The sequence below is a fragment of the Dysidea avara genome, chromosome 2 (assembly GCF_963678975.1).
Source record: "Dysidea avara chromosome 2, odDysAvar1.4, whole genome shotgun sequence".
Taxonomy (NCBI): domain Eukaryota; kingdom Metazoa; phylum Porifera; class Demospongiae; order Dictyoceratida; family Dysideidae; genus Dysidea; species Dysidea avara.
This window is the reverse complement of record NC_089273.1, coordinates 32,082,598-32,226,776: the sequence shown is the minus strand read 5'-3', so window position 1 is coordinate 32,226,776 and position 144,179 is coordinate 32,082,598. Positions and strand designations below refer to the sequence as shown.

Sequence of the window (144,179 nt, the reverse complement as noted above, 5' to 3'; positions counted from 1 at the left end):
TACTGACACAAATGTACAAAGACTAATTAATACTTAACTATGTAAATAGCTTATACAAAAGGTGTTTATAATACAAAAATAAATGATTTAATAGGTCTGTAACACTTCAAAAACAGGTTTTGATTGTGGGTTTTGGTTTTGTATTATTAGCAGTGTTTTCCACTATTTAATTTAATTTAATTTAATAATTGCTTTACAGAATTGGAATTACATACAGTAGAGGCTATAGTGATTACAGAGACATACAATTCTGAAGGACTACCAGTGTCCTGCACTGGTAGCCTAGAGCACTAACTACTTAACTACAAAAACTATACATGCATACATTTATATAATAGTTACAAATAATTATAATTGGTTGGTACAGGAGTCTTGGAGCAGCGGGTACAAGGACACAGGTAATGAAAAGTACAGGGGGTATTATCAAAGTTAGCTAAAAAATGATTCCATAAAAATGCTTTCAACTTTGGTTTGATTACATCTAGTGATTGAGATAGGTCAATTATTGGTAAAGAGTTCCATAATCTTGGTAAACGATAAAAATATGAGTTCATGATAGGGTTGATATGGGCTGTCTTGGGGTATAACTTTGTGCCACTATGCTAGGGTCCTGTCAACGCACCAATGGTCCAGGCAAATAAGGTCCGGGCGGACCATTTATGCTGTCATATAAGGTCCGGGCGGACCATTTATGCTGTCATATAAGGTCCGGGCGGACCATTTATGCTGTCATAAAAGGTCCGGCCAGACCACTTGTGCCTACATACTTGGTCCCCCGGACCACCCATGCCAGTGCATAAATGGTCCGGGCTGAACATAAACGGTCCGCTTCCAGTTTGTCATGCATGCATCCGATAATTATGCTGGCGTGAATTTTGCAGCTAAGTTAACATAATTATCTGAAGCAATATGGTTGATGCTACAACGTAAATATTAAACCCTTGCTCACGACGTAGTTCCTGAAAATGCATGCCGGTGTCACAGTGATATGTGTTTCCCCGCGTTTTGTGTTTCCCGCACACATATCACTAGGGATCCGTGTTTCCCCGCACACATATCACTAACTGGCTATCAATCTACAAGTCACAGTGATATGTGTTTCCCCGGGTATTATGTTCCCCAGATAAAAGCGTTACTAGCATACATATCCCTAGGGTAGGGTCCGCAACGTGAAATCTCAACCTCCGAGAATCAACTACCAAACCACCCACAAGTGCTAGGCTTGGTACCACTTAGAAAATGCCAGATTGGCGTTATTTTTCATTAACGTCTTGTCGTGCAAATCGGCGAATATGCTTACAAATTACGAGATTTTTTGCTATATTTTTAAGGAAATCTATTTTCAAGCTACAATACGCACTCTCAACCTTTCTTATTAACTGCACTCTAAACTAAAACCATCAGTGGCTGCATTGTCTTGAGCAATTTCCAGCCGCAGCATCGCGAAAATCAAATTTCGGACTCGAAAAAAGTTTCGATGCCACTGGAGCACACAGTAGCAATGCCAAAGTAACCCTCCCAGGTCAAACTGGTCTGGCATGGGTCCAACTACTACCACACGAAATATCATCGAATTCCAAAATTGTTTGCCATCTGGCTGAGCTCGACGGCTGTCAAAAATTCGTCAAAAATGCCGATTTTATTCACTGACGGGAATCTTTACTAGCCAGATGTACTAGTTTACTTCTAAAAAGCTTGCTAGACCCATAGCCAGTAGCTTTCATTCATAGGATTGGTATGGCAGTTCTTCTATAGCGACCTCAAAATTCGCCAAATGCCGATATCCACGAATTTTGCGGATATTGACCAATTTACAACCTTTTAAAGAAATCTTGCACAGGAAACCTGATGTTTTGCCTCTCTAAAGTCATGCTGCATCCTTGTTTAGTTATATTCATCCATAGAATGGCAATGGCGGCTCTCTTATCGAGGCTAAAATCCATCGAAATGCCCATCTCACCATTTGTCATCAGTTTTAGGAAGTTTTACAAGTCAAACATGCTGGTTTGCCTCTCTACATCTTTACTGGACGTTTCAATCACCTTCGTCTGTGTAGGCACCTTTCTTCAGTCTCTTGAAAATGTCAGAGCATGCCAATTGGGCGCAACCATCCGCACCACTTACTGCTTATTTTGTTTCATTGATTCCACGAAAATCCAGCAGAAATATTACATAACCCAACTGGAGTTAGTCTAGTTCTAAATATCCACCTTCGGAACTCTACATGAATGGAAATTTCGATCGTGGTTTTTGATAATCGGCATTTGCAATTCGGTAATCATTTGTATAAACATGTAGAGTACAATATTTAGAGCTAGACTAACTCCATTTGCGCTCTATTACATTTCTGCTAGTTTTCCTGTCATTCTTGCGTGGAACCAATGAAACAAAATAAGCGTTAACTGGTATTGATGGTTGCGCCCAGTTGGCGTGCTCTGACGTTTTCAAGAGACTGAATAAAGCTGCCTACACAAACGAAGGTGATTGAATGGTCCAGCAAGGATGTAGAGAGGTAAACCAGCACGTTTGACATGTAAAACTTCCGAAAACTGATGACAAATGGTGAGATGGGCATTTCGATGGATTTTGGCCTCGATAAGAGAGCCGCCAGTGCCACCCTATGGACGAATATAACTAAACAAGGATGTAGCATGACTTTAGAGAGGCAAAGCATCACGTTTGCTGTGCAAGATTTCTTTAAAGGGTTGTAAATTGGTCGATATCGACAAAATTCGTTGATATCGGCATTTGGCGGAATTTGAGGTTGCTAGAAGAGCTGCCAGACTAACCCTATGAATGAAAGCTACTGGCTATGGGTCTAGCAAGCTTTGGAGAAGTAAACTAGCACATCTGGCTAGTAAAGGTTCACGTCAGTGAATAAAATAGGCATTTTTGACGAATTTTTGACAGCTGTCGAGCTCAGCCAGATGGCAAACAATTTTGGAATTCGATGATATTTCGTGTGGTAGTAGTTGGACCCATGCCAGGCCAGTTTGACCTGAGAGGGTTACTTTGGCAGCGCTACTGTGTGCTCCAATGGCATCGAAACTTTTTTCGAGTCCGAAATTTCATTTTCGCGATGCTGCGGCTGGAAATTACTCCAGACGATGCAGGTACTGATGGTTTTAGTTTAGAGTACAGTTAATAAGAAAGGTTGAGAGTGCGTATTGTAGCTTTAAAAGACATTTCCTTGAAGATATAACAAAAAATCTCGTAATTTGTAAGCATATTCGCCGATTAGCACGACAAGACGTTAATGAAAAATAACGCCAATCTGGCATTTTCTAAGTGGTACCTAGCCTAGCATTTGTGGGTGGTTTGGTAGTTGATTTTCGGAGATCGAAATTTCACGTTGCGGACCCTACCTAGGGATGCGTGTTTCCCTGACGTTCAGTTTCGAAGTGCATGTACGTAGCTATACTGTTTTTGCTTTGCTGCTTCTACTACTGCTACTAGCCACTGCTGCCCCATTTCCTGCTGCTATACTACTTGTCTACTAGCTGCGCCAGCTACTATATGCAGGATCTGAACTCCTTTTGCTGCTATACTTAGACTACTGCTTGCATGTTGCTGCTACTGCTATAGCTACTGCTTATACTGCTCCAATACTTGCTGCTACCACTATAGCTATACTATATACTTGCCACTATACTACCAGCTGCTATTCTATGCTTGGTGCTACTATAGCTAACACTTGCTAGTACAACTATACTATACTTGCTACTACTTGTTGCTATAGTACTGAAGTGAAGACAAATATATATGAGAATGGATTGGAAGTGGAGAACTAACACACATTCAATAATAAAAATTAAATTAGCTACTATACTGTCTTATATAATGTTTTCTGCAAATAGTTTGATGGAATTCTATATAAACAGTATATAGAATTTGGCTTCAGCCATTTCCAAATAGCATGTGAGTCCATTTGTCACATTTCACCTATGAAGAGAAAACAAGAACAACTTAGCTAAATCCAACACTCACATTATGCTGGCATACCCAATCATAATAGTATGGATGGCTTATAAACGTTCATCTCCTGCATGCTCTGCACATAACATTTTCTTGTCCATGCAGATATCTTGCAATGGATTCATACCTGTACAGTAAAGTGACTTTGAAAGTACATAACTGACTGGAAAATCTGTAAAACAAAAATCTGAGATCTCTCAGATATAAAATCTCTTAAGTATAGTCTAAAGCTCCCAGGTGAAAGTCTCTCGGGTAGTCACATAGCTTTTAAGTAAAAATTCTCAAGTATTGAAATATCTCTATAAAGTAGAATTTCTCAAGTAGTCAAAAGCCTCTCAAGTGAAAAGCTCTCAAGCATAGTCTAAAATTTCTCATCAAATACCTAAATTAATCAAGTCACTCAAGTAAAATCTCTTAAGCAGAGTCTCTTAAGTAGTCAAAAATCTCTAAGCTGCTCTCAAGCAGTTTGAGTAACTAAAGTCTCTTAAGAACTTGAAAGTCTCACTATCAGTTGAAAGTAAAATATCTCGAGTTGTCCAAAACCTCTCAAGGAAACTCAATTTAAGCTAGTATAGTGTAAACCTTGCATGTCCAGTGAAAATCTTTCAAGTATATAGCTATAGCTAAAAACTACTTGAATATAAACTTAGCATGCATGCATGCACACAAGTATATTAGCTCAATGTACACAGCTAATGCATACAAGATATACAATGTGCAGTGCAGCTCTTAGAATTGCACTGAATTAAGACCAACTGCTTGTCTATTGGTAGCACATTCTATTGTAGCTTATAGATTCACAGACAGCACATAACATGTAGCAGGGTTACCCGGTAGATGAATCGTATTTTGTGTGCCAAGAAACAGAGAATTAACCAAATATGGAGGAGACTGAGTGTGGTGCTTGACTAGACATTACATTGGTAGCCTGCAGTTTGAATCCTGGGGTAGGAGAGATTTTCCTTTCTTTGGCCCATTTTCTGTTCATCTTATTGGCTGTGTTATAAGTATGTCAAAGTCTACATGTTTTAGCTCAAAGGTTGCAGCTACACTAGTTGCTATCAGATCTTCATGCTGGACACTGTAAAGTAAAAGTAAAAAGTTAAATTGCTTCATCAAGAATGTAAAATGTACAATTTAAATTCGGTTTCAGCTATACACAAAACACCAGTAGTAGCAAGCAGTATAGCAAGTTAGCAACAGTAGCAACTGCAGTAACAGCAAGCATGTATAGCTAGTGTAATAGTAGCAATACTAGCATCTAGCAGTATAAGCAGTAGCTATGTAGCAGTAAAAATAGCATGAGTATAGACCTATATATAATAGATCTATAGCTACAGCTAGTAGCAGTAGAGGTAGTAAGCAGTGACTGCAGTGTAGTAACAGTAGACTATAGTAGCATGCAGCTATATATAGTTTAGTACTAGCAGCAGTAGTTAGTACTGTGACGCGTGCTATACATATTATAGAGCAGCAGTAGCTAGCTAGTCGACTCGTAGTATAGCTATCAGCAGCACAATTTAAACGCGGGTGTTAGGCGTGGTAGCTATAAAAACTGAGAAACTGGAAGGGAAACATATATCACTAGCACCTTTGCCAGGGAAACACGCATCCCTAGTGATATGTGTGCGGGGAAACACGGATCTCTAGTGATATATGTGCGGGGAAACACGAAACTCGGGGAAACACATATCACTGTGACACCGGCTCTTGACCGCCTCCAAATTTTTTAGTGTACTAAGATCGAGATACTCTAATAGAGCAATCACTCTAATAAAGCAGTCACAGTATTAGAGTAGTGTGTAGTGAGCTATGTAAGGATTTTTATGTACTTCATCAGCGATAAATGCGTGGGGATTTGTCAAATCCCACACCCTAGGTGGGGATTTGACATTGCTTCTTCTCCCCATCACTGGGGCAATTAACAGTTGTCCAATTCACTGACCGATTTTCAGTAGTTGCATTTCTAAACAATAAAATCGCACTTGCTATAACTTTACTAGCTACAGGGCAAGTTTATTACTGGTCGCATGCATGAAATATGCGCTTAGTCATCCTTGAGGTGTTGTTAAATCCCCTACTATGGGGGTGGGGACATAGTGGAGATTTGACAGCCAATTTTGCCCCAGTAGTGGGAAGTTTGACACCACGATTTGTCAAATCCCCTGTCATGAAATTGACAAGTGCATTACGAGACTGCTGTAAGGTGACTGTTCTATTAGGGTATCTCGATCTTGATTTATTATAGTCTACAATAATTGATTCCGCCTGGCCTGGGACCCAAGTGGACCGTGTTCTGGCTAGTTACGCTTCTGTTAAAGAGACGCGAATGAAACCGTGTACAGTAATAGCTAGCTATAGGTTAGCAATATTAGTTTGCTAGGCGCCAACTTCTCCAATCTGTCTGTAACTTTGTGGAAGTAGCTACAGTGCGAAGATGGTACTTCGCCAGTATTCACTAACTCAGTGCTGAGGACGAACTGTCTCCAGACTTTGACTTTGGTTAAGTTGGTAGTAGCCTCGGTTAGGTAATTATTTTGTCACTTAGTATAGCTAATCACAACAGGTAGTGTAGGGTGGCTTAGCTTTAATAGCATTGACATTTATAACCTGGACCAGTTTTGCTCGGGTAGGACCATTGTTGCTGTCATAGATGGTCCGACCGGACCATTTATGTCAAACATATGCGGTCAGGCTGGACCGTTTATGCACCCGGACAAAATATTTTGTTACAGGACAAACTGTCTCCAGACTTTGACTTTGGTTAAGTTGGTAGTATATATCTAACTCAAACCAGCCAAGCTGTAAAAAAAGTGTGCGGCCCTCAAAAAGGCTATGGTGAAAAAAGATGTGAAATCCAAGATGGCGGCCAAGAAATGGCTGTGATGGTAGGTTAATGGTAAAAATTTTAATAAGTTGAATTTTTGTGCCACTTGTATGGTCTTGGCAAAAAATTTACCTAAATTGCCGTTATTAAAATTTTTACCATTAACCTACTATCACAGCCATTTCTTGGCCGCCACCTTGGATTTCACATCTTTTTTCACCATAGCCCTTTTGAAGGCTGCACACTTTTTTTACAGGTTGGCTGTTTTGGGTTAGATTTCACTTCTTTTTGTATTTGTATACCCCACAGCCAGCCATAGGCCGGCTTTGGGACTTCTTAAACCTGTCTTTTTTTCTTTACCACAGGAAGAAGAAAAGATGAAGCAGATGTACTTTAAATATTTCTGATTTTATCAGTAAATGTACAAATTATATATCTAATGCATATATTTATTACAGAACTCTCCATGGTGGTTTCTTTGTAACAGAACACTCTACAAAGTGACTTCTTCTTGCTGCTCTCTCTACAAGGTGAATTGTTCGTAGCTGAACAATCTACAAGGTAACTTCTTATAGCTGATCTCTCTACAGGGTGAATTGTTTGTAGCTGAATTCTGTGCAGGTGATTTGTTTGCAGCTGAGCTCTTTACAGAATGGTTTCTTTGTAGCTGAACTCTCTACAAGGTAACTTCTTCTAACTGATCTTACTACAGGGCTATTTGTTTGCGGCTGAATTTTCTACAGGGTGATTTCTTTGCAGCTGAACTCTCTACATGGTGGTTTCTTTGTAACTGAACTATCTACAAGGTAATTTCTTCTAGCTGATCTCTCTACAGGAAGATTTGTTTGTAGCTAAACTCTCTACAGCTGATTTGTTTGCAGCTGAACTCTATACATGATGGTTTCTTTGTAGCTGAACTCTCCACAAGGTAACTTCTTCTAGCTGATCTTTCTACAGGGTGATTTGTTTGTAGCTGAACTCTCTACAAGGAAACTTCTACTAGCTGATCTCTCTACAGGGAGATTTGTTGTAGCTGAACTCTATACAGGTGATTTGTTTGCAGCTGAGCTCTCTACATGATGGTTCTTTGTAGCTGAACTCTCTACAAGGTGACTTCTTCTAGCTGACCTTTCTACAGGGAGATTTGTTTGTAGCTGAACTCTCTACAGGTGATCTGTTTGCAGCTGAACTCTCTACATGATGGTTTCTTTGTAGCTGAACTCTCTACAAGGTAATTTCTTCTAGCTGATCTCTCTACAGAGAGATTTGTTTGTAGCTGAGCTCTCTACAGGTGATTTGTTTGCAGCTGCATGAACTCTCTACATGATGGTCCTTTGTAGCTGAACTCTCTACAAGGTGACTTATTCTAGCTGATCTCTCTACAGAGAGATTTGTTGTAGCTGAACTCTATACAGGTGATTTGTTTGCAGCTGAACTCTCTACATGATGGTTTCTTTGTAGCTGAACTCTCCACAAGGTAACTTCTTCTAGCTGATCTCTCTACAGGGAGATTTGTTTGTAGCTGAACTCTCTACAGGTGATTTGTTTGCAGCTGAACTCTCTACATGATGGTTCTTTGTAGCTGAACTCTCTACAAGGTGACTTCTTCTAGCTGACCTTTCTTCAGGGAGATTTGTTTGTAGCTGAACTCTCTACAGGTGATCTGTTTGCAGCTGAACTCTCTACATGATGGTTTCTTTGTAGCTGAACTCTCTACAAGGTAATTTCTTCTAGCTGATCTCTCTACAGAGAGATTTGTTTGTAGCTGAACTCTCTACAGGTGATTTGTTTGCAGCTGAACTCTCTACATGTAGGGCTGGGCGGTATTGAAATTTTACTATCACGATATATCATGGGAACAATATCACGATATTACTAATTATCACGATATTTTTTGTATGTTTTGACAGGTGCTCTACTATCAAACTGATACCTGCCTACACCAGTGGCATAAACTGTACCAGCATGAATGGGCAATTATATCATCGTACTATGAGATACAGACATCAGAGATAGACTTCAATTTGTGTAAACACCATAATTGTTAAAATACCATACACTAAATGAACATTGTGTTTTTGATAAAAACGCTTAGAAAATCCCTTGAAAAGGTACTTAAAAAAAGTTATAAGGACATGGAGATACAAGCATGAACTGTGCAGATAAACAAAATTAGTCCAAGTTTCTTGACAAAAAAGTGAGCTGATTTATCTTTTCAGGCTTTAAACAACTTCTTAAAGTGGAATTAATGTATCCAGCAACACTGAAAACTCGTTCCGATGCTACACTTGTAGCACAAATGCACAAATAGTTTCTGGCTAACTTGCTTAATAAAGGAAACTGCAACTCTTCCTTCTTCCACCAATCCAGTGGAGACTGATTAGTGTTAGCCACTGGCATCTGCATGTAAATATCAAATTCATTGTTAACCTTTTCAGCTATAGTAGTTTGGACTGACACTGCATGTTCTGGTTCATCATCTAAAATTTTGCTGAGGGCTGATTGCTTTCGAGGAGGTTCCATTGAAGTTATTGTCACTTCCTTACTAGTTTCTCCTTCGTAAAGTTCCATGAGCTCTTTCTTCAATGCAGCAATTGTAACTTGCCTAACATCTTCAGACAATCTCTTCTTGAAACGTGGATCAACCAAGCAACATCTAGATAACAGCTTATCTATTTCTGGCTCACTGTATCTCTGAAGTAAGTCAGACTTGATCCTGGACTTCATTTCTTTAGCCAGGACTGTATCCTCATCACTGAGTGCTAATCAAGACTCACGGTAGTGAGTCGCGCGGCCAGTAAAGCAGAAACGCGCGCCGCAGACAATAAATGACGCGACCACTACGTGAGGATTTTACAAGAACGAACGTTGTCAAATTCGGCCTTCCTGTAATCCACCCGTCACTTACGCTATCCCTCTGAAACTCTGGAGTTGAACTCATCATGTCACTAGTAACTACCACACAAGCAGTGAAGCAAATCCATGCCGATTGTTTCGTGATCGAGGTTGCCGACATCAAAGGGGAAGTTTAATTTATTTTTTTTTTATCGCATGCGGTTAGACGCAACCGCAGGCGTGTGCCTTGCGTTCCTTTGTGCATTCCGAACATTGATCGCCCTGTTATCGCTTTAGTATTCACTCAATCACCTCAAGATTCGCATCATCGATTTCACCATACATGATTACCCTACAGTCGTGATTTCAGCACCAAACGAAGTTTCAGTCGTCCTCAGTCGACCTAGAGGCCAAATACAAATCCCAGATTGTTGTTTTCCGCAATACTCGCTTGGCATGTAGGGCAATGTGTCTTTAAACTGTTCTGAAAGTTTCGTTATTATTATTATTATTGTTACTGAGCAGACAGCACAGCTGATATGCTCAGGAAAAAAAAAAGCAATCATAAAATGAATTCAGCTATGTAGTTACAAAGATTACAGTTATTGGGTTCCATACAATGTTTGCAGTTCCGCTGAAAAAGAGTCAATATTGTTGCTCTCAATGATGGAAGATGGTAAGTTGTTCCAATCCTTAATTGATCTGGAGAAAAAGCTCTGTTGGTATGAATAGGTAGATGAATTTGGTAGAATAAAACGATGTGGGTGATATAGTCTGGTGGATCTTGTCATTGAAATAAAATGAGGAGGAATTGACAGTGAATAATCTTGATGTATAATTTTAAAAAGTGCTTGTAATCTGGATATTTTACATCTCAGCTGAAGGCTTGGCCAAGAAAGATGCTGTAACATAGCTGTGACTGAACTGAATCGATTGAAATCATTTAGGACCCATCTAGCTGCCCTACGCTGTACTTTCTCTAGCTGTTGAATATTGTTATGGTGGTATGGGTCCCAGATGACTGCAGCGTATTCCATTGACGGTCGTACTATCGTAAGGTAGGCTGTTGTTTTGATGTTAGACGAGCAGCAACTCAGATTGCGTTTCAAGAAGTTTAATATTCTATTGGCCTTAGCAGCTATATTACTAATATGTGGAGACCATGATAGTTTGTTATCCAATATAACACCAAGGTAGGAGTGTTGGTTTGATGTACCCAAGTTGTGATTGTTTAGCTTGTAGTTGAAAATGATTGGTGATAATGATCTGGTAAACCGCATAATAGTACATTTGGTTACATTGAATCTTAATTGCCACTTAGTTGCCCATTCGTGTAGTTGATCAAGATCATGCTGAAGTTGAATGGCATCCTCCTTGGTGGTGATAATTCTGTAAAGTAAACAGTCATCAGCAAATAACCGTAGTGGCGAATTTACATGTTCTGTTATATCATTAATGTATAGAAGAAACATCAAAGGGCCGAGAACCGTCCCTTGAGGGACTCCTGAGTGAACAGCTATCGAGTCAGAAAAAGTACCGTCCAAAGCTACTTGCTGTGACCTTCTGGTCAGCCAAGTATTGACCCACTGACAGATGTGATCGTTGATACCATAGTGTCTTAATTTAACTAATAGTCTTTGATGTGGGACACTATCAAACGCTTTAGCAAAGTCAAGGAGAATGACATCGGTTTGTTTCTGTTGGTCTAGAGCATGTGACAAGTCTTCTATCAGTGAAATAAGTTGGGTAACACAAGAGTGCTGGGATCTGAAGCCGTGCTGGGTATCAATGAGAATGCTATTTGAGTTTAAATGATTCATTATGGAATGATATATAATATGTTCCATAGTTTTGGAGCATACAGAAGTCAATGATATTGGTCGGTAGTTTGCGGTACTAGTACGGTTTCCTTTCTTGAAAACTGGACATACATTGGCCATGAGCCAATCGGAAGGTTGTATACCTGTGTCTAGTGATTGAGTGAATATAACTTGCAGTATAGGAGATATTTCGTTTGCACAATTCTTCAAGATATATGGATGAATGTTGTCTGGCCCACTGGCTTTGTTGGTATCTAATAGGGATAATTGATGTTGGATACCAGCCACTGAAAATGTAATACTTGGCATAGTAGGCAGAGCATTCACAGGGTTGTTGCAACCATTCATGGAAGGGATATTAGATAAGTTTTCTTTAGTGAAGACTGACTCAAAATAGTTGTTTAATGCATTGGCTTTACTCTTTGTATCTGAGATAGATTCACCATCTACAATTAGGGTGGAGATATTATGGTAGTCCTTACGTTTTGCTCTAATATACTTCCAAAATTGTCTACGATTTCCATTAAATGAGTTGTCAAACATTCTATTAAAATAATTAGTGTGTGGTACTTTAATCTTGCTATTTATAGAGTTTTTAATCTTGTGATAGGCATTCCAGTCATTACTAGATTTGGTTCTTTTAGCTATGTTGTATAATTGTTTACGTCTCTTCATATCCCTCTTTATTTCTCTGTTTATCCATGGTAATTTGGAGTTGGAACGTATAGTTTTGTATGGCACGTGCTTTGCAACACTGTCATTGATTACACCTTTTAGATCAGTCCAGTTTTGTTCGACGGTTTTACAGTAAGGATCATTCCCAAGAAAATGAGTTTGAAATTCAAGTAGGTCTCTTTTAATATTCTCAAGATTAGCTCGGTGGTATAAAGCAACTTTGTGTTCAGATTTAGTATTAATATTTGTGTTATCTATATTATGATGGAAGACAACGGCCTCATGATCCGACATTCCTGGTGCAGTAGTTAAGTCCAAAATGGTAGATGAGGTAGAAAGTACAAGATCAAGTATGTTGTTGTTTCTAGTCGGAGTATTGACAAATTGATTAAGGCCAATATCATTAATTTGATCAAGAAATACATAATTTAGTTCTACTCCATAGCTAGGATTAGAGGTAACCTGACCACTTCCATCTAACCAATTAATACCTGGAAGGTTGAAATCACCCATTACTATTACATTAGGTAGTTCAGTAAACCTACGTGTAAGAGTGTTCAAAGATAATCCCAATTGCAGTATGGGGTCAATGGACAGGTCTGGTGGACGATAAAATGAGCAAACATAAATGGGGGCCCTTTTAGAAGGAGTCACTTTTGCCCAAATGATTTCAGCATTTACATCCAATTCAGGTTCTTCAGATACATCTAGGCCTTCCTTAACGCATAAGAATACACCTCCAGCACCCTCTACTCGATCCTTTCTTAATACAGTATATGTAGGAGGAAAAATTTCAGCATTGTAATAAGAACTATCAAGATGTGATTCACAGCCACAAATAATATGAGGGTTGTGTTCTTCAATTAAGGCTTGGAAATGAGCTCTTTTTCCGGAACTGCGTAAACTACAACAATTTAGACTCAAGATTTTTAGTTTAGTATGATTGGGATTTTGGAAATTTGAAGCATTGTAACTACTTGTAGCTGAGCAGTCATCAGGAAGACTGCTCCTGTGAGCGCGGTTGTTTCGTGTGTGTTATGTCCATTGGTTGAGCTGACGAATTCGAAGCTGTAGATGAAGAGTATTTAAAAACTGCATTAATAACTTCTCCATGAAGTTGGTTGTTGACAAAAATACGATTGTTGCTAAGTTTGATTTGTTTACGGTTATGACCAGCCTTGATTAGGGACCATCTTTCCTTTAGTAAAACTGACTCTATTGCTCTTTCTTGTGGTGACATATCAGGTTTGATAATCAATGGGGAAGGTAAGGAACTTTTGTTCGCTAAAATTGTATTTACGTCCATGGTACGTTGGAGTTTAATTAAGATGGGCCGTGGCCTAGATTGATTCTGTTTGAATTTCCCAAGACGAAAACAGTCGATTACGTGATCAGGGTTTATCTGAACCTTTATACTACTAAGGGTTTCTAAAACGGCTTTAACATCATTCTGTTGTCTTTCGTGTCTAGATGTTCTTGAAGAGCATTCATCGATACCATACAAAACAACATTGGATTTGCGATCAGGCACTTGTTGAGTAGGATTGGCTGTATGTCTATCAAGGGCATTTGACGTTGTTTGGATTTGGTCAACCAGCTTTGTCTCCTGCAACTGCAAGGTTTCTATTTTATTAGACAAATCGGACACAGCCTTTTCGATTTTGCAGTGTGCTGAAGCCAGTTGCTCAAGATCTGCTGATAAGGTTGAGACAGTTAGATCTGGTTGGGGTAGCCCAGCCTGGTGGATCATCCAATCATTAATGATACTTTTGAGACGAGTTAGACAATCATTAATATTGCAGTAGTACACACAGTTGTTGATTTCAGATAGAGTGTTAATTGCTTTGTACTGTTCTTGAGAAACATTATCACAATTAGTATGTACCCACATACGACATAAATCACATTGTATGGCATCGTCATCTTCCTCACATTTCTTGTTACATTTCCCACATACATCTAATTGCTTATTTAACACATAGTGGCACTTATCTGGTGAATCATCAAGTCCAGCTTTTCTCTTCTTGCTTCCAGCATTATCAGCCATTTCAGTGTATTAGGACTAGAAAACTCTAATTAAAGCCCACCTGCCAATGAAAAAGAAAAATGCGTCAAAGTTGACTGCAATTAAATGGATAAAACCGACTGGCCTGTTAAGTGTACCGTTAAGGAAGAAGCACAGCCACGGTACCACAACTGGGTCGCTTCAGGGGTTGCTTCAGGATACTCCACTTCAGGAAATGCGTACTCACTACGCGGGAGATCTTGTTAATATCCAGTGGGAGCAATAGCAGACACTTGAAGTCTAAAAACAAGCCCCAAATGAAGAGGACGTACGGAGCGAAAAGGAATCATCCACACGCGAACCGCAAAAATTTTTTTTTTTTTTTTTTTTCGTTCAGATTGAAACATTTGTTTTCGAGAATGGCTAGTTTGAAATTTGAATTTAGTCGCCCCCACGTCATTTGCTCTCTAAGAATTTTACTCGGAATTTAAAGAATGACGCAGAGCACAACTGCGGTCACTGGGTATTGATGAACTGGCGCTCTATGTAGTTAATCAGTACATATAGCCACCAAGAAGTGTGCTGCCATAGATTATAGTCCATAGATATAATCGATGGTGCTGCATACCATCCTTCGTTTTGAAATTAGTCACCCCCACATAATTTGTCCTCTAAGGGTGCGGCTTAAAGAATGACACAAGAGTACAACTGCGGTTACCAGTTGTTGACACAAGCTGTGAGTAATTAGCACATGTAGCTAGCTTAAAAGGAAGTGTGCAAAATCGCCTAATACAATTGTCACCATGCATTATTGCGTTTTATAGCACCCCCACACAAAATTACACATGTAATTACAACATACAGAGGAGACACATGAATACCAAACACTTTTCACAACAATAATGTAAGAATTGTACAATAATGACTGTAATATAACTGCTATGCAAATGTTTTCCAGTGGCCCACCATGGTAGCAAGTCTCACATGACGGCATGTACATTCATCCAAACACAATGGGAGTAACGAGTTGGTATGATGACAAGTTGGTATGACTCCATTTGTAGAATCCAGATGAGTGGGTGTGGCTCCAGTATGTCTAAACAGTTAACAAACATTCCTGTTATAAATACGTGCTAGAGTTGCAATATAATAGTATAGTATTTAAATGCAATAATACATAGTCTCCATTGCATCATTATCAAACGACACTAAGTGGAGGATATTGTTGCATCTCTAGTATGTACACTCTATCAGTACAACCTATCTTAATGGCCACTAGTATAGAAAGACAACCACTCTTGAAAAGCCAATTCTAATTGAGAATTTATACACTGTTACCTGCTGAATGAGTGAAGGTGGCAATAAACAAGTTCCACCGTAATTTATACACGTGATCTGATCCTGTGTATTCTGTCAGTGGATGAGATCCACTTGGCCAGGACAAAATGTGACTCAAGTGCCCTGGATGATCCATACTCAACCAACTTATGACCCAGTGGCACAATGGAACTGACTATTTATAGAGAATACAATTATATTTATTTCTAAGATGTGTGGATGTGTGGACACATTACAACACATTACATGTACATACAAGACATGCTACGTACTGTTTTAGCATTTCAAGTCACCACATTGTACACGGACCAGTCAACAATGCTTCATAGTGCCCATCAGTAAACCTGAAGAAAAGTTACGAAAAATAAAAATTCACATAAGTACAATGAAACCTCATTAATATGGCAGGCTGTGGGACCAAAAAATTTGGCCTGAATAACAAGGTGGCCTTATTAATGAGGTCATAAGTAATGCTTAGCTATATTTGGGACCTACTAGAGGTGGCCAATATAATGAGGGGGTCTTATTAAAGAGGTGACCACTAAGTGAGGTTTCACTGTACATATAGTTCACAATATTGTGAACAATATTAATGGTTAACAATATACACTGAAACCTGCAGGTCACTTCTTGTGGAAGATTGCTCTCTATACAAAATGACACATTCAGAGATTGTATTTAGATGGATGATACAGTAACGCATTGTGACTTCAATACTCGTGATGTGTCACTGCTAGGCAGCAACCATATACACGGCACTGCCACATCACACTTGCTCGCACACACAATTTTGCTAAAGATTTTACAAATTGATAGGTGTGGCAACTAGCTGGTCCGCTCGCAAGACTGTGTGGCAGCTGTTTCCCTTCTGTACAAGTGGCCACCAAGACAGGTCCACTGTGGATGAAAGCCAGGCATTAGATATTTGGTATTTCATGTGTTGAAGACATTCCAGGGCTTCTGGTAGTCTCAAATCTCACCACAGTTTAACTCAGGCAGTGTTGTGGTCACCACTAAACTACTGGAATGCTGTGTTATGTTCATCTTATGCTTGGCTACTATATTGTAGAACTGAAATGGATACTCTGAAAAATATATCCTATGGATAATGACTTCATCACTTTCTTCATCAGGAGCTTATAAGGACCAATAGTGAAACTTTTTACACTTGGGGCTGACAGTCAACTGCCTATGTCTGAAGCAGTGCTTTTGGTGCTCTAACAGATTGGCTGCCCCCTTGCTGCCAGCACTCACTGTCTCATACGCTGTCATACACTAAATCCATCTCTATAGCCAGTTAGAACAGCATGCTTCTTACCTTTTTTTAAGGCCGCATAATGCAGCCACCTCTTTAAAAGGCAAGGTTAGAAAATTTTGTCCCTACGGCCTGAATAATGACCAGTTTTCATTGTACTATTAGTGATTAGTGATCATGGGGGATTATTTATTAAGATACTAAGATATACAAACGCTACAACCTCTAAATATAACAGTAAATTTTTTACCCTGGTCCAATGTCTCGTAATAATCGTGACTTCGTGAGAGACTCTACCAGTGTGACAAATACATGTTTATCATGATATGTGCTAATCGCCTTTTTACAATTAAGTTTTACAACACAAATACATGTATAGTTAAACTCACCAATTGCGACTAAATCCCTTCAACACGAAAAGACAAGTAATGAAACAACCTTGGAGACAACAGCCACACAAGCCTATTCTGGTGCGTTTATTTAGTAGTAATATAAATTTTAAAGGCGTTTATTTACAACAGGACATAATTACGCGCCCCTCTATTGTCTCTGTACATACTTGCCTTTTCTTTACTATTCTCATTTCATTTCACAAGATCTCTTGGCAGGGGCGTAGCTTCTTCACTTGAATTAGTCAATACTTGAAGTAGATCGAGATACTCTAATAGAACAGTCACATTTCTACAAGTGCCATATTTTTATATTGTAAAGTCTGTAAGTAGCTAGTAATTTAAACTATACAATCTGATGCTAAGCAGAAGTTGTAACTATGCTAAATATTGATTGCTGTGTTACAGCTGTTTTGTGACTGCTCTAATAGAGTATCTTGATCGTTTCAATGCAGTACAAGATGAAAGGCAAAGTGTTGTTAAGGGTTTACTAGTTAAAATGGGTGTTAGTTGACTGCAGTTGCATGCCACTAACAGGGCCGTCCAGAGAAATTAGAGGGCCCAGCGAAAAGAGTTAAAGAGGGGCCCAGGGAAAAGAGTTAAAGAGGGGCCCAGGGGCAAGGAAGGGTCTAGATCCTGACTGCTCTATTAGAGTATATCGATCTTTCTTTAAACAGGTATTCAAGTGGCCCCTTTCGGGCTGTGGCAGGGGCAAATACCCCAGTTACCCCCAATGTGGGCGGCCCTGGCCACTAAAATTACAGTTATATTTTAATATTCTGCCACTGTAATCTGGGGTTTCTGTCAAAACCATGGAAACTCACCTACTGTTATCAACAGTGCATTGCTTATTCTAACAAAAAGTATTGAAATCCCATCCAAAAACAGCTTATAGCTGTAAAAAAAGTGCGCGTCCAAGTAAAGCAGAGTTAACTGCGACAAAAAGTTATGATATCATAATGTGGCCATGTGCGAGGTGTGCAAGTTGTAAAATTAATATTAGCTAATCAGATAATACAATGTTATTGTTAAAGTGTTAATGAGAACTATGTGATGCTGCTAGTTTTTAAGTGTGTGAGCATCTTCATAAATGCCACATAAATTTAATTCTCAATAAAGCAATGTGTATAGATTCTCTGATAGTAATAAATAGTTTGAGTTTGGCCACCTTTCCTTTGTTCGTAGCATTGCTGTATACAGGAAAGGTGGCCAAACTCAAACTATTTATTACTATCAGAGAATCTATACACATTGCTTTATTGAGAATTAAATTTATGTGGCATTTATGAAGATGCTCACACACTTAAAAACTAGCAGCATCACATAGTTCTCATTAACACTTTAACAATAACATTGTATTATCTGATTAGCTAATATTAATTTTACAACTTGCACACCTCGCACATGGCCGCATTATGATATCATAACTTTTTGTCGCAGTTAACTCTGCTTTACTTGGACGCGCACTTTTTTTACAGCTATAAGCTGTTTTTGGATGGGATACTTTATTACAAATGCTCTGCACTAATGGCTTCACTGCTGAAACACTCACCCTCTTCTCTGCAGCAAGTGCATCTGTTAGTTTTCGCAATGGTTTCAGCACAGAAATCATTGAATCAATGACGTCAAAGTCTAGAGATGATAGTAAATTGACAGATTTTCAATCAGTTGCTAACACAACACAAATGGATCTCTGTTGCTCAGAAATCCGAGCAATCATGTCATAAGTTGAGCCCCATCTTGTTGTACAATCTGTCTTCAATTTATGAGCTGGTAGGTCATTTTCTGCTTGAGATTTTGCTAGATCACGAGTTTTTTTCCAACTTTGTGAAAACTTTGCAATAACTTGACGACACACTTGTAGAACTTCTTCAATGGAGTAGTCTCGGAGGCCTTTAGATATGGCTAAGTCTAAATTGTGGCCAAAGCAGCTTAGCCTTGTCCACCTCAACAGCCTACATGCTAACTTGATATTCGAGCCACTGTCAGTTGTTATGGCAACTTGTTTCTCTGCATCAAGACCCCATTCATCAAGAATCTCCAGCAATGATTCTTTTAAATTCTCTCCCGTGTGATCCTCTACTATATAATGAGTACACAAACAAGCACTTCGTAATTGCCACTCAGGTGTTATGTAGTGGACTGTGTAGCTTAGAAATGGATCCTTAGCACATGATGTCCAGAGATCAGTAGTTGCTGAGAAGAAGCTGACTTCAGTACTAGAAAATGTACGCTTAAGTTTATCATAAGTTTCACTAAATAATGTAGGTATAGCAGTGCGACTGAAGTAGTTACGACCAGGCAGCTCATACCTAGGAGCAAAAGCTTTCAGCATACGTTTAAATCCGGGCTTTTCAATAGCATATTCAGGTTGAGAATCTTTTGCAAGCCAATAGGTCACACTTTTAGTCAACCTTGCATGTTCCCTAGAATTGGTTGCTAGTTTCTGTCCCCTCAACAAAGCTTCTTTGATTAATGTTTGATTTGAGTTTTGTTGGATGCTACTCTGTTTTTTCGATTGTGATGATTTCTGAAGGTCAGCATACAAATCAGGGTGTTTGGTTTTAAGATGAGAATATAAATTGCTAGTGTTACCTAGCTTCGCACGTACCTCCGCAAAACACTCTCTGCAAACAGGCTTGTCCACTTCCACAATCCTCCCGTCTATTTGTCTTAACCCAAAATGGCGCCAAACATCTGACTTTGTTCTTTTTCGCAACTAAACTGCACGCATTGCTAGTATTACTCACAGACGTTATAGAGTTGATGACAGCTCCACTTGATACGTGGTCGATAGAGGTACTACTATTACCAGGGTCATCTAAGTATTCTTCTTCAGCTTCATTTTCTTCTTCAAACTCATTATCCGCATCAGAAAAATGACGACGATAACCACTCATCCGAGTCGCTGCCTCCATTATCTACTGCTGACAAATAACTCGCTACAATGGCAGCGGTGTGACGCTGTCCCGCCATGTTTTAGTATTGTTTTGCGGTGGTATACGGACGGTAATTGTGATAGCGCGATAATATCGTTACCAATTATTTTTCGCAATACTGGTATCGTGTCAATGTAATATCGCGGTTTTGCGATATAACCGAGATACCGCCCACCCCTATCTACATGATGGTTTCCTTGTAGCTGAACTCTCCACAAGGTAACTTCTTCTAGCTGATCTCTCTACAGGGAGATTTGTTTGTAGCTGACCTTTCTACAGGGTGATTTTTTTTGTAGCTGAACTTTCTACATACAAAGTGATTTGTTCTAGCTGGTCTCTCTACAGGATGACTTGTTTCTAGCTGATCTCTCTGCAGGGTGACTTGTTTCTAGCTGAACTCTACCGGGTGATCTGTTCATAGCTGAACTCTCTACAGGATGATTTGTTTACAGCTGAACTATCTACATGGTGGTTCCTTTGCAGCTGAATTCTCTACAAGGTGACTTCTTCTAGCTGAACTCTCTATAGGGAGATCTTCTCGTAGCTGAACTCTCTGTAGGGTGATTCATTTGCAGCTGAACTTTCCACATGATGGTTTGTTCATAGCTGAACACTCTACAAGGTAACCTCTTCTAGCTGATCTCTTTACAGGATAACTTGTTTCTAGCTGAACTCTCTACAGGGTGATTTCTTGGTAGCTAAACTCTCTACAATTCAATTTGTTTGCAGCTGAACTCTCTACATGGTGCTTTCTTTGTAGCTGAACTCTCTACAAGGTAGCTTCTTCTAGCTGATCTCTCTACAGGATGACTTGTTTCTAGCTGAACTCTCTACAGGGTGATCCTTTCATAGCTGAACTCACTACAGGGTAATTTGTTTGCAGCTGAACTCTCTACATGATGGTTTGTTTGTAGCTGAACTCTCTACAAGGTAGCTTCTTCTAGTTGATTTCTCTACATGGTGACTTGTTTCTAGCTGATCTTTCTGCAGGGTGATTTGTCTGTAGCTGAACTCTGTACAGTTTGATTTGTTTCCTTTTAGTTGATCTCTCTACAGGATGACTTGTTTCTAGCTGAACTCTCGACAGGATGATCTGTTCATAGCTGAATTCTCTACATGGTAGTTTCTTTGTAGCTAAACTCTTTACAAGGTGACTTCTTCTAGCTGATTTCTCTATAGGGTGATTTGTTTGTAGCTGAACTATCTGCAGGGTGATTTGAACTCTCTACAAGGTGATGTTTTCTAGTTGATCTCTCTACTCAGTCTGGATGACTTGTTTCTAGCTGAACTCTCTACAGTGTGATCTGTTAAGTTTCTACCTGATCTCTCTATAGAGTTATATCTTGTTTGTATAGCTGAACTCTTTTACATGATGGTTTTTTGATTAGTTGCTGAACTCTCTCTCCATGGTGACTTGTTTGTAGCTGAACTCTCTACAGAGTGACTTACTTGTAGCTGAACATTGCATAAAGTAACTTGTTTGTAGCTGATCTAGATGAACTCTCTACTAGGTAGCTTTTTTGTAGCTGAACCCTTTATGCAGTGACTTGTTTGTGGCTGAATTCTCTACAGAGTTACTTGTTGTAGCTGAACTCTCTACAAGGTGATTTGTTTATAGTTGAATTCTCTTCAGTGTGACTTATAATGTTCTGAATCTCTACAGCAACATATTTGTAGCTGAACTCTCTACAGGATGACTTGCTTGTAGCTGAATTGTCTATAAGATTAACTGTTTGTAGCTGAACTCCCTACAGAATAACTTGCAATGCCATATAATTCTATAATGGAGTAAGTTATAAACGTAGCTGAATGCTTTATTAGGGTGACTGTTCTATTAGAGTATCTCGATCTCGCATATGCTACACGTTGTTGGCTTTGGAATCATAACTCAGTGGTTTGTAATCCGATTCTTCTGTACTACTGCAAGGACTTTCTATGATAATTATTCCAGCTACACACCTATTTTCAGCTCACTGTTCTAAGCGGTTTGCCTGGTAGGCGTGAAAACTAATAGTTTTTTTATTCATAAAAGTTGATCGCGTAATTGTGACATAGGTTGGGTTTTGTGTCATATCTCGATAGCCTTTAACTGAAATCCCTTCAAACCACAAAAAGGCACTCCTACGATAGTTACTCCATCTACATAGCAATTTTCAGCTCATTCCTTCAAGCGGTTTACCCTGTGGGCGTGACAGACCTTCGACCTTATTTTACGCAAATAATTGGTCATAACTCCGTGAATGTTCATCGGATTCCTACCAAACTTGGTACTGAGATTCGCCTTAATGAGCCCTTTAAGTGTGCCAAATTTCATCCCGATCCAAGCACACATTCGTGTTTTATTGCGGATTTTGCAAAGTGTGCGAAAAGAAGAAGTAGAAGAAAAAAACGAAGAAAAAAAACCCAAACTTTGGCCGCTCGTATCTCGGAAATGGCTGGAGCGACTTTCTTCAAATTTCGTATGTGGACTCCCATACCTAGCCGGCATATCTGTAGTAACTTTGGTTTCAATAGGATTAGGAATCACGGAGCTACAAAGGTGTGAAAAGCGCGTTTACTTTCTTCCTGTAAATATACTCACGGTGTGGCGCGCCGGCTTCTTGGGCCGCACGACACACGATACACTGTTTAGAATAAGGAGTAACTGTTCTCTCGTAGCAGAGTTCCCAGTGTAGGGAGGATTAACACCCCTATATTTTTGAGGAGAGTGACTAACACCCTGCAAAGGAGTAACAGGAACCTTTTGAAAAATCTATTGTAGGGAGTTTTAGTTACTCTAGGAGAGTTCACATAAGCATGCAAGGCGTTCTTTACTCCATGAAATTCTGCAAATAACTCCGTATAAAATCTCAAATGATGTTAAAGACATACAGCAAAACTGTAACAAAACGTTTACAATATCCAGCTTTATAATATTGGAAAGTCACTGAAAAAAGAGATCAGTAGCAAGGCTTCATCATCAGCAAACGACACTTCACTGCCACTTCACTGGAGTTACTGCCTGCCACATGACATGTTATCAGCTGTAGTAAATAGTAGTATACTAAAGAAATATTCAACAATCACATACTTGTTACTTGTATGGCTGAAGGTACGTCACACGCAATTGCCAACAAAGTTGTAAAAACAATTCTGCCAGACCAGCAGCATTGGTAGTGTAAACTAAATAAGCACAGTTGCTATCATACAAAACAGCACTTTTTTGCTACCTGGAGTTCATCATTTTGTTTGTCTATTTGTTCATTGATTTCTTGTGGTACCTGTAATATATGTTTACAAATTGACGCACAGTCACTGTATGTTAACACACTTACTAGATGTTGCTTAATTTCTATGTTCTCAATGAAATTGAGACATCCGTGCTAAAAAAAGTAAACATGTGCTTACATAACTATAAATATTATCTCCTTACAGGTCAAGAATAACTTGGAAAGTTGATGAAGTCAAAGACACACAATGTACATTAAGATTCTTGTTAACTGCAGACGATACATCTTATTAGAGTCAACTATCAATTAATGGGCACTATGGTTTTCGAACAGCTGCCACTCACTTCATAGAAATCCAACAGCTTAGGTTATTATACCACAAAGTAGCCTACACTGAGCAGCAATTATCCTCCAATAATCAGGTATGTAAGATTAATAGTGTGAGAGCTGCAACTAATAGTATGCAAGGTCCGATAAATTCCAGGTTCGAACAAAACCATCCATAATAATGTGACTGGGCCTGCGAAAACAGGGCATGTGGGCACAAACTATATACCCCATCACTCTACAGGTCATATCTCAGTACTGGAAAAGTATATTTCCATTTTGTAACTTGCATCATGATGCCATGTAGAGAGTTCAGCTGCAAACCAATCTCCCTGTAGAGAGATCAGCTTGAAGAAATCACCTTGTAGAGAGTTCAGCTACAAAGAAATCACCCTGTAGAAAATTCAGCCACAAACAAATTGCCCTGTAGAAAGATCAGTTAGAATAAGTTATCGTGCAGAGAGTTCAGCTACAAAGAAACCATTCTGTAAAGAGCTCAGCTGCAAACAAATCACCTATACAGAATTCAGCTACAAAGAAATCACCTTCAGCTGGAAGAAGTCACCTTGTAGAGAGTTCATTTACAAAGAAACCATAATGTAAAGAGTTCAGCTGCAAACAAATCACTCTGTAGAGAGTTCAGCTAGAAAAAGTCACCTCGTAAAGAGTTCAGCTACAAAGAAACCGCCATGTAGAGAGTTCAGCCTTAAACAAATCACCGTGTAGAGAATTCAACTACAAACAAATCGCCCTGTAGAGGGATCAGCTAGAAGAAATTACCTTGTAGAGAGTTCAGCTACAAAGAAACCATCATGTAGAGAGTTCAGCTACAAAGAAACCATCATTTAGAGAGTTTAGCTGCAATCAAATCACCTGTAAATAGTTCAGCTAGAAACAAATCACCCTGTAGAGAGATCAGCTAAATGAGGTCACCTTGTAGAGAGTTCAGCTACAAAGAAACCACCACATAAAGAGTTCAACTGCAAACAAATCACCCTGTAGAGGGATCAGCTAGAAGAAGTCACCTTGTAGAGAGTTCAGGTACAAAGAAACTATCATGTAGACTCTGAGAGTTCAGCTAGAAACAAATCACCCTGTAGAGAGATCAGCTAAAAGAGGTCACCTTGTAGAGAGTTCAGCTACAAAGAAACCACCACATAAAGAGTTCAACTGCAAACAAATCATCCTGTAGAGGGATCAGCTAGAAGAAGTCACCTTGTAGAGAGTTCAGGTACAAAGAAACTATCATGTAGACTCTGAGAGTTCAGCTAGAAACAAATCACCCTGGAGAGATCAGCTAAAAGAGGTCACCTTGTAGAGAGTTCAGCTACAAAGAAACCATCCTGTAGATAGTTCAGCTACATTTCAAGTCACCCAGTAGAGATATCAACTGCAAAAAACATCCTATGGGGAATAATTGGCATGTAATAAATATATGTATATAATTTGTATAATTACTAATAAAATCAAAAATAATTGAAGTATTAAAGATCTTCTTTAAGTTCTTTTCTTCTTGCTGTGGTAAAGAAAAAAACACATGGGTTTAAAAAGCTCCAAAGCCAGCCATAGGCCAGCTTTGCAGTATACAAATACAAAAAGAAGTGATATCTAATCAAAAACAGCCAAGCTGTAAAAAAGGTGCAGCACCCAAAAAGGCCATGGTGAAAAACGATGTGAAATCCAAGGTGGCGGCCAAGAAATGGCTGTGATGGTAGGTTAATGGTAAAAATTTTAATAACGACAATTCAGGTGAATTTTGTGCCAAGACCACCAAATTCACCTGAATTGTCGTTATTATAAAATTTTTACCATTAACCTACCATCACAGCCATTTCTTGGCCGCCACCTTGGATTTCGCATCTTTTTCACCATGGCCTTTTTGGGGGCCGCACCTTTTTTTACAGCTTGGCTGTTTTTGATTAGATTTATTTACCTATATTGTACAACTTCAGAAATGAAGAAAAATGTACAGATGAATCACAAAAAAATTTGTCAACCTGCTTTCGTACTGTCTGTTTCCTTCACTATGTCTTGGTTAGTCTACAAAATAAAACATGAGTAAATGGCTACCATTGAAAAGGAAGCCTAAATAATTATTTTCCTTTTTACATTGAGTGGCTAGAATTGAACTGGCTAGTTAATGGAGAAAATATTATGAGACAGCTATAACCTGCATGTGGCTCATTCAGCTATATGTGGCCAGCTCAGTAGGTATACTGGCTCACTGAGTTCACCTTAGCTGGTAATGGGAACTCTTCAGTTTGGTGCCTTCTCTCACTTGGAGTTCTCTTTACCCTTAGTGGGTTACTGTTACTCTCCAAGTAATCCGAACTCCCCTTTCAGAGTAAAATATTTTACTCCCCATAGTTACTGTTACTCCCCTATTTTAACAGTTTAGTTAGGTATAATAGGTATTATTTTTGTCACTCAGTATAGTTAGTCACAGCAAGTAGTGACGAGTGGCTAAATTAACTTTAGCACTGAAATTTATAACCCGGACCAGTTTTGCTCGGGTAGGACCATTTTTGTTGTCATAGTTGGTCCGGCCGGACTGTTTATGTCGAACATATGCGGTCCGGCCAGACCATTTATGCACCCGGACCAAAGATTTTGTTACAGACCTTATTTTACGCAAATAATCGGCCATAACTCCGTAAATATTCATCGGATTCCTACTAAAGTTGGTACTGAGATCCGCCTTAATGAGTCCTTTACGTGTGCCAAATTACAGCCAAATCCGAGTATGCATGCGTGTTTTATGGTGGATTTTGCGAAGTGTGCAAAATGAAGATGAAGAAGGAAAAAAAACCAAGAAATTAAAACGAAATTTTGTTCGCTCGTATCTCGGAAATGGCTGGAGCGATTTTCTTCAAATCTGATATGTAGACTCCCCTAACTGGCCAGCACTTTTCTAGCAAATTTGTTTCCAATCTGATATATGTGACTGGATTTGCAAAAAGGTAACCTTTTCATACACAAAATTTAACCCATTTTATAACTTTGAAGCTTCATAACTTTTTGATCATGGCATATAATTGCCTGAAAATGTTCACAAGTGTAGCTATAGTATCTGGCTGCACTTTGATGATAATAGCAATGTAAGGAGTCAACTGTTACATCCTTTTGTTTGCTGGTATGTAAAATGTGTGGAAAGAACATTTTCGCAAATCCAGTCACATATTGTGACCGGGTCTACAAAATGTGAGGCAACCAGGACATGGATTTGATACATAAAACAATGCAATCTGTACCATAAAATCTACGTTTAGCAAATCAAGTTACAGTGTTTAATGCCCGCATTAATTGGACACCTACGTAGGAAAATAGACAATGAACAATTTGTTAATGAGCATAGGAATAATAAGAATTTGCAGCAAAACAAAAACAAGCTTAATTCATAGTGGTTAATTTATACACGTACAGCTGCTACACATCTTATTAGTATCTTAAAAAAATTGTTAATTTAAAATGAAGTAGGGATCTATGCAATAAAAGTAGTGAAACAAGAGACCAATGGTAGTATTGCAGCACAGCTTGGTGGGAAGTCCCTACTTTGGCATTGAACAAAATAATTGTTATAGCTAATGTGCCAAAGTAAGCACTTTCCCACCAAGCTATGCTGTAATACCATCATTCATCTCTTGTTTCACTACTTTTATTGCAGCATAAATCCCTACTTCATTTTAAAATTAACAATTTTTAAAAATACTAGTTTGTTTAGTTTTTTTGGAGCACAGCTAGCTAGCCACAGTGTAACTTGTGACTGTTCAACTAGAATATCATATACATGACTGTTGTATTAGAGTATCACCAGTCAGCCAAGGGGTGTCCAGCTAGCTAGACCAATAAGGGGTGAGGTTAACTTATTCACTGTTAAGTAATTATAATATAGCTAGACTATTAAGAGGTGTACATGCATGGTCTTCATACTCTAGTTATCGCTATTAGTCCACCTAGATCTTTATTTGATGGGTGTGGTTGCGAACCTATCGTGAACAGGATTCCAATCACGAAGTTGCAAGTATCTGCTGTTATTGTTGAGCCAGGATTGAAGCACTTCTGAAATCCAGCTCTGAAATAATTCTGTGACATCTAAATATGCAGCTGAAGGAAAGTGTTGATAGGGAAAATTAACATCTCGATATGATACAGGGTTTTGCGGAGTTCTTGTACTGTACTTGGAAAATTTTAGCGCATGCGTATATTCATCACAATAGTTATGTTAAATTGTCTGAAAGCACCCTTATTTTGTATAATTCAATGTCCTGGATAGCCACCATTATTCAAAATGGTTGTGTAATTACTGAAGTGTTAGAAAAGTAAGCAACATTTGAACAGTAGATTGTTTCCTCGATTGAAGTGTGCATGCACTTAAAATTTAAAGTTGCAAGAACTTCACAAAACCTGACAAGCAGCTTGATTGAAGATAAAAGAAAAGACAAGGCGCAGAGGGCCTGCACTCATCAGAACCCCAAAAGGCACATCCCAGTGGTGAGTTTGTTTTTATTGCATAAAATGGTGGCCGTGTGCTACTTTGTTTGGTCTCTCTGACTTTGCAACTATGGTCAGGCCCTATAGTCCAGTTTAAAATTTGAGTTTGGTAATTATTTATAGTTCTATATCCAGTCACCTGTAAGTGATTAATACTGTGTTATAATTGTTAGGGATTTCCAACTAAATTAAAATATTTACATTCTTTAAATTCTTTGATGTGGCAAATATTGTACCATCTTTTAGAATCATTTTACTGCAACCCCACCTCAATTGATGGTTCCTATTAAGAGATATTAGCAAAAGTTGATAGATCGGTTATATTTGAATACGGCACTTTCAGGGATTTCCTGTACATTATATTGCACCAAGCACAATATTACAAGTGTCATACAGTTGATTATGAAACTCCTAATGACATGAAATTTTCACCACAGAACCACTTAGTATAGTAAAATTCATGAGCTAGGTAAAACCTCTCTGACTACTCCTCTGTAGAATGACCAAACGTAATATGTTTGATTTTTCTAAGAATACTGTACATTCTGTGCAGAATTAATAATACACACATATACCACATGTATTCAGACATAATTAACAAGTGATATTGCATAAAAGAGTGAACTTTTGCATCACAGATTACAGCTAACAACTACTTCATAATACATGACGATCATATTGCAACATATACAATCAGTAACGTTCAATGTTATTGTAAGGTCGCATTTTTGGACACCACTTTCCTTTATTTGCCACATAAAAGTATGGAGGATGGTAATTATTATTATTATTATAATTATGATGACATAATAAATTGTCTTAACCAAAAATACAGACATTGCAGCCACAATAAACAGTCAATAATAGGAGTAGGTATATCATTATATCTCAACAGGTGGCTGTAAAGCCTTACAAGATTTGTATTACATGCTAAACACCACTTTCTCAGAAGTAATCCATGACCTTGCATGCTATAAAGCAATTCCGCACAACACAACACACTGCTCGCTTTTGAACTATACTTGCATTGATGCTGTTGGATGCCTTGAAATTCAGGGTGCATCTGGTTGGAACACAGGATTCTGAACAGTCCTAGATAGTGTAGTACCTTTCTACAAGACGTATTTTTGTCATGAACCACTGGAAAACATCTTTTCACCAAAAACAGATGGTGAATTTGATATCAGCATATCTACTTTGCCCAGGGTCACTTCTTTCAGCCACAGAAACTTGTGGAAAACTCAACAACTTTTGACTATAAGTGGTACCATAAACTCTCGCAGAATTATGTGTATGATTATTTTTGTATGCAGCTCATGGGCTCCCTATGAGGATTTTTTTCGATTTTGCGTATTTAAATAAATACTGCATGAAATTTAATTCAATCAAGTGCATTATGCGAAGTAGGAAACTTTGGACTTTAGTCTTGCATAGCCAGACCGCTTTTTTTCTTTTGTGTGGGCAGTCTGGCTACACGAGACTGTAGGCTGTGCTCCTTAACTGAAACTCAAACAGTAGCTCGTCAAACGTTTGTTGAAGGTGTGTAATTTGATTAGCAAATATATATATGTGAAAATTGGTAGGTTGGAAATCTCTAGTTATATAGACCTCTTGACTTTTTAGAGTGTGGCACTTTTATTTTACGAAATGATCACGTCAATGCAAGTTTTGTAGGGAAAAAGAAGTAGTGATGTAAATGAGTGATTACGTATGAAAGATACATCATGAAGCAAAGAAACATTATTGTTTGAAGCTACATATTGTTGATGAAGGTTTTCATTCTGGCACAATGTTGTAATGAGTTGGAACAGTGCTCAAGCAGAAAATCTCAGTGAATCTGAAGTGTGGCGACGTAAACAAGTACTTGATAGACATGCCAGGGACCTTCAAAACGAAAGTTTAAAGGCCTAAAGATATTTTTAAAGTGTCTTCTACTGTTTTACGACTAACATTTGTGATGCCACCATCAGTGTGTTGGCAATGGAGCCTGTCACAAAGGTTCAATGTTTGATTGTGTAAGAAGTCTTCAAACAGGCTTTCATGAAACTTTGGTACAAATGGGAGACCTATCACTCAGAAGTGGTCACTCTTGCTAGCATGACTAGTGTAAGTTTGCAACACTGACACCAACTGATCAACATTGTAATTGTAATATTTAAGCAGGGAGTCTGCTCAGCTTATGCTGATTTTCAGTGGAGTCCTGAAAACAACATATACCAAATATACAATACAACAACTAGAAATACACTTAATTAAAATACAAGATTGTAGGTATGCTGTGTACAGGGTATAACTGAAGAACAGCTTCGGCCCCTGCCAAAATTTGCACCACTCTAGTTGCTCAATGTACGTAGCTTTATGAAATGTACGTGTATTGGGCCTCAGTGCTAAAATGACCACTGTGCGTGCATTTTCTTATAGGGGAGAAGTGTACAATCAAGAAAGAAGCTCTAATTATGGATGAAGATTATATCTTACAACTGCACTTTTCAGAAGTTTAGGCCACTTCAACTAAATCTTTTGTTTCTTGGACTGAAACTAGTTGCAAAGTGGGTTGGTAGGTAGGTATAAATAAAATAATAATAGGTGGTAATAATTTTTTAAACTGAAGTTATGGCAACACATGTAACTATGTCGTTCGATAACAAACTAATAGCTATGGTTAGTACATCTAAGTGACCAAACATCCATCCATAGTCTGCTTTTGCAACTCTTCTTGTAATAACCAAGCTCACCCCACGCAAAGCAGATATGGATACCCCACAATACATCGACGCCACAAACTCAAGTGATCGAACATATGATCTTTAAAAATCAACAAAACAGTTCATTTACAAATTATATGGGTTAGTCGGGCCTGAGAAACCAGAAATTTAGCCTTAACACATTACATACTGTTTCATAAGGTTTCTTATGTGCAGTGTACTTCATGAGATCTTGATCTAGAAAGTTCATTGTTTTTTTGTGCAGCATGTTTCTTGCTACGCATCATAACTATAATCACTATTATAGTATGTCTCAATTGGGACCATCAATATTGCTCACGGGGTACCAGTCATTATAATGCATTGTACTCAAAGCTATTTCAACAATTCAATATATTTAGGGGACTGCCCTACTAAATTACCAAGTCATATATAGTTAGTTGTACATTTGTAGTGATTGTAATATTATTATACCAATCACAACTGAGGGATCTGGAATAACAGTTAGTTCTTGTAAAACTTCAGTATGTTCACTTAGCACCTGCCTTAATTCTGTCAAGTTGTGACACACCTGATAAAGAACATCCTATATAAGCATAGTTAAATATAGACACATACAAATCTATAGTGCTAGGAGACACATCAAGGGCTCTGACCACTGGGCTATGCTGCCTACGTACACCACAAGAAACAGCAAGGTATAATTGATGAATGAGAATACAGCATTAATTGCTGAATGGAACCAATTGGAAATATAGATGAGACTAACTTCAAACTATCATTAGGCATTCCAGTATCCGAGATATTTTAATAAAAATATAAAAAAATTCTCCATACATTTCCCAATAGAACCCTGGCACAAAATTACAACTCGTGTTTAACTTGGGATTGCTCCATCGTCCAAGCTCCAATGAGGATGAAACCTGCTGTGGGGTTTGTCCACATGCTGATCATCATGAAAATCTTAGTTTTATCGTGCGAGTTACATATAAGTAAGTTTTGTGTTGTTTTGTAATCTTTTCAAGCCTTGTAATGTATGTAGAATACTTTAAAACTGTACAAAACGTACTGTCAGGTGAAAGGTAGTCACTGGTGGTTACTTTAAAGTGTGTAGTTACTTCACTCGGGTTAGCAATTTTTAGCTCTAGAGCAGTTTTATGATGGCTGTGTCATCAGCTCAAAAGTATAACCCCCTTCAAAGTCAGCATAACAATGCCATAATTGAAACCACAACTCCACCTTAGGTATTGCTGCATGATTGTGGCACCTCCACTTTAGTTGTTAAGTTGTTAACTTGATGTTTTTACCAACTTGAGATAGTCACTTGCCTATGGATATACACCATTGCATCAAGAAGTGTGCAGTAGGTAAAGCATATTTGCTCACCAAAAAGCATACAAAGATCGCTGAGATCCAATAAGACCTGAAGTTACTCTCATTACATGTACAAACGTGCAGCTAGAAGCAACCGCAGTTTCAAGATAGTCCAGATTGCTAGATGGCTTCCTGATTCAATTGTGCCATTTTCCCCTGTTAAATGTATGGGGAGGCCAGGAGAAAAAATGTACCTTTTTTTCAGTTTTTAAGCACTGTGCATACCAAAGTAGCTAATTCTAACCCAACAAACTATATATTTCTGAGATCAGCAATCAATGCTCTGTCTATTGAGCATATAAAAAGCCCATTTTTCCAAAATTTAAAAATCGGGCTGGAATGCCTACTATCTTATGTGTCCCTGACTGGTTACATATACAATGTGATATCATAGTACATATTCTATTCACTACCTTGTAGTGAGTATTATGCATGTGCATCTACTTGCATTATGGTCTTGTATGCAGAGTAATCACACCAGCATTACACATAATATACCTTGAGTGAAAAACTGATGGCACTAGATGGTTATAAAGCCCTATAAACTAGCTGCTCTAAAACAACACGACAGCATCTTAATTTCACACTTCTTCTTCCCTGTAACAAAATGCATGCAGAGTGGTCATCTTAGCACTGAGGCCAATGCACATGCCAATTTATAAAGTTACATACTTAAAGTGGTAACATGTTCATCAGTCAGTGCCAGTGTTGCAAACTTACCCAGCCATGACAGCAAGTGTGCCAGGTTTAAGTGTAGGTCTCCCATTTGTACCAAAGTTTATGAAACCTGTTTGAAGACTTCTTACAAAATCAAACATTGAACCTTTGTGACAGGCTCCATTGCCAACACACTTATGGTGGCATCACAACTGTTAGTCGTACATCAGTAGAAGACACTTTAAAATATCTTTAGGCCTTTAAACTTTCGTTTTGAAGGTCCCTGGCGTGTCTATTAAGTACTTGTTTACGTCGCCACACTTCAGATTCACTGAGATTTTCCGCCTGAGCACTGTTCCGACTCCATACAACGTTGTACCAGCACGAAAACCTTCGTCAACAATATGTAGCTTCAAACAATAATGTTTCCTTGCTTCATGATCTATCTCTCGTACGTAAAAATTCGCGTTGACGTGATCATTCGTAAACTAAAAGTACCACGCCCTAAAAGTCAAGAGGTCTATAATTAATATTACCATAGATAAGTGTCCGGAGGTATATATTATCTATGATATTACATCATAATGGACGAGTACTATTCCGTAAAGGTGATTCGTCTCGTAAGATGTCTCCAGGATGATTTTCAAAGGCGGATTATTGGGCGGCGCGACACATTGAATTTATTTGGTTAATAATCAATACATTAATATTAAAGGCACACGCCCCAAAAGTGCATAAAATGGTGTGAAAACACAGTTATTTTCGAAGCGCGTACTCATTTACTTTCTAGATATGTGTGGTTTATTTCATTTAAAGTATTGTACTGATGAGTTATAGATCAAAGAAAAGAGACTGATTTTCCGCTAAAATCAGTAAATTTTATTAAATTCGCAATTCTAATGGCTAATTTCAATATGATTTTCGGGGATCCTACTTAGCTACCAATATGATACATTAGCAATGTAGCTACTTGGCACCACGTAACTGATGATAGCAATTTAATTAAGCATTACTTACTGACAGTGATTTCAAAGAAACCAATCACAACCTTTTGACAAAAGGATTCACTTTTACTTTCACTTTGATTTGAAATCAGCATTGTGGTTTTTCATGGTATAATTTTGATTTAAAATCAGCACTGTGGTTTTTCATGGTATATATACTATGAAAAACCACAATCATGTTGATTTCATATAATTATACCATGAAAAACCACAGTGCTGATTTCAGATCAAAGTGAAAATGAATCCTATAATCAAAAGTTTGTATAAAGTTGACTGAAATAAATAGTTACATAGCTATAATGTGACACAACCTTCAAGGTTGCTTCACCAATGTACCAGTTTAATGAAAAGAGAAAGTTGAGCCACATACACACAACTTGAGTTTTGTTGTAGCTACTACTCAACATCTAGTGCAAGTTGTTACTCAGTGTTTGGTTGGGTAGCAGATAACACTAAGGTTCCAAATATGGTTACAAAGTACACAATTACAATTACTTATCTATACAAATACAAAGTCAGTTATATTAATGTTAAATAGTTCAGTTGAATGAACCAAGGAAATGTGATTGCAGTATTTCTGATTATATGTAATGAGAAAATAACTACAGATATGTTGATAGATGGATGTTACAGTTGCATTGTGAAATTAACTGAATTTTTAACAGTAGCTGAGCTGATTGTCAGAGTACTGCATCGTGATGAATGACATTACAGAACAACGTTAATATTTATTTCCCTTTGATCACAACAGATTCACTGTGTAACACTATTTCACTTTGTGAATTCGAGAAATATGTACAATGATCTTTTTATAGCTTCTCTTGAACAGTTAGCTACATAACAAAAACGCAAGTTGACATGTTGGTATCCTTAACTATGACTTTTAATGTGAGGAATTAATCACAATATTTAGGTACACTATTGATCAGTATTATCTAGAGGTTAATGGATTGTCTTTCAGTCTAGTGTTATAAATATAGGTTATACAAATTCAGTACAATTAAGTATTGAGGTCATTCTGTGTCATGATATGGTTGCTATTTGGAAGAGAAATATTATTGAACAATCCTTAATATATAGCTGTAAACATTTCCTAGGGTAAAAGCCAATGAATATTATCAGAATGGTTTGCAGCAATATAGCCAAAATGGAGTTTAATTGCAATTCCATTCCATAGTAATATATGGATAGTTCATCTTTGCCCTAGAAATTAGAGTTTTATAATTATTTGTAGGTGTGTATGTCTCTCCAAGTGTCAAAAGGATAGCATATGTATAGTCATAGTACACAACATTAATGTGAGTAGTATCAATATTATTTACTTTAAAAGTTTTGAATACAGTAAAAGTAGAACAATCTGGGTCATGAAATATGTATGACATTTTTGGGCTTAATCAGCTTTGCCGTATGCTCTTTTCTCCCCAAATAAATAAATAAATTTTAATACATGGTTTTCCATACCAGTACAGGAAGCCAGCTAGTGTATAACAGGAGCGGATCTAGGGGGGTTTCTGAGGTTTCCAGAAACTGGTCAAGTGTATTCAGATAATCAAAATGATATTTTACAGTGATTATTTGTAATGGTACAAAAGTTCAGATCGAAATACTCTAATAGAGCAGTCAACCACTCTAATAGAACAGCCGAATTTTGTATTTCTCTTAAGAGCTGTAGGTAACTAGCTAGCTACTTTATTTACCTGTGCCAACACAGTAAAAAAATAGCCCAAAATCTTATAACAGAGTGTTAAAATCTAAAATCTTCCTGGGGGCATACTCCAACACAGCATCCATGTCTGTTGTTCTGTCTCTTAACTCTAAACTGTCAATATTGCTACCATGCAGATTCAATGTAAAATTACACAAAGTTCTGCAAAATCTTGTCCCCATACCCCTAGATTTAAATTTGTGTATGGCAAAAGTTTGGACACCAGTCACCAAAATTCCTGGGGCCGCCCTTGTATAAGTTATCATTTATGCCCATTATTATGGATTTCAAGTCTTGGTTATCGCAGGGCTTTAATCCTTAAATTGCTGACAGCAATTTCACAGAATTAACCACAAAGTTTTTGATGAAAAGATCATGAAACATAGAGTTTCAATTTGGTTTGTTAAATAAGCACTGTGGTTGTTCATGGTATAAAGTTGACCAAACTATGCTATAATAGCTAGTGGCTATGCAGTGACATATTTAAGTTGAATATTCAAATCATGCAGTTCCACTTTATTATTTCGCACTTCCAGCAGACAGGCAATTATACATGCATTCAAAAGTATGAGTTTCATACAGAAGGAATGACTCCTATGGCAACAGAGTAATATGACCCTCATAATCATGTTTCTACAGGAGCCATTTTGAAATTTTATTTATAGACTTTCAAAATTACAATGCTTCCATGGCTTTTTTGAACAAAATACCTGCTTACGTAGACTGCTGAAGAACTTGCTGCAAAAGTTATCTGTTTCTCTGATTTTTATATGAATTTACAGTGGCTACTGCATGGCTATTTAAATGTGAATACATGCTTGATTTTCCTCTGCCTATATGTGACTGGATCTGCGAAAAGGAGGTCTTTTAGCTTTTCCACATTCCTACGTTTGACTACTCATAACTCCTTGAGTTTTTATCTTGTCACCTTCATATTACACTATAAAATTGTGCTATGTTAGAAGTGTAGTGTGACCAAATTTCAGGGTTACACCATATTCCCAATTCTAAAGTTATGGGTTGTCAAGTGTACACAATTGGAAAGGCTATAAGACCCCTTTTTGCAGATCCAGTCAACCCTTGATGACATCATTTTACTTATACAATTGTATAGTAAAGCAGTTCTCTGAATTTTTTTTTGTGCCTGCACATAATATATATAATATGACCCTCACAATGTGTTATATATGACCCTCATAATATATATATATGTGACTGGATTTCATGACCCTCATAATATATATAATATGTGTGTGACTATTTGCGAAAAGGTACCTTTTTCACACACAAAACTTAACCCATATATAACTTTGAAGCTTCATAACTTTTTAATCATGCCATATAATTGCCTAAAATATTCCCGAGTATAGCTACAGTATCTGGCTGCATTTTGATGCTAAAAGCAATGTAAGGAGTCAACTGTTACATTATTTTGTTTCTGGTATTTAAAATGTGTGGAAAGACACATTTTTGCAAATCTGGTCAATGTGACCAGGCCTACAAATGACATGGACTTGATACATAAAACAATGCAATCTGTACCATAAAATCTACGGTTAGCAAATCAAGTTACAGTGTTTAATGCCTGGATTAATTGGACACCTGCGTAGGAAAATAGACAATGAACATTTTGTTAATGGGCATAGAATTTGCAACAAAACAAACAGCTAAAACAAAGCTTAATTCATATTGGTTAACTAATGCACGTACAGCTGCTACATCTTACTAGTATTTTTAAAATTGTTAATTTAAAAATGAAGTAGGGATCTATGCAATAAAAGTAGTGAAACAAGATATGAATGATGGTATTACAGCATAGCTTGATGGGAAGTCCCTACTTTGGTACATTTATCTAGCTACAGTGTAACTTGTGACTGTTCAATTAGAATATCATATACATGACTGTTGTATTAGAGTAACTGTTGTATTAGAGTATCGCGAGTCAGTCAAGGGTGTGCAGCTAGCTATACCAATAATGGGTGAGGTCATCTTGTTCACCGTTAAGTAATTATAATATAGCTAGTCTGTTAAGAGGTCTGTGTGCATGCATGGTCTTCATACTCTATATATCGCTATTTAATAGTCCACCTAGATCTTTTATTTGATGCATGGGTGTGGTTGCGAACGGGATCCCTGAATCATGAAAGTTGCAGATATCTGCTGTTATAGTAGAGCCAGCCGAGGACTGAAGCGCTTCTGAAATCCAGCTCTGAAATAATTCTGTGGCGTCTAAATATGCAGCTGAAAGAAAGTGTTGATACGGAAAATTAACGCTTCGATACGATAAGAAGACAACTGAGCAGCTTGATTGAAGATAAAAGAAAAGACAAGGCGCAGAAGGCCTACACTCATCGGACCCCCAAAAAGGCATATCCCACTGGTGAGTTTGTTTTTGTGACGTAAAATGGTGGCCGTGTGCTGCTTCGTTTGGCTTGCGACTGTGGTCAGGCGTCGGGTCAGGCCCTATAGTCAGTGAGTTTTTCCGGCGGTTATTTAAAATTCTATATTCGGCCACCTGTAAGTGTTTTATTATAATTAATGCTGTGTTAAATATCATATGGACTAGTACTATTCCGTAAAGGTGATTTTCGTCTCGTAAGATGTCTCTAGAATGATTTTCAAAGGCGGGATTTGGGCGGCGCGCGAAATTTTCGGTGATCCCTGCTTAAACGGTACTACCGTACCGTGTGATACCAATATGATACATTAGCAATGTACTTGGCACTACATAACTGATGTTAACCATTTTATTAAGCATTACATACTGACAGTGATTTCAAAGAAACCAACCACAAACTTTTGACAAAAGGATTCACTTTTACTTTCACTTTGATTTGAAATCAGCACTGTGGTTTTTCATGGTATATATACTATGAAAAACCACAATGTTGATTTCATATATACCATGAAAAACCACAGTGCTGATTTCAAACCAAAGTGAAAATGAATTCTATAACCAAAAGTTTGTATAAAGAGGACTGAAATAAATAATTACATAGCTATACTGTGACACAACTTTCAAGGTTTCCATACCAATGTACCAGTTTAATGAAAAGAGAAACTTGAGCCACATACACCGCACAACTTGAGTTTTATTGTACTGCTCAACATCTAGTACAAGTTGTTACTCAGTGTTTAGTTGGGTAGCAGATAACACTCAGGTTCCAAGAATGGTTGCAAGGTACACAATTACACTTACTTAGCAAAGTCAGTTATGGTAATACTAAAATAATAGATCGAGGAAATGCGATTGTAGTATTTTCTGATTAAATGTACTGAGAAAGTGACTACAAGTATGTTGATAAATGGACATTGCAGTTACATTGTGAAATTAATTGGATTTTTCTATACAGTAGCTGATTGTCTAAGTACTGCATCATGATGAATAACATTACAGAACAATGTTAATATTTATTGCCCTTTCTGAGTTTGCCAAGAAGGTTGAGTAGTTTTGCACGAATGAAAAATCATCATAACAGATTCAGTGTGTAACACTATTTCACTTAGTGAAATAGAGAAATATAAACAATGATCTTATTATAGCTTCTCTTGAACAGTTATATGACAACAAATTCAAGTTAACATGTTGGTATCCTTAACTATGATTTTTAATGTGAGGAATTAATCACGATATGTGACCGGGCCTGCGAAAACAGGGCATGTGGGCACAAACTACACCCCATCACACTACAGGTCGTATTTCAGTACTGGAACAGAATATTTACATTCTGTAACTTGCATCGTAAAGCCACTTACTAGCATACTAAGAATTGAAAATTGCATTACCATAGCATAATAGTATTAAAAGGTATGAGTGATGGAAGTTTGAAAAAGTAGGCAAAAATCATATGCCCACATGCCCTATTTTTGCAGGCCCAGTCACATATTGAGGTACACTATTGATCAGTATTATCTAGTGGTTGATTGTCTTGCAGTCTAGTGTTATAGGTTAAACAAATTCAATACAGTTAAGTATTGAGGTCATTCTCTGTCATGATATGGTTGCTATTAATTTTAGAAGAGAAATATTGAACTATCCTTAGTGACCAGGCCTGCGAAAACAGCTGGGAATGTGTGCACAAACTACACCCCCTCACACAACAGGTCATATCTCAGTGCTGGAACAGAATATCTGCATTCTGTAACTTGCATCATAAAGCCAATTACATATTTACCAAGAGCTTAAAATTGCATTGCAACAGCATAATACTAAAAAGTTATGAGTGATGAAAGTTTGAAAAAGTAGGCAAAAATCATGTGCCCACATGTCCTATTTTCACAGGCCCAGTCATAGATTAGCTGTAAATATTTCCTAGGGTAATAGCCAATGAATATTATCAGAATGGTTTGTAGCAATGTACCCAAAATGGAGTTTAATTCAATTCCATTCCATAATAATGTATAGATAGTTCATCTTTGCCCTAGAAATTAGAGTTTTATAATTATTTGCAGGTGTGTATGTTTCTCCAAGTGTCAAGAGGATAGTATATGTATATATTGTCATGATACATGACATTAATGTGAGTAGTATCTATATTATTTACTTTTAAAGTTCTGTATACAGCAAGTAGCATAATCTGGGTCATGAGATACGTATGACCTTTGTGGGCTTAATCATCCTTGCAGACACTTATTTTCAGAGGGGTTTCAGCTGAAACCATTGTAACCACCCTGTATCTGCCACTGCTATGCACTAAAGTATGATAGAGGAATCATTAGAAATGTTTGTAGCTATCATGCTTCCAAATGAAAGCCAAAACTGTTAATGAAAAATGCAGCAAAATAAAATATACAATTAAGACAAAGAAATAGTAAGCATCCTAATTCCTTATTATACAGTACAATAGCACTATATAGTAGGGACCACAAAGGTGTGGGCATGGTCCATTAAAAACGTCACCCAAAAACCAGCTTCACTTTTCCTTGATGACGATAAAGCACTATTAGTTAGGTAAAACTAAGCCCAAACAAGTCTTCAGGTTGGCCCGAAATGCTTTAAACAAGTTGCTACGGAATTTAAAAAAATATTAAATGGAATTTTCTACTGACTGATTGGCTGGCTGGCTGACTGACTGACTGATTCCTTCAGACAAGCTAGCATAACTCGATAACAGCTAAGGTTACAGGCTTGATTTTTTTCACTGTTCGACGACGCTTCATCCCAAGAGGTGCCTTTTGGCATACCGCAGTACATACAATGCATTCTTCATTGACTTACTAGTGTCCTCCTTTGTGTCCCATTCATCTTTGCTGATAGCGAAGAGTGTTGATTTGATGGTAGCACGTGATGGTTACCCTTCATGACGGAAATCATCCATATTTTTCATTGTGGCTTTGATTGCAGAGGTGCTTTTTGAACAGTTCTTGATTCGTACTGCTATGTAATGAGTCGAATATGTAGCTGGCAACAAAGCATAATGGATGTTTCACTGTCAGACGATAAATGGTAGCTGAGGTTTATGGCACCATTTCTTTCTTTTGATGTGGTATGCGTGGGTTCACCAGTCATAATAATTCTATTTTACAATATAAGTTAACAAATAAGTACAAAAAAATGGAATTTTCAACTAGAGTAGTGACCATGGCACATTAATAAAAAGTTCTGATACGAGCTGGAGTAGTGTACGATATTAAATCACAGTAAAACAGTACCCCTACCATGCTCAAGATACCATAATGGAAATGCACAGTAGGAATATAAGACTTCTTACTGTGATTTAATATCATGCACTACTCCAGCTTGTTTCTGTACTTTTTATCAATTTGCTATGGTCCCCATTCTAGTTGAAAATTCCAAAATTTCTTGTGTGCTTGTTTGCATAGGGGAGAGTGTCTAACTCCCAGTATGGCCTGTACAAACGCACTGCTACAAGTTCACTTTTGATCATATGTACACCTCTAGCCTGATTCTACTGATGACAAAGAACTGTTGATAGGTAATGATTGGCATTGATAAGGTCAAGCCTTTCATCTAAATAAGAGAGGCTTGAGGTCAGGACCATCTCCACATTTCTACAATAAGTTAATGGTAATGGCAAGCTATTACTTGAAATATCAGCACCATTCATGTATGCAGCATGCACAGTGATGTCACTTTCAAAGTATAATGAGTGTTGGAATGAGTGTACACATGCTATATGTAGTATACCTGTCCAATCAATAACTTGGTGACAAAATCACTAAGCAATTAACTCACTTATTCGAAATGACTGTGGGCACACTACTGGCACAATATATATATTATTCTAGTTACATCACATTATTGCTGCTCACCTCTATGTACCCAGTTTATCCTGCCTATCAACATCAACTTGCTTAAAAGCTTATACTCAATGACCTTCATTGCAAGTAAAAAAGAAACACTAAAAAGTGTTAGGATTTTTTTGAAAATGGTATAAGTGCATAGTGAGAAAGAATGGTGCATGAAATAAAAAGTCATTTACAGTGGAAAAGTAAGTCATACAGTACCTGCCTTATATGTGCAGGACTTTATTTCCCTGCATAATATATACACTCTATCAGTATAATAACTACTTAACTTCAGTGACAAAAAGTTAAGTATGAAACTATGTGCTGAGGTGTTTAGTAGGCATATATAATGTGCTTATGGGGATATGGGTGTAGCTAGTGAGAGCGACATTTTTTACATCACATGCATGTATTTCAAGTGAGCTTACGTATAACCTACTCAACTAAGTGATACTTGCACTCCTGCTCTATATCCTACCTGTACTACAGTAAAGAGCTGCACAGTGAAAATTAACACAGGAGAGGTATTATTAGAGAGGTATTATTTATTGGTGACACAGTAAAACATGTAACCCCTTCTGAAAATTTCTAGATCTGCCACTGTATTTTATTGTGAACCCTTTTATGACACTTTTATCTGTCTTCCTTTTCTAAAACACCACAGGTTCAGGAAGTTTTCAACAGAGTTGGGGTACCTAGTTACTTTTGTAACTAAGTTACGTAACGGATTACTTTTAAAGTAACTAGTAATATAACTAGTTACTTGCTTTGTAACTAGTAACTTGTAACTAGGAGTAATTGTCTGAAAAGTAACTAAGTTACAATAGTAACTAGTTATATTAGTTACATTTGTAACTATAAATAATTATGTTTTAAAAGCAAGAGCACTTCAAATTTTTGTGCAATATACAGCTACATTAAGTAAGCACATTCTGTGTACTGTTCTCTATGATTCAGCTTGAGTAACAGACGTAGCATTAATTAAAACTGACCTGAAAGAGCAACAGAATTGTTATTTTAAGTGCACATATGTACTGCATCCCTTAATGATACATTCCTGAGCAAAATTCATGTTACAAGAGCTAAAAACAAGTCATAATTGATACTACGAAAGTAACTAGTAACTAGAGTACTTAGTTACCTTTTGAAAAGTAATTGTAACTGTAACTAAGTTACATGGGATAAAAGTAACGTGTAACTAGTAACTAGTTACTTTTCTGAAGTAACTACCCCAACTCTGGTTTTCAACAACTGTGATCCCAGACTGTCCAGCTGGGGTGAATATTAACATGATAGCTCATTGGCCTATAACTACATAGTTCTATGGTGTGAACTAGCTAGTAATGAATCAGAAAAGATCACTCCAACATGCAACATTTTACAGTTGAATCTTACCAATCTATAATTATAGGCTTTCGCAGAAAGTTTTGAAGCAAAGCAGCACTTTAACAATAATAATTATTTTAGAGGCACTTATCACCTTTAAACGTTGTGATGGCATTTTCAGTGATTCCAAGACAAAAGTATGAAGTTTGGCAATGCACTATGTATAACTCTTTGTGATTTTACTAATCATAATTTAGGAAGCACACACTATTTTCAGAGGGATTTCAGCTGAAACCATTTCAACCCTCTGTATCCAACACTGAAATTCCCAATGAGAGATGAGGTAAGCTTTACAATCAGATAATTCATAACAGGGGGAAATGTGTAATAAAGATTAAAAAACAAACCAGGTGCACAAAATTTTGACTAAGCAAAAAAAAGAAGAAATTCATTCTATGTGAATTTGAACCCACACCAGCAGATGGAATTGGGATTATGAAGCTCATGTTTGACCACAATGCCAACAGCACATACTGACATGGAGTCAACTAAATAGTGTTTATAAATCTGCAGGCAAGTTGAATGGCATAGGTGTTTACTTTCAGTCATGTATGTGGTTTATAGTATTATAGAAAGAATTTCACTGAGCTTTGGCTCGACACTTGCATCTTCACGGCACTATAGAGAACAAATGAAAGCATGTAGTGATTTGTAACAACAAACTTGGAGTTGCTAGATGACATGCACTTAATTTTGTGGAAGTGTCATGTCAATACATGTTTATATTGTTGAGTTAATAGCATTATGAGGAGAAATGCAGACAGACAGCATTACAGCTTTATACATAGATAATTACTCACCTTATGTTAGTGTTACAGAAATGTCAAAAAAACTTGATTTGACTTTAGCAGAGAGAAGAAATGAATCAAAATTGACATTAATGTTTGTACAAGATTGTTAATAATTTAGTAGAAATCAATACAGATGACATTTTCTTCCTCCGACCACCTATTCATAATAAATAATACAAGAGGGCACCAAATGAGATTTTTACTACCTCCCACCAGTATCAACTCATACCATTACTACTTTTTCCCTTCAACAATTCAGCAATGGAACAATCTTCTGGAATCCTGAAAATTATTAATGCATCAAGTGTAGAACATTATTAAATTTTAACTATAGTGCACCTTTTACACTCAATTTTTAGGTCTTGCACAGTAATAAATAATGTGGATTGTTACATAGGTATGTGAATGGCTAGTTAAAAATGCATTCTTACAAAGAAATCTGAAATCTTATCCATCTCACTTCAAGCTAAAATGTTATAACACCATGATACATCCAATAATAGAGTAAGCCTACCCAGTCTGGTCACCTCATACCCATATAGATATTGAACATTGATCGAGTGTAAAGATAGAGTGCAAGATTTATAACAGGTAATTATTTCCACTTCAGTAGGGTAGCTAACATTTGTATGCATGTTTTTGGATCTTAGCATCTCCAGTCTTGAATGTAGAAGAAAAGTTTCTAGTATCATCCTATTCTATAAGATTGTTAATAACTTGATCAAAATCCCTCACCCTACCTACTGACATTATTCCTGTTAATTCATTCACCATAGGTCACAGTCAAAGATTCTGTCACGTATATGCTTGAACAACAAAACGCAGTAATTCCTTTTTTCCAAGTAAATCAGGCTATAACTCGCTACCTCAAAACTTATCCAACAACCATCATTATCCATCTTTAAACAGCAGTTGAAATCATTAATTTTCTCAGAAAATTAACATCATAGTGGCAACATTAACTCTTTAATCATGTAATACATAGCTTAGTTACTGTAAGTGTAATGTACGTAATGTAATGTATGTGGATTTATCCTCAAATTGAGGTTGCACATTATTAAAATACACCTGAATAATTTTGAACATTTCTTACATTAATGATGTAAGAATGTACACTGTGATAAAAACTATGAAAACAATGACTCCACTTCTGCAGAGGCCCAGTAGATTCTACCATGGTAGCAGGTCTTATGAGATGATGTATTGACAGCGGTTCATAAAGATACACAATGATTGCATGATAGCTGGAAATAAGTTTACTGGTAGCAACACACAGTTATGAGTTGGTGTGGCTCCATTTACAGGCAGTAAAAACAAACTCCAGATGAGTGGGTATAGCTTTAGTATGTCTACACTGTGACACACATTCTTGATATAAGTGGGCATGGTTCATGTATACATGTACTAGAGTTGCAACAATAATATTTATAATATTTAAGTATGTACATCAATATTATATATATATATATTTATATATTGTCTCCATTGCATCATGATGCAGCAATAACTATATATATCTAATCCAAAACAGCCAAGCTGTAAAAAAGTGTGCGGCCCTCAAAGAGGCTATGGTGAAAAAAATGTGAAATCCAAGGTGGCGGCCAAGAAATGGCTGTGATGGTAGGTTAATGGTAAAAATTTTAATAATGACAATTCAGGTGAATTTTGTGCCGCTTCACAAAATTCAGCTGAATTGTCATTATTAAAATTTTTACCATTAACCTACCATCACAGCCATTTCTTGGCCGCCACCTTGGATTTCACATATTTTTTCACCATAGCCTTTTTGAGGGCCGCACACTTTTTTTTACAGCTTGGCTGTTTTGGATTAGATTTCATTTCTTTTTGTATTTGTATGCCCCAAAGCTGGCCTATGGCCGGCTTTGGAACTTTTTAAAACTATATTTTTTTCTTTACTACAGGAAGAAGAAAGATGAAGTAGATGTATATACTTTAAATATTTTATCAGTAAATGTACAAATTATATATATATATAATGCATAACATTATATTGATTACAGAAATCTCCATGGTAGTTCATTGTAACTGAACACTCTACAAGGTTAGTTCTTCTAGATGCTCTCTCTACAGGATGAATTGTTTGTAACTGAACGATCTACAAGGTAACTTCTTCTAGCTGATCTCTTTACAGGGTGATTTGTTTGTAGCTGAATTCTGTACAGGTGATTTGTTTGCAGCTGAGCTCTTTACAGAATGGTTTCTTTGTAGCTGAACTCTCTACAAGGTAACTTCTTCTAACTGATCTTTCTACAGGGCAATTTGTTTGTAGGTGAATTTTCTACAGAGTGATTTCTTTGCAGCTGAATTCTCTACATGGTGGTTTCTTTGTAGCTGAACTCTCTACAAGGTACTTTCTTCTAGCTGATCTCTCTACAGGGAGATTTCTTTGTAGCTGAACTATCTACGAGGTAACTTCTTCTAGCTGATCTCTCTACAAGGTAATTTGTTTGTAGCTGAATTCTGTACAGATGATTTGTTTTCAGCTGAGCTCTTTACAAAATGGTTTCTTTGTAGCTGAACTCCCTACAAGGTAACTTCTTCTAACTGATCTTTCTACAGGGTGATTTGTTTGTAGCTGAACTATCTACAAGGTAATTCCTTCTAGCTGATCTCTCTACAAGGTAATTTGTTTGTAGCTGAATTCTGTACAGGTGATTTGTTTGCAGCTGAGCTCTTTACAGAATGGTTTCTCTGTAGCTGAACCCTCTACAAGGTAACTTTTCTAGCTGATGTCTCTAAAAGGTCACTAGTTTGCAGCTGAACTCTCTACATGGTGGTTTCTTTGTAACTGAACTTTCTATGAGGTGACTTCTTCTAGCTGATCTCTCTACAGGGTGATTTGTTTGTAGCTGAATTCTGTATAGGTGATTTGTTTGCAGCTGAGCTCTTTACAGAATGGTTTCTTTGTAGCTGAACTCTCTACAAGGTATCTTCTTCTAGCTGATGTCTCTACAAGGTCACTAGTTTGTAGATGAGCTCTCTACATGGTGGTTTTTTTGTAACTGAACTCTCTACAAGGTGACTTCTTTTAGCTGATCTTTCTACAGGGTGATTTGTTTGAAGGTGAACTCTCTACAAGGAAACTTCTTCTAGCTGATCTCTCTACAGGGAGATTTGTTTGTAGCTGAACTTTCTACTGGGGGATTTGTTTGCAGCTTAACTCTCTACATGATGGTTTCTTTGTAGCCGAACTCTCTACAAGGTAACTTCTTCTAGCTGATCTCTCGACAGGGAGATTTGTTTGTAGTTGAACTCTCTACATGATGGTTTCTTTGTAGCTGAACTCTCTGCAAGGTAACTTCTTCTATTGATCTCTCTACAGGGCAATTTGTTTGTACCTGAACTCTCTACATGGTGGTTTCTTTGTAGCTGAACTCTACAAGGTGATTTCTTCTAGCTGAACTATCTCTTTCCATAGTTGCATGAACTCCCTACAAAGTAACTTCTTCTAGCTGATCTCTCTACAGGGTGAATTGTTTGCAGCTGATCTCTCTACAGGGTGACTTGTTTCTAGCTGATCTTTATACAGGTTACTTGTTTCTAGCTGATCTCTTGAATTTTCTTCAGGGTGACTGCTCTATATTAGGATGACTGCTCTATTAGAGTATCTCGATCTAGCACTTGCTGCACCAAGTTGGATTTCGTGTTATAACTCCGTGGCTTTAAGTCTGATTCTTCTACACCATTGATGAGCCTTTCTACGATGATTACTCCATCTGTGGAACGATTTTCAAAGCATTACCCCAAGCGGTTTATCTGGTAGGCGTGGCAAGCAGTTGTTTTTTATTAGCTAATCTCGATTGCGTAATTGTTACACACTGTTGGTTTTTTCGTTGTACCTTCCTGGTTTTTAGCTTGATTTCTTTCAAACCACAAAAGGTTTGAGGTTCAATAGTTAACCTATTCACCCACCGATTTTCAGTTTCTTCCCATACGCGGTTTACCCTGTAGGCGTGACAACATATTGGTGTTATTTTTCGTGAATAATCGCTCATAACTCTTTGCCTGTTGATCGTATTCCAGCCAAAGTTGGTACCGAGATGCGCCTTTATACCCCCATTCTCTGTACCAAATTTCAAGGCAATCGGATAAGGCGTTCGCGTTTTATAGCAGTTTTTGTAAGTTTGCGACAAGAGGAAGAAAAATAAGAAGAAAAAGCCAAGAAACTAAGCCAATTTTTGAAGTCGCATATATCGGGAACGCATGAAGCGATTTCGCTCAAATTTGGAATGTGGTGTACTGAAGTTGGAGGGAGTGTCCTCAGCAAAAATCGTCTTGTTTCGTCAAGGCAGCACAGAGCTACAGAGGTGCGAAATTGCGTTTTCTTTCTTCCTGTCAATATACTCACGGGTGTTACGCGCCGGCTTCTTGGGCGGCACGACACACTGTCGTGTGTCTTGATCACACGATGCAAAGCAGAGTGCATCTCTAGTATGCACACTCTATCAATACAAGCTTACTGCAGTGAAACCTGTCTTAATGGCTACCTAAATAGAAAGCCACCTCTCTAAAAAGGCCAATTCCAAATCTCATTAGTGAGAATCACTTACCTGCTTTTTGAGCAATAAGATAGGTTCCATTGTAATTATTTTATTTTTACATGTGATTTGATCCTGTACTGAAGTAATTTGAGCCTCTACACATACAGAATTACATGGATGTATCGGTGTTTATATTAAGAGTATACGACTCTCTGATATAGAATTCATTGAAAGGTCAAAAGCAGTGTAAGTTTGTATGCTGTTCTAAGAATGTGAAAGAGGAAGGGGATATATTATTTAACTGCAGTTTCAATGGTTCTAACATTTTAACTATGATTTCCAGTTGTGTTGTCTGCTCAGATAATATGTGATCTTTCAAGTTTATAGGTCTGAAAGGGGTTGGATTTCATTTGGTTCTTGGTCAATACTTGTGCTGGCTTCACCTGGAGTTTGTATATGTGTAAGGTCAGCTTTTACAGGATGGTATGTGCTTTTGATGTTTTACAGTATAAGCAAACAATTTCTTTGAAACATTGAATTTCCATATTTGGTTTATTATTCTCCTGATTGGTTGTTCAGGTACTTTCTAGGTATGGGACACTTGTAGAGTCTTTTGTCAACCACATAACCATCAAATGCAAAAATTTGGTATTTCAAAGAACTGTTATCTAAATCTTATAAGCAAAACTCTAAATTTTCTTATTCTAAGAAGTAGAATGGATTATATATTATGTAATGTGATATGTGACTGACAATCCCACATGTTAGTGTTAGAAGTCACACAACTTAAGAATAATGATGGTGCCATGGACTCAAAGTGTGGCAAGAAATGGACTCATGATGGCGAGTCCAAATGCTGGCAACAGTGTTGTGGAGAGAGATAACAGTGTTGGTAAACAGAATGGGAAGATGTATATGAAGGGGACAGGAAGTCAGAACCACTATCTTTGAATACCCGAGTTGACAGCAGCATGTGGCTTCCATATGGACATTGCTTCTACTTCATTTCTGATAATAGTTTTCACTTTGCAGTTCCTGCCAACAATGGGTCTTCTTTGATTATGTTCCTTTGGATCCCGATGACACAGATCCTCATGATGTTATAGACAGTTCACCAACTGGAATCCAACACAATTCACTTGAAATCCCAAAATGGGATATGGAATCTCTGATAAAATAGAATTTCGACAAATGTTCTTAATTCTCTATATGTCTTGTAAATACTATCTCATGTGTGTTGTGTTGTGATCAGTTTAGTCTAGTGAGCACTGTGCACATGTCTCAACATGTTTTTACTGGTAATAGCAGAACTTCAACTTTTAATTCTGGCTTCGTCAGTGATACATGCCTTGGCACACTATACTTTTTCTATGATCACTAATTGAACTTAAAATTCTTAATTAATCCTTCCTTATACTTCTTTGTCTACTTTAGTACCATTATTATAACTGGTGATCCCATGTATACCATATCAAAAGAAAGAAAGATGCCAGAGGCACTGAACGCATGTACCAACTATCAATTACTAACTTGGAAAGTTAAGTGGCCATTACATTTTGCTTTCAGCTATGTTTATCTTGTTTCACAGCAGAACAGTAAGAGAAGCACCTCTGCAATCAATCTATCCACCATGGAAAACATGGACAATTCCCTTTTACAAATGTAGGGAAGCAATCGTGATAACACAGATTGGCACCTTGGGCTGTCAGCAAAAAGGAATGGGACAACATGGGGATCCCAAATGACATTGCTACATATATTCAAGTATCAGTCTAACTAGAGTGGTAAACTAGTTTCAATACCACATAAGAATAAAGATGTTCAAAAGATCTTTTAATCATTCCAAATACTCTGTTGGCCTTTGCAGTGACTTCCGTTGTATGGCTGTGAAATTTAATGTGTTCATCAAACAGTATACCAAGGTCTGTATGCATGGGTTGCTGTTGCATCAATTTTTGTACTGTTAAGATAGTATAATATAATGTGCCATCCCAGCATAAAATTTATGTATATTGTTATCACTTTGGTACAAAGTGAAACAAGTCTCAAGTGAATAAAGAAAAACATACAACATTGCGGTTGCTGTTTCTTGCAAAAAATATGAAATTACTAATGTGGTTGGAGGGATTTTTCTTACTTTGGCCCCTTTTCTGTTACACCTTATCAGTCATTAAGCAAGTCACCAAGTCAAGTCATTAAGTATAAGTCCATGAAATTAGTTAAGGTAATCCTAAGGCTGCAGCACATGTTGCTGTCAGACCTTCAGTGCTGGCCACTGTAAAGTGTTAATAACAATAATAATGATCATACAGTAAAAGACACTTGAGTTATACATATGAGTACTTACAATGCAGTTGAAGTGCAGTTTACCATTATCATTGTTGGAATGACCTTCGCCTTTATGCACACTGAGGAGCACAGGAAAAGCATTATATACCCTGATGGATTTGCCAGCTCAGGGTGAACAGATTGAGTCTGTAATACTTCGTAAAGCAAGCAGAAACTAATAGTATTAGCTATCAGTGGAAAAGTGAGGTTTAATACACCAAAATACATCCTATATAATGCTGTAAATATTTTTCAGGCAGGTCACTGCAAGCCTGATAAAAACAACACACCCAAACAAAAATCACACCATGTTGCTATGTTTAGTCACACATGTCAGTGCAAGCCTTAAAAGGAATGCAGCTACCAGTGCGTGCATGCAGTTAAAAACTGGAGGTTAAGATACCATTACCACATTTCCAAGGGTAAAGATTCCAACCATTGTTGAATATTACTTCACTTCTCACAATTCTTTTCATTGAAATACAAGCTGTCAGAAGTTAGAATATCATGGTGGGAATTAATTCTGAGAAGTTTCATATCAAAATTTTGCTTCTTTGTGTGGTGTACAGGATAGTAATCTGTGGTAAGTTCAAGCTTAAAAGCACATACTTAGCAATAGCAGGAAATATTTCACCAGGTTTTGTAAGAGTTTTGCTATATCTTGTAAAACGCTATAGGTACCTATTTAACTACGTATGTATTAATTAATATAAATCTACGTCAGTAACTTCGTAGACATGTACATGAATGCATTAGTTAAAGGTAATCTTCTGCGAACTATTATTATTATGTTGCAGGAGTCTAGCACGACAACACTGGACTGGCAGCAAAATTAGTTCTTTCATTCTGGTGAAAATATAGCTGCAGTGCGGCGAAATAGCTATCTTTCATTTCAACCGTCGTATTTTTCTACCTTATTCTTTTGGATCAAAACTCTCTCCAACGTTTTGAGAGGCTGTCTACTCTTACTATACAGTAAAGGTAGTTAGATGAAATTAGTAAGCTTTTATTGTGAAGTTGTGCATGTCGCAGTTCGCCGAGATATAACATTAACTATTAGCTAGCTATGTCTTTAATGTGATGATCTGGAGCACAACATGCAGAATTGCAGGAAATAGCTATAGTCTACTACAACATTAATTTTAGCTATCACAGTGATCACCTCCAAGCTAAGTACCTGAGTACAGAATACAGCGAGAATTGAAGAATCAACCGGATCTATCATGTTGACGAATTTCAATTTTTCCTTTAATAGCTACTTATTCAATCTGCTTAACTAGGATCCACAAACCGAAAATTCAACTTTTACAAATCGATCCCTCTGCCATTGTGGGATTTTCATGGTAGTATCCCATTGCTAGATCCACCGTGGAACCAGAGGCACGATTGTTGTCTATCAAGAAACATCGCTTTTTGTATCTCACGAGATGCGAAATTTATTTTCAAAATCAGTTTCGTGCTCCACACACAGGACCGGATGACATTTGGGGTCACTTGCTACTTAGCCAGATGTTATCTAGAGTTGTTGTGGTTAAAAAGTATACACACATACAGTAGTAAGCAAATGATTTGCTACATTCGCGGCAAGGAAACATGAACTTTCGAATTCAAGCTGCCCTACCAGCCAAGACAAGAAAAGCAATATTCTTCACAGTATTGTGATAAGGTTGGGCCTATGCTGTAAGTCTGGAAAGGATCTGATACTTCTCACCATCTGGGTGACGAGCGTCAAAATTTTCTGCAACATTTGGGAGTCATATCGTGCCTTCTAGCCATTTCCAACGCTTCTGCAACCACAATACCCATCAATGACGGACTGGAACGATGGCTAAAGATGTCCCTGGACAGTTGGTGCCAGTGGTTGTCAATTATTATTTCATCGATACTCTCCATGCGTTGTTCGAAGCTATAGACCACTGTAAGCAGCTAATAACTTTCCCCTACTTAGCTGGCCTCCCTGGTCTGACCACCGAGTGTGGCGCTTGGCCGCGGTAGCTATCCGGGTGGCCTGCGGATCAAAGTCAGGCTTAGGATGGATTTTTTCAAAGTATTTGTCCCGTTTCACTTTAGTCAACGATTTTAGCTTAGGTTGCCTGACTCGTGGTAAACACCTCGTACAGGCTTTGCCTCCACTGCACTGAGTGTTCACCCTCTGGTAAAGCAGAAAACAAACAAATAAACAACTAACTTCACTTCTCACACTCCACAGTGGCTTCAAATCTTTACTAGATCACCCTAAAGCACCATCATGTTGCAAAATATTCAAAGTAAACTGTAAAAAGCACGAAATACTGATTTAATTTTCGAAACGAGCTGGCGAACTGCTGGAATACTACATCATAAGAAATCACAGAAATAACGACTGCTACTACTGCCAAACATTTCGGTTCATCTTTTATCATCATTCTAAACAAAATTAGGTGATCCGTGCGGCATCAGAAGTGCTGGAAGGGACTTTAGCGTCTTTGAGAGAATCGTGTGAAATGAAGCATGAAACAATTGGCGCTCATCACCCAGATGATGAGAAGTCTCAGATCCTTTCCAGACTAGCAGCATAGATAGACTATGCACCCAACCTTATCAAAATATACTGTGAAGAACAGTTGGCGTTATATGTCTTGGCTGGTAGGGCAGCTTGAATTGAAAAATCGTGCTTCGTTTTGTGATGTTTGAAAGAAAGCAGTCCTGTGTGGGAATCAAACAAATCATTTGCTTATTGTTGTGTGTTTACTTCTAACTACAACAACTCTAGATAAGATCTGGCTAAATAGAGTAAGCCACCAATGTTCGACCAACATCGGTTCGGACGCGATTTTTCTTTAAACCCGCAAAGAAAATTTTTACTCTTGCTATGCCATTGAAGAGGTCTAGGTCATAAACTCTTGCATGCAAAATTTCAGACCTGTAGCTTTCTTCATCTGGCTGCAGGAACTGCAAAAGTGACCTGTCCGAATGTCCTCAATTCTCGGACAAAAATATGTATTATCGGTGGAGTGTCACTGCTCGTAATGTTTGAAACTGATCATTGACAAGTCTTTCTGTGCTTGATATGAAAGAACAACCCTTATACTCTCCAAATATATGTAGATATTAGGCTTAGTCCTTATTGGCTGTGGATTATAAACTCCAAAGTCACCTCTGTCGTGCAATCTTAAATTCGGCCACATGTGAAGCTCGTACAAATCAAATAGTTACCTATTTTCAAAGCTATTTTTATGAAAACTGAGAGCATCAGCTACCGTTCAATAGTAAAATTAATAGATACATGCACGATGACCGCACCTTGATATTTTCCCGAATAGCTACATTGCATTTAAGCTTCTCTGACAGTAGCAGCCTCACTACTGCACCCAGCACACATACACACAATCCAAATCCACTTGTATGTGGTTTTGACTAACCTCTGTCTTAAAAAATATCGAAAGTTTCTCTCCAAAATGTCCAGGACATTAACCAAATCGAAACACTCTAATTGAACAGTCACCTATTATACAATTGGAGCAGTCAGAAAATCTGAGGGCCACGCCCGGACATATTCACCTCATGCAGCCGTACACAAGAGTGGACACATACAAATATTCATATATGCCATCATCAATTAAACTTTGGAATACTTTGCCAGGAGATGTTATCAATCAAAACTCAGTGGAAAATTTTCAAGCCAACTTGCGCACACACTTGTAATTAACTGACAACAAAATAATGTTAATATACATTCACACACAATCATATAATTGTAATTCAGATATGTACGATTATACTCCACTTATGGAGGTATGTACATTAAATCTATATTATATTTACTTCAATAAGACTATTAATAATTATGTGAATTTCGTTGATTACAACGCTTAAAATTAATACTGATTACATGTAATAATACATTGGCTGATCGTTATATTAGAATAATTTATTATTATTATTAGCACTTTACAGTGACCAGCACTGAAGGTCTGACAGCAACATGTGCTGCAGCCTTAGGATTACCTAACCTAATTTCAGGGACTTAGACCTAATGACTTGACTTGCTGACTGATTGATAAGGTGTAACAGAAAAGGGGCAAAGTAAGGAAAAAATTCCCTCCAACCCCAGGATTCGAACTGCAGGTCACCCAATGTCTAGTCGGCGCCACACTCAGTCTTCCTCCAGGAGGGATGGATTTTCTTCCTTAAACCTAAAGTATTTATTATTACACTTTACAGTGACCAGCACTGAAGGTCTGACAGCAACATGTGCTAATTGACTGCTCTATTAGAGATTATTTCGATTTGGCTAATGTCCTGGACATTTTGAAGAGAAACTTTCAACATTTTTAAGACAGGGGATAGTCAAAACCCCATTTAAGTGGATTTGTATTGTGTATATGTGTGCTGGATGCAGTAGCCAGGCTGCTACTGTCAAAGAAGCTTAAATGCAATGTACCTACTCGGGCAAAAGTCAAGATGTGGTCATCGTGCACACATCACATCAACATTAGACATTGAGCATCTCCAAGAAGACATCAATTCATTATTCAACTGGTCCATTAACAACTTTCTCTCATTTAATCTTTCAAAGTTTGTGTTTATGAGCTACCATCGTAAATTCAACTCTACATAATATTATCATGTCAACGGTCATTCAATTGATGAGTCCTCCAGCTGCAAAGACCTTGGGATTGTTTTTACTAATTCGCTAACATGGCAAGCACACTATGAAATGATTTCTTCTAATGCCTATAAATCTCTTGGCTTATTGCGTAGGGTCTTCAAGGACTCCAATTGTCCCCAGCCAGAAAATCTCTGTATATCACTTTAGTTAGATCAAAGCTACTGTATTGTTCCCCACTGTGGAGGCCATACCTGTTAAAAGACATTGAATCACTTGAGAAAGTCCAACGAAGAGCCACTAAATTCATATTATCAAACTATCAATCAGACTATAAAACAAGGCTAATACAAACTGGTATGTTGCCACTAATGTACATTTACGAAATTGCCGACATATTATTCTTTATCAAATCCATCAAAAATCCATCAGATAAATTTGACATCTTGAACTATACCAACTTTACTACAGGTTCAACAAGATCTGCTGGCACAAAGTTATACCCCAAGACAGCCCATATCAACCCTATCATGAACTCATATTTTTATCGTTTACCAAGATTATGGAACTCTTTACCAATAATTGACCTATCTCAATCACTAGATGTAATCAAACCAAAGTTGAAAGCATTTTTTATGGAATCATTTTTTAGCTAACTTTGATAATACCCCCTGTACTTTTCATTGCCTGTGTCCTTGTACCCGCTGCTCCAAGACTCCTGCACCAACCAATTATAATTATTTGTAACTATTATATAAATGTATGCATGTATAGTTTTTGTAGTTAAGTAGTTAGTGCTCTAGGCTACCAGTGCAGGACACTGGTAGTCCTTCAGAATTGTATGTCTCTGTAATCACTATAGCCTCTACTGTATGTAATTCCAATTCTGTAAAGCAATTATTAAATTAAATTACTATTGAACGGTAGCTGATGTTCTCAATGTTCATAAAAATAGCTTTGAATTCGATGTAGGTAACTATTTGATTTGTACGAGCTTCACATGTGGCAGAATTTAAGATTGCACGACAGAGGTGACTTTGGAGCTTTGTAATTCACAGCCAATAAGGACTAAGCCAAATATCTGCATAATATATTTGGAGAGTAGATATAAGAGTTGTTCTTTCATATCAAGTACAGAAAGACTTGATCAGCTTCAAGCATTACGAGCAGTGGCACTCGACCGATAATATATATTTTTGTTCGAGAATTGAGAACATTCGGACAGGTCACTTTTGCAGCTCCTGCAGCCAGACGAAGAAAGCTGCAGGTCTGAAATTTGCATGCAAGAGTTTATGACCTAGACCTCTCCAAAGGCATAGTAAGAGCAGAAATTTTCTTTGCAAGTTTAAAGAAAATCGCGTCCGAACCAATGGTGGTCGAACATTGGTGGCTTATACTCTAGCAAGTTTCATCCGGTCATTTTAAAAACAAATTCTAGCTACGTCTCGTGAGATGTGAAATTCGATATTTCCGTGAAGACAACAATCGTGCTTCGGTTTCATGGTGGATCTAGCAATGGTATATGCTACGATGAACATCCCACAATGGTAGGGGGTCGATTTATAAAAGTTTAGTTTTCGGTATGCAGACTCTACCTTATATAAAATTAAATTAAAAATATATATATATTTTTAAAAACCTTAGATAGGGTCCGCAAACCGAAAAATCGATATCTTCAAATCGACTTACAAACTATAGTCATGTGTACGGGTAGGTCTAATCAAGAAAACACCAGAGTGGCAGCAAATGTAGCTAAAGTCTTTGAGCAGGCTGTAGGACCAGGTGTCCTACAGACCTTCAGCACTTGTGCTGTAAAGCATTAATAAATAAATAAATAAATAAAAATTTCATCCATCTCTTCTAGTGAAAATAACGCGAAATACCTTGAATTCGATCGATTGTTAGCCGTCGTAATTTGCAATGTTAATTTTTGGGGCCAAAACTCTCTCTCAAGCTTTGAGAGGTTGTCCACTCTTACTATGGAGTATAGGCAGTTTAATATAATTAATCAATATTTGGCAGTGGCGTCGCGCACATTGCCGATTGGCGGAAAAAAGACATTTGTTATCTGGAGCACAGCAGACTTGCAGGAAATACTGCAACGTTTACTGCAGTGATCACCTCCAAGTCAAGTACCTGTGTGCAGAATATGGTGTGGATTGAAGTTTGTTGACCATCTGGCTGAGACCAGCCTCGCAAGATTTAGCAAATATTCCTCCGCGATCCAACAAATACTGCAGTCCATAGGCGGCGGAAAGGGGGGGCTAAGGGGCTAAATCCCACCCTCAGAATGATACCACGCCGAAGTTATCCTTCTTGGATTGGGGCTGAAAACCGCGATAAAGATCGAGATACTCTAATAAAGCAGTCACAGTATTACAGCAGTGTGTAGCGAGCTATGTAAGGATTTTATTTTTTATTTATTTATTTATTTATGTAGTTTATCAGCTATTTATACGTAGCTGGTGAGGTGGGCAGCTATTGTCAGCTGGTTGCGACCTTTTTTTTAAGTTTGTTTGTTTTTGGTCTCACCATACCAAACCAGAGACTTAGCCTGGGTCAGCCCAGCCCCCCCCCCTCATATCAACTACTTCCTCCGCCCCTGCTGCAGTCTAGTGCACATAAGCACCTTTAAGTGTGTTGAATTATGAAAATGATTACACAGCACAAGTATAAACTTCCATCGACGGCTAGATTACGAACACTTTAATCAATTACGGCATGCGAAACGTGATTTATTGCACAAAACCAAGCCTCTCGTAGCTAATATATAATTTTACAAAATATATTGTGGAATACACTTGACAACTACTCTGAGCGCAGTTAAATAATCATTTTTGCAACTTGTTGATCAACTTCAGTGACATTATGTATGAAAAATCAATTTCTGACTGTTGTATAAGAATATCTGACTGCTCTATTGGAGAGTTTCCTTCAAGTTATACATAGTATAGCTATGTTGCATTGGTATAAATTGACCTATATAATTTACTGTTGGTGTATTGTATGCAATATGTGACCGGATTTGCAAAAAGGTACCTTTTTCACACACAAAATTTGACCCATTTTTTGAACTTTAAAGCTTCATAACATTTTGATCATGGCATATACTTGCTTGCAATTTTCACTGAATATGGCTACAGTATCTGGCTACAATTTGATACTAAGAGCAAGTTAATCAGTGTAAGGAGTCAAGTGTTACATCATTTTGTTTGCTGGTATGTCAAATGTGTGGAAAAGGTACCTTTTCGCAAATCCGGTCACATATAGTAAAATCATTGTGCCTTTTTCTGAAAAATATCTTCCTCATACTCAACAGGGCTAAAAGGTATAGTCTAGACATAGCATTTTCATTTTGATATGCAATGTACTATTTGGTATATATATATGTATGCTGAGCCCACTTATATGAATGGGGTAAGTATCAGCAATAATTATAGTAGCTATCAAAAGCAGAAACCAAGGGCTTGCTCCAATTCCATAGTTGATGGTATAGGGAAGAGTGGCTCTGCTGACTAAGTTACTGTAAGAATATGTAAAATAAAATCAAAAGTTGAGATATACGCCTGAAAGCAATCCTCAAGTCAACAGTTTAATGTATATACATTTTGTGTCCTATCTGTGTGTGCCACTCTTATACATTCCATGTAATTTTCCAAACTATTAAAATTCTGCCTCATAAACTTCAAAATCAGGACCCAGTGTAGGACAAATTTTCAACTATTTGAATTTTGTGAAGATCTTAATATATTAATATGACAAAGTCATCATGATAATTACTTTAAATTCAGTGACATGTGACTACTGTTCTTATTAAATGTTTGATCTAATTTATAACTATGTCAATTTTCAAGTTCCAGCAAATCATCTGATTGGCATCTCATTATAACAATTAAAATCAAATTAAATTTCTTCCAAATAACTAAACTTCATTTTTAGAGATCTTGTGTCATGGAAATAATACCAAGAGTTTATAATATACAATATTTACTACTTTATATTATGAACTCTTGGTAATACTATAATATGTTTTAATGTCTTGCACAGGATATGATAATAACTACTAGATATGATTGAGACTGAATAAGTTGATACTTTAGTACAAAATTTGCTACGAGGTATTATCATGGCTTTGTGTGATAGTTTTTCATACAGATGTGATTTCAAGGCATGTAAAAACTCGTCTGGGGAGCATACCATCTGACCTTGCATGCTACTGCATCTGAGTATCACATGAAAATAGATAATTAGATAATTAGATAATTATAAGCTCTGATTTAACTATCAAAAGGTGTGCATGATTATAACTATGCTGCATGACCTGCATGTACATAGCTATCTATAGCTATATCTGGCCATGTACTCAAGACCTCTGGACTCCATCCTTGCTACAGAAATGATCATCTTACTGTGCTCACAGTGTTTTATACTCATATCAAGTCAGCAATATTATGCTGAGTGCGGAAAAACTTTCCTTACAAGAGTTTTAGTTTTGCACAATAAATTTCGTTATTGGCTAACTGCAGGGATGGTGGAGAAGGCCAAAGAGTGAGGGGGCCAGGTCAGCTGTATGTTGAAGACCAAAAAAAAGGTCACAGCCTGCTGACAATAGCTGCTCTCCACCAATTATATCTCCTTATTTATAACTACACATACGTAGCTAAGTAATTTGCTACACTGCTTCTCTGAATATTGTGACTGCTCTATTAGAGTATCCAGATCCTGACTGTTCTATTAGAGTATCTCGATCTTTTCTTGCAAACAGTGTCCCAAAAAGTGGGGGGGCCATGGCTCCCCTGCCCCCCCGTCTCCACCGCCTATGGCTAACTGCAAAATTTACCGTCAGTAATCAAGCCATCTCTGTAAGTTTATACTTGCTCTGAGCAATCATTTCCATACTTCAGCACACCTAAAGGTGTTAATTTGCACGAGACTGCAATCGTGGAGGAATTTTTCGCTAAACCGGGCGAGGCTGGTCTCAGCCAGATGGTCAACAAACTTTAATCCACACCATATTCTGCACACAGATAATTGACTTGGAGGTGATCACTGCAGTAAATGTTGCAATATTTCCTGCAAGTCTGCAGTGCTCCTGATCACGAAATGTCTTTTTTTGCGCGACGCCACCACCAAAATAATATTAATCAATTATATTAAACTACCTATACTCCATAGTAAGAGTGGACAACCTCTTAAATTACGACGGCTAAAAATCGAAGGTGTTTCGCGTTATTTTCACTAGAAAAGATGGATGAAATTTGCTGCCACTCTAATGTTTGCTTGATTAGACCTACCCCTACACATGACTATAGTTTGTAAGTCGATTTGAAGATATCGATTTTTGGGTTTGCGGACCCTACCTTAGGCAAGTGAATGCTCTGGTAAGGTTTTAAACTCACTTCCCAATAATAACCTTTGGAATTACACAGTCTACCAAAGTAGTTAGCAACAACAGAAAGCGTATCGCTTTGTGAGCAATTATAGCCATGGGAAAATAGATTACAGGTGCTAAGCTACTAAAATGGCGAACGCAAGAGAATTGAAACTTGATCATTGTGTTTCCCATGAATAGAAGAAATTCATCGACTATAGCTACTATCGATTTAATACGACGTAAACAAGCGATCATAATTATTACCGATCATTATGTATATGTTAGCTAATCTACGGTATATCAATCTTTTTCAGGGTTTTCAATTCCACTCTAAGAAGGATGATTTCGGCGAGATATCATTTCGAGGGGGCTTAGGCAGACCGAGGCCCCCCGCCGCCAATGACTCGACAACTGCTAAGGCTCTACGTTGGCTGAGAAGTGGAATGTGAATTAGCTACAGTCCGTTGTTTGTTCTGGGTTCGATGCCAGTTGTGTTTTTCTTTGCTAAGGTCTGCGGGGCTGTGATTTGCTTACGGAGTCATCGCTTCTAGCTATGTTGGCTGAGAAGTAGAATGTGAATTACAGTCGTTTATTCTGGGTTCGATGATGGTTGTGTTTTTCTTTGTTAAGGTATAGCTATGCGCTTATATGGGATCATCGACTAGTCATCCGATACCATCTATGGTCGATCTGGCCTATTCCGAGGGTCGCCTTCAGTATAGGAATATTCCATCTCCATAGTAGCAAAAATAGGCACCGTAATTCCTCGCTTATTATACCGTATTTCGGCCATATTGTTGTGCAACAGTATCGAGCGTTGTATGGGGAATTTTCGAGCCGCTTTACAGGTTAGCCTGTCTGTTATATATGTTAGTACTAACCTTATATGGTGTCCATCCACCATGGTTTCTTCCGTTTGTTGTGTTCGGAATGCGCGCAGCACCAAATTTTAAGGTAGAGGCTATTCGTCCGGTTCCGGACGCCGATTTTACCAAGCTATTCGTCCCGTTCGGTGTACGTGATCCAGTTCACGCGAATAAAAACTTAGACAAAAAAGGGTCCTCAAACGAAAAAAAATCATGACCTCTCCAAGAATCGAACCCGGGACCTCCAGTTTATGAGGCAAGGATTGTAACCACTGTGCTACATGGCTCCCAGCTACCCACCTCTCTTAGTTTCTATCTTATATACGTCATTCAAGAAGAAACCTATATATGAAGAATACCCAGAGAAGAAGAAACCAAAGCTGAACCCGACCCTAACCCTAAGCTAACGTGACGTTTGCCTGTTAAGCACAATCACGACTTTTACTGTCTGTATGGAGGTAAGTTTTTGGGTGAGTTCGAGGCGAGCTCACCCAAAAACTTACCTTCATACAACTAGTGTGTTTGATACTCGAGTTATGGGTGACACTGTCGGACAAATAGTACGTACCGGACGAACAGGACCACGTGATCCGAACCGGACGAATAGCCTGCTGAAATCGGCGTCCGGAACCGGACGAATAGCCACTACGTAATTTTAACCTTCTCCATAGACCCCGTGTGTACAAATTCGACAAATCTGCACAACAATATAGCCGACCGAAAATGGTTGTTATGGAGATGGAATATCTCTATAGCACCCTCGACTGAATTGTTTAAATAGCTGTTCTCCAACTGTCTGGCACTTGACAGCCAGTACTGGGAGTGGCAGGCAAGGACAGTCCATCTAGCCCGGGCTAAAATTAAAAAAAAAAAAAAACGGTGGGGTCAAATTGGTGGAACGGAACATAGCGGAACGGAATCAGAGGCTAAACCACGGAACGGAACACTATCTGAAATCAAGATGTGCAGCTTACTATTGCCCTACGACTTTATTAGCGGTACCTCCAGGTGATCAAACTTACCACATAACCAGATCGAAATAATTTTACGAATTTATTGTGGGTTTAGTTTCCATTAGTAACGAAATATCAATTGTGGGATTAGTTGTCTCAGTTCCTGGACTGTATCTGTAATAGCTTTTGTTGTTTCTGCTGATCAATTTGACGTGATATTTACTACCAATCAGTCTCAATTCGAATCATAAATGATGTATCCATAAAGAAAGCAGAAAGAAACTGGTGACAGAAAGCCAATTCACTTGGAGATTTATAGTGCTGTGTGTAGAAGCCGTGTTTAAAAATATTTAGAGATGAGTGAAAGACACAAGAGGCTATATGGCATACCTATTCTGTGATAGTCATGATATCAAATTTTTATTGCAGTGGAATTTGGTATCAAGTTAAAAGAACCTTTCTGTTACTGACACTATAGTATTTCAAACCAAAGATTTGTTTTGGAGGTCTTGGACTGCATTAAGTCGAGTAGCTACTCTTATCAAGACCAACAATTTTCATAACCCTGAGATTAGTGTCAGTCACTTCTCCCATGTCTCCTCATGCAACGTCTGCCAACAATGATTAATTATAGTTATTATACAGGAGAATACTGTGCAATAGCTATGTGATTTATTCCTGCTCTCACCAGGATGGAAATTCCATGGACTAAATATTCACAATGTCTCCCATTGCACCTTTGATGCAACTTCTACATGCATATGATCAGTGCTTGTCAGAGTCTATTCCATTGACAATGTTGCTTTAGCTTCTCTCATTTTACATCAACAGGAGGGACTATCTTAAAGTCCAAATGCTTATAATCAACTGGGCCTTCCATTCATCAGCAGAATAATTATCAGGATGATCTTTTTAGCCAAGCCATTGATGCCCATAAGGTTATGTTCATCAGCTAAAATGGCCCTTACTGAAGCATGAGAAATTATACTGAAAAGTGGTGGTTGAATGCAGAGGAAATCCTGGATCCCAGGTTATGTGGTTCCTTATATATGTGCTTGCCTTGCTGAATGGACCAAGTCAATCGAAGCTTTCTGCATCAAGTTAAAGCTCTTCTTGTCCATAGTAGGATATTGAATAAAAAAATAGAAAACCTATACTCATAGGTGATTCTAAGGGAAACTCCTCTCCCACTCTGCTAAAAAAACGAAGTTTTGAAAAATCTTGTGAAACAGTTGCATTATAGATTGGCATTGTTAGTTTTAGCATTTTCCACTCCATCTTTTTAGTAACAATTTTAGGCTACTTTTAAGTCTTTAAATTACAAAAATCCTACAGCACAACCCCCAGGCCCCCACTGAAATTCTACTTTATACAACAGTATCAATGCTGTGCCCCCTGTATGCCATCTCTAGAATTTCCACTGCCTATACTCAACATGGTATTCAGCCTACTTTGTACAAGGAAGTTTCACACTATTTATCATCCCACATACAATGTTGCCTTGATGTATTATATTGTCCACATGATCATTATTAGTCCACTGTTTCTTTAGATCAGTAGTAGTAAACCTGTGTAGCTAACTCAGTATATCATATATATATCATATAGTCCATTGGTAGCTACCGGTATTATATGGACCTTATGCCTGATAGATATAGTAGCTCTATCAAAAGTAATATTACTTGCTTTTTAATGCATCTTGTGTTGTTCTCTCAGAAAACGATGATTTATAAAGTAGTAAGAGAGTGTGTCCAACAGGAGTACATTCCACTGGGTGAGGTAGAGTATCAACACTTTGTTCTATAGTGTGTAAAGGTTTTCCATGTTCAACACTACTCAATACCTATCAGCAGTTCACTATCACCAGTAAAAGTGTTTGTATATGCTACATTGGTAGTAGGACACTCTCCCTTAGTACTATACAAACTCTAGATCTTGATAAAATGCAAATGAGAAGTTGCTGCTAAAGTACAACTCCCCTTGATGTATCTGCTGATGGGGCAGTGGAACTTGTAGGAACTTGTAGTCTTGATTCAGGTCATAGCTACATCATAAATTTTCTCATTAGGTAGAAACTAGAAATTCAAGATTGGAAATCTTGACAAGAGTATTTTAAGTCATTGGTCCAAATTAAGAAAGTTATTGGTTGACATTTGGCATTAATATCAAATATTTTCTCGTATTGGTCTCTATAGGAGTATTGGATTCAAGACTAGAAAAATAATACATTGTTTCTGTGATTCAGTTATTAGTGGCAGCCACAGAAAGGTTCTTTCAACTCACTACTGAGAATACTTATAATGATAATGCTTAGTCTACTGTGCTCAGTGTTTCAATTCTGCATTTCATTGATCGTCACATTATATCGTTGATATGGCTGCATATCTGTTCCTCACACACTTTACAAATTTCCTTAGTTTGATAACCTCCTTTTAACTTAGCTAATAGGCCAGCTGCTTTTCCTCTTCCTAATTGCAACATCAGCTATAATAAAAATGAAACCATAATGGTGATTATCAGCTCATTCAGCAGAAACAACTAATACATAATGTAACAAGACTTGCCTTGTCGTGTATTAAGCTTCTTTCTTGACATCAGGAGGTAAACCCGAGGGTAAACCATTACTAAGAAAACAATCCTACAATTAATATTTCATTACTAATGACAGCTAAACCCACAACTGATCCTTTGTTATTTCAATCCACTGCTTTGATCACCATAGATGCCGCTAATAAATTGCAAGGGCATATCCATGGGGAATATTCAGCAATACTACAAGCTTGATTTAAAAAGTGTTCCGTTCCGTGTTTCCGTGGTTTAGCCCCTGATTCCGTTCCGCCTCGTTTCCGTTCCTTTCCGTCAATTAGACCCCACCAAAAAAACTGCTAAGGCTATGGGTCTAGTCTCTTCTGTATACCTCAATTTTACAACCAGCTACAGGTAGCTAAGCAGTTCACCCTAGTAGCTAGCTTCTTTGTAAATAGATAGTTTTGTTCAAACATGGAATCGTGCACTACTTCAGCTTGTTTCAGTACTTTTTATCGATGTACTATGGTCCCTACTCTAGTTGAAAATTCCAATTTTTTCTGTGTACTTGCATTGTATAACCATACACATATATGACACAATTGATGAAGCCGTGAAATTACCAGATACTGGAGTATTCTCTCAATACTGAATACTGGGATCAAAATGCCATACCATCCAACACTAGTATGAAGGTAGACTGCTGTTTTATAGTTGGACTTTGCTGTGTGTAAGTGAATTAGTCAGGTGGCTAGCCACCACACCCTGATGCTTGATGTGTATAATTATATCAGTAGTAGGATGGAGTAACTGGACAATCCTTGTGTACAATTGGATTATTAGATTCATGATCGCTACTGATCATGGCCTCATTTATGAATATGATTAAGACTAGAATTGTATTACATGTGTGAGGGTAGCTAGCTATTGGATAGTGGTCATGAATTAACAAAAAGGTTCACAAACAGGTATAAGAAAAGATAGGATAGAGTAGGGACAATGTAGCACGGCCACAATAAAAAGTACTGGATCTGAGTAGTACATAATGTCCAGATACCGTAAAACAATAAGAAATGAATGTCCCTACTGGTTGTTTTGATTGTAGAATCTTCGTAGCACAGTAGAGATATCCACTTCTTGTTGTTTTAGATTATCTGGACATTATGTACTACTTCAACCCAGTACATTTTATTACAGTGGTACTACACTGTCCCTACTCTAGTTTAAAATTCCTAATTTTTCTTATACAATGTATTCAGTGAAAAGTGACCAGGAAGGGAACCAGAAGCATATAATATTTTGTGGCCAAATGGATTGAGAAAATTCCAGGTTTATATCTTACTTGAATTGAACACTAAGTAATGTTTTTCCAAGCTCATATAGTCATAGAATTGATAATGTGTGGTTACATAGTATTATTTTATTGAGCAGTGAAGTACTGACTGAGTATTGTATATTATAATTATAGTAAATGGATGATGTGGTGATTATTTTATTATACAGAAATGTCTCTAGCTACTTTAAAACATACTAAAGTTGAGATGTAACTTAATTATATACATGTCAGATTTCAAGAATAGGCATGAGCCTATTACACTTTAAACTTTTATGTGTTATGCTGTACTGCATTGCTTAAAATTCTACCTATTATGCTCATAATTGTGCTCAATATTTATGCCAGCTAGTTGGAATCATTAGTGAGCACTTTCAATTTGAGGCCAGTTAGGAGAGATGAAATATTAATGTGTTGTCAACATCTGCATGGCAGACTGCCCTCCAGATTCCCACTGCTGTGATTCACAACAATATCAGACTTAATCTACTTTCAGAAATTCTATGGCCCATTTGGCAGCTAAATTGTTTGAAAACATTCAGTATTTTAACTTTTTAAAGGCAGCCACCAAAATAAGACTTTGCAATTTTAATATAGACTGATAGCAATGAAAGTTTAGCAACACCAAGGTTCGGCAAAACCGTATTAAGCAGTTTAACCAACTCTTTATGTTATTAAACACTTTAATTATGTGTTATAATTATGCCATCTAGCTACCACTGTCACCATTGACAGTTTTCCAGCTGGTACACCTGTTAGTGGATACACTAATACATTTGACTACCCCATTCTGAGTGATGTTGTCCTGACATGTATGGTTGATCCAATACCAACAACCCCTATTTCATATCAGTGGAACACTACAGGATGTTACAATAATAGCAACTACAATGGTGGAAATCAATCATGCTTTCCTGTTGGACAACGTACACAAACTGTAGTAGGCAATGGTCTTACTGCAAATGATGCTGGCAATATCAGCTGTATCGTGGCTATTAATGGTAACAGCTACAGCAGTGAACCATTTACACTTCGTGTATCAGGTATGTGTGTGCTTGTACTCTATTATGTTTAAAGGTAGTGACCTTATATTACACATTATGCATATGCAATTTTATAAGCTATTAGGAATTGCTACATTAAAGTGTCAGGTGAGCTAAAGCAAGTCAGCACTGTTTAATAAGGTGCTTCTTAAGTACTTTTTGGGTTGTTTTATCAGTCATTTACACCAGACTCTCATGGGTGTTCTGTTACACCCAAGAGTAGTTCATGATTAAAAAAATTAAGTGGTTTCTACTTTTCAAGCACAGTCTTATTTCTAGCTAACAATGATATTATCATCATTCATATTATCACTAACACAGGATACATTTATAACATCAACTCTTCTTGCCTAAGTCTTATGATTTTTTGATTTATGTATTTGTAATTGCCAAGCTTTTTAGTGCGAGGCAAGTAATCTTGCAGTTATGAAGTTTATTTATATTTACTGCTGAGCACCTTAGCACAAGGCAAGTAAATTGCAATTTTGAACTTTCTGTGTATATATGTATATTTTAAATTTATATCTGCGTTTGTCTGCAACGGAAGTGCGTAGTTGATGTGTTTGTGATCAGTGTTGGGGGTAATACATTACTTACATAATGAGTTACATAATTATATTATTATTACTTTTGTAGTAACTAAGTACATAATATATCGAAATATGCTATAAAAGCTAGTAATATAACTCACTTATAAATACGTATAACCAGTGGCGTAGCTAGCCCTGAAGGATTGGTTGGGCACAGCTAGATTTTAGGTGAAGACCAAAAAAAAAGGAAAGGTCGACACATTATTGCTAGGGGCATCTGGGGGTATGCCTCCAAGGAAATTGTTTTAAGTCAAACCCTCTAAAGTTGAATTTTAGAGCAATTTAAGCAGTTGATCATTTATTATCGTGCTAATAATGCTTGACTCTTGTATAAGGGTGACTGCTCTATTAGGGTATTTCGATCGCGCTTGAATAGTTTCTGCAAATTGAGTTGGTAGGGCACTAAAGCTGATTGGTTGGGCCTGTTCCCTACCAGTCCCCACCTTAGCTACGCCTCTGCGTATAACACATTACCTAAGTAATGAAGTTACTGTAATGACTCAAATATTCAGTAAGTGATTTTATTACTACAAGTAACAAAGTGATTAATCCACTGCATAACATCCAGCCACATTGAAGCCCACCTCAAATTAAAGAATGAATTAAACTTGTAGACCAGTTACATTCTCTTCACCACAAATATAACCGAGATTTACACATTGTCCAACAATGCGGTCATGTCACATTGTAGATGCATACGAGTAATAATAGTAACAATAATATAGTACTTTTAACTTAAAAATGAAGTAGGGATCTGTTAGTAAAATTTAGTTTGTTTAGCTCTTGTTGTAACAGAGCTAGCTACAATGTAACTTGTGACTGTTCTATTAGAATATCTTACATGACTGTTGTATTAGAGTGACTGCTGTATTAAAGTATATCTTGAGTCAGCCAAGGGGTGTGCAGCTAGCTAGACCAATAAGGGCTGTGGTGAGGTCATCTTGTTTACTGATAAGTAAATAGCTAGATTGTTAAGAGGTGCATGTGGTCTCACTAATAGGAAACTCACATTGATTCTTCAATATAGTGGATTGAGGGAGAGCAAGGGTATGCAATGGAAAACCCTTGTAAAGATTGAGATACTCTAATAGAGCAGTCATTATTAAAAATTAATTGATATTGAAAAATAAGACTATACCTTGATATTACAGAATATAATTTTCATTCGGAGAATTTGAATTCATTACAATACCTAACTATAGCCATAAACTATGATGATAAGGACTTTAGGAAACCAAGAATATAATGTGCTTTATATTGCAGTCATAAGTTTGAAGTATTTTGATTTTCAAAATTTGTCAGTGGCTGGGAGCTGTGCCCCCAGACCCCTGCATTCATAACTCACTGCCACATCTGGAAATTACCTTTGAAAAATCCTGTAATTTCTTATAGAAAACTGTGCCATAGTCTGAGTAAATAACAGGAGCTTTGGACAAAAAAATGGAAATTCAATGCCTTTGGCCACTTCACTTGGCATGATCTATACAATGTAGCAGAAAAAAAAGAGTATTTCTCCAACAGAGAAATGTACCATCACTCAATAAGCAGCCATAGTGGACCAAGTAGCTTGTCTCAGTCATGCCTTCTTGATGATTGAATTGCACTCCAAAATTCCTTGCAGATGTTAAATTACAAGATACAGGGTATCAAACAACTTCCTGCAATGCCAGGACATCCACAGTACAATGGCTTAGTCAAACATTTCAACCGCGCACTTAGGGCTACGCTAGCAAAGGTAGTTACTAGCAAAGGTAGACATACAATGTCTGTGTAGATTATTGTAAGTCTGCTAGACATCTAGCAATAGTTGCTGTGGTCTGATCTGCTACAACATACATCCCTGATCACAATTTATTATTGTATTTAGCATACCATCTAAAACAAGTATCCCTTCTTTGCTTTACTTAAGGTTCCTTGCACTTCTTTTCAGTCATCTAGTAATTTCTATGTTTATAAAAAATAGTATCGATTATCTCCAGACCTTTGATTGTGTGTCATGAACTTGATGAGGCAGCTGTTTTTCAGGACCAAATGAAAAATAAGTATTTTCCTATAAAGGGACAGCACTGTTGCTTGTGATCAGTATCTTCATTAATTTTATGTTTACTGGCTTATGCTCAAACACAAGATCTGATATAATTTTATAAGAATTGAACAATCTTCAGGTACCACTAGGACAACAATCCCTTTGATTAACTTTTCAGGTAGGACAAATGACAGAGCTTGATGGTCCATAAAACTGTAATATTATGTCCAAGTAAATATATTTCAAACTGATTCAAAGCAAACACAATTGCTACCATCTCTAACTTTGCAGGAGGACATTTCTCAGATTCATTGGTAGCCCTACTAACTAAAGCTACTGAATGTTGATCATTGTCATCACCAAGCTGTTCTAAAATAGAGCTCTAAAGCCATTTTCACAAGCATTAACTCATAGAAAACACTATTAAGACATTAAAACTGGTGAAGATATCAGTATATACTTGTTTTATGGTCCAGAAAGATTCCTCACAGTGCTCATCCCATTCATATGGTACAGGTTAACCAGATTGTTACAGTATATAGTTAAAGCTGTTAATCATAAGTGTCTGATGTGCCTTCAATAAACATTAGCTAGAAATCTTTGGAATTCTTTACTGTAGCTGGTCCAGTTTTGATAGCTTCAATATTTTTTCTGCAGTATAGCTACACTCCTTCTGATGATAACACAAAACCTAATATTTTTCTCATCAGCAGTCAGCAAAAGCACACTTTAAGGGCTTTACTTTGAGTCCTGCTTTCTGATGTTTCTGCAATACACTCTTCACATGAACAATGTTTTCAGGAAAGGACTGAGTATTATTATGTCATCTAAATAAATGAACACAAAATTCCATCCAGCAAATTGTTCTTTAGTAATCTTTGAAATGTTGGTGGAGCATTTGTAAGGCCAAATGGCATTGGCATTCTTTAGTATTAAAATAAACCAAGATGCCAAATGAATGCTCACTTTGCCTTATATTCTGCTTCCATTTTAACTTAGTTTTATTAAGTACAGTAGTACTTATTAAGTAGGGATCGGTAAGAAATCATATGGCTTCGTAAATTTTTGCACTTTAAAAAACACCCTTGCAATAAATTTTCCAGAAAAACCACCTGGAATGCATTAGTACAGCTGTAATGATGTTGATCCTTGGTTAAATACGATGAAAAATTGACTGTTTCGATGTACAATGATTTTTTTAAAAAATTGAAATTCATCTAACTGCCTGCTGTAAGACCTGGCAGCGTTAGGTGTACAGCTCCAGAAATTTCAGACAGCCAAGGTAATGACGGCAGATTCACAAATCTGTTGTTTCAATTACATTTTGTCCACTGCACCATGCTGTTCACGTTCATCATTCATAGGCCTTCCTTCTTTCCAAAAGATAATTGATTGCGGCACGTGTTACTGCCTTAACACGTAATTACTACACGTGATTTTAATAAAGTGCCAAATGTGTGCCCTCAAAAGACAAGTATGAACGGGCGTAGTAGTCAAGGAGTCACTATCTCTAGTTGCTTCATGGTCTTAGTAGTTTAGTTTTTGGCGAGGTAATCATGCCTTTGAATGGAATGAAGGAAAAAGCTTCAACCAAAAGCACTACACAGAAAACAAAGAGAGGATAGCTGAGAAAAAAGAAAGAAAAACAAGGCATATATGGCCACTACAGCAGTGGCCATAGCAGGTTTTGCTGATTAAAAAGTACAGATCGATATACTCTAATAGAACAGACAGGCATTAAAATACTCTAATAGAACAGTCATCAAATAAAGTTCTGAAAACAATCTCAGCTCAGAGTAGCTATTTGAATTTTATCCCTGATGAGGGCAATCCAGACCCCTACAAACCATGCTTAGTTTTGTATACAGCTTTAGTAGTTAACCCTATTTAGTGGTAACCTGACTCTAGCCATTACTTTGTCTCACCTGCAAATTGCGGCTTCCATCAACACTGCAAAATAAAGGAGGCCATCAACTCTATTCTAGTGTTAAAATTCAGTGAAAGAATGTGATTGTGTACAATATAGCTGGCTAGCTAGCTAGACATAAAAAGTTAACAAACTAGCTATTAAATATTTTAAAATTTAAAAGAAAGTATGGATCAATGCAATACACATGTTATTAAAAGGAAGGGAACAAGCTTACAGCCGAAATGGAAATGATCCAAGCAACAAAAAACAAGGAAACAAGTCAAACAAGATTAGATGACTACTTGCTAAAATGAGACACATTTTAATCCCTACTTTTAGCTATCAAATTAGCTAAAAGTAGGGATTAAAACGTGTCTTGTTTTAGCAAGTAGTTATCTAATCTTGTTTGACTTGCTTTTTGTTGTGTGGATCATTCCCATTTCAACTGTAAGCTTGTTTCCTTTCTTTTTATAGCATGTGTATTGTATTGATCCCTACTTTCTTTAGAAAATTTTATTGTTTTAATAAATAGTTAGATCAAGAGTTGTGGAAATGTAATCCCTCTGGTTACCAATAGCATCTACCAATTCATCCAATTGAGGCAATCCCTGTATCCTTATTAATGCTTCAACAGACAACAAAGGATGTAAACTTCTATCTTCCTTATTCACTAGTACTATTGGTGAAGCATAAGGACTGTTTGCTGGTTTTACATGGTTGATTTTCAATAGTTGCTTCCTTAAGGCATATGGTAATCTTCATGGAGCTTTTCTTACTGAATTTGCACCTGCTGTGTCTATCGAATGTACAACTACATCAGTTGCACCTATGTAACTCTTCGTCACACAAAGCAAAAACTAGCACATGCTCACACAAGCTGTCCAGTAACTGCCTTACAACACCAATCACTGACTGATCTTGAGTACCTGTTCCAAATGATCAATCGATTATTTACTTTACACACTCTACCTGGCTGCTCTTCAGCACATTTAGGTGACTCTTTCCATAAGCTGTTCCACATCGGATCACTGTGTTCTACAAAACTAGTCTCTTTCATTTTTCCAATATCTGTTAACTTGTGGCTGTGTTCCCCAATTGATCAAAAGAACTCTGCATGCACAGAGTTTAAATATCACTAATTTCATCAGCAAAGTCACACTGTCCATCAATCATAATGTTCTTATCTAGAACAATTATCTGTAGACTCTTGTGATTAGAGCTTTTGCTGTAATGTATATAATACATCCAGTGGCGGATCCAGGATGGGGCATTTGGGGCAAATGCCCCCCCCCCTTCAAGAAATTGCATACAAGATCGATATACTCTAATAGAGCAGTCAATTACTCTAATAAAGCAGTCACAATGTTCATGAGGCAGTGTAGCTTACCTATGAAGCTACAAATAGGATTTTATTTTACATAACAGACGTGATATAGTAGGTAAGGATAACTAGCTATTATTGTTGTGACCTTTTTTTTTTTTTTTTTTTTTGGTCTTCAACTGGTTTTCAGCAAGTTTTTTTGGTCTTCAACTGTTTTTCAGAAAGGTGCCCCCCCTCTTTCGAAACTCTGGATCCGCCCCTGACATCAGCATCAGGTTTACATATAGAATTATAAAGAGTTGAAAATGTTCATTGTACACTCTTTTGGCATTGTAGCTTCAATTGCTGCATGCATAGTATCTTTGAAAGAAGTATGTTCTTGTGATTAACCTTCCACATCAATCCACATGACAGGCATCAATTGCACAGTTGGAAACTTTAGCTGATCTGTACAATGCTCAAAATAATGAAACAGTTATGTACTGCAGTGACTGCAGATCAAAACAAAATTTGCCCTGCAGTTGCTGGCTATTGATTTGCAGTGCTACATTTTCAACTGTGCGTATTGAGGGATGTAACCAGGATGGCATACACCAGTGTGTGTAGATGCCAAACGAGGGGTCTGGAGGCATGCTACCATGGAAATTGAATCTGAGAGTGATTTCAGTAGAATACTGTTAATGTTTGCTTGACACTTTAATGACACATGAATACACTGCTAAGTTATTATTTCATATGCTAGGCAATAACTGCCGACCAGTGTTGGAGTGCATTACATAATAATTATTACTTTTGTGGTAACAAAGTAACATAATGAAATACGCTATAAAAACTGGTAAATTAGTGGTAATACAACTCAAGTTACTTTACTAACAAATGTAATACATTACCTAAGTAATGAAGTCATTGTAACGAGTCTAATATTACATAATATTATTACTACAAGTAACAAGGTTACTAATCTTGTTAGTAATCCACTGAGTAATGTTTAGCCACAACAAAGTAACGAAGCCTACTGGATGAAGCTTATTCACCAGCTTCTTACTAACCAAGATTTGCACATTGTCGAACAACACAATCATGTCACATGATAAGGTAGTAGCTTCACACGTGACAGCTTTAAGGCTGTGGACACAAAGTAATATAATATGTAATAGTATTATAGTTACTTTATTATATGGGTAATATGTAACTGTAATTAAATAGTTCAGTTGCAAGTAATATGTAAATATTTGCCCCAACACTGCTGCCGACCATTGCAAATATTGGTCGTTGTAGGAGGGATTTGAACAGGAAACTGCAGACTGGCAACTGTTATTTTGAGCTCTGTCTGTACATCCATGCAATAGCTATTGTAATCTTATTAAGTATTAAGCCACTGACTCAGCTGATGACTCTGTTGTTTCAGCTGTCAATGGTAAAGGTAAGAATGGGGTTTCTGACAATGGTACAGGCAACCTGATGGTCTCAACTAACTAATGGTTCAATTGTAGGTACTGTAGATAACTTCCTTGATTCCAGTAATTTTCTGATTGAGCTAACTGCTGAACAAACTTCCTGAAATTATTTACTTCCATTAGACTGAGATATTCTGAAATCAAAGCCAACAATGGAATTTGTGCCCATAATTATTTAACTTTTCCAAGTAGACTTGAAAACAGGGCCGCCCACAGGTGGGGCAACTGGGGCATTTTGCCCCGGGACCCAGCCTGAAAGGGGCCCCAGGAGGCCCCATGAAGGGCCCCTTGAATACCTGTTTAAAAAATCGATATACTCTAATAGAGCAGTGAGATCTACATACTCTAATAGAGCAGTCACAGTGTTCTTCGGAGGAGCAGTGCATCAAGCTTATAAATAAGGAGATATGGTTGGTGAGGGGTAGTTATTGTCATTGTTAGCATGTAATGACCTTTATTTTTTTCCTTTTCTTTTTTTTTTTGGTCTTCAACTTACAACTTGGGTGAAGTTGTGATTCAGAATGGAAACCTCCTTGCCCCTGGGGCCCCACTTTAACTCTTTGCTCTGGGCGCCTTAATTTCTCTGGGCGGCCCTGCATGAAAGAATCCATCACATGGTAAGGAATTTCCAGGATCAACCCAGTAATTTCAAACTGGAACTTTACTAAGCCTTAGCACCAAGTGGGGACCCTTAAGTGGGGACCCTTCTGCTCCAATAGGCTGAGTATTGAAGGTTATACATTAGATGTTGGGTAAAACAATTAGATACACTACAATTTTGTTTCTTCTAATTAATGTTGGGAAGTGGTTATTTTCTAGTAATACAAACTTGTGAACCTGTATCAACAAGAGCTCTTGCTGGGATACTTCCAACTATAATATTAACTTGGTAAACTGAACCAACTAGATACATTAGCCTCCCAAAATGTTATTGACTTGTGTACAGATAACATAATATTATGAATCCATAGTCATTGTTTTGATCTACTAACTGGCATATTGTAATTGTCCACTACTTTTCAATATTGGTTGTTTCACAAGTTGGTTGAATGTTTATTCCCTATCAGCTGACTGGTCATTTACGTTGTGTTGACTGTTATGCTGTATACTATCAACTGACTGACCTCCTTTATGTTCTGTTACAACAAGTTTCTCAACAGAACATGATGTTTCAATTCTGCCACATTTGAAACACTTAAACTGTTGATGTATTGGTATTGGTAGACTCTTGGCTAGACTGTGAGTTATTTGCTTTTCCCTCATAACTGCTGTCATGCCAATCCGCATGCTTTGAAATATTTAGCCACTACAAATTATGTAAAAGTTACTTTATACATTGTGTAATATGAAATCTCTTGGTAAATGTTTTAGCTTTTGAGGTTATGATTACTCTGAGGTATATTGCAGTGGCGGATACAGGGGGGGTTGCAATGGTTTCAGCTGAAACCCCCTCTGAAAAAGTGCGCGTGTCCCTAATTTATTGACAATTCGTGGAGTGATAAATCACCAACAGTTATGCATAATATAGTGTATCACATTGGGACCTTTTCTACTGGCCAAACTTCATACTTTTGCCTTTGAAATCACTAAAAATGGCATTGCAGCATTGAAGTGTGGTAAGCACTTCTAAAAAATTTTTTTTTAGTTTTTTTTTTTTTTTTTTGGTGCTGCTTTGCTTCAAAACTTTCTGCGAAGGCCTGGATCAACTATGAAACATAACAGCAGGATGACATCCCACCACTTCCGTAGCAGACGTTGGCTTATGCTTCATTAACACAGTGTCTTTATTCATTGTACTACTCATCTAATGATTACAATGTCAGTGACTATGTGCAAAAAGGAGTCTTCCACACACATTTAATTTACCAACTTTGACAACTCATAACTTCAGATTGGAAAATGCTATTGACTTGAAATTTGGACAGTAATGAGTACCAACATAACTTAGTAGATGAAAACACTTTCAGGTCAATATGTTTTTTGAGCAATGCGTTATGGTATTCTGAGTTCATAGAATTGGATGTGTGTGGAAGACCCACAATTCATTACAGCCACATGCTATGTCCTTCAGTCAAGGTTGTTATATATGAAACCTTTTCCACATCTAAAGACTTATATATATATCTGACAAATATGAACTGATGTACATATTCAGAGCATATATATACACAGTTTTGGAGGTTATGATCCTAAACTCACTACACCTTGTACTCCCTATACAGGCCCTCGCAAGAAACACATCCAAGGGAATGCTAGGTGAAGGGGAGCTTGAGAACATAACTCACTACACAGTTTAATTCACAACTTTGTGTGCTTTATATACAGTAGCTAATTGTTCAATTTTTGCAATTATCCAAGCTTTACAACCTCAAATAAGTGCTTTCCAGGAATTTACAGCAACTGTGACTAAAAGTTACATGTGGCCTTTACTAATTACTGAGTTTTACACATCAATTAATTATAGCCATAACAACTCCAGATTTTAGGCTCAATCTGAAAATAGAATAATTAACTATGACATTATGACTTTATCAAACTACCACAAGAGAGGAGGGTGTGTCTTGATGTAGTTCATTAATGGTCATAATTGTTCTATCATCAATTTGAATCTAAAATCTGCAGTTGTTTATGGCTATAAATGTTGCTTCTACTGTATGTAGTTATTGATAACATTATAATATCAAACAGTACAATTGTACTGTTTAGTAGGGTCATGCCTGAAAGATGAATTCCACCAAAATTCTTCAGTTTAAAAAATCATACATGACGAAATTCACTTTTATGCCTTTTTCTTGTTTTTATCCAGCATAAAAACAAGAAAACACCCACAGAGGTCTAATATTAAGATTACCAAAACCAAATAATATTTTGGTCTGCCTACCTTCCAGCCTGCCTGACCACAGTTGCAAAGCTACAGACCAATTGAACTTCAATTGCATACTTAAGCTTGTTAAAGCATTGAGGCATTGAGTACTCTGCCAGAATTATAGTTTGTACAGTTCTGGTAGGTAAGTTGGGTAGCTATGCAAGATCTACATGTAGTAGCATGAAAGATTGAGATAACAGTCACCCACAGCATAATATCATTGCAAACAGATGTAGCAGCAGTACTAAGGCTTTTGGTCATATTTCACACAGCTATATATGCAGTATATTATTGGCTACTCAGATTCTGATGTTGCAATAGTCTTGTCAATTTATAAAAATGTAGCTGCTGGCTTTTTAACAAAATGGCTACATTAAGGAAAACTAAACTGCATAGTTGAGATGCCATAGAAAATGCATCTGCACTTGCCAGAACTGATCACTGTAATGAAGTGGTTTTATTAATGAGGAGGCAGTAAGCTTTCACTGAAATGTGATATGTAAAGAGCAAGGAAAATGAGTGTACCTTTTACTGAGGCAGAGAGCATGCACTAGAGTCGGTACGCGTTCACCTGAACCCCCACCAAATATAGTAATATCAAAGATGTGAATATGTGTTCCAGTACACTCCCAATGGTTTTGTACTGGAACAAGCATGTTTTCATGCTGTAAACATGTTTGCGTGCCTGAATCGTCCATACTAAATTTATGGGATATATTTAAAGCCTCATGACTATCTTGTTCTTGCCTGTATCAAAGTGCTTTTTTGATAAACAGTTCCGCATTTGAAGGGCTTCACAGTGCTACTAAATGTTTGAGCAGCTGGCCTTGTAACAAGAATTATTAACAAGAAACGAGGGCTCAGGTGAACGTGAACAGACTATAGAAGTAATACTAAGACATAAGATGCTATACAAGAAAGATTAAGTAACAACTCTCAACTTCATAATGTGTTGTGGAATATCAGTTACTGAATGTGGCTCTGACCAAAGGTTCATACAATTTGCACACAATTTTAAAATTTTGAAAGTATATTATAGGATAATTTTGATCTTCAGTTACAGTAGTTGAAGTTAGCATTACTGATGGAATCACTAAAGCTGGTCAGCCATTTACATAAGCTTCACTCAAGTTTGTTATCGAATTTTTTTTGTTGAAACTGTTTATGTACACTAAGCACTTACACTGATCAGCCCTGCACAATCCACTTGTGTTGTACAGATAACTTTGCACTTTCCTGTTACCTTTTTTTCTGAGTAATATCAAACCACAATGACACAAATAGAGTAATTTAAGGAACAGATACCTTAAATTGGATTGGGAAGTTTATTATCTTTTCTCTTATGCTATTAGGTATTGCAATTATCACTGGAAATAATGATTTGAGTTTTGATAACTTACTTGATGATTACTCATTAATTTTTGCCAGTGGTCCAGGGTTAGTTGCTCGTTGCATCACTGGCCTTGGACCTAATGGTGATGACAATACAGATCTTGGTGGATGGTTCTTTAGTGGCTTGCCAGTGTTCAACAGAGAATGCAGTGGTTTAGTGATCCAACAGGATGGGGCACTTATGAGAGGCCAAGTAGGAGTGGTTGATTTATACCAGTGCCTAACTCTTTCTACTAGTGCAGAAGGTATTTACACATGTATGATAATGAACAGTTCAATGATGATACAAACCATGAGAGTTGGCTTATACTTTGATGGAAGGAGTAAGTTATTATCATACCATCTCAGTGTAATATATAATTGTTACCGAACTGTTTCATTATTTACTTGTTTATTATGTAGGTGCTCCAATGATTGTTGACTCTATCTCTTCATCTCCATCTAACATAAGAATGAGAATTGGTTTTCCACTAGTGTTATCATGTACCTCAAAAGGCTCTCCCCCTGACACTTTTACTTGGAGTAAAGATAGTAATGGTTTATTCTCTGAAGAGCTTGTAACCATCCGTTCAATTACTCACACTAGCACATCTGCAGTATTCGAGGCTGAATATCTCATTAGAAAATTAACTTTAAATGATAGTGGAGTATACATATGCAATGTAACAAATCCAATTGGAAGTAACAGCAGAGCCATAACTGTTAATGTCTATGGTAAGTACATTTTGTCAGTTGCCAGTGTGTATTGTTTGAAGGGTATATTGTACCATACAAACAGCTTCAATAACTAACCCTGTAATCATCCATTATGTATATGGATCTAATTATTATGGTTATTATTATTTATTGTTATTGTAATACACACAAAAAAACAAAAAGTAATTTCTGGCACAAAGCTAATTACAGCAATCATCGGAACCTTGCAAACATTCTAAGATGAATATTCAATGCTCAACACAGCAGTTCAACTGTAATGAAACAGATTTCTACAAAACACAAGGCTTTAAATTAATGCACAATCTTTTCAGCCAGTCTTTGAACTTTAGGCACAAAACACCAAGGGCACCGATAACAATTGGGATGATTTCTGCTTTGACATGCCAGAGTCTCCTAATCTCAATCAACAAGTCTTGGTACTTATGCACCTTTTCAACTTCTTTACAAACAACATTAATTCCCTCCTGTGTAAAGTCTTCGCTTGCGAAGTTGACACAGTAATAATAATAAATAAATAAATAGTTGAAAGGACATACAGGAAAAGTCTATCAAAAAGCATGTCTATCTTTTTAAACAAGGTCGGCTGTGGGCGCGCGCCTGGTTTACTGAAATTGTTTTCGTAAAAGTGAGTGTGTGTACCTATCTATCTACCTATCTATATTTTGTCCGTACGCACCCACGTGAGCAAAATCGTTTAATATTTTATCGAAGAAGTAAAAGTGAAATGAAGTTTGTATTAAACTTCTGCACAGGTGAACCAGAGATAATAAACAACCTTATTTATATCTCTGGGTGAACTTTGCTCTGAGGTGGTTTCTTTTCGGCGGACTGAAATAGACACAATCCAAAACTACGTAATCGTCATAGCAACAGCTTTCCGCCATTTTGAATGGGGCCAGTATCAATTATTACGATTGCGCTACATTGAAATCCGTAGATGAATAAAGCTCGAACTAGGGGGTATTGTTGAACAATTGGCCGTGGAAGTCTTCAAGGTTGTAAATTGGTTAGGGGCAGGTGGTTATCAGGGTTGAACAAGGCGCGAAGCATCGACAGCCCAAATTGCCTTGTTGACCCACACAGGAAGCACTGCGAAACAAATAGATAGTATTTTAGTATCCATTACTGCGGTAAATTATTAGTGATAGTAACCGTAGTAGCGGCTGACCATCCAGGCGCTCCTTGTACAGGTAAACAAGGGAATTAGTGTCGTCAAAGCTTCGCGCCTTGTTCAACACCTGATAATCACCTGCCTTTAGCCAGTACAAAGAATTTACAGCATTAAAAGCTTCTATGGACTATTGTTTGACAATACCACTTAGTTCGAGCTTTCTTCATCACTAAATTTCAATGCAGTGCAGTCAGTGATTATTGAAATGGCGTACGAAAAGTGGGCGTGGTTTTGGATAGTGTCACGGGTGTGGTGACTTTCCTTAGACTACCTTCTCCTTGAGGTTTTCAGGAATTTAGCAACTGAAAAACAACGGTGCAGGCCTCGTATACTACCAGGAATAGCCTATCGCTTCGAGTTGAAAGGGGGCGTATCCCTTACGTACGCGAACGAAAATGAAGAGCAGCTTTGAGGCTGTGTCGAGAGAATTTGTGGGATAAAACACGTTAGTCACACTATAAAACAGTTTAGAAGATAGTTCTGTGCGTAATTTGTTGGTAAAAGCGGTTTGTTAACAAACGCTTCCTTAGCAGTGCATAGCAACGTAATTGAACGAATTACGAATATTTCATGAATTACGAAATACGAGAATTAGCTAATAATATTATTGCACAACCTAAAACTACCCTATTCTCGACCCTATTATAGTTGGTTAATTCATAGTAGCATATACTGTCTATAGTTAATTCCAGATGAGTTAGCTAGCTAGCTGCATGGCGCCTGGTTTTTAGAAGTAGCACAACATCAACTTGTTTCTAGACTGTCAGGACGATTGGCATGTATTTCTAACAGTGAAATCCCAAAGAATCTTAATACATTCTGATTCCTCCACACTGACAGATTCCAGGTTCAGGCTCCACCAATCTTTGTCAATCGAGAATACGTACTGTGAGAACAAACACCCATGTAGATGGTGAGCAACATCATCGTGGCACTTCTTATACAATGTTCCAGCTAATAGAGGACACCCAGAAACAATGTGAGCCAGTTTCTATTTTTAGAACTGCATCGGTTACATGATGAATCAGATCCTCCAAGAATGGTTGTAATATGTGTGGTATGTTGTAAAGTTCGAAGTTGCTATTGTTCCGGCAGCCGGAAATATTTTGTCAGTGCTATTATTCCGGCAGTCCACTAGATTTCTCACTATCAAGCACACTAATTGTATGCTATGCCCCGAGTATTCGACTTTAGGGCACACGTCTAGTAGGTTGCCCCGAGTATTCAACTTTAGGGAACGCGTCTAGTAGGTTGCCCCGAGCATTCAACTTTAGGGAACACGTCTAGTAGGTTGCCCCGAGCATTAAACTTTAGGGAACACGAAAAGTAGTTCTAATGTTAGGGTTAGGGTCGGGTTCAGGTTTAGTTTCTTCTTCACCTTCAATATATATTATATTGAAGTTACTCCACTTGGAGACATATAAGGTAGAAAGTAAGGGAGTTCGGTAGCTGGGAGCCACGTAGCACAATGGGTAGGACTCTGGGCTCAAGCACTGGAGGTCCCTGGTTCAATTCCTGCTCAAGGCATTTTGTGCTTTTCTTTTTTTTTTCGTTTGAGGACCTGTTTTTGTCTAAGTTTTATTTTTATTCACATGACTGCCGGAACAATAGCAACAGCCTTTAAAGTTTGCTTATATTATTGTACTTGTACGTTTTGCCTTCACCTGGCTTGCTAGACTCTGGCTGGCTTGGCTGTCTTCCTTTATCTGGCTCAACTGGATTGCTTATTCTAACAGTGTAACTCCTGCAAGTTCTGTATGCTATAGTGTGTACACATCACTGTGCCATTGCCACACCACTGATAAACCACAGTTGGCAACAGGTGACCTCTAGTTGATACTATGCTGTATATTGGCTACATAGCTGAATAATATCCATCTTCAGTGTTGCCAATAAGGTATTGCTGCATACAATACTACAATATTGTAGTGGCCTCTAGTTATGATGCTACTATCGTGTTATATCTGTCACTATTGTGTCATATTGAGTTGATTTGGGATCATAATTGTTTTGATCGTGCCTTTACCACCTAGTCATGCATAGCCTCACCAGGGGATTGCCATGTTGGTGTGTGTATGTACTTGGTTTAGGTCCTAGTAATGATAATAGTATATAACCAAGTGCTATAGTATGTACGCGTTGAGCTGAATCCTCAAACACATTTAATAACTCATGGATGCAATTACACACAATCTTGAAATTTGGCTCATTTGTAGTACTGCTTGACCCACTAAAAACTTTTCTAAATCTTTTTGTTCAAATGTCTGACATAATATTTACGGATAATCAAAATTTTCAAAATACATTTCCTATGGGGAAGCCGTATATGTACAGTGTCCATTACAGCCCTTTCCAGAACTTGTATTGGAGCCAAACCATACTTGTCTGTTGTTGAAACCTTTGCTGTTATTACTAATCATCTGGCTGGCTGAAATGCTAATTCTGTTGCGAAAAAATCCACTTTTAATTTTAGCTGTTTTTCAGGATTCAGCTCAACTTGTACATACTATACTAATAATAAAAATTTGCATCATGATATGTCATAAGTAATTTACAGTAAGGTATAGAAACATACACTCACCGGTATTGACATCAATGATAACAAAAGGGAAAACAGAACTATGCTGTAATACAATCATTTTTCTCTTGTTTCATTACTTTTATTGCTTGGATTCCTACTTCATATTTTTATAAAAATTAAGAAATTTTAATTATACTATACAATATAGCAATACCTGAAAAAGAAGGCTAATCTAGGTTTTAGGAAATGGACACTTGGAAGATGAGTTTAGTTGGTATTTTGTGTTCCATGATATTGTGCAGTCTTTAATTCAAATCATTGACAGCACTAATTTAACATTGTTAGATCATTGTCAATGGCGAATCCAGGATTGAGCACTTAGGGCAAATACTCCCCTCCCCCTTGTGGAGATGCCATACGTCTTTTGATTGAAATACTAAACCTTGTCGGGCCACAACAAATTTATATAACTCATAAAAATATGTATATCACTACCATTTATTACAAAGTCACCTAAAACAAAAGTCAAAGTAGCTGTCGACCTGTCACCTGGCCCAGCACCTTCGTGCATATCATCATGTTGCTTTAAAACATTTAGCCTTTAAAACAGCTTTTAAAACTTTACAAAGCCCTAAATAGGAAAAATAAGCAGTGATACAATACCATGAGGTGATTATTTGCTGCTTCAATATTTCAAGAAAATCTTCTGTCCCCAACTACCTACCAACTTAGCCTGTTTGTGCCCCTCCCCTTGCCAGCTCCTGAATCCACCCCTGATTGTTTTGGTACATCTGTGGTAAAAATTACAAAATATATTTGAATTTCACATTATGTAGTACCTCTTCCGGAAATGTTCATCACAATACTTGGAGAGCAAATGGTTGGCCAAAAACTGGTATTACAATGTGTTGCCACTGCTGTTGAGGGTATAACTGTTGGAGTAAATATAGTTTGGCGAAAAGATGGATCAGAATTTTTAAGAGTTGATCAGCCTGATAGACGTCCAGCACTAAATGGTTCAGTGCAATATACAGATGTTCAGGAAGTAGCTGCACTAACCCCTGATGATCATGATTCCATTTATCAATGTGAAATGGTGATTTACACTACTCCACCTGTAGTAGCATCAAAAGAGCTGCAAGTTGACATAACTGGTAAGGTTTCTTAGCTAGTGTATTATGTGTGTAGTCCAGCGCCTAAGACAAATATTCATTCACTTTTTGATAAAAGCACCAATTCTTTTACAGAGTATATGGAGCGTGCACTAAGTGTTTTAAGAAGGGGAGGCATGTAAAAAGTCCGCAGGAACACCCTTTTTGCACCCTGACAAGAAAACTATTTGTTACTATTAAAAATCGATCATGTTTCTATCAAGTTAACTGCTGGGCCTAGTATCATTGTAGTACAAAGCATACAGCTGTAACATAATAGCCTATCAGTAGTCTATAAAAAACAAATAGTTTTCTCACCTAGGCAGTAAACAAAATCACTTAAAATTTCCATTTGCAGGGATTCTGTTACAGTTTTGGACCTTCAACGCTGATGTTTGTGTAGTACTATGTACAAGGATCATCCTGATGTGTGCCGTTTCTTTATTAAAGGGGTATAACAAAAGTTATTTAATGCTAAAGTAACAGGTGGATATCTCAACAGAAAACCATGAACTACAGCAGTTCAATTATTGAGCACAGAGCTTGAACAAAAGGTCCCTTATTGTTATACTGGGCACCATATGAAAGGTAATCAAATTTCTAGTTTAATGAAGGCAGTTGCAAGTTTTTTCAACATCTTGTTCTCAAGTTACAGCACTTTCAATTCAGTGTAATATTGTATAAGCAAGAAAAGCACAAGGATGTGTCATAAGGTACTTCTTAGTGCTCAAAATCTCACTTCATTGGAACCCAGCTTCTTTATGCTTATTTTGAGCATTATCACAGCACTAAGAAATACCTTAATACTCATCTGTGTGCTTTTCTAGCTTATGCTATATTACACTGAATTGAATGCGCTGTAACTTGAGATCAAGATGTTGAAACAACTTGCAACTGCCTTCATTAAACTAGAAATTTAATTACCTTTCATATAGTATGGCTGTTGAAGGGTAATACTTGGAAAAAAATGGTATAAAGATAAATTTGGTATCATTAGATGCAGAATTGTCTGGAGAACAACATATCCAAAATCCTCTAAAATCCCCTTTGGGGAAAAAAAGTTATGGACATTTGAAATTTATGCTAATATAGTGCAACAAGGCATTAATGTCCAAAATTTTAAATTTTATGTTTCTGATTATAACTTGAGATGTACACCACATATCTTAATTCTGTTTTTTGTACATGGTTATGCTCATGTATCTGTACTTATTTGTACACAGGTTACCATGACAACAACCACAATTATCTCATGATTTGTATATTAATTTGTAGTTTTTAGTTTTTAAATATCTATTTTATGTATAATAACTATAGTTTTGAGTTTGGTAATAATTTTATGGTACGTAGATGAAAACTCTCATTAAGCCCAACAGGTCATATTCAGTATAGCTCATTTAAAAAAAGAATGTTTTAAAAGTAAGCTACAGTCATTTTTGTGATTTGCATAAAGTTTCATAAAAATATTTCCACTTCAAAAATATTTTGCATATGTTTTCTAGAAGAAAATAGACATTGCTAAAATCTGTAGAAGTGGTTTTTGTAAATTTCTTTTTAGTATTTTGTTTAATGACATTGTGAACTCCCGTTACAGGTTCAAACCACAATTTATGTATAAAAGTGTGTTCTGACACGGTAAATGTATATCCACAGTAAAGCTGCAAATTACACAATACTATTGGGCAGTGCACCACATTAAAGCATAATGAACAAAGTAGCGCATATGAATACTTTAGGTTTAAGGAAGATAATCCATCCCTCCAGAAGGAAGACTGAGTAGGCACCGACTAGACATTGGATGACCTGCAGTTCAAATCCTTGGGTTGGAGGGATTTTTTCCTTACTTTGGTCCCTTTTCTGTTCCACCTTATCAGTTATAAGTCTAAGTCCTTGAAATTAGGTTAGGTAATCCTAAGGCTGCAGCACATGTTGCTGTCAGACCTTCAGTGCTGATCACTGTAAAATGTTAATAATAATGTGTGAACACAGAGGCAAATATTTTGCAATTAGGGTACAATGGACAAGGAATGATTCACTCTTAGATACAATGATCAAGACTATACAAGTACAATGCCTAGTGTGAATAAAGAGCAGTACTTATAAATCCACCAGGTATAAAGGCCAAGTCTAGGAAACCAAATATCTGTTATTTCCATATATTTTGCCACTAGAACTGTGCTCTAGTTTACTGTGGCATTTTTGGTGGATATTTTGCAGTCAAATAGTCAAACTATATTTTGTAAGGTCTTAGTGAACTTCTGTTTCTCTTCAGCATCCCACTTGTATTTTCTTTGTCACCAATATTTTCCCATTATTAAAGATGTAGCCAACCATTATTTGTCTGAATATCAAAAAGATTGCATGAGCATGTGAAGTTAAGTTTTTAAGATTACTGCACTTATATACCAGCTATCTTGCTCACTGTAGTATTGAAATCCTTAAGGATTGTGCAGTGAACCTTCTAAAATTAATTTTATGTTAGTAAAATTCTGTAATCACAAAGGACAACTATACGTAGTTACATCTGAAGTAGACCATAGTACTGTGGTGTTATGCTGCTTTCAGATCAGTTACTGTACGTATATAGCTAACTAATAGTCATACAGTGAGTTGGGGTATGATAATAAGCCTATAGCTATATTATAGCAATATTGACCCACCTGTCCATTTTTCTGATGAAAAACAGAAATACACCAAATAATGCATGACCTAATAATGCTGCTCCAATATTTTAAATAATTTTTCTCTCAATAGTAAAATTAATATGACAAACTATGTTTCTATTGATCTTTGCTGAAAATCAACTACGATAAATGAAACTTCACCTTGTGTATGTTAACTTGTGATCAGTCTCACAAAGAAGCAAGTAAAGTGTATATAAGCCCTAAGGCCATATATAGGCTGGCTGCTGGAGTCTTACTAAATATTATGGTAGAACGCATGAAAGTATTGATGTTGAGGTTGAGGTATTTAAATTGCAGGTTCACTTGATGGTTACATACTGGAATGAGCTCATAAATGCTTACTAAGCTGTGCCATGCTTTAATGCATTTGTAATAATAGACATGTACACAGTTCAATCTAAATGCAAACTGTCATATTTATATGGTGTGCATGCGGCAGTTTCAAAAAGTTAAAATATGTCATAACAGTGGTCAATCATGGATTTACAGCTTGAGGGGAGAATATTGTAAAAGGCTAAAAGATTATTGATAAAGAAATTGTTATTGAGAAAGCATGGCACTACTTATACATAGCTATTTACATTGAAAACGATAATTATATATGTATACAAACTGTAACAAAACAAGCATGTAGCTGCACAGTTTTGAATTACCTAAAAGTGAATTTGTTTAGTTTTTATAGAATTTATGTACATAAGGTTAAGGTTAGAGTGTTTTAAAAGCTACCTTTTATAAACTCAATAACTAATTCATGCTCCTATATAGTAATTTTTCATTAAAAATCAAACGACTACAAAAAATCCTGAAAGAGATGTCAGAGGATTTTGGATATGTCATTAATGACACCAAATTTATCATCATATCATTTTGCTGGTTAACTTGTGATCAGCAAAACCAGACAACAGCCAGACCAATACATGTTTATCTTCTTCCAGAAACATATTAAGTAAATTTTTTTTGAGTATGTAAAACTAGAAACATTTTTATGAAACCTTAACCAAATCACAAAAATGGCCGAAACTTAATTTTAAAAGATTTTTTTTAAATGGGCTACTGACTGAATTGTTGGGCTTAATGAGAGTTTTCATCTATACCACCACAAAATTGTTACCAAACTCAAAAGTAGCTTTAATACATAAAACTAGATATGGATAACAACTAAAAACCATAAATTAATATTATATATCAAATCGCAAGATAATTGTGGTTAATGTCATGGTAACCTGTGTACAAATAAGTACAGATACATGAGCATAACCATGTACAAAAAAACAGAATTAAGATATGTGGTATACATCTTAAGTTATAATCAGAAACATAAAATTAAAGTTTTTGGAGGTTGCACTATATTAGCATAAACTTCAAACGTCCATAACTTTTTTTCCCCAAAGAGGATTTTAGAGGATTTTGGATATATTGTTCTCCAGAAAATTCTGCATCTAATAATACCAATTTTATCTTTATACCATTTTTTCCGGGTATGGTCATTTTTTAACCTTCAACAACTGCACTAATATGGTGCCCAGTATAACAATAAGGGACATTTTGCTCAAGCTCTGTGCTTGATAATTGAACTGCTGTAGTTCATGGTTTTCTGTTGAGATATCCACCTGTGACTTTAGCATTAAATAACTTTTGTTATACCCCTTTAATAAAGATACACATCAGGATGATCCTTGTACATAGTACTACACAAACGTCAGCATTGAAGGTTCAAAACTTTAACAGAATCCCTGCAAATGGAAATTTTAGTGATTTTGTTTACTGCCTAGGTGAGAAAACTATTTGTTTATTTATAGATTACTGATAGGCTATTATGTTCTAGCTGTATGCTTTGTACTGCTATGATACTAGACCCAGCAGTTAACTTGATAGAAACATGATTGATTTTTAATAGTAATAAATAGTTTTCTTGTCAGGGTGCAAAAAGGGGTGTTCCTGAGGACTTTTTACATGCCTCCCCTTCTTAAAACACTTAGTGCAGGCTCCATATACCCTATAAAAAAATTGGTGCTTTTATCAAAAAGTGAACAATTATGTCAATTTTAAGGGCTTATGTACTGCACTAGTGCCGTTTATCATTGCTTAGTGCTACATTCCTTTGAACCACAATAATCTTAGGTGGAAGAGGTGCTAGGGGGCTGAATTCCCTCTCCTCTTAATCTAAACTTGTAGACTTGATGCAATTATACTTCTTGACATGCATCTAAAATCATGAACAAAGATAATTATTCTAATAGAATTCTCAAACACCCGACTAAACAGTATTATAGTAATGCTCCTAAGAGTAATCCATTAACTCATTTAGTCTATAGCAGTTGAACCACTTACCTCTGACTTTGAGAATTGTATGTATAGTAAACATGGCTACGAGGTGTATTGCACTTACATACACCCCAACTCTAAAGGTTAATTTCCAAAGACTGAGAAGGAGGGGTGTATATAAGTGCACTACACTAAAACGATATATTGTTCATTATACTGTACCATGTGTCTAAATTAACCTGCACTATACAACATACTAATAGCCCATATACAGAAAAACTCTTAATAAATTAACTTACACTTAATTCACCATAGTTTGGCATGGTAGACATGCTGGTAGCCTTCCTCTCACAAACGCTCAAAATGGCAGTGACATTCAATCGTGGGACTTAGTAATCTCCGTATATATATCCCCAGGAATTTTCCGTTTATATCAACAAGCATAAAAAACAACGTTACCTGCTGCAACCCATCATTAGAGTTGTGAGGTATGTATCCAGGTATGTATTCAAATGGATCCAGTGGTTGGATTCTTACTGGCTGGCCAGGGCTGGGGTGATTGTTCGCCCAGCACTGCAAAGGCTATAAGCCTGAGCTGGCTTTGGTGATCTATCATTCTGTCATCTGTAGAAAGTTATTAACCTGCTAATAGGTATGACATGCATTAGTGTCACTTGCCTCAAAACAGCAGATGAGTACATACATAACAAGTACACGAAAAAATTTAGAATTTTCAACTAGTGTAGGGACCATAGCACATCAGTAAAAAGTACTGAAACAAGTTGAAGTAGTCCATGATATTAAATCACAGTAAAACAATAAGTGTTATATCACTACTGTGTTCAAGATACCATAATGGAAATGCACAGTAGGGATATAACACTTCTTATTGTTTTACTGTGATTTGATATCACAGGCTACTCCAACTTGTTTCAGCACTTTCTATTGATGTGCTGTGGTCTCTACTCTAGTTGAAAATTCCAAATTTTTTCATGTACTTGTTTGTTAACTTTATTGTACATAATTTTATTATGACTGGTGAACCCACGCATACCACATCTGAAATGGTGCCGCGTGCCCCAGCTATATCAATTATTGTCTGAAAAGTGAAGTATTCATTACGCTTTTTGTCAGCTATGTCCAACCTGTTACACAGCATTTCGAATCAAAAACTGTTCGGAAAGCACCTCTACAATCTGCACATATCAAAAGAAATGGTGCAGCGCACTCCAAGTTTATTAATTATTGTCTGAAAAGTGAAGTATCCATTACGATTCACTGTCAGCTATGTTCAACCTGTTACACAGCAATATGAATCAAGAACTGTTTGAAAAGCACTTCTGCAATAAAATAGCCACTATGAAAAATATGGACAATTTCCATTTTGAAGGGAAGCCATCACATGCTACCGCCAAGTCGAAACCTTTCCCTGTTAGCAATGATGAATGGGACACAAACGAGGACACTGGTAAGTCCATGAAGAATGCATTTACGTATTGCTGCAAGCCAAAAGGCACCTTTCAGGCCGAAGCGATGTCATAGAGTGAAAAAAGCAAGCCCGTAGCCTTAGCCGTTATCGAGTTACACTTGTCTGAAGGAATCAGTCAATCAATCAGTAGAAAATTCTGTTGAATAAAAAAAATTTAAATTCCGTAGGAACTTGTTGAAAGCATTGCGGGTCGATCTGAAGGCTTATTTGGGTTAATTTTTACCTCACCAATACTTCCTCATCGTCATCAGGGAACTTGTGGTTGGTTTTAGGTGATGTTATTTTGTGGGCCACGCCTACTCCTTTGTGGTCCCTACTATACAGTTACTATTATATTGTATGACATTATGGGGATTTAGTAAAACGCGGAATACGGAATAACGGAATTGCGGAATAACGAAATAAGCAAAACTTATCTTTGCAGATTGTACAGATAGTTATATGCTCTATAGTAATTATACTTTATTTACCTTGTAACAGCTCTGCGTGGTGCACCACGGTAATGCAACTGGCGAGCATTAAATGGGACGAGCACACAACCAATCACCCTAGCACAATCTACCTTCGCTAACTTTACTTATCTACACTCTTGATTCAAACCTGAAGAGTTTTGAAATCCATTTAAAGAGCAAAGACACACAACTACTGGACTTCCCTAATGAACTCTAGTGTGACTCTAATGAATTCGGTCGTATGCACATGAAGGAAAGCTAGTGTAACCTAAGAATAGAACTAGATCTTGGCGTTTTGTAGCTAGATCAACTAAGGAGTATAGATAAGTAAGTTTAGCGAAGGTAGATCATTCTAGGGTGATTGGTTGTGTGCTCGCTCGTCCCATTTAATGCTTGCCCAGCTGCTGTTTAGCTATCCATCGCCGTGGCATGCCATTCAGAGCTGTTGCAAGGTGTAAATAAAGTATGATTGCTATAGAGCATGTAACTATTTGTACAATCTGAGTTTTGCTTATTTCGTTATTCCGTATTCTGCGTTTTACTAATTCCCGATATTATGCATATACATACTACTTTGACACCTCAAATCAAAGGAAACAACAAGGATATATTTCATGTAATGCCCTGACCACAACTACCTTTGATGCTGAGGCAGTTACAAAGCATCAGTTCCTTTGATTATTTATATAGAGCTGCTGAAAGTTTGCAGTCTAGGTTTGAGTTTAACATGTTGATTTAGTTAGGCTAGGCATTGTTTTGGAGAAAAAATCATTGAGCGAGTCAGCATTGCATAATTCAGTTACTAGGCATCACCAAATAATCAATTTGAAATGTGGAGATGGCTTTTATACACAGCACATTGCAACCACATAACAAGATGCCTCAGACATTCTCAGCCTATAGGGGAATTTGTGATTTGCGCATACTCGAAGTATACGGAACATAAATAAAACTGGACATATAAATTTATGAGGGAACTGGACAAAACGTAAAAAAGCAGCCCTATGAGGTACTCTTGTGTATTAACGAAGGTTTAGAATTGGTTGCTAATGTTTTTCAAAGCATTCTAGCGAGATATTTAGAGAGAAACTTTGCTAAGAGGGTGGTTTTGCTTGTACCCATGCCTGATACGGACATTGGCATAACAACCTTACTGTTAAAGCTTCGGAGCTCAAACCCCCAACATAACATTGCTGTGAGCTGCTTAACAACAAGACGTGTTCAGTTACAAAATCGCGCTACGTGTTCAGTAGAAATCTCGACTTCAATATCACCGTACATTTCCAATGGCGAAATTGAAGTCGAGGTTTCTGCTGAACAAGCAGCCCGATTTTGTAATTGAACACGTCTTGTTGTTAACCAGTTCACACCAATGTTCTGTCGGGAGTTTGAGCTCCGAAGCTTTAACAGTGAGGCTGTTATGCCAATGTCCGCAGGCCCGTAGCCAGGGGGGGTTCGGGGGGTTCTGAAGAACCGCCCTCTTGGAAAAAAGGTCCACAATTTCAGTAAAAGGTCCACAATTTTAGCAAAAAGGTCCACAATTTTAGTATACAAGTCCAAATTTTCAGGAGCAAAAGTCCATTAGCTACAGTTTACTAGATACCACTATAATAAGAAGCTAAAATAAGTGCTCCGAGTAACTCATTCAGTGCTTGCATTAAATGCAATGCAAGATCGAGATACTCTAATAGAGCAGTCAACCACTCTAATAGAACAATCACTCTAATAGAACAGTCACAATTACATTTTCTTTTAAAAGCTACTTAATTTACATGTAGATTGTCTAAACCGAGCTTTCATTAAAATATAAGATTTTGGTGGACAAGCCCCTCCATGCAGAGCCCACGAATAGCATCCATGCTTCAACTCCATGCAATATGTATTTTCATTGTTTAAGACACCATTTGTTCTGCTACACTGCCCCTGTTGATCATGGCAGAGTGCTCAATCTTTCCCATTCTTATTCATTGTGACATTCCAATATATTATATTTAGACACATGTATGTGCAGATGGTATAATTACAGTAGCAGTAGAGATATTTTTCCAGATATCATTCATACAGCTGGTCTTCAGCTTACCTAAAAAAATTGTTAATTTTATTGACTGAAATGCCACTAAATTCAACCTTTTAGTATCTGTTTTCAAAAAATTTTCTGGGGGGGGCATGCCCCCAGACCCCCCTAGATTGGGTGTGCTTCGCACACCCAGTCTCAGTACCTTTATTAATCATCATGCAAGTAAAGGTCCACTTTTGGTCAAAAAGAACCCCCCTTTCAAAATTCCTGGCTACGGGCCTGTGTCCGTATCAGGCATGAGTACAAGCAAAACCACCCTCTTATCGAATTTTCTCGCTAAATATGTTGCTAGAAAGCTTTTAAAAACATTAACAACCAATCCTAAACTTTCTTTAATATAAAAGAGTACCTGACAGAGCTGCTATTTCACATTTTGTGTATTGACTGCCAAGTTTTATACGTCCAGTCATGGTCCAGTTTCGTAAATTTTCGTGATGCATGAAAAATCCGTAAATATGCCCAATTCACAAATTCCCCTATACACTTAAATATTTATTTTAGCATCTTAGGCATTTACAAAGTTGTTGTTTGGTTTAAAATGGTATTACCAGCGAAACCCACAATCAATTCTTTTTGTGCAGGCTATTTAAACCCACAATTAACATTTGCAAGCCTCTGTATAAAAGTAAAGTGATCAAAAATATTTTAATCAAGATATTTTACAGTTAATTAAAAAGCAATGTTAACTGCAAGGTTTATAAACATACTACAATTATGAAAATAGCCTTTAGACACCTGGAAACACTTGGAACAGTGGTAATACTCAAGTAAGATGTCAGTGGTTTAATTCCCACTGTGATCAATTTTTGTTTTTGAACTACTTTTAGGAACATGTTTTTATAAAGCATTTTGACTAATCTATTGGTATATTTAAGCATTCTATTAGAGTAAAAGGAAATGCTGTGCCATTTCATTTTCTTTAAGTGGTAGCATAGCTACCTTTATTAACTACACATGGTCTGAAAAGTTTGCTAAATTACATTAATTATATTTTATAGTTCCTCCTCCTATTGTGGATATTGCGATACTAACCACTCCAAGAGTTGGTGAACAACTTGTACTTGAATGCAGTGTTACCACTGTAAAGGATATTGTCTTTCGAGTAGATATCGAGTGGCGAAATAATTTTCATACAGTGATTAGCAAAGTTGAAGGAGTTGATGTTGTATCTAGTGATGAAGATTCTGAAAGACACTTAGATAACTATATTGTTCCACAGTTGAGTGTAAATGAAATGGCAAATGTTTATCGGTGTACTGCAGTGGTTAACACAGATCCACCAGTGAGGGTCACAAGTTCCGTAACTGTTTCAACCCATGGTAAGTTGATTAGTAATGTTATTGTTACTGCTTTTGCATGTAATACCAAAGCCTTACATTTATGACTATGCTGCTATAAATGAGTTCATTGAAAAAGTCTAGCTGAAGTGAAAAGCTGCTCACAGAATATCAAGGTTCTAGCTATGAATTAAATAATGTGCATGCATACTCAGAGTAGGTACAATAAAGGGAAACTTTTACATTCAATGATACTAAGATAATAACACAAAGATTGAGCAAGGAAACAAGGGAGGTCGTCTACACCTATGTATATGTAGCTACTAGAGCACATTTAATTCACAGCCTATGTATATATGCATGACTGAAGTAGGGATTAACTGTCCACTAGAATATAGCCGCAGGTATGGTGTAGATGACCTCCCTTGTTTCCTTGCTTTTCATTTCTATGATTCCTATTCAAATGTTTCTTTATTGTTTGCATATTTGTGACATGACTGCATTGAATTGTATTTTATCCTCCATAAGAGTAAAATGTATACATTTGAAATAATAATCAGTTACAAAAATACAGCAACAGCTACAATTCTTTCTAAGTTACTAAAAGTGACAACTTCCATTGCCAGATTGTGCCACAAAATGATTATTGATGGGAAAGACACATGTAAGGAGCACTTCTTTGAGCCATTCCCAGTTTCAAAATATCAAGTTCGGTAGATGGAGACCATGTAGGTGAGATAGCATATTCAAAAATAGATCTTATAATACCATTGACTTATAATGAGCTTCTTTGACTGGCATTGGATATCAACTTATGTTTTGTTGAAGGAAACTATTGAGTTAGCTTTTTGGAAATGTTAGCAATGTGTTGAATACAGTAGAGGTGCTAGTTGACAACAACAAGCTACTATGCACATTTAGTTGTAACAATTAAAAAGTAAATGGGGTCATCAAAATAATTATTATCAGTGCAGAGAAGAGAGGTAACCTCTACAGTTTGTTCTTCTCTACACAATGGCCCTTTGTTGAGAACAGCAGTGGAGTAGCCAGGAAAATTTTTTACCAAGGCAAAGTTTATATACTAACGAAATTGAGAGGGTCTGCTTCTGACTCACCTGATTTCATGAACGCTCTCAAGCATGGGTGGTACAGCATTTGCAGGTTGGTTTCTCTGGTTGAATGGAAGAAACTGTTATAGAAGACTCTGAGCATTTTTCTACATGATATATTCAAAAGTAGCTAATGCTCCAGCTTAGTTAATGCTACAGTATACCAAGCTTCAATTATTAGATTAGTTTAATTGTACTTAACCCAAAAAAACTGACTTACTCCAGTAAGACAGAAACCATCATGAATGATGAAAATATGTACAACAAATAACAGTATAAGCATGTGAGTCCTCAGGCAACCACAAATAGGACCACAAATGGAACCAATGTGAGCATGGCAAGGAAAAAAAGAAAAAGAAAATTATAAACTACAATACTGTAAGTATTTTACCTAATTAGTATTCCACTCTTTACTAGACAAATTCTTCTAGAGGAGATATTTTGAGTGGTCAGGCCATCCATGGACTGCAACAAGGTCTTAGTCATGCACACTATACTTTTTATTGATCTAATGTGATATTTAAGTCCCTCTTTCATGGAATACTCAACTGCATGTGCTAAGTATGTCAAGCTAGAGAGTCTGGAACATGCTCCCTCAAGGAAATTTTTGAAAATAAAAATTATATGCTTTGAAATATGCTTTGAAATAGCCTCCATCATTGGCACGTGGAGGCTATTTCATGATATACATGATCAATGAGCTCAATACAATGCCATGCAGTTGATTCATTGGAACACTTTTGAAAAGTAATTTAAAGACAATTTAGACTGAACAGAGCATTTGCATGGCACTATAATTTACAGTGAATGCTCTATTAGAGTATATTACAATGACTGCTCTATTAGAGTAAAATTGTATTTGTATAGTATAATTAATTTGGCTTTTTAATTGAGTGCATATGTAATGCTGTTTTTGTTTTTTTGTTACCCTTGCCATGCCCACTTGTGGAGCTTATATTGCCCTATTTGTGGTAGCATGTGTCTGAGGATATAATTATACTGTTACTGTGTTTTCATCAATAAAACTGATGGTTTTTCTCTCTCTCTTGAACTTTTTCCGCATACAAATTCAAGTAGCTGAAAGGTGGTCACCATGGGCTCCACTGCTTAGTACTACAGCCATAGTCATAGATTCTATTATGTGTGATACACTGTACCACACATAATCGTACAGTAATGCTGCATAGTAATGTTTGAGTAGAAACTTTGGGGTGCCAAAACTCAGGACTGCTCAGCCTGAATTGTTGAGGATTTTTTACCGAGGCAGCTGCCTTGGTTGCCTCAATGGTAGCTATGCCACTGGAACATAACAATTGCCACCTTTGTTTATTTCTTTGAGTTGCTCCCTCAGTAGCTTGTTTTTCTGTTATTCCATGGATGCAAGGTCTGCAGTGATATAAATAAATACAGTGGAACCTGTCTAAGCTGGTCACCTTCAGGTAACATTTCCTGGCAGAATGGAATCAGTTTAAGCATCATTAAGATGAATTTTGCATAACCCTCATATTCTGGGATGAATTAAATCATGTTGATTGTGTGACATCACTTTCAGTATAATTATGTTCTTGCTAGAATCAGTACACACAATGCTGTGTTTCATCAATTAAATTACAAAGAAAATTAAGCACTATTGCAAAACAAACTGCACCATCTTAATACTTACATGAAGCACAATCCCAATATCTGGCGATCCCAAGTGATCATCTCCATTCACTTGTTCTGTATTGCGATCATTTAGGTTCACATGACATACCAAACAAAACTACATACACACAGTACTGTATGTAATTAACGTAACAATTTAAAGTAGAGCCTAAAATGCTTTTACTCAATTAGCAACCAGTCTAACGTATCAAGAACACATGGTAGTGCATCATGCTCCCTAAGAAGATAGCACATCACACCAGTGTGCTATTGACAATAATAACAATAATGCAATTTTCATGGGTGGGTAAAACCAGGGGTGGGAATGGGAGCAGGAGTGGGAGATAGGTACAACCAGACACAGGTGGGAGATCACATGAGCTCGATACACTTGTGGTGTGCAAAGAGAGGCAAGTCAACTTCTACAGAATAAGAACAGGTTAAAATAAAGAATTTGACGTGTTGAAGACTGGAGCAATTGCAAAGCACTTGAATCTTGAGTCAGTGGTGTAGCTACCATTGAGGCAACTGAGGCAGCTACCTCAGTAATAAAATTATGCTCAACAAGTCAGGCTGAGCCAGCTTGAGTTTTTGCATTCCGAATTTTGTACTCAAACATTACTAGACAACATTACTGTACCACACATAATAGAATCTATGGCTGTAGAATATGTACTAAACAAAGCTGGAGCCCACAGTGACCCAATTTTCTGCTACTTGGATTTGTAGAAAGATTGCGATACTCTAATAGAGCAGTCATCATAATATACTCTAATAGAGCATTCAGTGTGAATTATAGCCACTATTCTCTGCTTGGTGTAAATCATTTATATCTATGTTAATTATCTTTAAATTATTTTTCAAAAGTTCCAGTGAGTCATCTGCATGGGCTAATTGATCATGCATATCATGCATTAGCAGTTACAATCAAAAAATAGCCTCCACAATACACATGCCATTTCAAAGCATGCCCCCAGACTCCCTAGCTTGACATGCTTAGCACATGCAGTTGAGTATCACATGAATGAGATGATGTTTGACTTAAATATCATATCATCATCAGATCAATAAAAGGTAGTGTGCATGACTATGACCTCCATTGCAGTCCATAGATGGCCTGACCACTCAAAATATCTCTGGAGTAAGTCAGTTTATTGAATTAAACTAGTCTAATAATTGAAGCGTGATATTATACTGTAGCATTAACTATTGCGAGTTACCCTGTAGAACATGTTATGTTACTCCATGGAGAGATCAGCTCCAAACAATTCTTCCTCTAGAGACTTCAACTAATTAATAAATCACTCTGCTCAGCTTACAGTTGCTTATCAAAACTTACAAATGAAAGGTCTTTTTCTTAATTTTGTTTAAAGATAAAAAACCAGAAAAATGGAAGCCTCAAACTGGCTTATAGACAGCATTAGAGTATGCAATTGCAGAAAGAATGTTTATACTAGAAAAGTTAAATTGTGGGAATAATCTCACAAGTAACCAAGGCCCAAGGGTAAAAAAGATAAAAATTCTATCATAAATGGCTGTCATAGTAGATTAATTGCAAAGTTTTTAATAATGACAATTTAGATGAATTTGGTGCCAAATCCTTGTGAAACTTGGAGGAAGCTGCACAAACTTATCTGAATTGTTATTGAAATTTTCCATTAACCTGCCATTTCTTGGCTGCCATCTTGAATTTCATTAATACTTACCCTGGCTTCTTTTTTAGTATGGATTACTTATCATCTTGAAACTTTTAAGTGCTATTTCGTATGTGTGGGAAATCTGATTATATATAATACACTATTAACACACAGAAAGAAAATTATGGGTTGTAAAAGTCAGACTTCTGGAAAAGCTACTATATTCACATAGCCATTTATTGGAAATTGTAGATGGGTCAACATATTTCTGAGTTTTGCACATAATATTTTGATATCATTTTTATTTTTTGTTTTCATTTGTTGTTTATACCCAGACTATCAGTATTTATCTTCATGGTTTGATGAGAGACCCTACTATTAGCATGTACCTGTGAAGCTACGTATGTATTGCTGTGTTTTTGCTAGATGGAAAAGAAGATGACAGCACAGGAGGGATAATTGGAGGTTCTATAGTAGGAGGTATGCTTCTTTTGCTTCTTGGATCAGGAGGAATAATTATATATGCATGCCGAGATAAAATACTTGAACACTGCAAAAGTAAGTATTATGTGATTGTCAGTTGTTAGTTGTAAAGTTACAAGTACACAGAAAAATTTGGAAGAAATGCACAGTAGGGATATAACACTTCTTATTGTTTTACTGTGATTTAATATCGTGCACTACTCCAGCTTGTTTCAGTACTTTTTATCGATGTGCTATGGTCCCTACTCTAGTTGAAAATTCCAAATTTTTCTGTGTACTTGTTTGTTAACTGTTTTTTTGTAAATAATCATTATGACTGGTGAACCCATGCATGCCACATCTTAAATGGCACCGTGCACCACAATTATCATCTGAAAAGTGGAGCCATTACACTTCGTTGTCAGCTATGTTCAACGCGTTACACAGCGTTTCAAATCAAGAACTGTACGAAAAGCACCTCTGCAATCCACACATACCAAAAGAAAGAAATGGGTCCATGTGCCCCAGTTATATCAATTATCGTCTGATAAGTGAAGTATCCATTACGCTTCTTTGTTGGCTATATTCAACCCGTTACACAGCAGTACGAATCAAGAACTGTTTGAAAAGCACCTCTGCTATCAAAATAGTCACTATGAAAAAAATACAGACAGTTTCCGTTATGAAGGGAAGCCATCACGTGCTACCGCCAAATCAAGACTTTTCACTGTCAGCAAAGATGAATGGGACACAAAGGAGGACACTGGTAAGTTCATGAAGAATGCACTGTACATATTGCGGTATGCCAAAAGGCACCTGTTGGGCCGAAGCGACATCAAACAGCGAAAAAATCAAGCCCATAGCCTTAGCCGTTATTGAGTTACGCTTGTCTGAAGGCATCAGGCAGTCAGTTACTCAGTCAGTCAGTAGAAAATTCTGCTAAATAAATAATTTTTTTAAATTCCGTAGCAACTTGTTAAAAGTGTTTCGGATCGATCTGAAAACTTGTTTGGGCTTAGTTTTACCTCATCATCATCAGGGCAAATTAAGGCTGGTGTTTGGGTGATGTTATCCTGTGGGCCACACCTACCCCTTTGTGGTCCCTACTATACAGTACTATTGTACTGTATGATACTATCGTACTGTATGATAAATTCAGCCCACACATAAACTAAATGACTATGTACATGTACATGGTTAGAAGTGCTGTCTCACTTGGGTCCTGTATAATAGTTAGACATCAAAACACAGAGTTTTATGGAATTTAGTAACCTGAAAGGCTCTGTGTTGTGGTGCATGAGCGAAACGAGTGTGCTACTACATGGTCTGAGTGTTTCTAAATTCCGTGGAACCCTGTTTTTCAATGTCAAGCTAATTTATACCAGAGTTTGTTGTTGTGGCTTCACTGCTGCCTGTTGTACCTTCTTAGTTGCTTGTGACATGAGAAATGTGGTGTTCATTGTAGAAACAAGCCTGATACACCTCCTTAATGGTACTTGAACTCCCATGCATTTTACAATGTTACAGGTGCATAATTGCCATAATATTATTTTGTTGTATCGCCCCAGAGACAGGGATATATGTATTGAGACATGAACAAGGGATATACAGGATTTAGATACCTGTAAGTAGCCAATGAAATTCAAGTATTTCACTTTGCTGTGGTTTAAGAAAAGGTTATAGTCTGATGTAACTAAGAAAAGGCTGGAATCAGAATCTTGACGCTAAAATTCTATTAAGTGTATATGTGACCAGATTTGAGGTAGCCCAGCTTCCATACACACAAAAACCAAATTCACGTTATTGGCAATAATGGATTGCTGGCCTAATACACTATCATATTCCACTCTATCATTTCTTCAGGCTGGTTTCTGGAGCAGCTTTTATCAAACCTTGTAAAAGCTGGAATGGAGGTATGCAGTGGCGGATATGGGTGTTGTGTTGGTTTGACCCTTTGAAAACAAGGTGAATACCCAAAATCAGTTTACAGAGTGGGTGCAGTTAGGTGAAACTACCTAGTTTTCAGACCAGCAGCCAAGTGCATAAATTACATTTGCTAATGACATAGTTAGGGGTTGGAAGGCGACCTCTTCCTATGCAGTAAGCACCTCTTATTATCGTTGTAATAATTTATATCAACTTGATTACTGCTACACCTAAAGGTGTCACTTGCATTTTCTAAAGGCTTTGTAATAATGGTAGGCATCCCAGCCTGAATTTCAAATTTCAAAAAAATGGACAATTTATAATTATGTCCAATAGATACAGTATTGATTGCTGATCTCAGAACTATATAGTTTATTGGGTTGGAATTGGATACTTTGGCATGCACAGTGCTTGAAAATTGAAATAGGGTACATTTAAAAAAAGATGTCAGCCTGTAATTAGCAGGATATTTTAAATCCTTTGGGGGTAATTCTGGTAGTTTTCCAATCACTGGGAAGATGACGTAGGGATGCCTTAAATATAAGGGTAAGTATTGGAACCATGTCTCTTTCAGCAAACGGCTGGGATCTTATCAGAGCCATAGGCTTTATGGATCTGTAACTTAGCTTACAGTTTATCCATGTCCTCCACAGTGATGTCTTCTGTGATGATGGTATTGTATGGGGATGCCCCTAGATCTGGTAAGGTAGAGACATCCTCCTCAGTAAAGGCAGATAAAAACTGTTTATTGATTGTCAAGTGTTAGTCTTTTCTTGTGAGTCACCTACTGTTGACCCAGTGGTGGAATAGTTACTTGATCATGTCTTTTGATCACGTAAACACAATTAATTCTTATAACCTCTATCAGAATCAGGATTGAACATATATTTATATCTGTGCTTTTTTCGACACTCCTTCTGCATAAATTTTTTTTACAACACGATACTCTTTCCAATCCTCCAGTAAGTCACTCCTATTCCATTTGTATAAGTGCTGTTTTTTTCTTAAGAAACACTGGGGTTGCCCAGGGTTGGTTGGATTTGTCTAAAGTTAGTGGATACCAGTTGTAAAACAGTTCATACACATCAGAGGCATCAGTATCAAAGTGAAAGTGGTAAGGCTCAGTCCAAAGGAAGTTAGTTTAGGGGGTCTAGGGCATGCTTCCCCAGGTAAATTTTGAAACTTTCACACTTTGAAATGCTATTTTAGAGACAATTTTGGGCTATACAACGTATAGCTACTACATGCTAACTACTTGACAAGTAAAAACTGGACACACTGAACAAAGCGCACCTCCATAATACTGTTAAAATCTTAAACAATTAAGATATAAACATTTCCAAACAGCTACAAAAAAGAAACAAAGGCAAAGTTAAATATAATGATAATTATTTTTAGAGGTGTCTAATATGAAGAACGTAGACATGAATCTTTTCTGGGTGAAGGAAGGACAAGATAGATAAGTGTTGTTTTTGCCATTTAATGATAAATATTGCATTTTCTAAGCCTAAGCCTAATGTGTTCAAAATTTTACCTATTATTCTTTCCAGCACTTCTCAAAAAATTTACCTATTATTCTTATTTTATTCTCATATCTAATCTATTATTCCAATAAAGTTCATTCTGCTTTACCTATAGATACACATGCATCTGTAGTAATTTTAATTCATAAAATTAGTGTTCAGCTTTCTCTTTAGTAAGTAGGTAAATATAGGGATATTCTTTGCAATTAGACCATCTCAAGAAAATCAAGCTATTTAGCTATTATATACATAATTGTTTTAAAGGTTTATACATTTCTCAGTGTGTTCAGAGACATGGAGAAGATGCTCAAGATGCTTAATGAAAGGTGATAGGAAGTTCACTCCCTGCAATAAGCAGAAGGCATTTCAAGCATAAAACGTTGACTGCATTTGAGCATTCTATTAGAGTAGATTGATATTTTTAGTAATTTTCAACTCACACTGCTAAAACCATAATAGATATCATTCTTATAGCTCATGAGAGGAGTTATGCCTCATTCCACCGATTATTCTAGTTGACACCCATTTTTCTAAAATAATTATGCTTGTAAACATCCTATAATTCCGGAATTATTCTCACAAAATTGGAGACCTATAATTCTTAAAATTATGCTGGCACATTAGGCACAGGACTAGCATGTTCACTGTTTTTAGTTTTGGCTTCATCAAGTTTTTTTTATTTCACCAGGCCAAACCCAAAAATTGATGAGGCTCTGGCCTCACTGGTCACACCCACTCTGATGCCCTTGCCTTAAAGGCATTCCATAAGTTCTGTATCGGAGTGTCAATAGTGAATTATCAAGAATGGTGCCACCAAATTCAATTATATCTAACTGCAAAATCTGCTTTGTTCCACAAAATAATAAAGTTTCTTTTTAAAAGATGGTACACACATTCAATGGACATAAGGCCAGGCAAAGTTGATTGCTAGTTTCCCATTTTTGCCCACATGCTTTAATGAAAATGCCACAAAATTTTCATTATTGCATTTCTGGGCATTTTTGTCATGGTTTTAGCCATAAAAATGAATAATGATCACCCACCCACATCAGTTTAGAAAATGCTTGAAACAGGAAACTAGCAATCAACTTTGTCTGGCCTAACAGATGCACATTCAACACACATGGCCTTGTCATTACTTATTCCAAGAATAACTTTGATGTCAGAGATTAGAGCTGGCTGGCAATTTGTAGGGAAGATATCAATATGTGATCATTCCTGATTGGTTGTAAATTCATCTGCATTAAGCCATGATTTGTGTAGTGTAAGTAGGTTGAGAAAAGTGTTACATAGTGTCAGTGAGTAATTGGTACAACTAATAGAACTTGGTGCAGTTTATGTTAGGTAAATTTAAGTCACGAGCAAATGTCATAATATAATAGTGGAGTTTTTATGGTTATTCATGATGTGATCAATAGAGTCAGCAAAATTTTCCATATATTCAAGATCATTGTATGGTGAACAGTAGACAATGAACAGCCTGATTGAAGATCTAAAGAAAGACAAGGGCAAAGGGCACACACTTGTCAGATTTCCAAAATTCACATTCCACTGGTGAGTTTGTTACTGTGGCATAAATGGAGGCTGTACTGGTGATGCTGTGTTTGGCAGCCTTTCGAATGTGGCCAAGGTAATCTGGCACAGCCACTTTGCTAGCAGGAAGAGTCTGATTACTGTAACATTATACACTTGTCAAAGTGGAATGCATGCAATTAATGGAAGAGACGTGGTTGTGCGTAATTAGATCACATCATTAGACCACTTACTGTTAATTTTATGCTTCAGATATTCCATCCGCATTGCTATGTCTCATCACCTAAATTTGGTCATTATTATGAGTATTCACCATTACCTCATTATCTTCATGTTTAATGATTATATAGAAGTTATAAATGAGCTTGCTTACAAAGCCTGACATAGAGAAAGAAAGGTTAGATGAGCCAATCCCGATGTCAGGAGAAAGGACTTTAATTAGCCCTTTCACTTCTAAAGTTAAGATAATGATTTTTTTAAAGATCGAGATACTCTGATAGAGCATTCAACTAACTCTAATAAAAAAGGGGTGTTCCAATTGGAGAGCAGCACCCGGTACTTTGATCAATAGATCACTACTTAATGTGCAGTACATTGAAGGAAGGTTGCCAACTTTTATTTAACATTTACTAGATGATCACCAAGGTAACTGTACTGTGATTGATTCCATGGTTTAATCACAAGGCCTACTGATCACTTGAAAGTAATTACAATTGATCCAGCGGATGAAGTAAACAGTGATGCACTACATATATGTACAGTATGTAGCCATAGCAGTACATAATAGCTAGTTAGGTATACATAACACATTTTCAAATTTCTCTAGTAGGAGCCCGTATAAAGATGGGCTCCAAAATGCATGCAGAATCAAACTGTTTGTAGGTTCTGCTGTTGGGAATTAGAAAGCATTTGACCCTGGACATTCTGCCTTGGAATACCAGTTGATTGTACAAGTTTCTCACGATTGTGGATGTTTTCTCCGCTGCTGAGTCAGGCAGTAAAAAATGCTTCTAATAAGTTTTTTAAATTTTCGTAGCGACTAATTGGAAGCATTTTGGGTCGTGTTGAAGACAATTCTGTGTTTGGTTATACCTAACCAATACTGCCAAGGCACCATGAAGGTCAATATACATAAGAAAGTGTAAACCTTCGTGATCCCCATTAGTATACTGTCACTACCATACTACCATTTTGTGGTTAGTATATAACTATTATGTTGCTATCTTTTTATACAGATGGACGGAGTTCCAATATTCAAACTGGAAATAGTACTATGCAACCAGAGTTTACTCAGCCGAATGAAGCTCCTCCAGGGTATAAAGCGAGCCAAGAATGTCAAGCAAGAAGCTTACTAAGGTATGCAGATGATTATATTTGTTTTAATTGCGTAAATCTTGTTAATACGTACGTAAAATCTTGGAAATCATCAGATTTTTCCATTGGTATCACTATCTCCTTGCTATCTTAAACCATGACAGTGGGTTCATAATAGTCAAATACCTAATAGAGCATTCAGCAAAAAAAAGCACCTATAGTTAGAAGGCAGAATCAGGAAATCAATCACTCTATCAACTCAGATAAATGGTGATACTGCTATGAGTAATCTAGGCAAACAACACACAAAGTTATGAATTTGCCTAACATCATATTACTGGACCAGAGCCTGGTCCAGCATCGGTACTTGAATTTGCAAAAATATTGTTTGACTAGTAGAGCAGTCATCACATTAACTACTAATAGAACAGCCATTGTGATACTGTAGTAAAGCATTCAGTACAGAATATAGCCACTGTTCTAATTACACTGCTTGGTGTAAGTCATTACATCTATGTTAATTATACATGTGTTCAGATTACATTTTAAAAGTTCCATTGTGTCATCTGTTTGGCATAGCATTGGGATAATTGATCATGTATGTTATGCATTGCAATTACAATCAAAATTGCTTCTGTATCTTAAAGAACTATAATCTCACTTTCAGACTATTTTTGTATCATCAAAGTAAATTAGCTACTAGCTAGATATGAAATTGGTACTGTAGCACAAAAAATATAACCTTGATACTATCTGTAACCTATCTATGTGTACTATCTATAACCTATCTACGTGTACTATCTATCTATCTGTCTATGCTATAACCTTGTTACACAGGCTTTCAGTAGCCTTCTTTATAGGTCCCTAGTGGGATAGTGTCTAATAATAATCAGAAAGATGCTTTGTAGGTAAAATAGTCTCCAGATTCCATTTCAGAGCATCTATTTTCAAAACTTTCCCTAGGGGAGCATACCCCTAGACCTCCCTAGCTCACATGCTGACACGTACTGCTGGTGCTAAGTACATTCCACTGAGTCAAATGAAAGCAGATATTTAAGACAACAGATACACAATAATTATGCTATGCTTTCAGCTAGACCTTATAAAATCTGAATTGTTCCTGGAGGCATTTCTCTACCCCTAAGAATGATATCTATGTCTGTTTCACGTTTAAGACTCTGCTGTACAGTACATGTGCATTTTTGTAGCCAGAGCTCAACTTCCCCATCCACTCTATTTTTGCTTTACTCCACCACCTCTATTGTGAGTTGACTTGTTGCCAACTTGAGAGTTCCTGTGATGGAAATGAATCCTTCAGCCATATGGTTTATATTTAGATAAAATTGTTTTTGTGTAGTTACCTCAGCAACTAGATTCGTACCACTAGCCAAAAAGTATGCAAATTTAACAATTGCAAGTTATGTGTGCAAACTTTGTTATAATTACAGTATAACACTTCAGGATAATCCAGTTTTTTTTTGTAGATAGTTTGCTATATTACTGGTGCAATACTGCAAGTGTGATATGTTTGCCAGTCAGTTAACTGGCTGTCACCATGTCAGGGGCAGATCCAAGAACTGGCAAAGGAAGGGGCACAAACAAGCTAAGTTGGTAGGTGGATGGGGAGAGCCAGATTCTCTTATTAGTTGCTGCATTTTTGAAGCAACTAATAATTACCACTTAGTAGTGTCCCATTGTTGATTTTTGTATTTTGGCCTATGCAGATAGTTGTGAAGTCTTAAAAGGGCTCTGGATGTCTTGAATAACAGCAACACGATAATTATTTTAGAGGTGCTTAGTACGTACGAAGGTGCTGGGTGAAAATGTTTGACTTTGGTTTGCTTTGGTTTCAATTGAATTTGTAATAAATGCTAGTAAAGTATGCATATTTTCATGCATTTTATAAACTGATCTTGGCCTTAGTATTTACTAGAAGTATGGCTGGCTCCTCCACAAGGTCAGTGGGAAGGGGGGGGGAGGCATTTTCCCCAAGTGCCCCATCCTGAATCCGCCATCGCAGGTTGTATCATGCAGTAACAGAATCATGATCACAGATACGTGCATACAATGCAAGTGATATTAGTACAATAGTATCATTATCCACTATACAAAAACAGCTAGGCTATAAAATAGGGAATGTTCATAAATGTAATATAAACTTGTAACCAAAGAGTTGATCTCTGGAGTGGTCAAGAATAAATGCTCATGCAACCATAATACTTGATGTGCATGTTCTTCTATTATGTTTAATAGCAAACTCACATTGCAAACATATTAAATTTTAGTGGAGAGCCAAATCCCTGCATTGGCAATAGCTACTATATTCCAAGGTTTCCCAGTCATGTAAATTGTCATGGTAGCATGTAACCAAGAAAGAATTTGCCTTAGACTAGAGAATGATCTTTCTGCTTCAGCAATACTAAACAGACAGTACTGCCAATATGCAGAAGAATTCTCCAAAGTTTGAGAAAATATTGGATCTGCATCCTCACTTAACAAAATAATTAGTTTACTGTAGTATCAATTTTATCTTCTTAAGTTGCAAATAAATTATGGCAATAAGCTTGCCATCTAGCAAGCTCACTATCAAGGTTGCCTGGTAACAGGTGGTTTCCATTTTGGTTTAACAAGATACATAATGGTATCTGTGTACAAAGTGTTGCTCAGAATCTGGCATCCAACTCATTTATGAAATCTAGCAATAGAATTATAATCGTAATTCTTCAAAAAATTAGGTGGTGCACTGGCTGCAGGATTTGGTCTAGTTTAAGGGCTACTTGTGATACAGGAATACTTTCATTACTTCCAACACAAGTACTGAGATCTAGCACTTTACAGTAAATCTGATTGTGCTCAGCATTTATATACTTCCCAAAGCTGCTCATAATACTCTTTGACCTCATCAATATTTTAAACCAAAGTAGGTATGCCTCTTGCAGTTGTCCTTGTAAGTGTTTAGCAATTGGCTTGATCGGCTCCAATAACAATGCAAGCATGAATTGAAAGCTAGGAATAGTCCATTGGCAGTGTTTGAGATTTGAAATCTCAAATCCAATTAGAATAAATTTTACTATCATCATTAGCAGGTAAGCATATCCATTCCCAAGTTTTTACAAGGTGAATATACAACTCTAGAATTGAAGTGAATGTATCTATGGTGACGTTTGAACCATCTTGTTTTGTACAGCCCATTTTTTTTGGTATCTTTGTAGATGGATGTAAACACTCAATTATGTGTTCAAAAACTGCTACTGGTGAAAAATAAGAATGCTTGTTGACAATAATTGTGACTGGTCCTGCGAAAATAGGGCATGTGGACATGAACTACACCCTGTCACATAATAGTTCATATTTCAATACTCGTATAGAATAATTACATTCTGTAACTTGTATTATAGTGAAATAAATTAATGTTTTATAAGTCATAGTGTGATAAAAAGTTATTTGTCATAAAAGTTTTAAAAGTAGGCAATTTTATGTGCCCACTGCCCTCTTTTTGCAGGCTCAGTCACAAATATCAATCATCTTAAAATTAATAACCTATTACTAGATATAAAGCTGTGTGAGCAATACTCTTGAAATTCAGCATCTGGTGCCTTTTCCTTTATGTGTGTGTGCTTTTACACCAGAAGTTAAATATGGTTTTATGACCTTATGGTTGTGCATTTCACATGATAGCACAATGCGGCACTTGTTATGGGATAGTTTAAGTCAAAACCTCTTTCGGGTTCAATCTCAGGAAGGCAAATTTTGAAATTTTACCTGGGAGAGGGCATTCCCCCATACCACCTAGAAAATTCTCCTTGTGCTAAGAGAGATAGCTGTATATATATTAAAATGTTGCCTTTAAAAATCACCCTAGAGACATCTTATGTGAAAAATCACCTTTACGGAATAATATTACTCCATTTAACATCGAATACAGCATTAAAAACCTACAAGAGGACAGATATAGAATTCTTTTAAGACTGCCAAAACTTGAATTTTTTCCAGGGGGTGGTCTGGTTGACTGACCACAGTCGCAAGGCTGAAGGCCAAACAAAATTAATTTTTTTTATTCCACAATAACAAACTCACCAGTGGCATGTGCCTTTTTGAGTTCCAATGAGTGTGTGCCCTCTGCACCTTGTCTTTCCTTTTATCTTTAGCTGTCATGTAACAAAACCATACTAAGGCATTATTTGTGACCAGATTTGCAAAAACTGATCTACCACACAGATTCAATTTTATGAACTTGGAAGACCATAACTTAAGTTTCAAAGCCTACATATATAAATCTGAAATTTTCTCCATCCAGTAGTAACCTATGTTTATAAATACTACTGTTAAAATTTCAAGGCAATGGCTTTTCCAATCTAAAGTCATGAATCACCAAATATGGTAAATTGGATGTGTGTGGAAGACCCCTTTTCACAGATTCAGTCACAATTTTCCATTACTTGAGCAGCATTTTATGCCACAAAAAGTATTTTGATAATGCTTACATTATTGTAAAAGGTAGTGGATATTGGTAACTTCACATTAGGTTTGAGACCACGCCTAATAATGATTGCGGTTAACAAATAATAATTAAGTGCTAAGACCACACCTCTTCACAGTCTACTTACTTAACCACAATGACCTTAGCTTACTGTACCTATTATTGGTTTATTACAATAGCATGGTTAAAATAAAGAATAGCGACCATGTCTATTGGTAGGTGAGAGAGTGACTAGAGGCACTCTAATAAATAGAACAGTCAGGAGCTATAGCAAATATAATAGTTTAAGGTTACGGGTTACCCAGTAAATAATTTTATAGGCGCTTTGCTTATAGTTCTGTTTTAACCGTTTTGCACGGAAGAACACACTAAAATAACATGGCACAAGAAATACCAAAAGCGGTGATACACTCAACAAGAGATGCGCTTGTACAGAAATGCAGGCACTAAACAGCGAAACTGTTGAGTTGCTATTCATCAAAAAACCAGGTTTCATGGGAAGCCACACCATGATATTTAACATTAATAAGCTATTACTTAGTGATTTCTAGGTCGTCACGAACGAATTGAGTTGCTATCCGATTGTAACAGCACTGTAGTGCACTCGCAGTATTTCCGTAGCAGAACTAATCGCCATTATCCTTGAAAGATACGATAATTAACCAGCCTCTAGTCAGTTTTCCCACAAAGTCTCCACAACAGGACCTAGATAATATAACCACCCATTGACACTGCCATAACAAATTAGTACTAATTAGCTGACAGCTGCTATTTTTGATGAATAATAACCACATTAAGCAGTAGCGCTAAACGCTGGTTCAACCATATTGCGGGGACTTAATTTTACGCTTGACTACCTTCCGCAGTAAGCAGTAGCGCTAAACGCTGGTTCAACCATATTGCGGGGACTTAATTTTACGCTTGATTACCTTCCGCAGTAAATTATTAACACTCACTTTGTATGATTCCTCCGCTATTATCACGTGGCTACACAACGCTTTAAAGTTAACAACGTTCTCAGTAACACCTGCTTGAGTTTCGTGCCAATATTGCACCATCCATTATCACGCATCAAAAAATAATAACCTATTATTAAGCACCTAACCCGTAACCTTAAATTAAAGTACTTTGTGTTGGCGAGATCAAAGTGAAAAGAGTGCTCTATTATCTGTAACGCATTCAAGTGTGCTATATTTTCCATTTGCGTCACAATAAAGTACAGTTATGGAAAATAAAGAACAGTTACGCATTGATTGGAAAATAAATACGAAAACAAGATCACATGCACAATATCTTCTAATTGCCAAAAGTAGCCATAAAGATACCATTTGTTTGTATCACTACCACAACTGTAATACATAGATACTTACCGATTGTCTGATGGCTGAATACCGACACGGTTCGAATTCACGAAACGAACGCTCCAAGCAAGACGACAAGAAAGCGCTTTAACTAGTATATAAAATGAAGTAGGGATGTAAGGGAAGGTATAAAAGCCGGAACGGAACCAATTACGGTGTGCGCCAACTTTAAAATTGCTTTTCAGCAACTTGTATAAAACTTATAATTGCACAATAGCTATTCTAACGATAATCTTTGTTGTTTCTACCTAAAGGCATATTAGAAGTTATGTATGTGTAGTTTCTATTCAACATCCACCACACAAATACTTACTCTACGCCTTAGCTTACACTGCAAAATGCTATCTTCAATCTCCTAATGTACAATTCTTCAAAATATACATATCACTCCACACAAAAACTACAATCAATAAACTAAAATAGAAAGTTCAGAAAACCAGCCCAATTGTTATAAAAGGCTTGGATACACACTACAACACAAAAACAAGTGTGTTTTACCAACTGGAACAGCTAATAAGTAATTCTACCCTGTGATTATCCTTCAATGAAGGATTTTCCAAATAGAAAGCATGCAGAATGATGGGCATTTAATAGAACTATACGGGTATTAAATAGAAGTTGGGCTTAAAGAGTTTTGAATGTGGCTGTAGGTAAATCCAGGGTAAATTTTACCTAATTTCAATGGGTGGGGATGGTGTAGAAGCTTGCCTAAATAATTTTTTGTTAGACGAACACCCTAATTGGTTCCTTTCCAGTTTGTTCCATTCCAGCTTTTATCACAGGAAAAAAAAGTGACATTTCTGGACCAAAAATCATCATGGAAATGTACAGGAAATGTCAATGTTGAATTTGCTATATCAGACCTGGAGTATACCTGTATACACTGTAAATGTCACATGTTGTGACATTTCCTAAAACATTGGAAATTTCATGTGTCTGGACATTTCCTCTGCTAAAAAGTTGAGATGTTGTTAGATTTCCTACATGTATTCAGAAACTTGACATTTACATGAGATTTCCTAAGTCACGGACACATGGCATGCAGTGACATTATTTCACTATTCAGAAATTTGACATTTACTTAAGATTTCCTTATTCAAGGACACATGGCATGCAGTGAGATTTCCTAAACTATTCAGAAATTTGACATTTACATAAGATTTCCTTATTCAAGGGCACATGGCATACAATGACATTTCCTACACTATTCAGAAATTTGATATTATACATGAGATTTCCTAAGTCAAGGACACATGGCATGCAGTGAGATTTCCTACACTATTCAGAAATTTGAAATTTACTTGAGATTTCCTTATTAGACATTTCCTATATTATTCAGAAATGTTACATTTGCTTGAGATTTCCTTAGTCAGACACATGGCATGCAGTGAGATTTCCTACACTATTCAGCAAATTTACATGCGATTTCCTTAGTCAAGGACACATGGCATGCAGTGACATTTACTATACAATTCAGAAATTTCAAATTTACATGAGATTTCCTAAGTCAAGGACACATGGCATGTAGTGACATTTCCTGTACTATTCAGAGATTTCAAATTTACATGAGATTTCCTAAGTCAAGGACACATGGCATGTAGTGACATTTTAGTCCAAGATTGTCACAGCTGCTGCCATACCTGACTACTGTAATACTTTATACATTAGGATAAGGTCTCTGTGTAACCTGTGTATTTGGAAATGCAATATATACGGTACATTATAGAGGCCAAGGACACGTCATATAAATTTCAAGAAATATCATATTTACTGGACATTTCCAACATTAACAGGAAATGTGATAACCCAAACCCACAATGAAATAATACCTTGGTAATATATTTGCAGACTCTATTAAAGTAGGTAAGCTAGCTAGTTGCAACGTACTAATGGCTGTCTGTTCCTTGCTATTTAGGAAATGTCCATAAATGTCATGTAATGTCATGTGTCCTGAACTGGTGGAGAAGAAATGCACACTGGCACCATACTGCTGTCCCCCATCTATACTGTGTTTAGGAAATGTGTTGACACATGACATTTACTGACATTTCCTAGACAGGAAGTTTGCATTTTGACACCACCTACGTATCCTGAATGCAGGAAATGTCAAGAAATTTATGAAACTTTTATCTTTCCTGTGTTTCAGAAATGTCAGCAAATTTCACCTATCCTGCATTAGAAAACGTCAAGAAATACCATCAATCCTGCTATTAGGAAATGTCATGGAAATTGTGCCCTATACTACTTCAGGAAATGTCAAGCAAATATGCAAATTTCATGAACGCCGGAAATGTACAGAAAAATGGAATTTCTGTACATTTACTGGGGATTTCCGAATTCCTGAAATGCAGCTTTTCTTCCCGTGTATACCTTCCTGGGATGTAAGCAATAAAAAGTAGTAAAACAAAGATATTACAGCACAGATCGGAACAAAAATCCCTTATTTCAATGTAGGATTTTCAAACAGAGTTACCGTATGCTGTATGTGTGTCATCCCTTGTTTCATTACTTACGCATTGGCCCCTATTTCTTTATAATTTTTAAAGTAGTAATAGTATATAATTATAAGATGTATCATGATAATAAAGTACTGAACCAAGAGAGGTCACTTTAAGTACATATATACAAGCTAGTTTATTGCTAATTATGTTGTGTAGCTAGGATATTGTAGAAATACGTAGGTGTTGCATGTCATGTTATAGTCTTTTTTGTTTACAGGGACCCGATCATTATGCTGGCGTAATTATGAGCATAATAGGTGCCTGAAAGCATTGAGCATAATAGGCAGAATACTTGTGCAATATTATCAATTCTTGCCTCTCAAAATACATATCACAGAAAAAGATTGATATGCTCTAATAGAACAGTCAGTAACTCTAATAGAACAATCGGGTAGCTGACTGTTTTTTCTGTGACATTCACTTTGACAAACAAGGATTTATAGTCTGTGCTTCAGCCACTTATTATTTACCCATACTTATTATTATTAGCAAACCATGAGAGCCAAGGTATAAATATTGAGCATAATTTGAGCATAATAGGTAAAAATTTTGAGCAGTGCAGCATAGCATAATAGGTTTAAAAAAAGGTATAATCGGTGCATGGATCAAGCAATTTTACTGTAATGATCCCCACTAGCTATAGTTTCCTCACACTATATAAATACAGTGTAAGAGTTCATAGTACTATTATAACCGGAACTGTAACTACCGTTAGTTCACAATTTCATAAATTTGGCACCCTATTAGTAAACGACAAATTTTATAATTTTAAAAACAGATTGAAATTTGCTTAGCATTTCCCACATGATATTATGTTGTACTCTTATTTATTTAAATGTTTGTTTAGTGAATTCATTTTCTTTCACAGTAACCAAGATCCATCTTAAGGAAGGGTAAGCATAAGCTGTAATACAGTATTATTTAGTGTATCTTAAGCTTATTATTATAAAATGGAAGTGGGGATCCCAGTGATAAAGAGTTGTAAAACAAGACATATCGATACTATCACACTAGAGGCATAGCCATAACCTGGGCCACCCAAAATTGTACACTATAATAAGCATCAAGATCAAGATACTCTAATAGAACAGTCATCCTAATATTATAGTAGTCAGGCACAAGGTCAGGCTAATGTGAGCAATAGTAGCTAACTGTTAAAAATAACCTAACATTTCAGAAAATATAATGTTTAAACTTTCCTAGGTGGTATGTAGTTGGCAGAAAACCATAAAATTCAAAATTGAGATATCCTAATAGAGCAGTCACCATAATACAGCATAATTAATAGTTATACCGCTAAAATCACTCTCAAGTTCAATTTCATAGCTAATTTTCTGGGAGACCATATCCTCTGACCCCTAAGTTGGCATGCAAACACACACTAAGGCATGTCTTTTTTCTATTGACTTGCTATAAATGTATATCTAGGCCCTGGCATCACCAAAAGTCTGGCTGTGCCCCTGTATCACTATAGCCATGTGGGAAATCCCTATAATGGCATGTTATCATAAGTTACCAAAAAAATATACCTAAGTTTTGATACCAGTGCTTGAAATAAGCAGGCAGAAATGTTAGGACATAGCTACTGTCCAAACAGAAGTACATTTGATCAGAGATTTGTAAAAACTTTATAAAGCATAATTTTTTTTGCCTTCAAACACTGCCAAGTCTGATATGCATTATGTATGGTGGGTGAATTTCATGATTGGACATTATGTCCATCAAAATGGAACAAGCAGGCTCAGACAAACACCAGAAAATGGCAGTCATCCAACCATTATTTCCAACACTTTGATACCATCATGTGTTTGTTTCACTACCCCATAATTATTACTTGGATCCCAACTTAATTTTTTAAGTACAACAAATTGGTTGCTGTTGTGTAGTTATGCACTTATGCTATAGCTACAAATTTTACTGCTGTATTAAACGTATCAAAATGTAATTTAGCACTCTCTAGCAAACAATGAATGCTAGCTAATTAAACAAAAAATGTGACTGGGCCTGCGAAAACGGGGCTTGTGGGCATACAGATTTTGCCTACTGTTTCAGACTTTCAGCACTAATAACTTTTTATTCCATTAAACTATGACCGTACAATTTTCAACCCTGCTTCAAAATTTAATTGGCCTTGTAACACAAATTACAGAATACAACTATATATCTAATTCCAATACTGAGATAATTATGTCCTGAGGTGTGATGGAGCGTAGTTTGTGCCCACATGCTCTGTATTCGTAGGCCTGGTCACAGTATGAGAAATCAATCAGTCCCATGGGTTATTCTACATACGTAGCATAAAAGCAAATGATTGAATTCAGTTTTCATTAAATGCCTGAATTTTTAAACTTTTACAAAATAACAGACCCTTTCTCTCCAAATCTCTACAGCAATTGATAATGCAAAAGTTAGCCATTTGTTGCTCTTTTATATACCACAGAAACAAATGTTATACAGTTGTGGAGGTATTTTTGACATGTAAGATAAAGTTTTAATGTAAGCATTTTCTTTGGATGAACCTACATACTAGTGTAATTAATACTAACGTACTGTACGTTTATAACTATACATATAGTAGACAATCCATTTAATTATTATATAGAATTAATAAATAACAAGGCTAAATGTAATATTGTTGGCTCAAATTACATAACAGGCCACATCTCACAATCAAAATAGTTCATCTGCAATCTATTAATGTTTAATAAACATATTAATTTTTTATTGATAGCATTTGGTTAACTTTTATTACAAAATTGCAAAACTTCACAACTAAACTCCATCAGTACTATCATATTACAACCATTATAAGCATTAACATTAATTGATCTTTTGATCGCACATTGCTAACAGCAATAATGTACACACTGCATGGCCACAATAGTGTGGTATCATCTCATTAATTATTCGATATTGCCATGCAAATTTCAGTACTACATGCTGTAAATGCAGCAGTTAATATTATTGTGTGCTTTGTTGCAGCTGATACAAAAGCTTAGAAGAACTTATTACAACTAGAAAAACAATGCTATTATAATTATTGATATTACATACACATATGAACTTTTGCTGAGCATAGTTATTAGTTTTATTAGCAAACATTAATTTGGTTAGAGTTTATTATTTTTGTATGCCACTTTCATCTTTAACATTAATGAGTCTAGCTATGTACTTAACAATGCAAAGGTTACCCATATAACAAGACTCTAATTTATCCAGGTATAAATTATATGAATAGCTGGTAGCAGGAGCACACAAGTGCAGAGGATGACAGACTTACAAGTAGCTATGTTATTAAGCAATCAGTAGTCTGAGTTGGATAGTGGATACACAAACTGCACAATAAAAAATACTAAATATTTCTCTTATAGTGTGCATATGTAGCTACATATAACTATGTATGCATCAAGTAAAAATCAGGATTATTCACACCCAATATTTTTTCTCTTTATGTACTAATATCACTACACAAGGCATTAGCTACATAGTATTAAGTTTTGATACAACTTTAATGTGATAATTGATGGCATCAAGTAAAATTTTTACTGCATACACATTTTTATTGAAATTCTTTATCAAAATACAAATTGCAACAGCTTTCATATGCTATAGTGCACAGACTTACAATAAAGTTCAACAGATTTGCTACATCATTAAATTAAATTTAAAGCAAGATGCCATTTCTGATAGGACCAACCATTCCACAGGTATGAATATGTGAAAACAACTTATGAAAGTCGAGGAAATGAAGAATAAATTAACTTCAAAAACTTGTTCTCAGGATTTCTAAAATGTGTTGTATACCTGAAATTTACTTGTTGTGTTCACAACTGCAATGACTCCAACACACAGTAATTAATCAACTATTGTCTTCACATATTGACAAGTTAGCTACATAATTATTTAAAACAATGCTCAAGTAATAAATTTTTCAAAATGTTACGCCAATTATAATTATACTATCCATCCCAAAAAAAACTTCACTGTAAAAAAAACATGTCCAAGAAATTACAAGTACCTGTAACCCAATGTAAAAACAGCTCCTCATAAAAGCAAAAGTAACTAGTACTTCAAAAGTTGATATCTGGAGCAGCTATTAACAAAGTTGTAATCCCTGGAAGAAAATCTTGGCTGTAAAACAAGTACACCCATGAAAGTAACTGGCAATCTCAAAACAGCTGATATATGAAGTAGCCAAAAAATGTACAATTAATTGCAATTAACAAAAGCATTAACATTGATGTTTTATCAATCAGTTTTGTTCTATATTCACTCTTGCTGCATTCTAAATTAACTCTTACTAATTGGCTGGTAAATTGGCCATCTTTTTGCTATATACACTGCCTATTAAAATAAGCAACTAAATTATCAGTATAAGAATTTAGGATGCAGCGAGAATGAATGTGAAACACAGCTGAATGATAAAGGTTCAATGTTAAATTTTGTTAATTGCACGACATTCATTCTTGGCTACTTTACATATCAGCTGTTTTGATTACCATGCAGTTACTTACTTTTACGTTCATGGGTGTATATAACTGTTTTACAGCCAAGGTATTCTTGCAAGGAATTAAAACTTTGCCATTTATAATTAGCCTGATTATTGGCTGCTCAGCTCTTCAAGTTACCAGTTATTACTATTTTCATGCATGAAGCTCTCTACAACTGAGCTGTTTTTTCAAAAATCAGATCACAAATATTATATAACTGGTGTAGCATTCTGGACAGTTCATTGCTTACAAGTATGTACCTATAACCCAACGCCTTTTGGCACATTGTACATTCATCGATAATGGCATTGTAAGAAAATGACTTACTTTCTTGGTTACTACACTAACAAAAATTTCACTAAATACAGGGGCAGGTCCATGGGAGTGCAAGTGCACATCCTCCTCCCAACCTTCACAAAATCCATTAGAGCCATTCACAATACTTGAACATACTAAATATTGGTACCGAAGCAACTCAGTGATGGCCTCAAATATGGGGGAAGGAATATTCCCACTCCCACCCATCCTTAAGCCAAAGAAATATAAGATTGAGATACTCTAATAGAACAAAAGTCTAATAGAACATTTATCACGCATAATTATGATGAAGACTTGAGGTGTTACCAATTTGCAAAAATTAATAATGTGAAAGCTAATTATGCCAATGCCATACACTTACACTAGCTTTTATACCAAACATCAGCTGTGCATGTGTATAATACCATTTTTTGTATTTGCAGTAGAGTGACTAAGTGAAAAAGTGTCTACTTTGATAAAAGCACCAAACTTTGTACAATAATTGCTTGATTCATACTAATTCATATTAGATATGGTGCCTTTAATTAATAAATCCCATTAACGGCGGTAGCCGCCATATGGCGGCATGGATTTAGAAATCCACATGATTTGGCAAAGCACGCTAGTTTAACCATAAAGCAGCTCCATAAGGGCCGACGCGCGTGTGCTAAGATTTGTACGACCACACCCCGTAGGTTACTAGGATAAATGGTCCTTCCCGCAAAGCGATTCGCATTTTGCGCGTAAATGACATAATGGCATCCCGACTTTCCGTAACAGACGTTCTCGATACTCTTCTTGATGATGGATTCAGCAGTGATGAGAGCGACGATAATGAAGGAGAAGAGATATATGCCTACTTGGGCGAGCCTGTTCTCCGTCGAAGCGAATTGGAGGCTGAAGCTGTACTCGAACCAGTGGCAGACGCTTGGGATGCTGCTGACGACCTGAATGAGGACAGAGATGATATTGAAGACAGGGACAATCCTTCTACTGAAGACATGAACGATGCTACTACTGAAGAGAGGGTTGATGAAGAACAGTTTGATGATGCTTCCAGCGAACAAAGTGAAGCCATCAGTAGGACAGGAAGTATGAGTGATCACAATGATAGAGATGAAAGTGTAAGTGATTTCACATAGATATGAATAGGTGACAACTAAGGTATAAATGGTTGATGATAAATATGCACTGGTGAAAAGAGATAGAATACATACAAGCATACAAATAGAAAACATACAGACAATAGATAAAAAAATACAAGTTGTGGCTAAGTAAAATTATTTATGAGTGACTACATAATGCAAATAAATCTTTGTATTCCTCTGCAGCAATCCAGTTCAGAACACCCAAGTTCTCCCAAGCAACGACGACTTAATCCTACTGATAGTGACACTTCCGATGATGACTTCATACCAACATCACCTGATCGACCAACCCGTGCCACCACAGCAGCTCGAGGAGCAGCACGTGCACATAGACGAGGACGGGGTACAACAAGAGGTGGTGGTGGTGTAGGACCTACTGACAGTGCCAGGCATGGACGTGGTGTACGTCGCAGTGACAGCAGAGGACGTGGTCGTGGCAGGGAGCGTAGTCGGAGTAGAACAACTAGTCTTGGTAGAGGACGTGGACGTGGCAGAGGACGTGGTCGTGGTACTGGTAGGGGACATGGGACCATACCTGGTGATGGAAGAGCAGCTGGAGTAACTTTTCTACCTGGAGAGTGGGAGAATATAGAGCCCACACACACTAAATTTAGCTACTCACCAACTCCTGGTCCAAATGTACGATTTCCACCAAACACAAGGCCAGTTGATTTATTTTATTTGTACTTTACTGATGATGTTTGGGACTTGCTGGTCACTGAAACCAATAGTTATGCTGCTTTGCGGTTTCCCTGTCGGCAATATGCAAGACCGTGGAAAGATGTCACCTGTGAAGAAATGAAGGCATTTATTGGAATGCTCATAATGATGGGGATCTTACACTTGCCACACCTTGACATGTACTGGCAGGTTGATGAGGAGATCCTGAGTACTCCTGGTATCTCAGAAATAATGAGTAGAGACAAGTTTCTCCAGATCTACCGTTTCCTTCATCTTGCTGATAATAGACAGCAACATCCAGCAGGGCATCCACGACATGACAAACTTTTCAAAGTGAGAAACTTGCTGAACTTGGTCACTGCCCAATGTGCTTCCAATTACACACCTCACCAGGCTGTGACTGTAGATGAGGCTATGATTCCTTTCAAGGGTCGTCTCAACTTCAAGCAATATATGAAGAACAAGCCTACAAAGTGGGGGATAAAAGTGTTTGTGTTGTGTGATGCAACAAATGGGTACATATACAGAATGCAAATATACACAGGCAAAAACATGGAGTCAAACCTTGATGTTGGGCTTTGTTCAAGAGTTGTACTGGAACTTATGGATGGACTTGAAGGGCATGAAGTTTACACCGACAATTATTATACCAGCCCTCGCCTGTACATGGCCCTGTATGAAGATCAGAACAACGCTTGTGGGACAGCTCGAACAAACAGAACAGGGTTTCCTAAGTCAATAATTAGAAGGACAAGGGAAGATAGGGGATACTATAATTACCTATCAAATGGTCCACTCCTTGCAGCAGCATGGTATGATCGAAGACTTGTCTATTTTCTATCAACCTTTCATGACGGGGCATCACATGGAGAGACAGTCCGACGTACTAATCCTGATGGGACATCAAGTGATGTTCCTTGTCCGCCACTGCTACCTGATTATCAGCAGTACATGCGAGGGGTGGATCGCAGTGATCAGCATATAGGATACTATAATGTGGGGAGAAGATCCCGCAAGTGGTGGAAAAGAGTTTTTGCTCACCTGATAGAATGTGCTCTTTACAATGCTTACATCTTAGAGAGATACTCCAATCCATCACTGTATGCTGGTTATCCAAGTCGACGAAAGCGAAGTTATCTTAGCTTCCGCATTGCAGTAGCCAATCAGCTAATCGGACCTTATCGTTTCCGGCAACGAGCTGGTCGTCAGCGGAGTGGGGAGCATAGTGAAACACGACTGAACTTGAATCTTGGTCACTGGCCTATACAACAGACAAAGAAACTTGAATGTGTAGTGTGCAACATGACAAGGAACAAGCAACATCTTTCTAGAAGTGAACTGAGGCATGAAACTCGATTTAAATGTTCTTACTGTAATGTACATTTATGTGTAAGTGACGATAGGGAATGTTTCAAACTTTATCACACAAAGGTAGAATACTGGAACACTAGCTAGCCCAACTGTAGTAACTAGTACGCAGCACTTTATTGTTTTGCATATAATGTTTTGTAACAAATGCTAATTGCTTGTATACTAATCTATATTAGCCAGTAAACAATAACCAATACAAATACGTCCATTCACTCACGTAAACATCACGATACCATTGATCTACTTCGATAGACTCGTTTGTTTCATACTTCCCCCTAAGAAATCGCTCCGTCATTGATCGTTCCTTTGCTGCTATGACCTCTATCATCACACTGAATTTGTGAAACGTGACGACGCCATTGTTATTGCATGAGTATTTACGCATGCGCGTACGGCAATCGTATCAAAAATCTATGGCTGAATACGCTTACCTGAAACATCACCTTCCGCTCTCAGGGAAATGAAGCGCTTCACCCGTCGGCGTATACAACGCAGTTGTGATGAAGTAAGGTTTGTTGTTAGCTGTCTAAAGTTAGAATAACTGTGTCAAGTATGGTTTTATCGTTTGCATATAAAAATACGAAGTTATAAAATATTGTAATGTATATGTGGTTGCTGCTATGGCAACAAATTGCATATAGTTGTATCCCTTGGTCCATGGGGAACATAGTGATATATGGTTTCCAAGGGGTTTAACCGTTTGTTTGCTTAGAAAAGAGGCTTGTCTTGAGTCATGCGTTTTTTTTTAATTGCCTCCAGGAATTCAGCTGTTAATGGGAGATTACCAATCATATCACACTCAAAGAACCTGACAAATAAACCAAATTTAGAAATATATTGGAAAAGCCATGAAAATGCTTAATTGTAAAATGTACTGAAATTTAGCATCTGCATAGACAAGCAATGGGTGGGTCATACCCAAAAGTTTATGTCCAACAATACAGGTCATACCCAAAAGTTTATGCCCAACAATTCTAACTTAGAGCACATTGAGTTGACTGGTTGCAGCATGTCTGAAGTAGCCTATGTGAAAGTAATTGGAGCAATGGGTGCAAACATCAGTCGACTACAGTGTATAAACTTAAGCTCTAATATTATTTCTCATCATGTTAGTTTGTGTTTGGGAAAACTGCTAAAATAATCTATGAAACACTCAATTAGAAGAGGATGGATTGAATGCCATTGTTGAGAGTTTGCAAAATGTATCAATTAAGTATATAGATATTAGTCATAATACAGTTTCATACAAATCAGCCTGTAATATAGCAGACATGATTGCTTCCACCAGTTCTCTAGAGCAATTAGATTTGTCTGGTTGTGCTTTAGCAGAAACTTTAGCTGCAAAAGTAGCTTCTGCTTTTAAAGAATTAACTTCACTAAAGTATCTCAGCATGAAGCTTGATACTGATGATAGAACACAAAAAATAGCTGGTGTAATTTTAAATAACAGTGAACTTGAATACTTAAACTTGGCATCTTGTAATCTTCGAGAAAAAGGGTTGCTAGCAGTTTTAAATGCTTCTAGTAAAATTACCAGACTGAAGTACTTCGGTATAAATGTCACTTGTGTTTCAACAAACTTTATTAAGGCTATAATAAACACACTTTGTTGCAATTCAAATTTAGAACGTTTTGAGTTTTATGGTGAAATTCCAGAAGAGGACATAATTAAACAGCTGCAAGAAAAATCTTCAGTAAAATTTTTAAATATAACTTCTCATATATAGTACAGTAGTATCACAAATAGGGAAGCTCTTGAAATTACTAATTTCTTGTATGCAAATCCTGCTATTGAACATCTATTAATGCCACAATGTACTCTTCAGCAAGATGGAACAAAAGAAATTACTGTAGCACTCAGACACCTGAAGAATTGCAAGGTCATATATTTCAGCTCTACTCCCATTACTGATCCTGTTGTAGTAGAGAATATATCAAGTTTGTTCAACTGCCTTGTATGTTTACAGTTTTTTCATGCAAATGCACTTTTCTTATTTGAAACTGAGTTTTACAAGCTCAGCAATAATTTAAACAAGTTTGCTTCATTGAAATTCCTTTACATTGAAAGATGTGTTTTTAGTAGTGAGGCAGCTGCCATTCTAGGAGACACAGTTTCCTATAACACAAATCTTAAAGGTCTTAGTTTAGCATATTGTGAGATACCAGAGACTGAACTAGTAAAAGTTTTTACAAGTTTCAATGGTTTAGAATATCTGAACATAAATAATATCAAAATGAGAAACCTAATTAAAGCATTTTCAGCGATGATATATAAAATTATTATCTGGAAATTGCTGGATGCGTTCTATCAGACACTAGTACTCAGCTGCAAATAGGGAGTGCTAAGCTAAAGAGCTTGAAACATGTCAACTTCAGCTACAATATCATTACTAGTATTGCTGCCGGACACATAGTAAATCTCTGTAACTGGAACAATGGCCTTGAAACTTTTGAGTTTTCTCACTGTACTATCAATGAATTTGGATTGTCTACTATTGTTGGCAGCCTTAGCAAAGTAAAGAGGCTAAAGTATTTGAATTTTAGTTTTCATCACTTTACACTTGATGTTGTTAGTAAACTTGTTCATTTGTTATCATCTTGTACTACTCTGGAAACCTTGAAACTAGCTGGTGTTCAAGCAGATATAAGTGTAACATTTATTTTATCTTTGTTTTTGTAATTAGGTTAGGCTAGGTTTATTCAATGATGTAACTGATGAATTGTGTAATGCTGTCACGTGTGTGTTTAAGTTATCAGTTGAAGCGATTAACACGTTTGAGTGGTTTGAAGTGTTAAGTGGCGTGAATATCGTTGGCTTGTTCCAGTTCAATTCGTTGAGAGGTTTTCAATTAGTACCACTTTCGTGACAAGTGGCGCCCAACGTGGGGCAAGAAACTCACTGAAGCCCCCTACACGCAGAATCCTTTGTGCCGGGGCATTTAAACGGCACCAGTAGAGGTGAAGTACTGATAAGACTGAACTGTGTATTCTCGTAGTTTTATTTTTAGATTCATTCACGCCTTAGAGATCGAGAGCAAGCATGAGTGACTCGAAACTTGGATCGATTGAAGACCGTTAGAGGATCACACCGTGGAGTCGTAACGAAGCTAACTAAAGAAACCGACACTCTAGCGGCCACAGAACCACTAACCACTGAACAGATCGACAGGTTTCCTCTCGATTCTCTCTAGCCACTCTTAGACGTACTCCATCTGGTAGTTTGGACATGAGGACAGGAATGAGCACACTGCCATACTGGGTAGTTTCAATGCCCAGGAATTTCAACCCACGTATGTGAACCATCATCTTGTCATATAATCGTCTCAAAGGCTGGGCACGATCTCCAATACAAGCAAGAAGTCTGAAGATTTCTTCCGTATGGGTAGCAATAATCTGTTTAGTGTTGCCAAATCTCTTCTTCAATAATTCTATAGCTGAATCATAGTTGGCTTCTGTTAGACTGAGCCCTTGAATGATTAAGGCAGCAGCACCCTCAAGCAAAGAATGCAGGTAATTGAACTTGTCAATTTTTTTATATTTCGCTGTTTTCGCAGACTTAAATGAATCCCAAAAGGATACCCAAGCAGTGACATCACCTTTGAACTTAGCCAAACTCAATTTGGGTAGACGCGTTTTTGCAACAGCTCCAGGTGGTGATGCAACAACAACAGCTGGGGTGGTACTAACTGTGTGGGGTGCGCCGGCAGACAGCGGTTGTAAGGCTACGTCAATTCGACGCTTATAGTCTATTATCTTGGCTACCACAGTTTCAGCGTCATTTACCTCTGTTTCAATTTCTTCCAATGAACACAGGTTATTATTATTTATTATTATTATTATCAATTTTTCCAAAGAAGGGTTCCACAAAAGGCTAGTTAGCCTGTACTAGGTGGTCCCCAACACAGAACATACATACATATACACATACAGAGCATACATACATACACAGAACATACATACATATACACAAACAAATCAATACAAATTACATATAAGAAATGATATCAAGACACACGGTAGTGTGTCGTGCGGCCCAAGAAGCCGGCGTGCCACCCGTGAGTATATTAACAGGAAGAAAGAAAACGCAATTTTCACACCTATGTAGCTCTGTGATCCCTTATCCGATTGGAACCAAATTTGCTAGAGAGGTGCCGGCCGGTAAGGGGAGTCTACACACCAAATTTGAAGAAAATCGCTCCAGCCATTTCCGAGATACGAGCGAACAAAATTTCGTTTTAATTTCTTCGTTTTTTTCTTCTACTTCATTTCTCACATTCGCAAAATCCGCCATAAAACACGAATGCGTGCTCGGATCGGGCTGAAATTTGGCACACTTAAAGGGCTCATTAAGGCGGATCTGTGTACCAACTTTGGTAGGAATTCGATGAACATTCACGGAGTTATGACCGATTATTTGCGTAAAATAAGGTCGAAGGTCTGTCACGCCTACAGGGTAAACTCCTTTGAGGAATCAGTTGAAAATTGATATGTAGATGGAGCAACCATCGTAGGAGTGCCTTTTTGTGGTTTGAAAGGAATCGGAATAAAGACCACGGAGATATGACACAAAACCCGACCTGTGTCAAAATTACGCAATCGATTTTTATGAATAAAAAACTATTAGTTTTCGTATCTACCAGGCAAACCGCTTAGAGCAATGAGCTGAAAATCAGTATGTAGCTGGAATAATCATCATGGAAAGTCCTTCCAGTAGTACAGAAGAATTGGATTACAAACCACTGAGTTATGATTCGAAACCCAACTACGTGTTGCAAATGCGAGATCGAGATATTCTAATAGAACAGTCACCCTATTAGAACATTCAGTGTATAGCTACACATGCATGCACGCATACAGTTCATATTACTTACAAGTTATTAGTTCATTGTGTAATAATAATGGAATTGATTTATTTGATAGTGCTTCTCTTTGTTCTTGTAGAAAAAAAGCAAAGAAAAAGATGTGATATCTATATGCATAAATATTGGAATTCATTTATTTGATGGTGTTTCTATTTGTTCTTGTAGAAAAAAACACAGAAAAGATGTGATATCCATGCATAGCTACCAAACTGGATGCTGCCAAGCTATATACATCATGGCTGCACCAAAGGCTAAGCCTGTACAAGGGTGCTTCCACAACATACAACATACACAAAAAACTTGACACACACCTACATAAACTATACATTGTACCGATAATGTAGCATTGTTCATTATATGATTATATCACCTTTATACCAATTATCAAACTTCAACAAACATTAAGCACAATAATATTTATTATTTTCAATGTACGTAACTACACTCACTAATATAGAGAACATGCAATGCAGTTATAAGTAGGGCTCAGCTTTCAAGTGCATTATTATTTATACAACATTGGATATTCAAATAATATGATATTCAGGATGCTGTTCAACATTCTACTACTAAATCATTTATAATCATTAAGTGAATGCAGTACGTAGGACTAAACAGTATATAAATCTATGGGCTGCTCACTGGCAGCTCCACCTTACAATCAAAACTGCATAGTGAGGCTTTGCTGAAAACATAACATCATCCATAGCAGTGTTGTTTTAGTAAGGAATTTTAGTTTTAGTTATAGTCATGGCCAGTTTCGTCAATTTATTTTAGGTATAGTTTTAGTAATCTTTCCTAATTCCTTTTAGTTATTGATTTAGTTAAGGTTAGCTATATTTCTGTGTCATTTTAGTTTTAGTTAAAAGATGTGAAAATCTTTTAATTATAGTTTTAGTAAAATTATAAAAACCCAATTATAGTTTTAGCTGTACATAAGAAAATCTTTTGGTTTTAGTTATCTTAATTCTTTTTAGTTTTAGATTTAGTACTGGTAAATTATTCTGTTGCGTTTTAGCTATAGATTTAGAGTTTTAGTTTAATTAATATATTATGAAGTTGCTTTTAGTTTTGATTAACTAAAACACATATATATATATGTCTTACTAAAAGTACTTCAGGTTTAGTCATAGTTAACTAAAACAACACTAATCCTTAGATATCCATCGGAAACCCTCAGTCTCCACCACATCTGGAGTTTGCATTCTTACAGCAAGGTATCAAGACACACGGTAGTGTGTCGTGCGGCCCAAGAAGCCGGCGCGTAACACCCGTGAGTATATTGACAGGAAGAAAGAAAACGCAATTTTCGCACCTCCGTAGCTCTGTGCTTCCTTGATGAAACAAGACGATTTTTGCTGTGGACATGCCCCCCAACTGCAGCACTCCACATTCCAAATTTGAGCGAAATCGCTTCGCGCGTTCCCGAGATATGCGACTTCAAAAATTGGCTCAGTTTCTTCGTTTTTTTCTTCTTATTTTTCTTTTTCTTGTCGCACACTTACAAAAACTGCTATAAAACTCGCACGCCATATCCGATTGCCTTGAAATTTGGCACACAGAAGGGGGATATAAAGGCGCATCTCGGTACCAACTTTGGCTGGAATACGATAAACAGGCAAAGAGTTATGAGCGATTATTCACGAAAATTAACACCAATATGTTGTCACGCCTACAGGGTAAACCGCGTATGGGAAGAAGCTGAAAATCGGTGGGTGAATAGGTTAACTATTGAACCTCAAACCTTTTGTGGTTTGAAAGAAATCGAGCTAAAAACCAGGAAGATACAACGAAAAAACCAACAGTGTGTAACAATTACGCAATCGAGATTAGCTAATAAAAAACGACTGCTTGCCACGCCTACCAGGTAAACCGCTTGGGGTAATGCTTTGAAAATCGCTGTACAGATGGAGTTATCATCTTAGAAAGGCTCTTCAATGGTGTAGAAGAATCAGACTTAAAACCACGGAGTTATAACACGAAATCCAACTTAGTGTAGCAAGTGCGAGATCGAGATACTCTAATAGAGCAGTCATCCTAATAGAGCAGTCATCCTAATAGAGCAGTCACCCGAAGAGAATTCAAGAGATCAGCTAGAAACAAGTAACCTGTATAGAGATCAGCTACAAACAAGCCACCCTGTAGAGAGATCAGCCACAAACAATTCACCCTGTAGAGAGATCAGCTAGAAGAAGTTACCTTGTAGGGAATTTATGCAACTATAGAAAGAGATAATTCAGCTAGAAGAAATCACCTTGTAGAGTTCAGCTACAAAGAAACCACAATGTAGAGAGTTCAGATACAAAGAAACCACCATGTAGAGAATTTGTTTACAAACAAGTCACCCTATAGAAAAATCAGCTAGAAGAAGTTACCTCGTAGAGAGTTCAGTTACAAAGAAACCACCATGTAGAGAATTCATTTACAAACTAGTGACCCTGTAGAGACATCAGCTAGAAGAAGTTACCTTGTAAAGAGTTCAGCTACATAGAAACCATTCTGTAAAGAGCTCAGCTGCAAACAAATCACCTGTACAGAATTCAGCTACAAACAAATCACCCTGTAGAGAGATCAGCTAGAAGAAGTTACCTTGTTGATAGTTCAGCTACAAAGAAACCATCATGTAGAGAGTTCAGCTACAAACAAATCTCCCTGTAGAGAGATCAGCTAGAAGAAGTTACCTTGTAGAGAGTTCAGCTTCAAACAAATCACCCTGTAGAAAGATCAGCTACAAACAAATCTCCCTGTAGAGAGATTAGCTAGAAGTTATCTTGTAGAGAGTTCAGCTACAAAGAAACCATCATGTAGAGAGTTCAGCTACAAACAAATCTCCCTGTAGAGAGATCAGCTAGAAGAAGTTACCTTGTAGAGAGTTCAGCTTCAAACAAATCACCCTGTAGAAAGATCAGCTAGAAGAGGTCACCTTGTAGAGAGTTCAGTTACAAAAAAACCACCATGTAGAGAGCTCAGCTACAAACCAGTGACCTTGTAGAGACTTCAGCTAGAAGAAGTTACCTTGTAGATAGTTCAGCTACAAAGAAACCATTCTTTAAAGAGCTCAGCTGCAAACAAATCACCTGTAAAGAATTCAGCTACAAATAAATCACCCTGTAGAAAGATGAGCTAGAAAAAGTTACCTTGTAGAGAGTTCAGTTACAAAGAAACCACCATGTAGAGAATTCAGCTACAAACTAGTGACCCTGTAAAGACATCAGCTAGAAGAAATTACCTTGAGAGAGTTCAGCTACAAAGAAACCATTATTTAAAGAGCTCAGCTGCAAACAAATCACCTATATAGAATTCAGCTACAAACAAATCACCATGTAGAGAGATCAGCTAGAAGAAGTTAACTTGTAGAGAGTTCAGCTACAAACAAATCACCCTGTATAGAGATCAGCTAGAAGAAGTTACCTTGTAGAGAGTTCAGCTACAAAGAAACCACCATGTAGAGAGTTCAGCTGCAAAGAAATCACCCTGTATAAAATTCTGCCACAAACAAATTGCCCTGTAGAAAGATCAGTTAGAAGAAGTTACCTTGTAGAGAGTTCAGCTACAAAGAAACCATTCTGTAAAGAGCTCAGCTGCAAACAAATCACCTGTACAGAATTCAGCTACAAACAAATCACCCTGTAGAGAGATCAACTAGAAGAAATTACTTTGTAGAGAGTTCAGCTACAAAGAAACCACCATGTAGAGAGTTCAGCTGCAAACAAATCACCCTGTAGAAAATACAGCCACAAACAAATTGCCCTGTAGAAAGATCAGTTAGATGAAGTTACCTTTTAGAGAGTTCAGCTACAAAGAAACCACCCTGTAGAGAGATCAGCTAGAAGAAGTTACCTTGTAGATCGTTAGCTACAAACAAATCACCCTGTAGAGAGATCAGCTAGAAGAAGTTACCTTGTAGAGAGTTCAGCTACAAAGAAACCACCATGTAGAGAGTTCAGCTGCAAAGAAATCACCCTGTAGAAAATTCTGCCACAAACAAATTGCCCTGTATAGAGAGATCAGTTAGAAGAAGTTACCTTTTAGAGAGTTCAGCTACAAAGAAACCATTCTGTAAAGAGCTCAGCTGCAAACAAATCACCTGTACAGAATTCAGCTACAAACAAATCACCCTGTAGAGAGATCAGCTAGAAGAAATTACCTTGTAGAGAGTGAAGCTACAAACAAATCACCCTATTGAAAAATCAGCTTGTAGAAGTCACCTTGTAGAAAGTTCAGTTACAAAGAAACCATTCTGTAAAGAGCTCAGCTGCAAACAAATCACCCTGTATGAGAGATCAGCTAGAAGAAGTTAACTTGTAGAGAGTTCAGCTACAAAGAAACCATCATTTAGAAAGTTCAGCTTCAAACAAATCACCTGTAGAGAGTTCAGCTACAAACAAATCTCCCTGTAGAGAGATCAGCTAGAAGAAATTACCTTGTAGAGAGTGAAGCTACAAACAAATCACCCTATTGAAAAATCAGCTAGAAGAAGTCACCTTGTAGAAAGTTCAGTTACAAAGAAACCACCATGTAGAGAGTTCAGCTACAAACTAGCCACCTTGTAGAGACATCAGCTAGAAAAGTTACCTTGTAGAGAGTTCAGCTACAAAGAAACCATTCTGTAAAGAGCTCAGCTGCAAACAAATCACCTGTACAGAATTCAGCTACAAACAAATCACCCTGTAGAGAGATCAGCTAGAAGAAGTTAACTTGTAGAGAGTTCAGCTACAAAGAAACCATCATTTAGAAAGTTCAGCTTCAAACAAATCACCTGTAGAGAGTTCAGCTACAAACAAATCTCCCTGTAGAGAGATCAGCTAGAAGAAGTTACCTTGTAGAGAGTGAAGCTACAAACAAATCACCCTATTGAAAAATCAGCTAGAAGAAGTCACCTTGTAGAAAGTTCAGTTACAAAGAAACCACCATGTAGAGAGTTCAGCTACTAACTAGCCACCTTGTAGAGACATCAGCTAGAAAAGTTACCTTTTAGAGAGTTCAGCTACAAAGAAACCACCCTGTAGAGAGATCAGCTAGAAGAAGTTACCTTGTAGATCGTTCAGCTACAAACAAATCACCCTGTAGAGAGATCAGCTAGAAGAAGTTACCTTGTAGAGAGTTCAGCTACAAAGAAACCACCATGTAGAGAGTTCAGCTGCAAAGAAATCACCCTGTAGAAAATTCTGCCACAAACAAATTGCCCTGTATAGAGAGATCAGTTAGAAGAAGTTACCTTTTAGAGAGTTCAGCTACAAAGAAACCATTCTGTAAAGAGCTCAGCTGCAAACAAATCACCTGTACAGAATTCAGCTACAAACAAATCACCCTGTAGAGAGATCAGCTAGAAGAAATTACCTTGTAGATAGTTCAGCTACAAACAAATCACCCTGTAGAAAGATCAGTTAGAAGAAGTTACTTTGTAGACAGTTCAGCTACAAAGAAACCATTCTGTAAAGAGCTCAGCTGCAAACAAATCACCTGTACAGAATTCAGCTACAAACAAATCACCCTGTAGAGAGATCAGCTAGAAGAAATTACATTGTAGATAGTTCAGCTACAAACAAATCACCCTGTAGAAAGATCAGTTAGAAGAAGTTACTTTGTAGAGAGTTCAGCTACAAAGAAACCATTTTGTAAAGAGCTCAGCTGCAAACAAATCACCTGTACAGAATTCAGCTACGAACAAATCACCCTGTAGAGAGATCAGCTAGAAGAAGTTACCTTGTAGATAGTTCAGCTACAAACAAATCTCCCTGTAGAGAGATCAGCTAGAAGAAATTATCTTGTAGAGAGTTCAGCTACAAAGAAATCATCATGTGGAGAGTTCAGCTGCAAAGAAATCACCACTGCCCAAATTTCAAGGCAATAGCTCTTTCCATTCTGAAGTTATCAATTGTCAAAGTTGGCAAATTGGATGTGTATGGAAGGCCCCTTTTCGCAAATCCGGTCCCATATGTATTATATATATAATTTGTACATTTACTGATAAAATATTTAAAGTACATCTACTTCATCTTTTCTTCTTCCTGTAGTAAAGAAAAAAAACATAGGTTAAAAAAGTCCCAAAGCTGGCCATAGGCCGGCTTTGGGGTATACAAATACAAAAAGAAATGAAATCTAATCCAAAACAGCCAAGCTGTAAAAAAAGTGTGCGGCCCTCAGAAAGGCTATGGTGAAAAAAGATGTGAAATCCAAGGTGGCGGCCAAGAAATGGCTGTGATGGTAGGTTAATGGTAAAAATTTTAATAATGACAATTCAGGTAAATTTTGTGAAGCGGCACAAAAATTCACCTGAATTGTCGTTATTAAAATTTTTACCATTAACCTACCATCACAGCCATTTCTTGGCCGCCACCTTGGATTTCACATCTTTTTTCACCATAGCCTTTCTGAGGGCCGCACACTTTTTTACAGCTTGGCTGTTTTGGATTAGATAGCTATTTACAAAACAGAAAATGTTTAAGCTTATGCTTAAAACTGCCTGCAGTTGGCTGTGACAAAATTGTTGGAGGTAAGAAGTTCCATAGAAATGGCACAGCCACAAAGAATGAGTGCCTAAATGCATTGATCGTAGAACACACAAGGTTTAAAGTTAAGGAATGAGATCTAGTAGATAGTGTGTTAAATTGAAAGTATTTAGATAAATCAATGGCTGTTCTCTTATGGAAGATGGAATACAGAGTCCAAATAGATATATAGTCACGACGTGCTTTGAGTGAGGGCCATCCCAGTTCATTGACACAAATAATTGAAGATTTGGACCATTTATTAGTAGATGAATCCCAAAAACTTTTGATCCAGCGTGCAGCCCTATGTTGTACAGACTCCAGTAAACTAATATCTTGAGCTGTGTATGGAGACCATACTGCACAAGCGTACTCTAAGTGAGGTCTAACTAGAGCTTTGTAGGCACCAATTTTAGCAGCTTGTGTACAACCAAACATAGCACGACGTATACGATTCAGACACTTGGTAGCTTTATTGACAATATATTGACCTGATCATTCCACTTAAGTTTCGAGTTAATAATAACACCAAGGTACTTCACCTTCTGGGACCACGAGATTGTATGGGATCCAATGGAGTAGTCAAAAGTGGTTCAAGATATCACGATTAAGGGTCTGTAATGTCTGTTCCTTAGCATTTAACTGTTGTCGTATCACGGTTAAACAGGGAGATTAATCACCTGATGAGCACTATTCTTACAGAAGTTGAAGCCAGGGAAACTAGTGAAGGGGCCAGAATCTTATCACAGAAGAGTGTTGTTCACCCTAAGACACATGTTGGTGGCTTTAATCCTACTGCTAACTCTTTAGTAACTAATAACTATACTGTCAAATGTGTGTATTGTGGTGAGGCACATTACTCAGCTTCATGTAAGAAGGTAGTCAGTGTGAAAGATCGTAAGGAAGTCTTAATAAGAATGGGGAGATGCTTTGTTTGTTTGAAGTCTAGTCATAGGGTTCGGGACTGTGAATCTCACAGAAACTGTCGTTATTGTCATCGTAGACACCACCAGTCCTTGTGTGAACCACAAACAACAAACCAACATGACCATAATGTGGAACAGGTTACACCAGTTGAAGACACCACTGCTAATACTATTAACACTGTGAAGAGCAGGCAATTGGTTTCACTACAGACCGCACGGGCTGAAGCTACTAATGGAAGTGAAACCAGCATTGAGAATGTGAGGATACTCTTTGATAATGGTAGCCAACGCTCCTACATCACAGACTCATTGAAGACAAGACTTGGACTGTCACCCATCAGAAAGGAGAAGCTCAACCTCAACACCTTCGGTTATAGTAAGTTTAAAACACAGAATTGTGATGTTGTTAGAGTGTATTTGCGGAAACCTGGGAGTGAGAACTTGTATTGTATTAATGCATTAAGCTTTCCAACTATATGCTCTGCACTACCCAGTCCTGTTGACCTTAGTGCTTATCCCGTGTTGAATGAGCTCGAATTGGCTGATTGCCAGGTCTCACCAGGTCAGAACCACATTGACATTCTCGTAGGCTCAGACTTCTATTGGTCCCTTGTGACCGGGGAGATTATTCGTACTGAAAGAGGACTTAAAGCTGTTTGTAGTACATTGGGCTGGCTTATATCAGGACCTGCTGAGACTGCTGTTACTGAGGAATTGGCCCATACTCATTCCAATCTTGCTATTAGTTATTTTAATGAATCGAGTTCTTCTGAATCCCAGGATGACCAACTTGTTACTGCTCTTAAGAAATTTTGGGAAGTTGAGACTCTTGGTATTGAATGTATTGAGAATGCCCCTTCAGATGACATTTTTCTACAAGGGTTGAAATTTAAGGGCAATCGCTATGAGGTAGGCTTACCTTGGATAGGGGACCATGTTAAGCTTTCTGATAATCGTGATCCTTGTTTTAGTAGTTTGAAATTACTTCATAAAAGATTGCTTAAGAATCCTGACATTGTTCGTGAATATGATTGCGTTATACAAGATCAGTTAGAAAGGGGTATAATTGAGAGAATTCCCATGCAACAAACTAACAAGGAGAAGGGTTCTATTCATTACATGCCCCACCATCCTGTTATACGGAAGGGGCGGAGCACTACTAAGGTCAGAGTAGTATATGATGGGTCTGCCAAATTAAAAGAGTCTGGATTATCTTTGAATGATTGCTTACAAACAGGGCCTAACCTTATTCCCAGATTATTTGACGTTGTGGTACGATTTCGTAGTCATTTGATAGCATTAACTGCAGATATAGAGAAGGCCTTTCTCATGATTGGCATTAGTGATTCTGACAGAGACATGTTGCGTTTTCTTTGGTTCAAGGACCCTCACCGTGAAGATAGTGAAGTTGTTCAATTTAGATTTACCCGTTTAGTTTTTGGGATGCGACCATCACCAGCCATTCTAGGAGCTGTAATTGCTCACCACACTCATAAGTACCATGACAGTCAGCCTGAACTGTGCCAGTGTATAGAGCGGTCCTTGTATGTTGATGATCTCATTGCTGGGGCTGATACTATTGGTAATGCCTTTAAGTTATACAAGACAGCTAAATCAGTGATGTCAGATGGTGGTTTTAACTTGCGCAAATGGAATTCCAATTCTCCTTCTTTGTTAACGATGATTAAATCAGAGCAGAATAATCAGAAACCCAAATTGGAGTTTGATAGGGTGAAGGAATTAGAACCTCATTCAGACAATCTACTTGGAATTCAATGGTTTCATGAGCCTGATGAATTTAGATTCTGCTTTGGGGAGTTACAGGCTCATGCAAGAGGCTTGCCATCCAACAAACGAACGGTACTGCGTGTGACTGCTGCCATTTTGGATCCAATGGGTTTTCTTAGTCCATTTGTTATTCTTCTGAAGGTAATGTTTCAAACACTAAAGTCTTTGTGTTAACAAATCCCATTGGGATGATCCTCTCCCGCCAGACCTGGCTCATAAGTGGAATCAACTATTAGAGAGCTTGAATACCTTGAATATGGTTGTGGTACCCAGATGTTATTTTGTATTAGGGAAGCGCCCAGAAAGAGTTGAGCTCCATGGGTTCAGTGACGCTTCAGAACATGCCTATGCGGCTGTATTGTACTTAAGAACTCGCTACTCTGATAAAAGTGTATCAATGAGATTAGTAGCATCCAAGACCAAGGTTGCTCCCCTTAAGAAACAAACAATTCCACAACTTGAGCTATTGGGAGCATTGATTCTTGCGAGGCTTACTAAGGTTGTCCAAGGCTTGATTTCCAATCTCAATGGTCAGTTTTTTTGGGTGGATTCCATGACTGCACTTTGTTGGATCCGTAATGACAAGGTATGGAAACAGTACGTGCAACACAGAGTTGATGAGATCCGTCAGCTTAGTGATCGAGAGTTGTGGAGACATTGTTCTGGAAGATTAAATCCGGCTGATTTTCCTTCAAGGGGCAGCATGGCTTCAGAGTTGATTGACCAAGTATTGTGGTGGCAAGGACCGCACTTCCTGAGGGAATCAACTACAAACTGGCCAACCATTGAAGTGTATGACCTCAATCATGAAGCACAGATGGAGATGGTAAAGAACATAACCCCAATTACTCTTTCCTTGGTCTCCACGAGTTCAACCTTTGTGTGTCAGTCTATTAAGGAGTTGATTGATTGCAAGAAATATGGAGGCTTAAATCGATTATTGCGTGTAACCTCCTATGTGACTCGGTTCATTAAGAAGTGCAGGAAACAAACCAACTCATTTGAACCTTTCATATCTCATAGTGAAATGAATCAATCAGAGCTATTATGGATTAAGTCTATACAACGTAGTTTTTTTGCTCGTGAAATCCAATATTTCCGTTCTTGCTCAGGTCCGTGTCCTCTACTAGTCAAGCAATATGGGCTGTTTTTAGATAACCAGGAAGTTTTACGTTGTAAAGGTCGGCTCAACAATTCGTCTCTGTGTCTACTGAGCAAGAACCCAGCCATATTACCACATGATGATTATTTTGTAAAACTGTTGGTCTTGTGGGCTCATCAGAATGTAAAGCATAGTGGTGTTGCAGACACTCTAACTTATTTACGAGAACGTTTTTGGATCCTGAAGGGATGCCAAGTCGTCAGAAGAGTTGTAAAGTCTTGCACTGTTTGCCGTAAGCTTGAAGGACCATCATACTCCTCAGTTACAGCACCAGACTTACCAAATGAACGAGTTTCAGACCAGCCACCATTTACTACTCACACAGGTGTTGACTTTGCTGGGTCCCTGTATATTTCAGAGAAGAATGTCAGTGAGAAAGTATACATATGTCTGTACTCTAATATCTATGGTCTGTTTACTTGTGCGTCGACGAGGGCTAATCATCTTGAGCTCACCCCAAATATGGGAGTAGATTCTTTTTTATTGGCTATAAGAAGATTTTCCAGTCGACGAGGGCTGCCAGCAACGTTGATGTGTGATAATGCTAAAACCTTTCAGTCATCAGAGAACTGATTAAGATTTCTAGGTCAAAGGAGATAAGTCAATCTAATCAAAAACAGCCAAGCTGTAAAAAAAGGAGTGCGGCACTTGAAAAGGCTATGGTGAAAAAAGATGTGAAATCCAAGGTGGCGGCCAAGAAATGGCTGTGATGGTAGGTTAATGGTAAAATTTTAATAACGACAATTCAGGTGAATTTGGTGCCGCTTGGTCAATTGGCACAAAATTCACCTGAATTGTTGTTATTAAAATTTTTACCATTAACCTACCATCACAGCCATTTCTTGGCCGCCACCTTGGATTTCACATCTTTTTTCACCATAGCCTTTTCAAGGGCCGCACTCCTTTTTTTACAGCTTGGCTGTTTTTGATTAGATTTCACTTCTTTTTGTATTTGTATACCCCAAAGCCGGCCTATGGCCAGCTTTGGGGCTTTTTAACCTATATATTTTTCTTTGCCACAGGAAAAAGAAAAAGATGAAGCAGATTTTATAAATACTTTAACTCATTCTGATTTTATCAGTAAATGTACAAATTATATATATAATGCATATATCAAGAGTTCATAATATAAAAAGAGAGCATATATTTATTACATGTCAATTAATCCCCACAGGATAATTTGCAGCTGATTTCTCTACTGGGTGACTTGAAATATAGCTGAACTCTCTACAGGGTGATCTGCTTGTATGTTGATGAACTCTTTACAGGATTCTCTCTACAGGGTGATTTGACTCTAGCTGAACTCTCTGCAGGGTTATCTGTTTGTAGTTGAATTCTCTACAGGGTGATTTGTTTGCAGCTGATGAACTCTCTACAAGGTAACTTCTTCTAGCTGATCTGTCTACAGGGTGACTTGTTTCTAGCTGGTCTCTCTACAGGGCGATTTGTTTGTAGCTGAATTCTCTACAGGGTGATGTGTTTGCAGCTGAACTCTCTACATGGTGGTTGCTTTGTAGCTAAACTCTCTAATAAGTGACTTCTTCTAGCTGAACTCTCTACAGGGTGATCTTTTCATAGCTGAACTCTCTACAGGATGATTTGTTTGCAGCTGAACTCTCTACATGATGATTTCTTTGTAGCTGAACTCTCTACAGGGTGATTTGTTTGTAGCTGAAATCCCTACAAGGTAACTTCTTCTAGCTGATCTTTCTACAGGGCGATTTGTTTGTAGCTGAGTTCTCTACAGGGTGTTCGTTTGCAGCTGAATTCTCTACATGGTGGTTTCTTTATAGCTGAACTCTCTACAAGGTGACTTCTTCTAGCTGATCTCTCTACAGGGTGATTTGTTTGTAGCTGAACTCTCTACAGGTGATTTGTTTGTAGCTGAACTCTCTACAAGGTGATACTTCTAGGTGATCTCTCTACAGGATGACTTGTTTCTAACTGAACTCTCAACAGGGTGATCTGTTCATAGCTGAACTTTCTACTGGGTGATTTGTTTGCAGCTGAACTCTCTACACGGTGGTTTTTTTGTAGCTGAACTCTCTACAAGGTAATTTCTTCTAGCTGAACTCTCTACAGGGTGATTTGTTTCTAGCTGATCTCTCTGCAAGGTGATCTGTTCATAGCTGAACTTTCTACGAGGTGATTTGTTTGCAGCTGAACTCTCAATACATGGTAGTTTCTTTGTAGCTGAATTCTCTACAATGTGACTTCTTCTAGCTGAACTCTCTACAAGGTGACTTGTTTTCTAGCTGATCTCTCTACAGGGTGACTTGTTTCTAGCTGAACTCTCTACAGGTGATTTGTTTGTAGCTGAACTCTCTACATGATGGTTTTGTTGTAGCTGAACTCTCTACAAGGTAACTTCTTCTAGCTGATCTTTTTACAGGGCATATTTGTTTGTAGCTGAGTTCTCTACAGGGTGATTTGTTTGCAGCTGAACTCTCTACATGGGAGTTTCATTGTAACTGAACTCTCTACAATGTGACTTCTTCTAGCTGAACTCTCTACAGGGTGACTTGTTTCTAGCTGATCTCTCTACAGGGTGACTTGTTCTAGCTGAACTCTCTACAGGTGATTTGTTTGCAGCTGAACTCTGGTTTCTTTGTAGCTGAACTCTCTACAAGGTAACTTCTTCTAGCTGATCTATCTACAGGGCGATTTGTTTGTAGTTGAGTTCTCTACAGGGTGTTTGTTTGCAGCTGAACTCTCTACATGGTAGTTTCTTTGTAGCTGAACTCTCTACAATGTGACTTCTTCTAGCTGAACTCTCTACAGGGTGACTTGTTTCTAGCTGATCTCTCTACAGGGTGACTTGTTTCTAGCTGAACTCTCTACAGGTGATTTGTTTGCAGCTGATCTCTCTACATGGTGGTTTCTTTGTAGCTGAACTCTCTACAATGTAACTTCTTCTAGCTGATCTTTCTACAGGGTGATTTGTTTGTAGCTGAATTCTCTACAGGGTGATTTATTTGCAGCTGAACTCTCTACAAGGTGACTTCTTCTAGCTGAACTCTCTACAGAGTGATTGATTTTTTTGCAGCTGGACTCTCTACATTGTGGTTTCTTTGTAACTGAACTCTCTACAGTGTGATTTGTTTGTAGCTGAACTCTCTACAGGGTAATCTGTTCGTAGCTGAACTCCCTACAAGGTAACTTCTTCTAGCTGATCTTTCTACAGGGCGATTTGTTTGTAGCTGAGTTCTCTACAGGGTGATTTGTTTGCAGCTGAACTCTCTACATGGTGGTTTCTTTGTAGCTGAACTCTCTACAATGCGACTTCTTCTAGCTGAACTCTCTACAGGGTGACTTGTTTCTAGCTGATCATGATCTCTCTACAGGGTGACTTGTTTCTAGCTGAACTCTCTACAGGGGATTTGTTTGCAGCTGAACTCTCTACAAGGTAACTTCTTCTACCTGATCTTTCTACAGGGTGATTTGTTTGTAGCTGAATTCTCTACAGGGTGACTTGTTTCTAGCTGATCTCTGTACAGGGTGACTTGTTCCTGCTGAACTCTCTACAGGTGATTTGTTTGCAGCATGAACTCTCTTACATGGTGGTTTCTTTGTAGCTGAACTCTCTACAAGGTTACTTCTTCTAGCTGATCTCTCTACAACATGACTTGCTTCTAACTGGACTCTCTACAGTGTGATCTGTTCATAGCGCAACTTTCTACTGGGTGATTTGTTTGTAGCTGAACACTTTGCATGATTGTTTCTTTGTAACTGAACTCTCTACAAGGTAACTTCTTCTAGCTGATCTCTCTACAGGGCAATTTGTTTGAGCTGAACTCTCTACATGATGGTTTCTTTGTAGCTGAACTCTCTATTAGGTACCTTCTTCTGGCTGATCTGACTACAGGGTGACTTGTTTGTAACTGAATTCCCTACAGAATAATTTGCAATGTAATATAATTGAGTAAATTATAAATGCAGCTGAATGCTTTATTAGGGTGACTGTTCTATTAGAGTATCTCGATCTCACATTTGCTACACGTAGTTGCCTTTCGAATCATAACTCAGTGGTTTGTAATCCGATTCTTCTGTACTACTGCACGAACTTTCTATGATGATTATTCCAGCTACATACTGATTTTCAGCTCATTGCTCTAAGCGGTTTGCCTGGTAGATACGAAAACTAATGTTTTTTTATTCATAAAAATCGATTGCGTAATTTTGACACAGGTCGGGTTTTGTGTCATATCTCCGTGGTCTTTATCCCGATTCCTTTCAAACCACAAAAAGGCACTCCTACGATGGTTGCTCCATCTACATATCAATTTTCAACTGATTCCTCAAAGGAGTTTACCCTGTAGGCGTGACAGACCTTCGACCTTATTTACGCAAATAATCGGTCATAACTCCGTTAATGTTCATCGAATTCCTACCAAAGTTGGTACACAGATCCGCCTTAATGAGCCCTTTAAGTGTGCCAAATTTCAGCCCGATCCGAGCACGCATTCGTGTTTTATGGCGGATGTTTCGAATGTGCGAAATGAAGAAGTAGAAGAAGAAAAAAAACGAAGAAATCAAAACGAAATTTTGTTCGCTCGTATCTCGGAAATGGCTGGAGCGATTTTCTTCAAATTTGGTGTGTAGACTCCCCTTACCGGCCGGCACCTCTCTAGCAAATTTGGTTCCAATCGGATAAGGGATCTGTCATGCTACAACCGGTCCCCTCAAAATCGGTCCCCCCGGACCAGTTGCAGCAACCATACTTGGTCCCCCCGGACTACTTGCAGCACTGCAACTTGTCCCCCCCGGACAACTTACGCCGCCACAGTTGGTCCCCCTCTGCCATAAGTTGTCCCCCACTGGCTTTATCATAGACTCGATCATAGATCTTTGAGAAGTCGTGGGGCTAGGCACAAAGTGCCCCACTGTGCCGACTTAGCTTCCCGGCCGTTCCACTGTGGTCTTCGAAGTGGCCTTATAATTACTAGTATGCGTACGTGTACAAGATCGAGATACTCTAATAGAACAGTCACCTAACATCTACAGTTACATTGGTACATTTAGCCTGCTAAGAATATCTTGCAAATGAAATGCATGCGATATTGTGTATGCCATTCTTTAGGTCTATAATAATAATAATCTGCTGGCACGATTGTCACTTAATGTCCCTATACCACTCTTGATCAATGTAGTCCACATAAAAAGCAGTATGATCTAAACCATTCAACGTAATTTTGTCTTACAAAAAGCTTTAGCTTCTGGGGGGCACAGATCCCTACTCCATATACTGGTGCACCCCCTTTGATAAACCCTGAATCAGCTGCTGTAAACATGCATTAGGGGTAAAAACACTATAGCTAACTATAGTACATACAGTGGAACCTCTCTTAACAAACTCCCCGAATTAAGGACACAATAGAAAAAACCTCCACAATAAGGACAAACATTTTGGTCTCAAATGGTCTGGTCAATACATTTTTACCTCTGAAAAAGGAAAATCTCTATATTATAGCAAAAAGTGTCCAAAAATTCTGTGTCCCACAGTGTCCATAATAAAGAGGTTCACTGTATACAAATAAAATTGCAGCTTAATGCCGACAAGATAAATTACATATAAATGACATAATAACAAAACTTTAGCTTATACTATTATTAGTAGTTAACTATTAGTGTTCACAGTATTGAGGTTGACTGGCACAATCCACTGGCACAGCAAAAGGCTACTGCATGGAGGTTTATCAGCTGTGATGCCTGAGCACATAATGTACCCACATCCATGCATTACAGCTACAGTGCTATATAGATGATGATGAAAAGTACAATGGCTTAATACACATCACGTAAATGCAATTATAAAAGGTTCTTGGAAAGGTAATCTTATGTCATTGATATGAAGCATGATTAAATTAGAAGTTGGATTTTCATAGAAGTACAGTAACACCTTCACTGATCTCATGCACAACACTATAATGCAGTCCATGATGTGCTGATATTGTAGTCATTAAGTCACCAAGAAGGTCAGTGCCATCTGAATCAACAGCTATGTAGCAGTTGTAAACTGTAACTACAATTTTACCATCTATAATTAAATTACTTGAGCTCTTTACAGCTATTGACCATATCCAAGGAGTATAATGCATAAGAAGAGAATTTCATAATATCAAGCAAAAGAGATACCAGATATTGTTTTCAAGGATAGTTATTTGTAATGATCATGTGATCAATAACTAACTTACTCACACTTAATTAATAATATTATTTTATATTACATGTATACTCTTTTAGAGTCCTACAACTTTGAGTGGCCAGTACAATCTTCATGATGAATTGTGTCAGTGCTTTTGTGAAGTGTTGTTGTGAGCATGGTGAACCCTTTCCTATATAACCATGTGACACCCATGACCCTGTGTAAAATGGTGAAATATACAGTAACGTAAATAGTTGCATGGACACCAAGTGGAGTTTTCAGATTTGGTAATTATTTAGCTTGATTGGCTATTGATCCCCTACTGTAACACTGGCCAACAGTGAGGGTGGTTGGTCTGGTCATAACAATGATGCTTTCTCACATTTATAGGTAAAACAGTGGATATTATAGAGAATCCACTAAATGCAAATTTTGTCAATGCTGGTATGAATCTTAACTACGTGCAGGATTCAAGAAATAGAAATCGTGAAAGT

General features: G+C 37.2%; 6 protein-coding genes and 2 long non-coding RNA genes across 14 annotated transcripts; 4 read left to right on the top strand and 4 right to left on the bottom strand.

Annotated features, from left to right (window-relative positions):
- Nucleotides 1–8,974: 8,974 nt before the first annotated feature.
- LOC136248007 (E3 SUMO-protein ligase ZBED1-like) lies at nucleotides 8,975–9,529 on the bottom strand. Its single transcript, XM_066039825.1, has one exon. It carries the CDS (start codon nucleotides 9,527–9,529, stop codon nucleotides 8,975–8,977), a length of 555 nt encoding a protein of 184 aa, XP_065895897.1.
- Nucleotides 9,530–18,779: 9,250 nt separating this feature from the next.
- Nucleotides 18,780–20,037, bottom strand: LOC136248006 (E3 SUMO-protein ligase ZBED1-like). The gene is made up of 2 exons (XM_066039824.1): nucleotides 19,870–20,037; nucleotides 18,780–19,649 (listed from the first exon to the last, which is right to left on the bottom strand). Exons 1-2 carry the CDS (start codon nucleotides 20,035–20,037, stop codon nucleotides 18,780–18,782), a joined length of 1,038 nt encoding a protein of 345 aa, XP_065895896.1.
- A 2,852-nt stretch (nucleotides 20,038–22,889) lies between these two features.
- Nucleotides 22,890–33,299, bottom strand: LOC136247086 (uncharacterized). Of its 4 annotated transcripts, XR_010697077.1 has the most exons (7): nucleotides 32,885–33,299; nucleotides 32,663–32,761; nucleotides 25,528–25,634; nucleotides 23,373–23,420; nucleotides 23,268–23,318; nucleotides 23,129–23,220; nucleotides 22,890–23,081 (listed from the first exon to the last, which is right to left on the bottom strand). It is a non-coding gene; the product is annotated as an uncharacterized lncRNA (long non-coding RNA). The 4 variants fall into 4 exon arrangements; XR_010697076.1 differs by lacking the exons at nucleotides 32,663–32,761; nucleotides 32,885–33,299 and having other exon boundaries at nucleotides 25,528–27,053; XR_010697078.1 differs by lacking the exons at nucleotides 25,528–25,634; nucleotides 32,663–32,761; nucleotides 32,885–33,299 and adding an exon at nucleotides 23,471–25,246.
- Nucleotides 33,300–51,163: 17,864 nt separating this feature from the next.
- Nucleotides 51,164–117,495, top strand: LOC136247082 (hemicentin-1-like). Its single transcript, XM_066038698.1, has 10 exons — nucleotides 51,164–51,369; nucleotides 67,140–67,469; nucleotides 78,991–79,353; nucleotides 79,433–79,744; nucleotides 84,276–84,593; nucleotides 94,556–94,876; nucleotides 99,651–99,782; nucleotides 105,904–106,024; nucleotides 115,193–115,217; nucleotides 117,307–117,495. Exons 1-9 carry the CDS (start codon nucleotides 51,294–51,296, stop codon nucleotides 115,209–115,211), a joined length of 1,992 nt encoding a protein of 663 aa, XP_065894770.1. The 5' UTR covers nucleotides 51,164–51,293; the 3' UTR covers nucleotides 115,212–115,217; nucleotides 117,307–117,495.
- Nucleotides 117,496–119,813: 2,318 nt separating this feature from the next.
- Nucleotides 119,814–122,523, top strand: LOC136247080 (piggyBac transposable element-derived protein 4-like). The gene is made up of 2 exons (XM_066038697.1): nucleotides 119,814–120,235; nucleotides 120,443–122,523. Exons 1-2 carry the CDS (start codon nucleotides 119,867–119,869, stop codon nucleotides 122,393–122,395), a joined length of 2,322 nt encoding a protein of 773 aa, XP_065894769.1. The 5' UTR covers nucleotides 119,814–119,866; the 3' UTR covers nucleotides 122,396–122,523.
- LOC136247081 (uncharacterized) lies at nucleotides 120,244–122,921 on the bottom strand. Of its 4 annotated transcripts, none has more exons than XR_010697072.1 (7): nucleotides 122,529–122,920; nucleotides 121,982–122,201; nucleotides 121,721–121,929; nucleotides 121,505–121,612; nucleotides 121,101–121,406; nucleotides 120,882–121,047; nucleotides 120,244–120,830 (listed from the first exon to the last, which is right to left on the bottom strand). It is a non-coding gene; the product is annotated as an uncharacterized lncRNA (long non-coding RNA). The 4 variants fall into 4 exon arrangements; XR_010697070.1 differs by having other exon boundaries at nucleotides 121,505–121,670; nucleotides 122,529–122,919; XR_010697069.1 differs by having other exon boundaries at nucleotides 121,505–121,929; nucleotides 122,529–122,921.
- Nucleotides 122,922–134,347: 11,426 nt separating this feature from the next.
- Nucleotides 134,348–136,552, top strand: LOC136248005 (uncharacterized). Its single transcript, XM_066039823.1, has one exon. The coding sequence runs from the start codon at nucleotides 134,348–134,350 to the stop codon at nucleotides 136,550–136,552; it is 2,205 nt and encodes a 734-aa protein (XP_065895895.1).
- Nucleotides 136,553–136,634: 82 nt separating this feature from the next.
- LOC136248004 (uncharacterized) lies at nucleotides 136,635–138,113 on the top strand. Its single transcript, XM_066039822.1, has one exon. The coding sequence runs from the start codon at nucleotides 136,635–136,637 to the stop codon at nucleotides 138,111–138,113; it is 1,479 nt and encodes a 492-aa protein (XP_065895894.1).
- Nucleotides 138,114–144,179: the final 6,066 nt, after the last annotated feature.

Bases quoted from the DNA above. Each gene is read 5' to 3' on its own strand.
- LOC136248007 (XM_066039825.1), bottom strand. From the start codon at position 9,529: ATGAAGTCCAGGATCAAGTCTGACTTACTTCAGAGATACAGTGAGCCA.
- LOC136248006 (XM_066039824.1), bottom strand. From the start codon at position 20,037: ATGGAGGCAGCGACTCGGATGAGTGGTTATCGTCGTCATTTTTCTGAT. The intron at 19,650-19,869 runs GTGAGTAATACT...GCTGACCTTCAG, and splicing joins TCATCAACTCTATAACGTCT to AAATCATCACAATCGAAAAA.
- LOC136247082 (XM_066038698.1), top strand. From the start codon at position 51,294: ATGGTGGGAATTAATTCTGAGAAGTTTCATATCAAAATTTTGCTTCTT. The intron at 84,594-94,555 runs GTAAGGTTTCTT...TATATTTTATAG, and splicing joins GCTGCAAGTTGACATAACTG to TTCCTCCTCCTATTGTGGAT. The intron at 94,877-99,650 runs GTAAGTTGATTA...TGTTTTTGCTAG, and splicing joins CGTAACTGTTTCAACCCATG to ATGGAAAAGAAGATGACAGC.
- LOC136247080 (XM_066038697.1), top strand. From the start codon at position 119,867: ATGGCATCCCGACTTTCCGTAACAGACGTTCTCGATACTCTTCTTGAT. The intron at 120,236-120,442 runs GTAAGTGATTTC...ATTCCTCTGCAG, and splicing joins ACAATGATAGAGATGAAAGT to CAATCCAGTTCAGAACACCC.
- LOC136248005 (XM_066039823.1), top strand. From the start codon at position 134,348: ATGAGCACTATTCTTACAGAAGTTGAAGCCAGGGAAACTAGTGAAGGG.
- LOC136248004 (XM_066039822.1), top strand. From the start codon at position 136,635: ATGGTTGTGGTACCCAGATGTTATTTTGTATTAGGGAAGCGCCCAGAA.